The 141,068-nt window shown below is 43.6% G+C and overlaps 6 protein-coding genes across 20 annotated transcripts; 4 read left to right on the top strand and 2 right to left on the bottom strand.

Annotated features, from left to right (window-relative positions):
* The first annotated feature begins 31,946 nt into the window (after positions 1-31,946).
* On the top strand, positions 31,947-57,360 carry LOC135504645 (cadherin-like protein 26). Its single transcript, XM_064923401.1, has 19 exons — positions 31,947-32,228; positions 37,133-37,204; positions 37,297-37,389; positions 37,580-37,738; positions 37,825-37,972; positions 38,215-38,387; positions 38,536-38,664; positions 38,819-39,004; positions 39,314-39,594; positions 42,475-42,620; positions 44,019-44,246; positions 44,548-44,769; positions 45,146-45,276; positions 45,708-45,800; positions 48,241-48,309; positions 48,729-48,836; positions 55,096-55,134; positions 55,270-55,341; positions 55,896-57,360. Exons 1-19 carry the CDS (start codon positions 32,199-32,201, stop codon positions 56,079-56,081), a joined length of 2,565 nt encoding a protein of 854 aa, XP_064779473.1. The 5' UTR covers positions 31,947-32,198; the 3' UTR covers positions 56,082-57,360.
* Positions 57,361-61,343: 3,983 nt separating this feature from the next.
* On the top strand, positions 61,344-62,332 carry LOC135504647 (desmoglein-2.1-like). Its single transcript, XM_064923402.1, has 3 exons — positions 61,344-61,377; positions 61,513-61,584; positions 62,139-62,332. Exons 1-3 carry the CDS (start codon positions 61,372-61,374, stop codon positions 62,322-62,324), a joined length of 264 nt encoding a protein of 87 aa, XP_064779474.1. The 5' UTR covers positions 61,344-61,371; the 3' UTR covers positions 62,325-62,332.
* Positions 62,333-74,014: 11,682 nt separating this feature from the next.
* Positions 74,015-100,362, top strand: cdh26.2 (cadherin 26, tandem duplicate 2). 3 transcript variants are annotated; one of them, XM_064923394.1, is made up of 17 exons: positions 74,015-74,191; positions 77,804-77,926; positions 78,141-78,290; positions 88,739-88,883; positions 89,590-89,765; positions 89,850-89,981; positions 90,123-90,308; positions 90,611-90,930; positions 91,278-91,420; positions 91,538-91,765; positions 97,139-97,360; positions 97,523-97,644; positions 97,725-97,802; positions 97,914-98,030; positions 98,137-98,178; positions 98,323-98,427; positions 98,633-100,362. In XM_064923394.1, exons 1-17 carry the CDS (start codon positions 74,156-74,158, stop codon positions 98,840-98,842), a joined length of 2,535 nt encoding a protein of 844 aa, XP_064779466.1. In that variant the 5' UTR covers positions 74,015-74,155; the 3' UTR covers positions 98,843-100,362. The 3 variants fall into 3 exon arrangements, with proteins under 3 accessions (XP_064779466.1, XP_064779467.1, XP_064779468.1); XM_064923395.1 differs by lacking the exon at positions 74,015-74,191 and adding an exon at positions 75,447-75,901; XM_064923396.1 differs by lacking the exons at positions 74,015-74,191; positions 77,804-77,926 and adding an exon at positions 85,785-85,936 and having other exon boundaries at positions 78,210-78,290.
* On the bottom strand, positions 100,049-114,107 carry LOC135504644 (uncharacterized protein SCO4629-like). 4 transcript variants are annotated; one of them, XM_064923398.1, is made up of 10 exons: positions 113,574-114,107; positions 108,673-108,821; positions 108,414-108,561; positions 108,006-108,226; positions 107,700-107,838; positions 102,082-102,170; positions 101,683-101,806; positions 101,375-101,527; positions 100,983-101,165; positions 100,049-100,717 (listed from the first exon to the last, which is right to left on the bottom strand). In XM_064923398.1, exons 4-10 carry the CDS (start codon positions 108,015-108,017, stop codon positions 100,599-100,601), a joined length of 819 nt encoding a protein of 272 aa, XP_064779470.1. In that variant the 5' UTR covers positions 108,018-108,226; positions 108,414-108,561; positions 108,673-108,821; positions 113,574-114,107; the 3' UTR covers positions 100,049-100,598. The 4 variants fall into 4 exon arrangements, with proteins under 4 accessions (XP_064779470.1, XP_064779469.1, XP_064779471.1 ...); XM_064923397.1 differs by having other exon boundaries at positions 108,677-108,821; XM_064923399.1 differs by lacking the exon at positions 113,574-114,107 and having other exon boundaries at positions 108,677-110,115.
* Positions 114,108-114,196: 89 nt separating this feature from the next.
* LOC135504641 (calcium-responsive transactivator-like) lies at positions 114,197-134,199 on the bottom strand. 10 transcript variants are annotated; one of them, XM_064923382.1, is made up of 11 exons: positions 134,117-134,199; positions 132,883-132,959; positions 132,612-132,696; positions 132,300-132,447; positions 131,389-131,619; positions 120,659-120,832; positions 118,993-119,094; positions 118,305-118,397; positions 117,942-118,061; positions 117,486-117,675; positions 114,197-117,331 (listed from the first exon to the last, which is right to left on the bottom strand). In XM_064923382.1, the coding sequence occupies exons 1-11, from the start codon at positions 134,183-134,185 to the stop codon at positions 117,205-117,207; spliced, it is 1,416 nt and encodes a 471-aa protein (XP_064779454.1). In that variant the 5' UTR covers positions 134,186-134,199; the 3' UTR covers positions 114,197-117,204. The 10 variants fall into 10 exon arrangements, with proteins under 10 accessions (XP_064779454.1, XP_064779456.1, XP_064779458.1 ...); XM_064923384.1 differs by lacking the exon at positions 134,117-134,199 and adding an exon at positions 134,018-134,075 and having other exon boundaries at positions 132,836-132,959; XM_064923386.1 differs by lacking the exon at positions 134,117-134,199 and adding an exon at positions 134,018-134,075.
* On the top strand, positions 134,116-136,780 carry LOC135504642 (proteasome subunit alpha type-7-like). The gene is made up of 8 exons (XM_064923393.1): positions 134,116-134,202; positions 134,739-134,850; positions 135,007-135,133; positions 135,426-135,550; positions 135,623-135,745; positions 135,900-136,019; positions 136,144-136,206; positions 136,312-136,780. Exons 2-8 carry the CDS (start codon positions 134,755-134,757, stop codon positions 136,396-136,398), a joined length of 741 nt encoding a protein of 246 aa, XP_064779465.1. The 5' UTR covers positions 134,116-134,202; positions 134,739-134,754; the 3' UTR covers positions 136,399-136,780.
* The last annotated feature ends 4,288 nt before the right edge of the window (positions 136,781-141,068 follow it).

Here is a 141,068-nt window from a genome sequence, read left to right as displayed (position 1 = left end):
CAGAATTAGAACAAGTCTTTGATATGAATTACTAGTCTGCAGCTAGGAATTCGGTATCTTTGAACGCGAAGAACGACAACCGCCCAAACATCCATTCCACAACAAAACAAATGAATGTCACTCTGAACGATCCTTACCACAGAGAGAGAGAGAGAGAGAGACGGACAATTCTACAAAAGAAACAAACTTTTCAACAGAGATCAAGACGACACACTGAGCGTAAATATATATATTGATTGCAATTGTTCCCGAATGAGTGAGTGTTCATGTGTAAAGGATTAGCATTTAAATTGTTATAATTATCAACTTTGTAGTTGACCGCACTTCCCTTTTCGTCCATCAAGCCGCGATACCGGTTTATCCCACTAGGGAAACTCCGTTGTCATTTCCTTGTAACTATCTACTGTTTGCTTATGCATTTCTGTGAATTACTTAGTTATTAAATCAATTATTTAAGACAATTGATGTCTGGATGACTCATAGGGGAGACTAGGTTCGTGCAGAGACTAACTTAAGGTAAAGTAAATAATTAATTAATCAGAAGACGATTTGATCAGATATAAAATATCTGAAAAGTTATTTTAGGAAATGATAACTTTAATCTGAATATTTTCCTTGGTGTCCCGACTTCCTAGTTAATTACAGTTACATGATTTACTATCATGTAACTGTAATCATTCAACTATCATCATTCAATTTAATGATAGTAAAGACACGACACTGGCTAAGCACTTCTCTAAGCGAGAAAAGGGTATATTATATATTTCTATATAAGCTATTTGTGCTACCCTTTTATATCATTGATCCTAATGATATAGGCCTAGGTGTAAAACAGCTGAGGTGATAGAGCAACCACTCTGGAATAAAAAACAAAATTAGTATTGGTGGAGAGAGGATTGCTTTTACAGGTTTTACAAGCTCTGGATTGTCAGTACTGCATGTGTTCTTGGCTGTCGTGTATCCAAATCCGGCTTTAAACTTCTTCACAACAGTATCTCGGACCTGCCTGGTGTGTTCCTTGTTCTTCATGATGCTCTCTGCGCATTTAACGGACCTCTGAGACTATCACAGTGCAGGTGCATTTATACTGAGACTTGATTACACACAGGTGGATTGTATTTATCATCATTAGTCATTTAGGTCAACATTGGATCATTCAGAGATCCTCACTGAACTTCTGGAGAGAGTTTGCTGCACTGAAAGTAAAGGGGCTGAATAATTTCGCACGCCCAATTTTTCAGTTTTTGATTTGTTAAGAAAGTTTGAAATATCCAATAAATGTCATTCCACTTCATGATTGTGTCCCACTTGCTGTTGATTCTTCACAAAAAAATACAGTTTTATATCTCTAAGTTTGAAGCCTGAAATGTGGCAAAAGGTCGCAAAGTTCAAGGGGGCCAAATACTTTCGCAAGGCACTGTATATTAATATTATCTGTTATTGCTACTGTTTTTTTTAAATATTTTCCATGTTATTTAGTTAGTACTCTTAAGTATACTCATAGATATGGGACTGCCCATATTTCCCTCTGGCCAACACCAATTGTCGGCCAAGTGTTTGCCTTAGGACGCAAATGTGCGTCATTAGTCAGGGAGATGGTCTGATGGTCTTAGTGACAACAGACCTAGATGCGGGGGGAGGATTTAGTGGGTGGAATATTAGGACAATTGGAGGTTTACAAAGTTGCAGCTACAGTATGCTTAACAGTGCAAATTATTATGGTACAACTATATGGACACTTAATCATCATGGTGCTTTTTAATGGTAAGTTTACAAACTTTTGTTGTGGTAAGTATAATTGAAACTTGAGTATCATGGTAAGTGGGGAAATAAGTATAGCAAGTTATAATTGTAATGGCTTAGCAGATCATAAAAAAAGATTACATTTTTTACATGGCTAAAATAATAGAATATCCATTGTTTACAGGAAACTCATTCTACAAATATAGATGAGGTTGGGTGGGAAAAAGGACGGAGGGAGAAATATATTTTTGTCATGGGCAAAGAAACTCAAAGGGGTGATTATACTATTTAATACAAATGTTGATCTGATTGTGCAAACAGATCCAGAAGGAAGATGGATTATTTGAAATATGCTATTGGACCAAAAACAGATTTGGATAATTAATTTATATGATCCACACTTTTTCAAAAATATATACAATAATCTATTGAGCTCACAAGCAATGAAATCATCTATTATTTTGGTGGAAGATTATAATACGGTACCTTAATGGATCGTAAAGGAAATCACTCTTCAAACTATCACCCTTAAGCACTTAAGGAGATCACCAAGATCATGGATACATTAGAACTAGTGGATATATGGAGGTTGAAAAACCCTGACCTAGTGAGATATACACGGAGGAGGCTTAATCAAGCTAGCCGTCTTGACTACTTCCTAGTCTCGGTCTTGCTGGCATCGAAAGTATAAAAAAATATTAATTGGAGACTGAATGCGATCAGACCGCCATCTAATTGGCCTCCATAGAACTCTTACAGAATTCCCATGTGGACAAGGATAATGGACATATAATCAAAGCCTATTGTTCTTAATTAACCAAGACAAAACAATTAATATTTTTGTACAACATACAGCATCCCCCAACATCCCCTTATTGTACAGGACACTTTCAAATGTACTTTTAGAGGCCATTCAATACAATACTCAATCATTAATAAAACAAAAACAGTTTAGGTCCAAAGAGATTAGACTAATAAAGGAAATAGAGGATGTCACATCTGCTCCTGCTATGCCCTCTGGTGGTCGTCCAGTGTCTCCTTGACCTACTGTTCTTTCCATGTACTCTCTCTCTCCCTCTCCCTCTCTGTTTAATTTAAGGCACCAATCTTGACCAAAATGACCAAGCCCTGAAAACCCAGATGGAGAACATCAAGGAGTTTTCACAGAGCCTGTCAGACCTACAAGTCCGAACCTCCGCCCAGAATTCACAACCTGTCTCCAGTTTCTCTTCTCCAACCCGGGAGCCTTTTGTTCTGACTCCTGAGCTCTTTGATGGTAATCTGTGCAGAGCCTTTCTTGTACAATGTTCACTAGTATTTGAGCAACAGCCCTACTCTTATGGTAGTGAACGAGCCAATACTTATTTTTTGATTGGCTGCAATGGGCCACTGCGGTTTGGGAGAGACCGTCATCTATCTGCTTCTCCTACAGTGGATTCACAGATGAGATGAGGAAGGTCTGTGAAAAGGATGCTGCCAAACGACTTCTGTCCCTTCGTCAAGGCTCTCAGAGTGTGGCTGAGAGGGATGTGAGTTCCGCACCCTCGCCGCAGAGAGCAGCTGGAATGATTAGGCTCTTCAGGGAGCATTTCGGAACGCACTCACTGAGACCCTCAAGGACGAGTTGGTGTCCAGAGAGGAGCCTGATGGACTTGACAAGCTGATTTCTCTCACTATCCGCTTTGACAACCGTCTCCGTGAGCGTCGGAGGGAGAGGGGAGGTAGGGTTGCATGTCCCATAACGTCTCCTTCTGTGTCTTGCTCAATTTATCCGGCTGCATCACATCATCAGGCAGGTTCTAATACTGAACCCATGCAGCTCGGCTGGACCCGTCTATCCCCAGAGGAGAGGCAGCGGCGTATCAGTACTAGGAGCTGTCTATACTGTGGCCAAATTGGTCATCTGGTCTCCACTTGTTCCCTGTGTCCAGTAAAAGATGGGGCTCAGCAGTAGTAGGGGATATACTGTTCAGCCAAATCGCCTGCCCATCATCTCCCAGACCCATGCTTGAGGCTAACCTGGTGTGGCAGAGCCAGGCTTTTCCTCTGCCCGCTCTTGTCGATTCAGGCGCAGATGAAACTTTTCTGGACCAAGGGGTTGTTAATCAGTTGGGCCTGGACACTGTTTGATTCACCTCTGGATGCCAACGCTCTCAATTGAAAAATACTCTTCTGTTTTTTGGAGAGAACTGTTCCTGTTATCCTGCGTCTCTCTGGTAATCACCAGGAAATGAACAGTTTCCACATAATCAACTGTTCTCACTCACCTCTGGTTCTGGGCCATCCATGGTTAAAGCTACACAACCCACAGATTGGCTGGTCTACCGGAAGGGTTACGACGTGGAGTACGTTTTGTCATTCTAATTGTCTAAATTCTGCCCTCCCTCCTGCTTTGTCTGCAACCCAGTCCATTCCAGAACCTTCAGACCTGTCTTCTGTTCCTCCAGAATATCCCAGTCTAGCTCCTGTGTTCAGTAAGCACCACACCCCATCTCTGCCGCCTCATTGGCCATACAACTGTGCTATCGGGCTTCAGCCTGGAGCTCCTCTCCCTAGTAGCAGGATGTATAACCTCTCTCGCCCCGAGCAAAAAAACATGGAAGAATACATCCAGGACTCCCTGGCTGTCGGACATGTCAGGCCTTCTTCCTCTCTGGTGGGAGCTGGATTTTTCTTTGTCAAGAAGAAGGACGGGTCACTGAGGCCATATATAGACTTCCGTGGGTTGAATAGTATTACTGTCAGGAACAAGTATCCCTTGCCACTTATCAGTTCTGCTTTTGTCCCCCTCCATGGTGCCACAGTATTTACTAAACTGGACCTCCGGAATGACTACCACCTTGTCCGCATCAGAGATGGGGACGAGTGGAAAAAGGCATTCAACACACCTCTTGGAAATTTTGAGTACCTCGTTATGCATTTTGATCTCACTAACGCTCCGGCTGTTTTTCAGAGCCTGGTGAATGATGTCCTGAGGGATGTCACTGGGTGTTTTGTTTTTGTCTATGTGGATGACATTCTTATTTTCTCGAAGGACCTTGAGGCTCAAAAGCAACACATCCACCAAGTTGTCCAAAGGCTATTGGAGAATAAGCTATTTGTCAAGGCTGGGAAATGTGAGTTTCATGTTTCCTCTGTTTCCTTCATGGGTTACATTATTGCTCAAGGACCGCTATGGATGAACCCTGCCAAGGTTAGGGCAGTTACTGAGTGGCCAATGCCCGCTAATCTGAAGCAGTCACAGCATTTCCTGGGGTAGGGTTTGCCAATTTTTATAGACGATTAATCCGTGACTACAGTCATTTGGCAGCTCCTCTCACCACTCTCACCTCCACTCCATTCCGCTGGTCCCCTGAGGCAGAGGCAGTGTTCCCGGGAACTCAAGCACCGCTTCACTTCTGCTCCTATCCTTACACAGCCAGACCCAGAACGCCAGTTCGTCCTCGAGGTGGACCCTTCCGACACCCCCAGACCAACGGTCCGACTGAGCGGGCCAACCAGGAGTTGGAAACTGTAATACACTGTGACTTCAGCTAACCCTTCCTCCTGGAGTTCCCAGCTACCCTGGGTGGAATATGCCCACAACACCCTCATGAACGCCTCATCAGGTATGTCTCCCTTTGCGTGTGCTCTTGGTTACCAACCTCCCTTGTTCCCTGCCCAAGAGGTTGAAGTAGCGGTGCCCTCAGTCCAGGATCACATACGCCATTGTCGTCACACCTGGAGGAGGGCCCGGGCTGCCGCAAGGACCCAATCCAAAGCTAACTGTCGCCGTGCCCCAGTCTACACTCCAGGCCAAAGGGTATGGCTTTCTTCTAAGGATTTGCCACTGAAGGTGGTCTCCAAAAAACTAGCTCCCTGGTTCATTGGCCCCTTTGAGATTGATCATGTCATAAACCCCTCTGCTGTTCATTTGAAACTCCCAGACACTCTCAAGATTCACCCCACCTTTCTTGTATCCTTAACCTCTTGATGCTATGGGGGCGCTATTTCATTTTGGATAAAAATACGTGCCCGTTTTAAGCGCAATATTTTGTCACAAAAAGATGGTCGACTATGCATATAATTGATAGCTTTGGAAAGAAATCACTCGTTTCCAGAACTGCAAAGATATTGTCTGTGAGTGCCCCAGAACAGATGCTACAGGCAAACCAAGATGAAACTTCAACCAGGAAATGAGCAGGATTTTTGAGGCTCTGTTTTTCATTGTCTCCTTATATGGCTGTGAATGCGCAAGGAATGAGCCTGCCCGATCTATCGTTTCCCCAAGGTGTCTGCAGCATTGTGACGTATTTGTAGGCATATCATTGGAAGATTGACCATAAGAGACTACATTTGCCAGGTGTCCGCCCGGTGTCCTCCGTCGAAATTGTTGCGTCATCTTCAACTGCACGTCTTTTTCCAAGCGATTCACCGGAGAAAGGAGACTACCACGAACGATATGTCAATGAAGAGATATGTGAAAAACTCATTGATGATTGATTCTAAACAGCGTTTGCCGTGTTTCAGTCGATATTATGGAGTTAATTTGGAAAACAGTTCGCCGTTTTGATGACTGAATTTTGGGGGTTTTTCGGTACCCAAACGTGATGTACAAAATGGAGTGATTTCTCCTACACAAAGAATCTTTCAGGAAAAACTGAACATTTGCTATGTAACTGAGAGTCTCCTCATTGAAAACATCCGAAGTTCTTCAAAGGTAAATGATTTTATTTGAATCCTTTTCTGGTTTTTGTGCAAATGTTGCCCACTAAATGCTACACTAAATGCTACGCTAGCTATCAATACTCTTACACAAATGCTTGTTTTGCTATGGTTCAAAAGCATATTTTGAAAATCTGAGATGACAGTGTTGTTAAGAAAAGGCTAAGCTTGAGAGCTAGCACATTCATTTAATTTCATTTGCGATTTTCATAAATAGTTAACGTTACGTTATGCTAATGAACTTGAGGCTATAACTGGATACAGGTTTTTTTTCATAGCCAAATGTGAACAAAACGGAGCGATTTGTCCTACACAAATAATATTTTTTTGAAAAACTGAACATTTGCTATCTAACTGAGAGTCTCCTCATTGAAAACATCTGAAGTTCTTCAAAGGTAAATTATTTTATTTGAATGATTTTCTTGTTTTTGTGAAAATGTTTCTGGCTGAATTCTAGGCTTATAGCTATGCTAGCTATCAATACTCAATATTTTGAAAATCTGAGATGACAGTGTTGTTAACAAAAGTCTAAGCTTGAGAGCAAATATATTTATTTCATTTCATTTGCAATTTTCATGAATAGTTAACGTTGCGTTATGCTAATGAGCTTGAGGCTATAAATAGAATCCCTCCTGCAGCTGCTCCTCCAACCCCTCGGCTTATCGACGACCACCCTGCCTATACTGTCCTACGGCTTTTGGATGTGCGCCGTCGGGGCTGCAGTTGTTAGTGTCTGGTGGACTGGGAAGGATACGGGCCTGAGGAGCGCTGCTGGGTGCCCCGTCGTCACATTCTGGATCCCTCCCTCTTACAGGATTTTTACACCTCACACCCAGACAAGCTGGGGCGTACGCCAGGTGGGATCTGTAGAGGGGGGGTACTGTCACATTCTGCTCCTGCTACGCCCTTTGATGGTCGTCCCGTGTCTCCTTGACCTACTGTTCTTTCCCTGTACTCTCTCTCCCTCTCCCTCTCTGTTTAATTGTGTGGTTGGAGACAGGTGTGCTGGAGTCAGAGCAGATCCCTACCAGCTGCAACTCATCCATAAATCAAGACCTGTACATATACCCATTCCTGACACTTCCACTCTGACAGATCATAATCTCTGCTCAGTCAATTAGTCTAGCCTTTTGTCTTTTCTCAAGATCCTGTTGCTCTGCTGTGCTTGTTTCGCTGCCTTACACGATTTGTTATCCTCTCCTTGCAGTACCGTTCCTGTCTCCTGTTCCACATCTCACCACCAACCACCAACCACATTGCTCTGGATTTCACTCCCCACCATTACCTTGGATTCCCCTCAAGACCTGTTTCCCTATTCTGCTCTGATTCCACTCTTGGGTTCCCCCCTTCACTCCTCATAACAGAGGAAGCATCAGTGCAGGTAGATGGTAATGGAAACGGTACTATAGAGGCACGAAATAGGTTAGAGGAAAAACAAAAATAATTGGAGGTACATATCTTGTTATGGCTGCATCCCTTGTTCTCAATTTCCGCCTGAAGACATACCCTAATCTAACAGCATGTAGCTCAGCCCCAGAGGCAAGGATATGCGCTATTTCTTGGTACCATTTGATTGGAAACATTCTGAAGTTTGTGGAAATGTTAATTGCATGTAGGAGAATATAACACAGATCTGGTGGAAGAAAAGAGAAAGAAAGAGCATACGTTTTCTGTCTTTTATGGTGTAGCATCATCTTTCACATGTACTAGAATAGCCACACAGACAGATAGGATGCTGGAGATCTTTTTGATTGATAACCCGAGGGCAACTGTAGGTGTGCAAAGTTTCAGACTGATAACTTCAGGAATGGGTGAGCTACATGACATTTAGCATGAAGTCACCCAGGTGTCCCACACAAGTTGCCCAAATGTACCCACGTTGGTGAAATGACCTATAACTATATACAACATATCAAAAAGCAATTCTAACGCACAAAAATTATTATTTTTTTAAATATTAGAAGAAAAAAATATTTTAAACAGGGGTAGACCGTTTGGAAGTCCTCTACACAATATTTTGCTGCCTGTGCCATGTCACATAGCAGTCTCTTTCTGATGTAAAGCAGAGGTAAACTGAACAAGTGGTGCAGGTGATGGGGGACTTCATGTGACAAAGAACACAACGACGCCTCCATGCTTTGCCCTTTTGGTCCTGAGGCACAGTCATGCCGGTAGCAATGAACTGTGGCATATGAACACCACTGGAGGCAGGAGTAGAGCTGCCAGAGGTAGAGGGGGCAGAATGTGATGCAGTGGACTTTTTGTTATAGCCAGCAAGCTCCCGGATGAGCAGCTCCCTGAAGGCTAGCTGTGAGATGCGAGGCTGTCCACAGCTCTTCGCCATTTCCTTGTGCAGGATGAAGGAATTTACCACAGTAATGTCAATGAAATGGTAAAACAATGTCTTGTACCATTTCTTTGTCTTATGTAGAACATTGTAGTACCCTATCAGTGCGTCTGATAGGTCTACACCTCCCATGCTCTTGTTGTAGTCCTTGATGGCTGCAGGAATGGGGACATTTTTGGTGGTCCATGCCCCAGCACACGCCTGACGACGTGATCGCCACTGAAGGACTTGTGGATAGTGGAGCACATCACCACCTCTCTGGTGTCCATCCACTTCACAAACAGCAGGCCATCTTCACGGATCAATCGCATGGTACCCCGCTCAGCCCGCTTAGGCATGCCATTTACCTTAGTCTTCGGAAAGCCCACTCTGTTGGTCCGAATGGTGCCACAAGCACACACCTCCAGCTTCCCCAGGACTGCAAAGAGGGTGGGGCTTGTGTAAAAGTTGTCCACAAAGAGTTTGTAGCCCTTCCCCAGCAGTTGAACATCCAATAACCCCAATACAGAGTCATAGCTAAGTCCTTTACCAGTCGCACAAGTGTTCTTCCCCTCATAGACAAAATAATTGCATGTGTATTCACACACAGAATCAGCCAAAACAAACAGCTTGTAACCCCGCTTAGTTGGTTTGTTACGCATGTATTGTTTTAGGCCAATTCTGGCCTTTGAGACTACCATCCTCTCAACTATGGACAAGTTCTGGGCGGGCTGAAAATGGATCTTGCAGGCCTCAACCATGCTGGGGTAGAGAGGTTTGACTTTGCAGAGCCGGTCAAACCTTGCGGTGCCTCTCCTCCTGTCATTCTCCTCATCAACTTCTGGGTCACTGATGTGAAGCGCCTGTGAGATATTTAAAGACCTTGTAGAGGACATGACAGTGGGGGGGGGGGCAGGTGATAGAGTGGGGATGTTTTCCAGTAATCCTTTAGGGGTTTTAACTAAACCAATTTTGCACGCCCAATTTTGCAGTTTTTGATTTGTTAAAAAAGTTTGAAATATCCAATAAATGTCATTCCACTTCATGATTGTGTCCCACTTGTTGTTGATTCTTCACAAAAAAATACAGTTTTATATCTTTATGTTTGAAGCCTGAAATGTGGCAAAAGGTCGCAAAGTTCAAGGGGGCTGAATACTTTCGCAAGGCACTGTATGTATACACACACACACACACACACACACACACACACACACACACACACACACACACACACACACACACACACACACACACTCACTCACACACTCACACACTCACACACTCACACACACACACACACACACACACACACACACACACACACAGGTTATGGGTTATGGGACATAAACACACACACACACTATAGCCAATGTGTACTTTACACATTTCATCACACAAATTTTTGCAAATTGCAAAAAAATCTAGATATATTTTTGCAACAACAATATATATATATATATATAATATATTTCATAAAACGGCATTAGCACTTACCAGTCCAGAGGTACGTCCTGTCCTTGCAGAAACAGTTTGAATCATAACTGTGTTCACTCAGATTCCTCAAACAAAAAATCTGTCTCACTTTCCCGATCAATCTCTTCTATAATCTGGTAAAAAAATCTGTATACTTAGACTTGGACTTTGCTTTTCCTGATTTATTCGCCATGATGTCTTCAATGAAATTGTTGAAAAAAAACACTTTCAAAAATACTGCTTCCAAAATACTACTTTCCAAAACACTGCTGTGCGTAACAAGCATGACTGCAACTACTCTGATGGTCAAGGCGAGAATGAAGTTCGTTACGCGTGCGTTTACAAACAAGGGATGGTGGTCCAACCCATAACCATTACATACTGGCGTTTACCTCAGCTCATTGGCTATCTACCCAGCTAGATTTCAAGAATATCATTGGGCAGAGATACAGTTAATCAACGAAGCTTCGCTAAAATTATTGGTATGCAATGGAGTCATTGCTCATTGTCTTCAAATCAGTTCACTTCGGTCAATACTCCCCACAAAAAAAACTATCAAGTTTGGCTGTGTTGCAAGCATCCAGAGGATTGTAAAGAAACCAACTGTGACTAGATAAACAGTTGTTTAGTGTGTGTAATTACGTATTTATGCTGCAGTAGTTTATGTGTCGGGGGGCTAGGGTCAGTTTGTTATATCTGGAGTACTTCTCCTGTCCTATTCGGTGTCCTGTGTGAATTTAAGTGTGCTCTCTCTAATTCTCTCTTTCTCTCTTTCTTTCTCTCTCTCAGAGGACCTGATCCCTAGGACCATGCCTCAGGACGACCTGACATGATGACTCCTTGCTGTCCCCAGTCCACCTGGCCGTGCTGTTGCTCCAGTTTCAACTGTTCTGCCTTATTATTATTGGACCATGCTGGTCATTTATGAACATTTGAACATCTTGGCCATGTTCTGTTATAATCTCCACCCGGCACAGCTAGAAGAGGACTGGCCACCCCACATAGCCTGGTTCCTCTCTAGGTTTCTTTTTCCTAGCCACCGTGCTTCTACACCTGCATTGCTTGCTGTTTGGGGTTTTAGGCTGAGTTTCTGTACAGCACTTTGAGATATCAGCTGATGTACGAAGGGCTATATAAATAAATTTGATTTGATTTGATCTGGAGGTTAATTAACACAGTGTCCAACGAAGGGCCAGAGGTATACAGAATGGTATCGTCTGCGTAGAGGTGGATCAAAGAATCACCAGCAGCGAGAGCGACCTCATTGATCTATACAGAGAAGAGAAGAGAGTCGGACTGAGAATTGAACCCTGTGGCACCCCCATAGAGACTGCCAGAAGTCTGGACAACAGGCCCTGCGATTTGACATAATGAACTCTATCGGAGAAGTAGTTGGTAAACCAAGCGAGGCAATCATTTATGAAATCAAGACTGTTGAGTCTGCCAATTAGAATGTTGTGATTGGCAGAGTAGAAAGCCTTAGCCAGGTCGATGAATACGGCTGCACAGTATCGTCTCTTATCGATGGCGGTTATGATATCGTTTAGGACATTGAGCGTGGCTGAGGTGCACCCATGACCAGCTCTGAAACCAGATTGCATAGCGGAGAAGGTACGGTGAGATTCTAAATGGTCGGTAATCTGTTTGTTAACTTGGCTTTCAAAGACCTTAGAAAGGCAGGGTAGAATAGATATAGGTCTCTAGCAGTTTGGGTCTAGTGTGTGTCATCCCCCCACTGCAGCTCTTTCAGAACATCAGCTATCTGGATTTGGGTGAAGGGGAAGTGGTGGAGGTTTGGGCGAGTTGCTGTGGGGAGCTTAGGGCTGTTGACCGGGGTAGGGGTAGCCAGGTGGAAAGCATGGCCAGCCGTAAAAAATGCTTATTGAAATGTATTGGTCGTGACAGTGTTTCCTAGCCTCAGTGTCGTGGGCAGCTGGGAGGGGAAGAGGTGCTCTTATTCTCCATGGACTTTACAGTGTCCCAGAACGTTTTAGTTTATACTACAGGATGCACATTTCTGTTTGAAAAAGCAAGCCTAAGCTTTCCTAACTTCCTGTGTATATTGGTTCCTCACTTCCATGAAAAGTTGCATATCACGGGGGCTATTCGATGCTAGTGCAGAATGCCACAGGATGTTTTGTACTGGTCAAGGGCAGACAGGTCTGGAGTGAACCAAGGGCTATGTCTATTCCTAGTTCTACATTTTTTTGAATGGAGCATGCTTATTTAACCTCTTGAAACTCTAGGGGCGCAATTTCATTTTTGGATGAAAAACATTCCCGTTTTAAACAAGATATTTTGTCACAAAAAGATGCTCGACTATGCATATAATTGATAGCTCTGGAAAGAAAACACTCTGAATTTTCCACAACTGCAAAGATATTGTCTGTGGGTGCCCTAGAACGGGAGCTACAGGCAAAACCAAGATGAAATGGCAACCAGGAAACCAACAGGATTTTTGAGGCTCCATTATCCATTGTCTCCTTATATGGCTGTGAATGCGAGAGGAATGAGCCTGCCCTTTCTGTCGTTTCCCCAAGGTGTCTGCAGCATTGTGACGTATTTGTAGGCATATCATTGGAAGATTGACCATAAGAGACTACATTTTCCAGGTGTCCGCCCGGTGTCCTCCGTCGAAATTGGTGCGTCTTTTTCAGCTGCTGGTATTTTTCCATGCGATTCTGAGGGGAAAGCAGGCTTCCACGAACTGCATATCAATGAAGAGATATGTGAAAAAACGCATTGAGGATTGATTCTAAACAACGTTTGCCATGTTTCGGTTGATATTATGGAGTTAATTCGGAAAAAGTTTGACGTTTTGGTGACTGAATTTTCGGTTCGTTTCGGTAGCCAAATGTGATGTACAAAACGGAGCGATTTCTCCTACACAAAGATTCTTTCAGGAAAAACTGAACATTTGCTATGTAACTGAGAGTCTCCTCATTGAAAACATCCGAAGCTCTTCAAAGGTAAATGATTTTATTTATTTGGTTATCTGTTTTTTGTGAAAATGTTGCGTGCTAAATGCTACTCAAAATGCTAAGCTAGCTTAGCATACTCTTACACAAATTAGTGATTTGCTATGGTTCAAAAGCATGTTTTGAAAATCTGAGATGACAGTGTTGTTAAGAAAAGGCTAAGCTTGAGAGCAGGTGCATTATTTTCATTTTATTTGCGATTTTCAGAAATCGTTAACGTTGTGTTATGCTAATGAGCCTGAGGCTTTATTCATGATCCCGGATCCGGGGTGGGGAGTATCAAGAGGTTTAAGATGGCGAGGAAGGCACGTTTAAAGAATTTCCAGGCATCCTCTACTGACGAGATGAGGTCAATGTCATTCCAGGATACCCCGGCCAGGTCATTTTAAAGGTCTGTTCGCATAAGTTTTTTAGGGAGCGTTTGAAAGTGATAAGGGGTGGTCGTTTGACCACAGAGCCATTATGGATGCAGGCAATGAGGCAGTGATCACTGTGACCTTGGTTGAAAACAGCAGAGGTGTATTTGGAGGGCGAGTTAGTTAGGATGATATCTATGAGGGTGCCCGTGTTTACGGATTTGTGGTTGTACCTGGTAGGTTCATTGATAATTTGTGTGAGATTGAGGGCATCAAGCTTAGATTCTAGGATGGCTGAGGTGTTAAAACCTCTCTGGCCCACCCGACACGCTAGCGTCCCACCTTGCCAACAATAAATGCAAATGCGCTACGCCAAATGCTAATAGCACTCGTTAAAACTCAAACGTTCATTAAAACTCACATGCAGGGTACTCAATTCAAGCTACACTCGTTGTGAATCTAGCCAACGAGTCAGATTTGTAAAATGCTTTTCGGCGAAAGCATGAGAAGCTATTATCTGATAGCATGCAACACCCCGAAATACCAGAAGGGGACGTAAACAAAGGAATTAGCGTAGCCGGCGCTACACAAAACGCAGAAATAAAATATAAAACATTCATTACCTTTGACGAGCTTCTTTGTTGGCACTCCTATATGTCCCATAAACATCACAATTGGGTCTTTTTTTCGATTCAATCGGTTCTTGTATACCCAAAATGTCTATTTATGAAGACCGTCAGATCCAGGAAAAACACAGTTTTTAAACGCAACGTTATTTTTTAAAATTAAAAAGGTTGCCTATAAACTTTGACAAAACACTTCAAACTACTTCTGTAATCCAACTTTAGGTATTAGTAGACGTTAATAAACGATCAAATTGATCACGGAGCGATCTGTATTCAATAGGCACAAGTTTGGAAAACGTAGCCAGCTTTTCCGGTTCCATTTTTCACAGCTGTGGACCTGAAAACCGGATGTGGCTATTACTCAGATGACCAAGGATTTAGTTGAATCGAAATCACAACACTGGCGACATCGTGTGGAAGCTGTAGGAACTGTAATCCCACCCTTAAGTATTTTTCCTTCCAATAGACAGTACATAGACTGGCGGATTGATTTTTTCTCCGTCGATTTTGTGATCAGGTTTCCTTGCGATTTTGACCACGGAACTCGTTCTGTTATAGTCACAGACAGACCATTGAAGCGAGATTTCATCTGGAGAGAGAGGGGAGAAAGAGGTCAGAGCACAGGGTAGGGCAGTGAGCAGAACCAGCGGTGTCGTTTGACTTAGCAAATGAGGATCGGATGTCGTCGACCAGTTCTAGAACCTTCAGAGTGTTTTCTATGCACACATACTAATCATATGCATATACTATATTCCTGGCATGAGTAGCAGGACGTTGAAATGTTGCGCGATTTTTAACAGAATGTTGAAAAAAGTAGCCCGATCTCTAAGAGGTTGCATGTCCCAGTTTAGGTTACCTAGCAGCACAAGCTTAGAAGATAGATCGGGGGCAATCAATTCACATATGGTATCCAGGGAACAGCTGGGGGCAGAGGGTGGACTATAGCAAGCAACAACGGTGAGAGACTTGTTTCTAGAAAGGTGAATTTTTAGAAGTAGAAGCTCGAATTGTTTTGGTACAGACCTGGATAGTAAAATAGAACTTGGGGCTGGGTGAGCGTTTTCTTGTTTGCTTATGGAAGAATACAGCTCATTCAATGTTTTCTTAGTGCCAGCCTTTGACTGTTGTGGTATGTTAAACAGCTATGAAAAATAGAGATGAAAACTCTAGATAGATAGTGTGGACTACAGCTTTTCATGATATACTCTACCTCAGGCGAGCAATAGCTTGAGACTTCCTTAGATATCTTGCACCAGTTGTTATTTACAAAAATACATAGCCCACCGCCCCTTGTCTTACCGGACACCGCTGTTCTATCCTGCCGGTACAGCGTATAACCAGCCAGCTGTATGTTGATAGTGTCATCATTCAGCCACGACTCCGTGAAGCAAAAGTTCTTACAGTTTTGAATGTCCCATTGGTAGTTTAATCTTGCGCGTAGGTCATCTATTTTATTCTCCAAAGATTGCACGTTTGCTAGCAGAATGGAAGGAAGTAGGGGTTTATTCGATTGCCTACGAATCCTTAGAAGATAGTCCGCCATTTGGCCCCTTTTTCTCCGCCTCCTCTTCAAGCAAATCACGGGGATCTGGGCCTGTTCCAGAGAAAGCAGTGTATCATTCGCGTCAGGCTCATCAGATTCGTTAAAGGAAAGAAAGGATTCTGCCAGTCCATGGTGAGTAATCGCAGTCCTGATGTCCAGAAGTTATTTTCGGTCATAAGAGACGGTAGCAGCAACATTATGTACAAAATAAGTTAAAAAACATGTTACAATATGCAAATCAACGAACAAAAACGTCTTCCTTCTTGTCCGGCGCCATTATTACATAAGAATTCAGTGTTTAAATAGCAGCGTTAAGGAATGGATAGGATTGTATCTAGGATGTAGTCTTTCAATGTACACCGGTTCATTTGTGTACACAGGTTCTTGTAGATCAGTATTGACACCCATGACTTTTTCCACATTTTGTTGTGTTACAGCCTGAATTTAAAATGGATTAATTGAGATTGTGTGTCACTGGCCTATCCCATAATGTCAAAGTGGAATAATGTTTTTAGAATATTTTACAAATTAATACAAAATTAAAAGCTAAAATGTCTCGAGTCAATATGTCACATCTACTCCTGCTCCGGCGTGCAACATTGCTGGTTTACTAGCCACTGGTCCTGGCAACCCATCATTACGCACACCTGCACCCCATCATCAGTCACACCTGGACTTCATTACTACCTTGATTACTTACCATTTATCTAGCACTCTTTTCTGTTAGTCATCAGGTAGTATTGTTTATGTTTCCTTATTAGTTGTTTTTTTTGTATTCAGTCCACGTTTGTTAACATTAAAAACGTCTTCGGGATAGGGGCAGCATTTTCACTTTTGGATAAATAGCATGCCCAAATTCAACTTCCTGCTACTCATCCCCAGAATATAGGATATGCATATTATAAAACACTCTGAAGTTTCTAAAACTGTTTGAATCATGTCTGTGAGTATAACAGAACTTATGTGGCAGGCAAAACCCAGAGGACAAACCATTCAGATTTTTTTATGAGGTCACTGTCTATTCAATGATTTTCATTGGGAAACGAGGCGCATGACTCGAAAAGTAGCGTCAGTTTGTTGTCTTCCTGTATTGAATACAGATAGTCCCGTCTTCAATTTGATCGATTATTAACACTTAAAAACACCTAAAGTTGTATTACAAAAGTAGTTTGAAATGTTTTGGCGAAGTTTACACCTAACCTTTGAGATATTTTGTAGTGTAGCGCAAATTGGAAGCTGTGTTTTTCTGGATCAAACTCACCAAATAAATTGACATTTTGGATATATATCGACGGAATTAATCGAACAAAAGGACCATTTGTGATGTTTATGGGATATATTGGAGTGCCAACAAAAGAAGCTCGTCAATCAATGGGCGACTACGGGAACAACAGAGGGAGAGGAAATTCTGATTTTGCTCGCACACCCAGAGATCCCACCTTGCCTCTAAGTCAACCCGGAAACTTACGATGGTCTCTTTGCAGAGAGGACCCGTGGTTTCCCGACCTGCCCTGAGGGCTGCCGAAGACGGCCACGTCACCTGCTACCCTCAAAATGATTTGTTGTTGCTCTTTTGAAAAAGATGCAAGCACATGTATTGCGGCATTTTCTTAGAATGCAGCAGGTTCCATTCCCACTTTACACTCCCTTTTCCAATGATCAATAGCCCTAAAACAGGACCCTGTTTCTTTGGTTTCCCTTGGCCATTGAACGTATAGTTAGTGACTTTCCCTGTGGCCCTATTAACCCCTCGCACGTCTGCGAAGTGAGCGGAGTTGTATTCCACTCTCACAACATCCTGCTCTATTTCATCCACTACCCTCCTAATTACCGTTTAGATCACAGGGTTCAAACCTGCCATCAAAGCAGAAGTGCAAATTATATCAAGGCAATCTCGTACCCAGTCTTTCTGTGGCTGAGTAATTCTACTTATTCCGGGTTTATCAGTTTGTATTTTTTGTTGATAGAATGCTGACATCAAAACACTGGAAAATGAAGCTTTTAATTCTGGTTTTATGTGATTGCGCCAAGTCATAATTGCCTCCATGAATTCTTTTTGATTTGAATTCTCCGTCAGCAGGGAAATGTCTCCCAAAATTATCCAGTTTGCTCAATTCTTCCCATATTTGAGCCGAATTGGTAGAATGCGTGTGTGCTTCCTTCAGCGACTCCATGGCTTTAACTTCTTGAAACTCCCAAACCGGAACTAAGCCTGGCTCATTAGCATAACGCAAATTTCTGATCGCAAATAAAATCCCGTCTCAATTTGAGTTTTAACACTTAAAAACACTGTCAAGATTTTCAAAATATGTTTGAACCATAGAAATTTAATTTGTGTAATATTTTGTTGTAGTGGTAGCTAATTGTGTTTTTCTGGATCAAACTCACAATTTTGGATATATATCGAAAATTAATCAACAAAAGGACCATTTGTGATATGGGATATATTTTGGAGTGCAAACAAAAAAGCCAGATAATCAATGGGCGACTACCATTTACCTTTGAAGAGCTTCTGATGTTTTCAATGAGAGACTCCCAGCCACATACCAAATGCGCAGTGTTTCCTGAAAGCGTCTGTGTGTAGGACGTCCGTTTTCTACATGCGCCTGGCTACCGAAACGAACCGAAAATGCAGTCACCTACAACGTGAAACTTTTTCCGGATTAACTACATAATATCGACAAACATGGCAAACGTTGTTTGGAATCAATCCTCAAGGTGTTTTTTCACATATCTCTTCATTGACATGCAGTTCGTGGAAGCTTGCTTTACTCTGTGTATTGTTTGGAAAAATACTGGCAGGTGACTTTTGCGCACCAATTTCGGTGCAGGACACCGGCGGACACGTGGTAAATGTGGTCTCTTATGGTCAATCTTCCAACGATCTGCCTACAAATACGTCACAATGCTGCAGACACCTTGGGGAAACGACAGAAAGGGCAGACTCATTCCTCTTGCGTTCACAGCCATATAAGGAGATCATGAAAGACAGAGCCTCAAAAATCCTTGTCATTTCCTGGATGACAAGTCATCTTGGTTTTGCCTGAAGCTCACGTTAAAACACAGAGAAGATATTTGTATTTCTGGACACGTCAGAGTGTTTTGAGAACAGTAGCAATTATATGCATATCGAGCATCTTTTTGTGACAAAATATCTTGTTTAAAACGGGAACGTTTTTCTTCCAAAAATGAAATAGCGCCACCATAAGTGTAAGAGGTTAAGGCTAGGTGTCCCGCTAGGACAACTTCCTGTGAAACTGGAGGGCGCACAATTCAAATAAATAATCATAAAAATTATCTTACCAATTATATGCATATCCTTGCTTCAGGTCCTGAGCAACAGGCAGTTTACTTTGGGCACGTCAGTCAGGCGGAAATTGAGAAAAAAGGACCCTAGCCCTAACAAGTTTATTAAAAAACAATAGCTCTATGTTACATGGAGAAACGGGGCCGTTTCTCGACATTTCAATAGTTATTATTCCCAAATCTTTCCCTTCTATAATACACACCTTTTATTAACGTAGAGCTGAGTAAACCAATTTGTGAGCCACGTGGCTGGTGTATACTTTACATTATCCAATGCTCAACACTCAGCTCAGGAGGAGGCTACAGGTAGGAAAGATGCTCTGTTTATACTCACAACTCTTGTTTCATGCATAGATACCCCTACAATGTCATCTGAAATGTCAGGGATTTTTATTTCTTTCTTGCAGAATGATAAAACCAATACAGAACATACATTGTAAATGTATGGATCTCCGAGTTAGTCTGTTTACCCCTTCCTTGTCAGAACAGCTGACTGACTTGTGTCTCTAAGACGGAGTGGACAGGCTACTCTTTCTCTTCTGTCTCTTCATCTTTCATTCGGGGAACGGAGGTCAGCAGCAGGGTGTCGGCGTGCACCTCCTCTTCATCTGATTGGACCACATTGTCGGTTCCGCCCCCGCTGGTGTCACTCGAACCAGAGGAGGTGGAGGACATACAAGATTTTGACCCCCAGCGACCGTCGATATGCCGACAAATTGGCACACGCTCCCTGTAGACAACCTTTTTGCTCTCATCTTCCTCTTCATTGTCTACCTCTGATGTGAAAGAGAGTAGACAGGAGAGATGAGTAGGAAGGAATAGAAAAAGGAACCAAACGTCATGACAGTGACATTCAAGGTATGGAAATTGCAAAAAAGGAAAAGACTACAATTACAACTGATAGAAATTTGTATCAAGCCGGACAGCCCTAGTTGGGGTCAATTGAAATATAATTTAGTTTACCATCCTTTCTCAGTACCTCATCATTTTCTCAGTATTGTGTGAACAACAGTATGTCCTCAGTTGCACTGCCGAGACATTTGAGATTAAAAGTGTTGCTGTAATTAAATAAATAAACTGGTGGAAAAGTGGAATGAACTGATGAGCTAAATCCCTTGGTGATAGGTGGGGCATATAGCTTTTTTCCAGGTGCACTTGTCGGATAAGGTATCCATTTACAATGTAATATTTAACATAAATGTTTAATTTACAACTTAATGCATGGACAGATAACAGTGTAGGTCTACAGTGAACATATAGGGACTGAATAAACCTGACCACCTTCTTAGTGTCTTGATAGTGAGGGAATCAATGGATTAATCCAAATGCTACTCATCAAGTTTACTTTGACGTCTCTTAGGCAAAGAGACATTTGGCGAGAGGTACTTAACAAATTCCTCCATGCTAAATTACCCAGAATCTCAGACAGGTAAAAATAGCTGTCTGGCACAACCAGTTACTATCTCGCTCTCATATTTCCAATACTTCATCCATGTTAACAACCTGCCTGATCAGGATGAACAATGTCTGGTAAAACCTTTCTTTATTCTGTGCTATGCATTTCGCCATCGCAACATTGAAGTGTTAGAGGCCTCCAAATTTTTAGTAATGAAATCAGACCTCCTTTTTGAGTACCTGAAAGACTGCCATTTGTATAAGAGTAACTAAAAGATGCTCATAATGGATATTTGAGTACATCAAAAAATATCTGATATCCCTCTACTGGTATTTATTTATTTCACCTTTATTTAACCAGGTAGGCAAGTTGAGAACAAGTTCTCATTTACAATTGCGACCTGGCCAAGATAAAGCAAAGCAGTTCGACACATACAACGACACAGAGTTACACATGGAGCAAAACAAACATACAGTCAATAATACAGTATAAACAAGTCTATATACGATGTGAGCAAATGAGGTGAGATAAGGGAGGTAAAGGCAAAAAAAGGCCATGGTGGCAAAGTAAATACAATATAGCAAGTAAAACACTGGAATGGTAGATTTGCAATGGAAGAATGTGCAAAGTAGAAATAAAAATAATGGGGTGCAAAGGAGCAAAATAAGTAAATAAATTAAATACAGTAGGGAAAGAGGTAGTTGTTTGGGCTAAAATATAGGTGGGCTATGTACAGGTGCAGTAATCTGTGAGCTGCTCTGACAGTTGGTGCTTAAAGCTAGTGAGGAAGATAAGTGTTTCCAGTTTCAGTGCTTTTTGTAGTTTGTTCCAGTCATTGGCAGCAGAGAACTGGAAGGAGAGGCGGCCAAAGAAAGAATTGGTTTTGGGGGTGACCAGAGAGATATACTTGCTGGAGCGTGTGCTACAGGTGGGAGATGCTATGGTGACCAGCGAGCTGAGATAAGGGGGGACTTTACCTAGCAGGGTCTTGTAGATGACATGGAGCCAGTGGGTTTGGCGACGAGTATGAAGCGAGGGCCAGCCAACGAGAGCGTACAGGTCGCAATGGTGGGTAGTATATGGGGCTTTGGTGACAAAACAGATTGCACTGTGATAGACTGCATCCAATTTGTTGAGTAGGGTATTGGAGGCTATTTTGTAAATGACATCGCCAAAGTCGCGGATTGGTAGGATGGTCAGTTTTACAAGGGTATGTTTGGCAGCATGAGTGAAGGATGCTTTGTTGCGAAATAGGAAGCCAATTCTGGATTTAACTTTGGATTGGAGATATTTGATATGGGTCTGGAAGGAGAGTTTACAGTCTAACAAGACACCTAAGTATTTGTAGTTGTCCACGTATTCTAAATCAGAGCCGTCCAGAGTAGTGATGTTGGACAGGCGGGTAGGTGCGGGTAGCGATCGGTTGAAGTGCATGCATTTAGTTTTACTTGTATTTAAGAGCAATTGGAGGCCACGGAAGGAGTTGTAATGCATTGAAGCTTGCCTGGAGAGTTGTTAACACATTGTCCAAAGAAGGGCCAGAAGTATACATGATGGTATCGTCTGCGTAGAGGTGGATCAGAGACTCACCAGCAGCAAGAGCGACCTCATTGATGTATACAGAGAAGAGAGTCGATCCAAGAATTGAACCCTGTGGCACCCCCATAGAGACTGCCAGAGGTCCGGACAGCAGACCCTCCGATTTGACACACTGAACTCTATCAGAGAAGTAGTTGGTGAACCAGGCGAGGCAATCATTTGAGAAACCAAGGTATACCGTCAAGCCCTGGTGTTTTTCCAGACTGAAAATATTTTATTGCCTCAAAGTTTCTCTCCTGTAAGTTGGCCTTCACACAGGTATTTCTGTAAATGTGTTAATTTTACATTATTATTAGGCAAGAAATCCTTACCGTTAACATCATTCAGTGGAAATGGAAGAGACTGAAAGAAAACATGCTTAAAATATTTTGGTGAATCACGGGTACTGCATCATTTGTAACGAGTTTCTGTAAATTATTTTTGGTAGAATTTCTATGTTGAAGATTCAAGATAAATGTTGTGCATTTTTCACCATTTTCCATCCAATTTTATTAATTTTTGTAATACATTACACTTGATAGTTCTTGATTAATACTCCTTTTTCAACCACTCCACAAATTTATTTAGTCATTTTTCCAACAATCGTTTACAGAAATATTATTTCACTTTATCAAAATTCCCGCGGGTCAGAAGTTTACATACACTAAGTTGACTGTGACTTTAAACAGTTTGGAAAATTACAGAAAATTATGTTATGGCTTTAGAAGCTTTTGATAGGCAAATTGACATAATTTGAGTCAATTGGAGGTGTACCTGTGGATGTATGTCAAGGCCTACCTTCAAACTCAGCACCTCTTTGCTTGACATCATGGGAAAATCAAAAGAAATCAACCAAGACCTCAGAAAACAAATTGTAGACCTCCACAAGTCTGGTTCATCATTGCGAACAATTTCCAAATGCCTGAAGGTGCCACGTTCATCTGTACAAACAATAATACACAAGCTCAGGAAGGAGAAGCGTTGTCTCCTAGAGATGAACGTACTTTGGTGTGAAAAGTGCAAATCAATCCCAGAACAACAGCAAAGGACCTTGTGAAGATGCTGGAGGAAACAGGTACAAAAGCATCTATATCCTGTCACGCCCTGGCCTATATTTATTATGTTATCTTCATTTATTGGGTCAGGCCAGGGTGTGACATGGGTTTATTTGTAGTGTGTTTCGTCTTGGGGTTGTGTGGGGTGTATAGATTAGTCTATGGCTGCCTGAGGCGGTTCTCAATCAGAGTCAGGTGATTATCGTTGTCGCTGATTGGGAACCATATTTAGGTAGCCTGGGTTTCACTGTGTGTTTGTGGGTGATTGTTCCTGTCTCTGTTTGTTGCACCAGTCAGGGCTGTTTCGGTTTTCGACGTTTGTTGTTTTGTATTGTTCGTGTTCTTCATCATTAAAGATGTATCGAACGAACCACGTTGCATTTTGGTCCGATCCTTGTTCCACCTCTTCGTCAGAGGAGGAGTTGGAAGAAACCCGTTACATATCCACAGTAAAACGAGTCCTATATCAACATAACCTGAAAGGCAGATCAGCAAGGAAGAAGCCACTGCTCCAAAACCGCCATAGAAAAGCCAGACTACGGTTTGGAACTGCACATGGGGACAAGGAATTTACTTTTTGGAGAAATGTCCTCTGGCTGATGAAACAAAAATAGAACTGTTTGACCATAATGACCATCGTTATGTTTGGATGAAAAAAGGGGGATGCTTGCAAGTCGAAGAACACCATCCAAATCGTGAAGCATGGTGCTTTGCTGAAGTAGGGACGGGTGCACTTCAAAATAGATGGAAATTTATGTGGATATATTGAAGCAACATCTCAAGATATCAGTCAGGAAGTTAAAGCTTGGTCGCAAATGGGTCTTCCAAATGGACAATGACCCCAAGCATACATCCAAAGTTGTGGCAAAATGACTTGAGGACAACAAAGTCAAGGTATTGGAGTGGCCATCACAAAGCCCTGACCTCAATCCCATAGGAAATCTGTGGGCAGAACTGAAAAAGTGTATGCTAGCAAGGAGGCTTACTAATCTGACTCAGTTACACCAGCTCTGTTAGGAGGAATGGGAAGCTTGTCGTGGGAAGATTGTGAAAGGCTACCCGAAACGTTTGACCCATGTTAAACAATTTAAAGGCAATCCTGCCAAATATTAATTGAGTGTATTTACACTTCTGACACACTGGGAATGTGATGAAATAAATAAATGCTGAAATAAATCATTCTCTCTACTATTCTGACATTTCACATTCTTAAAGTGGTGATCCTAACTGACCTAAGACAGAGAATTTGTACTAGGATTAAATGTCAGGAATTGTGAAAAACTTAGTTTAAATGTATTTGGCTAAGGTGTATGTAAACATCCGACTTCAACTGTATGTGAGAATGCTGTTCATTGACTACAGCTCAGTGTTCAACACCACAGTGCCCTCAAAGCGCATCAATAAGCGAAGGGCCCTGGGAATAAACACTTCCCTTTGCAACTGGATCCTGGACTTCCTGACAGGCCACCCCCTGGTGGTAAGGGCAGGTAACAACACATCCGCCGCACTGATCCTCAACACAGGGGCCCTTCAGGGGTGCATGCTCAGCCCCCACCTGTACTCCCTGTTCACTCATGACCGCACGGCCAGGAACGACTCCAACACTATCATTAAGTTTGCCGATGACACAACAGTGGGAGGCCTGATCACCGACAACGATGAGAAAGCCTACAGGGAGGAGGTCAGAGACCTGGCAGTGTGGTACCAGGATAACAACATCTCCCTCAATGTGATCGAGACAAAGGAGATAATTGTGGAATACAGGAAAAAGAGGACTGTGCACGTCCCCATTCTCATCGACAGGGCTGCAGTGGAGCAGGTTGAGAGCTTCAAGTTCCTTGGATGTCCACATCATCAACAAACTAACATGGTCCAAGCACACCATGACAGTTGTGAAGAGGGCACGACAAAACCTTTTACCCCTCAGGAGACTAAAAAGATTTGGCATGGGTCCTCAGATCCTCAAAAGTTTCTACAGCTGCACCGTCGAGAGCATCCTGAAAGGTATCATCACTGTCTGCTATGGCAACTGCTCATCCTCCGACCGCAAGGCACTACAGAGGGCAGTGCAAACGACCTAGTACATCACTGGGGCTAAGCTCCCTGCCACCCTGGACCTCTATATCAGGCGGTGTCTAAGGAAGGCCCTAAAATCTATCAAAGACTCAAGCCACCCTAGTCATAGACTGTTCTCTCTGATACCGCATGGCAAGCGGTAACAGAGTGCCAAGTCTAGGTCCAAGAGGCTTCTAAACAGCTTCTACCCCCAAGCCATGGGACTCCTGAACACATAATCAAATGACTACCCAGACTATTTGCATTGCCCCCCCCCTCCCTTTTACACCGCTGCTACTCTCTGTTGTTATCATCTATGTATAGTAGATCGTCAGTAAGCAGTTCACTGTAAGGTCTACACCTGTTGTATTCGGCGCATGTGACTGATAAAATTTGATTTGATTTTAATTCTAACACACTGATACATGATGAGTCTCTTTGCTGCATGATTGGGTTCAGTTAGTGGTAGTCTTAAGCAGTTTGGTTTCATTTGTTCTCAGTCAAGTAATTTACTGTACCTCCCTTCATATGACAGTTGAAAGGGGATCCAAAATGTAGCAACATAATACATCAGTCACTCACACTCTACATGTAGACTGGATTTTCTGATTTGGTATCTACTATTACTTTTACCTCCAGCTCAGCACACCTTAATCACACCCATTTTCTTTGAACTTGAGAGGGTGAGAAAGAGGGTGAGCAAGATCAAAAAGTGGTATTTCAACATTAGAAGAAACAACCCAGTGTGGCATTCTCCCAAGTAAATAGGCCTGAGTTAGGAATTCACCAGGTCAACACCTCACCAGAACAACACCTTGGTAAAGGCTTTGATAATGCTTTGATAATTCTGCAATGAAGTGCATCGTTTCCAGTGTTCTCCCGGATATTTCAGATTGCATTGTGGGCCAGGGTTTCCCAAACTTGTTCCTGCAACAAGGTTTCCCAAACTCGGTCTGGGTTTTGGTTTTTGCCTTAGCACTACACAGTTGGTTCAAATAATTAAAGCTCGACGATGAGTTAGTTATTTGAATCAGCTGTGTGGTGCTAGGGCTCAAACCCAAAACCCAGGACCAACTTTGGAAACCCAGTCGTAGGCTTATCTATGCATGAAATAAGAGTTGTGTGTACAAACAGACCGTCTTTCCTCCCTGTATCCCCCTGAGATGAGTGTTGAACGCTACAACCAAAGTGGGTTTTACGCAGCTCTACAGGTTTAAGAGTATATCAAAAAGCTGGAATGGTGTGCCTGTTTGTGTGTGCGTGTGTGCATGCGAAGGAAATGAAGATGGCTGTAGCTCAAAAATAAGGGAGCATTGAGAAAGAAAACCCTGGCAGGTACCAAGATCCCCAGAATATCGCTCCAGAGGGGATAAGCGGGGTTCTCAGGGAGCCAGGGTAGCATGTACAAACTCACCGGTAAAAAGTTACTAGGTGGTTGGGGGTTCTCAGAGGTGGCAGGCTGCCTATGAGCTAACTCCGTGATTTGCTCCATAATAACAGCTCCTCATGCCTCCCAATGGTGGTTCCCTGCATTGAAACAGTGTAGCTGAGCTGGTCCAAGTCTGCTGGGGCTGTCACACCCTGATCTCTTTCACCTGTCCTTGTTATTGTCTCCACCTCCTCCAGGTGTTGCTTGTTTTCCCCAGTGTATTTATCCTTGTGTTTCCTGTCTCCCTGTGCCAGTTTGTCTTGTACGTTTCCAAGTCAACCAGCGTTTTTTCCCATTCTCCTGCCTTTGCTATTCTCCTTTTACTAGTGCTCCTGGTTTTGACCTTTGTCTGTTTCTGCCTGACCATTCTGCCTGCCTTGACCTTGACTGTCTGCCACTCTCTACTTCCTGGACTCTGAACTGGTTTTGACCTTTGCCTGTCCACGAGTCTTGCCTACTCCTTTTGGATTATTAAACATCTTAAACTCCAACCATCTGCCTCCCGTGTCTGCATCTGGGTATCGCCTAGCGTCACAATAGTTTGTACTATAAGGGCACAAGGCGAGACCCAGATGCAGACATGGGACGCAGATGCTTTGATTGGCAAACGTACTGCAAATTAAGAAATCATGTGACTAAACTAAATAAAAAATAAAAATAAGCTACACTATGAAACAAAGATAAATGATATAAAGAAGGATAGTAAAAAGCTTTGGGGCATCTTAAATGAAACTTTGGGGAAAAAAGCCAGCTCGGCTCATTCATCACAAAGCCCACTAATATTGCAAACTACTTTAATGACTTTCATTGGCAAGATAAGGAAACTTAGGGATGACATGCCAGCAGCAAACTCTGACACTACACATCCAAGTATATCGGACCAAATTATGAAAGACAAGAATTGTACTTTTGAATTCTGAAAAGTCAATGTGGAAGAGGTGAAGAAATGATTGTTGTCTATCAACTATGACAAGCCACCAGGGTCTGACAATCTAGATGGAAAATTACTGAGGAAAATAACAGATGATATTGCCACTCTTCAATTTAAGTCTACTAGAGAGCGTGTGGCCTCAGGCCTGGAGGAAACTAAAGTTATTCCACTACCCAAGAATAGTAAAGCCCCCTTTACTGGCTCAAATAGCAGACCAATCAGCCTGTTACCAACCCTTAGTAAGCATCTGGAAAAAAGTGTGTTTGACCAGATACAATGCTATTTTTTCAGTAATCAAATTGACAACAGAATTTCCGCATTTTTATAGGGAAGGACACTCAACAAGCATAGCACTTACACAAATGACTGATGCTTGGCTGAGAGAAATTGATGAAGCAATTATTGTGGGGGCTTTCTTGTTAGACTTCAGTGCAGCTTTTGATATTGTTGATCATAGTCTGCTGCTGGAAAAACATGTGTTATTGCTTTACACCCCCTTCTATAATGTGGATAAAGAGTTACTTGTCTAACAGAACACAGAGGGTGTTATTTAATGGAAGCCTATCAAATATAATCCAGATAGAATCAGGAATTACCCAGGGTAGCGGTTTAGGCCCCTTGCTTTATTCAGTTTTTACTAACATCATGCCAATGACTTTGAGTAAAGCCGGAGTGTCTATGTATGCGGATGACACAACACAATAAACGTCAGCTACTACAGTGATTGAAATGACTGCAACACTCAACAAAGAGCTGCAGTTAGTTTCAGAGTGGGTGGCAAGGAATAAGTTAGCCCTAAATATTTGCATATGTATTTGGAGCAAAACACTCACCAAACCCAAAACCTCAACTAAATCTTGTAATAAATAAAGTGGAAATTGAGCGAGTTGAGATGACTAAACTGCTTGGAGTAACACTAGATTGTAAACTGTCATGGTCAAAACATATTGATGCAGAAGTAGCTAAGATGGGGAGAAGTACAGTGCCTTGCGAAAGTATTCGGCCCCCTTGAACTTTGCGACCTTTTGCCACATTTCAGGCTTCAAACATAAAGATATAAAACTGTATTTTTTTGTGAGGAATCAACAACAAGTGGGACACAATCATGAAGTGGAACAACATTTATTGGATATTTCAAACTTTTTTAACAAATCAAAAACTGAAAAATTGGGCGTGCAAAATTATTCAGCCCCTTTACTTTCAGTGCAGCAAACTCTCCAGAAGTTCAGTGAGGATCTCTGAATGATCCAATGTTGACCTAAATGACTAATGATGATAAATACAATCCACCTGTGTGTAATCAAGTCTCCGTATAAATGCACCTGCACTGTGATCGTCTCAGAGGTCCGTTAAAAGCGCAGAGAGCATCATGAAGAACAAGGAACACACCAGGCAGGTCCGAGATACTGTTGTGAAGAAGTTTAAAGCTGGATTTGGATACAAAAAGATTTCCCAAGCTTTAAACATCCCAAGGAGCACTGTGCAAGCGATAATATTGAAATGGAAGGAGTATCAGACCACTGCAAATCTACCAAGACCTGGCCGTCCCTCTAAACTTTCAGCTCATACAAGGAGAAGACTGATCAGAGATGCAGCCAAGAGGCCCATGATCACTCTAGATGAACTGCAGAGATCTACAGCTGAGGTGGGAGACTCTGTCCATAGGACAACAATCAGTCGTATATTGCACAAATCTGGCCTTTATGGAAGAGTGGCAAGAAGAAAGCCATTTCTTAAAGATATCCAGAAAAAGTGTCGTTTAAAGTTTGCCACAAGCCACCTGGGAGACACACCAAACATGTGGAAGAAGGTGCTCTGGTCAGATGAAACCAAAATTGAACTTTTTGGCAACAATGCAAAACGTTATGTTTGGCGTAAAAGCAACACAGCTCATCACCCTGAACACACACCATCCCCACTGTCAAACATGGTGGTGGCAGCATCATGGTTTGGGCCTGCTTTTCTTCAGCAGGGACAGGGAAGATGGTTAAAATTGATGGGAAGATGGATGGATCCAAATACAGGACCATTCTGGAAGAAACCCTGATGGAGTCTGCAAAAGACCTGAGACTGGGACGGAGATTTGTCTTCCAACGAGACAATGATCCAAAACATAAAGCAAAATCTACAATGGAATGGTTCAAAAATAAACATATCCAGGTGTTAGAATGGCCAAGTCAAAGTCCAGACCTGAATCCATTCGAGAATCTGTGGAAAGAACTGACAACTGCTGTTCACAAATGCTCTCCATCCAACCTCACTGAGCTCGAGCTGTTTTGCAAGGAGGAATGGGAAATAATTTCAGTCTCTCGATGTGCAAAACTGAGAGACATACCCCAAGTGACTTACAGCTGTAATCGCAGCAAAAGGTGGCGCTACAAAGTATTAACTTAAGGGGGCTGAATAATTTTGCACGCCCAATTTTTCAGTTTTTGATTTGTTAAAAAAGTTTGAAATATCCAATAAATGTCGTTCCACTTCATGATTGTGTCCCACTTGTTGTTGATTCTTCACAAAAAATACAGTTTTATATCTTTATGTTTGAAGCCTGAAATGTGGCAAAAGGTCGCAAAGTTCAAGGGGGCCAAATACTTTCACAAGGCACTGTATGTCTATAATAAAGTGATGCTCTGCCTTCTTAACAACACTATCAACAAGGCAGGTCCTACAGGCCCTAGTTTTGTCGCACCTTGACTACTGTTCAGTCGTGTGGTCAGGTGCCACAAAAAAGGACTTTTGCAAGAAAATTGCAATTGGCTCAGAACAGGGCAGCACGGCTGGCCCTTGGATGTACATAGAGAGCTAATATGAATAATATGTATGTCAATCTCTCCTGGCTGAAAGTGCTTTTTTTCACAACTTTTTTTATGTGAGTTATTGACATGTTGAATGTGCAGAGCTGTCTGTCTAAACTACTGGCGCACAGCTCGGACACCCATGCATACCCTACAGTGGGGAGAACAAGTTTTTGCATGTTTTCCTACTTACAAAGCATGTAGAGGTCTGTAATTTTTTATCATAGGTACACTTCAACTGTGAGATACGTAATCTAAAACAAAAATCCAGAAAATCACATTGTATGATTTTAAGTAATTAATTAGCATTTTATTGCAATACAAACATTGGCACAGACACATGCACACACACACAGACAGATACGATAACATACGCACTATACATACACATGGATTTAGTACTGTAGATATTTGGTAGTGGTGGCGTAGGGGCCTGAGGGCACACAGTGTGTTGTGAAATCTGTGAATGTATTGTAATGTTTTAAATTTGTATAAACTTCCTTAATTTTGCTGGACCCCAGGAAGAGTAGCTACTGCTTTGGCAGCAGCTAATTGGGATCCATAATAAACACAAATACATTCAAAAACAAAAAGAGCTATCCAGAGAACCAACCAATTTTCAGTTTGCATTCAACCTTCAGGAGTCTCTTCCTGGAGTTGAGGTTGGGTGGAAAATAGATTTGTTAATCACTGGTATGTTTTAAAGCCCAGGGGCACTAGTGGAGCTGATGATGAGAGCGAGATAGTAACTGGTTGTACCAGACAGGTACTCTTACTCTCTCTTACAAGGAGACACAAGAAGGAAGGTTTTGGGGGAATTTAGCAGGGAGGAATGTGTTAAGTACCTCTCGCCAAATGACTCTTTGCCTAAGAGACATCAAAGTAAACTTCATGAGTAGCATTTAGATTAATCCATTGATTCCCACACTATCAAGACACTAAGAAGGTGGTCATGTGTGAATTGATACCTTATCCGACAAGTGCTCCTGTCAGATGTAGTGCCAATGGAGATTCTAACAAGTGTGGTCTTGTCATTAGCCATCTTAGTGTTGTCAGTCAACCATAGCAAAAAAAGAAATGAAACATCTCTCTATGCCTAGAGCACTTTGTCATAAATTCTGGCATCTTCTCACACCCGCAGGACGCAAAGCAGATTATTGGGTTGTGTTCTGAGAAATACTTGCGTTGCAAAGGGTTGGGGCATGAGGAGAGGGATAGGCTGGGATAGTATTTCTTAGAATTGTGTTTATAATGTGCACTGCGCCAACCCTCTGCCATCTGCAATTCTGATTAAACCTGGACACGCAACCTACTACATTTGATTGACCTAAACCTTGAATACAATACAAAATTCCAAAAACAGCATCTGTATTGTCTGCAGGCCTATAAAATCCTTTCTGATTTAGACATAACCCTAGAAATCTGGGTAGTGCCGAGGATGAGTCATCTCGCCCTGTAGGACGAGCATCAATAAAATATGAGAACCTGAGACCGGCAGAGAGGGAGAGAGGGTCTTACTCTGACCTCGCAAACTACGCCCCTCACTAAAGCCCTGGGGACCTGAGATGTGTCACATTGCAGCAACAGGTTATTAGTGGCACACCTATACACGCACACACGAACGCACACACAAACACACACGTATATACTAAACAAAGTGTAAACACCTACACTCACATACTCTCTCACACATACACAATCTCTCTTTCTCACGCACACACATACTTGGTGAGGACACATGTCTAGGACAAAGGAGGGGGGAAACGACTGTGTCAGATGCTCAGTGAGCCTGGAGGGATAGTGGGCCGTCCCTCACGCTGCCTGTACCAAATGTCTCAAATGTACCTCTACCATATTTGAGTTCTTTACACTTACCCAAAGGATATCAAGAGGAACGGTCCACAATGGCGAAGGTGTCCTTTCTTCTGCTGACGGTGAGTACAAAACCAGCCTCGGTAAACGGTAAACACACGCATTTTTACCTTCTAGTAATTTAGCAGACGCTCTTATCTAGAGAATGTGAGTGCATACTTTAAAAATATATATATTTTTCATACTATATGTTGTACTGAAGTGTAGATCACGGAAGTGTCATGTGGGTGCAGTATATCATAATATTAGTATGACACTGAGTTTTTTCTCTCTGAACACTGAAAGGTTATGAGTCCATCTAGCCTACCTTATCAACAATAGCACAAAATGGCTGCCAGTGGTTTTCATTATGTTAAGTCAGAGACGGTATAGAAAGCTAAACAAGCCACTCCCTTTTTCTGATTGGGGCTGAGTCACTCTGGTCTTCTTTAGTATTTTCCCCGACCTGCAGAGGCATCTCAATGGCTATATTTTTTATTCAAGTCAAAAAATGAATTAAAGGGTGTCTCCTGGGTGGCGCAGCATTCTAAGGCACTGCATCACAGTGCTTGAGGCATCACTACCGACCTGGGTTCGATCCCAAACTGTGTCACAACTGGCCATGGCCGGGAGTCCCACAATTGGCTCAGTTGTTAGGGTAGGGTTTGGCTGGGGGTCCTTTACTTGGCTCATCAGGCTCTTGTGGCAGGCCAGGCACCTGCAGGTTGACTTCAGTCATCAGATGAACAATATTTCCTCTGACACATCAATGCTGCTGGCGTGTGGTTTGGCAGGTCATGTTTCGGAGGACGCATGACTCAACCTTTGCTTCTCCCGAGCATGTTGCTGTGATGAGACAAGATTGTAATTGCATATCACGAAATTTGGGAGATAAAAGTGGTAAAAATAAACTGGCCCATTTATTCAAAAATAATCCAATAATTATTAGCATTCCTTGTAATTATTGGATCATTTATCAGGTATCATTGGTCTTCAAGCTTTTTTTCTTATGTGGTCTCTAACAAATATATTTTTATGTATTATACATGTCATTTGGCTGCAGTAAATATGATCCCAACTCAATTGTTATAAACCTCACCTTGCGTTCAACCATAACAGCTTTGGACTTAAATAAATGAATGATATGTACCCATTGATAACTTAACAATGTTGTACCCCATCTGAACTAAAAATATAAGCTTGTTTTACTCCAATGTTTGCAAACAAAGTAAATGTAAACAACCAAAACATGGTTAAAACTCTCATTTTTATATCATGGAGTCCTTGCATCCGTAGCTCTGTCTATGAATTTGAGAGTGGTTACATTTCTCCAGTCATATCCCTCAGCTTTTTACCGAAACGGGCGCGCGAACACTTTGTTATTTTTTCTACTGCTGATTGCCGCTTTAAATGCTCATGACACACACTCCATTGAGTGCTAAAGCCTGACTGAAAACATACTTTAAGTTGTTCATTTGTGCTGCACATTTTCAATTTGACCATCCCTTTACCAAGTCTACCAACCCAAGGTGACTATCCCTTAGTGGGTCTTCAAGCTTTTATAATTTTATTTATTTAATGTCTATAAAAAAATTCTGAAATTTTTGGTGTCCATGACACATATGTATGGAAGGCAACTTTTGCATGGCATATTTTCTGTGCTGTAAACAAAGTGAAGGTGTCTCGTGCCTTGTTGGTCTCTGTTTGCTGTGGTACACTGCCTGGAATCTAATTGGGTTCTTCGGCTGTCCCCATCGAAGAACCCTTTAAAGAACCCTTTTGGTTTCTACATGGAACCTTAAGGTGTTTTACCTGGAACCAAAGTGTTGTAATCTTGAACCAAAAAGAGTTGTTGTAATAGAGCCCCAAAGTTAAGGTATTATAATACCCATAAAAAAGGTTCCAATCGCTATATTCATTTTTCCCAAATTAGCATTTAATTTTGGGGGGGTAAATACAGGCGAATATATTGATAAAAGTCACCTTGTCCTAGAGCTAGTTTCACGGTTATCAAAACGTCACGCCAGGGTAAGCCTACACGAAAACACAGCCCTTATTTGAAGTGCTCCTAAAAACTCAAATGGGAAAATTGTGGAAAAACAATTGGAACCATTTTCTTGTTTGACTGCTAGGTTATATGGGTATTATGATTCATACTGTGGTACTCTATGGGGACAGCCAAAGAACCCTTTTATCCAAGAGTGTATAAGATAAAATGTATGTAATTTCATTACCATTTGGCTGTTATGCCCTCACCCGTCTGTGTGGTTGGCTGTGAATAACCTCACCCACTATATACTTATAACTGATTTGTTTGGTTCTGCCCACTATAGTGCTGTCCGGTTAGAACATGATGTTGAGGCCCATACATGATGTTGAGGCCCATACTGAACACTTGGTCAACACCACATGCTCACACACACACACACACAGACACAGCTGTTTCTATTTGAGAATGTTTATATGATTGTGGTAATCCGAATGACTTGGAATCCTATTGCTGTCGTTCTATAAGGCAAAGATATGCACACATGTAAACAGTAATAGTTAAGGTTTATAACTATACAATTTACATATACACTACCGTTCAAAAGTTTGGGTTCACTTAGGAATGTCCTTGTTTTTGAAAGAAAATCACAAATTTTTGTCCATTAAAATAACATCAAATTGATCAGAAATACAGTGTAGACATTGTTAATACTGTATTTGGAAATGGCAGATTTTTTATGGAATATCTACATAGGCGTGCAGAGGCCCATTATCAGCAACCATCACTCATGTGTTCCAATAACACGTTCTGTTAGCTAATCCAAGTTTGTCATTTTAAAAAGGCTAATTGATCATTAGAAAACCCAGCTGAAAACTTTTGTTCTGATTAAAGAAGCAATACAACTGGCCTTCTTTAGACTAGTTGAGTATCTGGAGCATCTATCAAGTATCCAAGTAAAACCCAAGTGCAGACCATGTTGAAGTAACTATGTTTTTTGCAGCAAACAAAGGCAAGGGTACAGGGCGGCAGGCTGGGTCAGGGTCAGGGGCAGGCAGAGTGGTCAGGAGGGCGGGTTCAGGGTCAGGACGGATAAGGGTAAAAAAAACAGGGGGGCGAGAAAAAGAGAGGCTGGGAAAAGACAGGAGTTGACAGGACAAAGCACTGGTAAGCTTGACAAACAAGATGAACAGGCAACAGACAAACAAAAAACACAGGTGTCAGTACACAGGGGATAATGGGGAAGATGGGCGACACCTGGAGGTGGTAGACACAAGCACAAAGACCAGTGAAACAGATCAGGGCGTGACAGTACCCCCCCTCCCTTCCCCTCTAGGGGCGCCACCTGGCATCCTACCTGGGCGCATACCTGGTTGATCGGGGTTCCGGCAGAAGTCGGCGATGAGGGCTGGGTCCAGGATGTACCTAGCGGGGACCCAGCACCTCTCTTCCTGGCCATAACCCTCCCAGTCAACCAGGTACTGAAAACCCCTGCCCTGTGGTCGAACCCTCAGGATGCGTCTCCGGATGGCCGGATGGCCACCGATGACACGGGGAGAAGGGGTGGGCCTGGAAATGGAAGACAAAGGACTGTGAGACACAGGCTTAATACGGGATACATGAAAGGTGGGGTATATATGAAGGTTACGGGGCAACGGAAGATGTACAGCAGAGGGACTAATAATTCTATAGATGGGAAATGGGCCAATAAACCGGGGGGAGAGCTTGTGTGATTCCACCTGGAGGGACAGATCCCGAGTGAATAACCATACCTTCTGCCCGTAACGATATGAGCCGAGATGTTACCGGCGATCCGCTTGCCATCAATACCTGGAGGTGGTCTTGAGGAAGACTGACCCGGCTCTCCTTCAGATACGACAACAGCGGCGGACAAACATCTGGGCAGAAGGTATGCCGACCTCCTCTTCCTGCTCAGGGAAGAGCGGGGGCTGATACCCCAGGGAACACTCAAACAGTGATAGGCCCGTGGCAGAGCAGGAAAGGGTGTTGCGGGCGTATTCCACCGAGACCAGCTGCTGGCTCCAGGTCGTGGGGTTGGCGGAGACCAGGCAGAGCAGGGAGGTTTCCTGGTGCTGGTCGGCTCACTCCGACTGGCCGTTGGACTGCTGGTGGAACCTGTAGGATAGGCTGGCCGACGACCCAATGAGGGTGCATAACTCCTTCCAGAACTGGTACGAGAACTGAGGACCCCGGTCGGAGACCATGTCCAGGGGCAGTCCATGGATCCGGAAGACGTGCTGTACCATGACCTGGGCCATCTCCTTGGCAGAGGGTAGTTTGGGGAGAGGAATGAAGTGGGCGGCTTTAGAGAGCTGATCCACCACGGTCAGGATGGCAGTGTTGTCATCAGACGGGGGTAGACCCGTGACAAAGTTCAAGGAGATGTGGGAACAGGGGTGGTGGGGGACAAGCAGAGGTTGGAGGAGACCAGCCAGAGCTTGCCGAGTAGTCTTGTTCTGTGCACAAACTGTGCAATTGGCGACGAATGCGGAAACGTCCGGCATCATGGTAGGCCAGGGTCCGGGTCCGACGGGCGCCCAGGTGGCAGACCAGCCTGGGACTTAAGAGAAACTGAAGGGACCTTGAGGGGAAGTTAGGTAGAGGAGACGAGCAGGGTGGCCTTTTTTTACAATAATAGTTACAGAGTTCAGTTAATCGCGCAATGTGTTTTGTATTGCAACTTTCTGACATGTGAGACTAATACAGACAATACACAAAAATTGCAATGTCCTCCATCTTACACGGCTCCATACAATCATCCCCTGCTGCATATAATGTACTTCCCACCATCATCATTACTCATCATGCACGCACACACGCACGCCACTATACAGTACATCCAAACTCTCCCACTATCATGATGGCTTCCACAGGTCTGTCACCTGCAATGATTCATACCTTCATCTTTATGTATTTTTTACTACACACACCTGTGAATATATCCTCTCTAATTGCATGTTTGCACCCTTCTATCATCAGGTCTCCATGACGGTTGCATTAGCACTGGCACATGACAATGGCAACTATACACTGAACAAGCGGGAAAAGAGGGTATGTCATGGTTATTTCCAGAAATTAATATTTGAGTTTAAAAACACAGGTACAATGACCCTCTTCCCCTCACCTTCTCTGATTTCCTAAAGGAGCTGCTGCTGCGTTCCAAAAGAAGGTGGGTCCTATCCACAATTGAGCTAGTGGAGGAGGACCCTGGACCTTTCCCTAAATTCGCCACACAGGTAAAAACATTCATACAGCAACAAACAAGACAAATCTGTCTGCACATGCTACCTCAATATAGGTAGAAAACCACTGGGCTCATAAATAGTATATAATCATTCAAGAGAAGAACAGTTCCAACAGAACTCCGTGGTGAGCTTTACTGTGAACTATACCCTCTACCGCCCTGAAAACTGGTCATCTTTCCAGATGTTCAACGATAAAGCGGCTCTTTTCAAAAGTCATCAGTTCCGTTTATCTGGAACTGGAGTGACCGAGGAACCGGTGGACGTGTTCTCCATCGACGACGAGGATGGTGTGGTGTACGTACACAAGCCTATCGACAGGGAGAGATACCCCTTCTTTCATGTAAGCATCAAAAGACAAAGACAGACGGATGGACAGACAGACAAACGGAATACCTTAACATAGCAGTAATATATTATTTCCCACAGATTATGTTTGACATCATTGACAAGGAGACTGGTGCGCTTGTGGACAAGACTCTGACGTTCGACGTGGCGATTACGGACATCAATGACAACGCCCCTTACTTTGAGCACCCTGTCATGAAAGCCAGTGTAAAAGAGAACATGCCAGAAGGTCAGTACACACAAAGGCTGTAAATCATGTGCCTGTATATAAGCCTTGTACAAAGTAAACTTTAGCTAGACTGTTCGCCCAAGAACCAGGCAGTTGTTGCGTTCGGCTGAGAAATCAAGTGGCAAGTGGCTGCTCTTTCTTGATCATAGAGAACATGTAAAGGGGAACTCATTTCCCCTCTTCTCCTCCTCCTATTCCTGTTTTTCCTTCTCACCTTTCCCCCCTCCCCCTCCCTGTATAAGGGTATCTGCCAGTGCCTCTGACAGCCAGGGACATGGATCAGGTGAACACACAGAACTCCAACATCAGTGTAAGGGTGTTGTCTCAGGAGCCATCCGAGCCCAAGATCAACCTGAAGCAGGTGGAGGGCACCAAGATGAGCCAGCTCACCTTCACCGGCTGCTTTGACTATGACGTAAGGCTCCACTATGACACACACATCATTACATACAGCATGTGCAAACACACACAATTGACGCACAAACTCTCTCTCACACACACACAGTCAATAACTTTATGTAAAATGGTGGATCAATATTTCATTTATTTTGTTGTTCACATAGAAAGTAAAGATGTATAAAGTGGTTGTTGAAGCTCGGGATCATGGGATACCAGCCCTGTCCTCAACTGCAGTGGTCAACCTCCACATAATGGACTCCAACACTCACCAGCCAGTGTTCAAAGACAAGACCGTAAGTTCCAAGTTGATTGATTGATTGACTGGTTGATTGATTGGTTCAATGATTTGTTGGTTGATTGGTTGTTTGATCAATTGAACGATTGATTGAAAAAGTCTTTATTGATTTTTGAAGCACAAATACTTACTTTTACCGTCTTTCTTTGCAGTACAATACTCACATGATGGAGATGGAATCCAATAAAGAGATACTCCGAGTGGCTGTGACTGATGCAGACACCCCCAACACCCCCGCATGGCGAGCCGTTTACTCCATTGTGAAGGGGAACGAGGAAGGAAACTATAAGATCGAGACCGACCCCAAGACCAACGAGGGTATACTGACTGTCATCAAGGTGAGTCTGTTTGACCTTATGCCCTTACATGAGTAGGCCAACAATGTCCTGAGCATTGTTGGTCCCTCCAGGATTTCACAGAGTTATTTGTGATACGGTAGTTGCATTCCAAAATGCTTGATTTTGCTGCTGCAATAAATTTTAAAAAGTCACGAAAATGTGCTGACAAGGGAAAACATTTTTGTTACTTGATTGATCCATTTTATATAATAAAAGCTCAGTAATTGGTTAGTATTGCGATCCCTCTTTTTGTAGTGTTGTGATTGAACAGTTATTGTGATGATGTGACTGTTTGTGCATTTCTCTCAGGGGAAGGATTTTGAGAAGACAACGTTGACCAATGTGCAGATCGCCGTGGAGAACGAGGAGCCTTTGTTTGTGTGTAGGTCCGGCGGGGCCGTGTCCCCTGGTAAGACCCTGACCGTGCCCCCCCAGACAGTCAACGTGACTGTGAAGGTGATTGACGTGAACGACCCCCCGGTGTTTGACAAAAAAGTGACAAACGTGTATGGAAAGGAAGAGCAGGAGGTGGGAAAGGTGCTGTACAAACCCAAAGTCACCGACGTTGACTCAGATGTGGAAAAAATCAGGTGGGTGGCATAACATGTTATGCCTCAGAAACATCATAATGATTCTTCATTCACCTAGGTTGTGATATTGATTCCCGCAACTTACAATATATATACAAAAGTTTGTGGACACCCCTTTAAATTAGTGGATTCGGCTATTTCAGCCACACCCGTGGCAGACAGGTGTATACAATTGAGCACACAGCCATGCAATCTCCATAGACAAACACTGGCAGTAGAATGGCCTTACTGAAGAGCACAGTGACTTTCAACGAGGCACCGTCATAGGATGCCACCTTTCCTACAAGTCAGTTCATCAAATTTCTTCCCTGTTAGAGCTGCCCTGGCACTGTAAGTGCTGTTGTTGTGAAGTGGAATCATCAAGGAGCAACAACACCTCAGCCACAAAGTGGTAGGCCACAAAAGCTCACAGAACGGGACCACCGAGTGCTGAAGCGTGTAGCGCATACAAATCATCTGTTCTTGGCTGCGGCACTCACTACCGAGTTCCAAACTGCGTCTGGAAGCAATGTCAGCACAAGAACAGTTGGTCGGGAGCTTCATGAAAGTGGTTTCCATGGCCGAGCTGCCGCACATAAGCCTAAGTCTGCTGTCCGGACCTCTGGCAGTCTCTATGGGGGTGCCACAGGGTTCAATTCTTGGACCGACTCTCTTCTCTGTATACATCAATGAGGTCGCTCTTGCTGCTGTTGAGTCTCTGATCCACCTCTACGCAGACGACACCATTCTGAATACTTCTGGCCCTTCTTTGGACACTGTGTTAACAACTCTCCAGGCAAGCTTCAATGCCATACAACTCTCCTTCCGTGGCCTCCAATTGCTCTTAAATACAAGTAAAACTAAATGCATGCTCTTCAACCGATTGCTACCCGCACCTGCCTGCCTGTCCAACATCACTACTCTGGATGGCTCTGACTTAGAATACGTGCACAACTACAAATACTTAGGTGTCTAGTTAGACTGTAAACTCTCCTTCCAGACCCATATCAAACATCTCCAATCCAAAGTTAAATTTAGAATTGGCTTCCTATTTCGCAACAAAACATCCTTCACTCATGCTGCCAAACATACACTTGTAAAACTGACCATCCTACCAATCCGCGACTTTGGCGATGTCATTTACAAAATAGCCTCCAATACCCTACTCAACAAATTGGATGCAGTCTATCACAGTGCAATTCGCTTTGTCACCAAAGCCCATATACTACCCACCATTGCGACCTGTACGCTCTCGTTGGCTGGCCCTCGCTTCATACTCGTTGCCAAACCCACTGGCTCCATGTCATCTACAAGACCCTGCTAGGTAAAGTCCCCCTTTAAAGTCACTGTGAATTTGACTTATCTTATCTCAGCTCGCTGGTCACCATAGCATCTCCCACCTGTAGCACACGCTCCAGCAGGTATATCTCTCTAGTCACCCCCAAAACCAATTCTTTCTTTGGCCGCCTCTCCTTCCAGTTCTCTGCTGCCAATGACTGGAACGAACTACAAAAAGCACTGAAACTGGAAACACTTATCTCCCTCACTAGCTTTAAGCACCAACTGTCAGAGCAGCTCACAGATTACTGCACCTGTACATAGCCCACCTATATTTTAGCCCAAACAACTACCTCTTTCCCTACTGTATTTAATTTGTTTATTTATTTTGCTCCTTTGCACCCCATTGTTTTTATTTCTACTTTGCACATTCTTCCATTGCAAATCTACCATTCCAGTGTTTTACTTGCTATATTGTATTTACTTTGCCACCATGGCCTTTTTTTTGCCTTTACCTCCCTTATCTCACCTCATTTGCTCACATCGTATATAGACTTGTTTATACTGTATTATTGACTGTATGTTTGTTTTACTAATCACATATGGTTTTCATCCATGTGTAACTCTGTGTTATTGTATGTGTCGAACTGCTTTGCTTTATCCTGGCCAGGTCGCAATTGTAAATGAGAACTTGTTCTCAACTTGCCTACCTGGTTAAATAAAGGTGAAATAAATAAATAAATAAATAGATCACAATGCCAAGCATCGGCTGGAGTGGTGTAAAGCTCACCTCCATTGGACTCTGGAGCAATGGAAACACTCTCTCTTCACCATCTGGCAGTCCAACGGACAAATCTGGGTTTGGCGGATTCCAGGAGAATGATACCTGCCCCAATGCGTAGTGCAAACTGTAACGTTTGGTGGAGGATAATAATGGCCTGGGACTGTTTTTCATGGTTCGGGTTAGGCCCCTTAGTTCCAGTGAAGGGAAATCTTAATGCTACAGCAAACAATGACATTCTAGACGATTCTGTGCTTCCAACTTTGAGGCAACAGTTTGGGGAAGGCCCTTTCTGTTTCAGCATGACAACACCCCATTGCACAAAGTGAGGTCCATACAGAAATGGTTTGTTGAGATCGGTGTGGAAGAACTTGACTTGTATGCACAGAGCCCTGACCCCAACCCCTTTTGGGAGTAAATAAAACCGTGACTGCGAGCCAGGCCTAAACGCCCAACATAAGTGCCGACCTCACTAATGAGCTCACTAATAATGCTCTTGTGGCTGAATGGAAGCAAGTCCCTGTAGAAGTGTTACAACATTTAGTGGAAAGCCTTGCCAGAAGAGTTAAGATTCTTATAGCAGCAAAGAGGAACCAAATCCATATTTATGCCCATGATTTTGGAATGAGATGTTTGACGAGCAGGAGTCCACATACTTTTGGTCATGTAGTGTATATTGAAATTGTGTGTTCACATTAAGCATCTGCACATTATTTGTAGCCTTTGTATAAGTTGGTTTCACCATTATTACTTATGGCAGTAAGGAAAAGCCATGTGTTAACCTGTCTGCCTGTCTGCCTGCCTGTCTGTCTGTCCGTCTGTCCTCTCCATGTCCTGACCAGGTATGAGTTAGTTGAGGACCCAGCAGGCTGGTTCACCATAGACCCCAAGACAGGAGAGGTTACTACAGTGAAGAAGATGGACCGGGAGTCACCTTACGTCAACAAAGACAACATCTACACTATTCTAATCCAAGCCATAGACAACGGTTAGTGTGTAGTGTGTATGTGTGCATGTGTTTGTGTGTGTGCTTGCATGCAGCTGTGTGTATGTACAGTGGCTTTAGAAGCTTCTTATAGGCTAATTGACATTATTTCAGTCAATTGGAGGTGTACCTGTGGATGTATTTCAAGATCTACCTTCAAACTCAGTGCCTTTTTGCTTGACATCATGGGAAAATCAAAAGAAATCTACAGACCTCTACAACTCTGGTTAATCCTTGGAAGAAATTTCCAAATGCCTAAAGGTACCACGTTCATCTGTACAAACAATAGTATGTAAGTGTAAAGAACATTTGACCACGCAGCCGTCATACCGCTCAGGAAGAAGACGCGTTCTGTCTCCTAGAGATTAATGTACTTTGGTGCGAAAAGTGCAAAATCAATCCCAGAACAACAGCAAAGGTCCATGTGAATATGCTGGAGGAAACAAGTACAAACGTATCTATATCCACAGTAAAATGAATCCTATATCGACATAACCTGAAAGGCCGCTCAGCAAGGAAGAAGCCACTGCTCCAAAATCGCCATAAAGAAGCCAGACTACGGTTTGCAACTGCACATATGGACAAAGAAAGTACTTTTTGGAGAAATTTCCTCTGGTCTGATGAAATAGACAAAGAACTGTTTGGCCATAATGACCATCGTTATGTTTGGAGGAAAAAGAGGGAGGCTTGCAAGCCGAAGAACTCCATCCCAACCGTAAAGCACGGGGGTGGCAGCATCATGTTGTGGGGGTTATTTGCTGAAGGAGGGACTGGTGCACTTCACAAAATAGATGTCATCATGAAGCAGGAAAATTATGTGGATATATTGAAGCAACATCTCAAGACATCAGTCAGGAAGTGAAAGCTTGGTCGCAAATGAGTCTGCCAAATGGACAATGACCCCAAGCATACTTCCAAATTTGTGGCAAAATTTCTTAAGGACAACAAAGTCAAGGTATTGGAGTGGCCATCACAAAGCCCTGACCTCAATCCCATAGAAAATTTGTGGGCAGAACTGAAGAAGCGTGTGCAAGCAAGGAGGCCTACCAACCTGACTCAATTACACCAGCAGAAATGTTTGACCCAAGTTAAACAATTTAAAGGCAATGCTACCAAATACTAATTGAGTGCATGTAAACTTCTGACTCACTGGGAATGTGATGAAAGAAATAAAAGCTGAAATAAATCATTCTCTGTACTATTATTCTGACATTTCACATTCTTAAAACAAAGTGGTGATCCTAACTGACCTTAAACAGGGAATTTTTACTAGGATTAAATGACAGGAATTGTGAAAAACTGAGTTTAAATATATTTTGCTAAACATCCCACTTCAACTGTGCATATGTGTATGGTATTGAGCATAATAAAGTATTCAAAGTCTCTGTCTTCGTTTCTCAGGGGAGCCCCCTGCCACGGCTACAGGCACCATTCTGGTCCACCTGGGGGATATCAATGATAACCCGCCCTATGTGGTGGAGAAGAAGCTGGTGATGTGTGGTAACAAGGTGATTGTGCCGGTATCAGACAAGGACAACCATCCCTTTGGATGTCCCTGTTTCCTCTCCCTGGGAGTGGACAACGGAGACAAAGCATTGAAGAGCCGCTGGAAACTGGACCCTGCCACTGGTTAGCAGAATCACACACATCCATATACACACACACCAAAGCTCTGCATTTACCCTGATATATATTAATCTACTATTTCCGTACAGAGCTGAAGGGTTGTATAGCTGTCATAGACCTCTTCCAAAGTCCATAAATATACATGGACATTTCAGCCAATCTCAACACAACCTGCTCACCTGGAAAAATACAAAAAATACTGAGATGTCAGGTCCTTCAACGCTGCACAGCATTGAGTATAATTAACCCCCTTCCTTATTTTCCTCTCCTTCCACCCCTCTCTCTCTTTCTCCCTGGTGGTCAGGTGTGGAGGCGGGTCTGGTCAGTCTCAAGAGTCTGCCGTACGGTAACTACACAGTACCTCTGGTGATCCAGGACCAGCAAGGGATGGTTGTAAATGACACTGTCGAGGTTATGGTGTGTGACTGTGGGGGAGGGGACAAGTGTAGGGCATCTCTACCCCGGACCTCCAGCCTGGGCTTGGCCGCTATAGGACTACTGCTGGCTGGACTGCTTCTCCTCTTACGTGAGTTCAAAGGGAATAGGTATGGAGTACTGTAGATAGAGATAAGGGATAGTTAGAGAGTAGGCGGACAATCAGTAAGTCAGTTACTCAGACAGTCTTAGAACTAACCCTAGTGATTATAGCCTGAAATCTGGAGTGGAGAAAGATTTGAAAGATACCAATACAGTCTAATCCAAATCACATCTATCGAATTGAGATCAAACTTGTGATGCCATATTGCTAGAACATGTTGATCGGTAGCAGTAATATAGCAGTGAAATGCTATGAAGTGCTATGCAACCATGACTTTAAACACCCATGAGTTGTTTGTACTGTAAAAAGCTATGTTATACGTACGACTATTAGTAGTGACACTGGTTGTGTGCCCCTCTTCCAGTGCTGCTGCTTTTCCTCCTGCTGTGTGAGTGTGGCGGTAAGACGTTCACTCACCTCCCCCTCAATCTGCAAGACGAGGGAAACCAGACTCTTATCAACTACAACGAGGAGGGAGGGGGCTCCGCATGCAAGGTGTGAGTGGGTGTCTGCATGTGGGTTACGCGTGCAAGTGTGTGCTCGTGTGTGTGTGTGTGAGTGTGCAGTAATAATATAGGTTTATTAGCTATTTATTTGTACACAATGTGCAATGCTTACATCATTGTGGTCATCCTCCTCTCTCCGGCCTCCACTCCTCCTCTCTCCTGCCTCCACTCCTCCTCTCTCCTGCCTCCACTCCTCCTCTCTCCTGCCTCCACTCCTCCTCTCTCCTGTCTCCATGCCTCCTCTCTCCTGTCTCCATGCCTCCTCTCTCCTGCCTCCCCTCCTCTCTCCTGTCTCCACGCCCCCTCTCTCCTGTCTCCACTTCTCTCTCCTGCCACCACTCCTCCTCTCCTCATCTCTCATGCCCCTATCCTCCTTATTTTCCCTCCTCCTCTCTCTCGCCCCCTGTCCCTCTCTCTTAGGGTGAGCCCATGTTGATCTTGGCTCGCACCACTTCCAATCATGTAGCCGTGGACGTGGTAGATGGAATGAAGCAGGCCACCACAGGCATAAAGGTAAACTGGCCACTATCCTTACTTTCCTCTCTTCTTCTTCTTAATTTTGTCTTTAACATCTCTTTCTGCTTCACAATCCTTATTTCATCATGACCTGGTATGTCTGTGTGTGTGTGTGTGTGTGTGTGTGTGTGTGTGTGTGTGTGTGTGTGTGTGTGTGTGTGTGTGTGTGTGTGTGTGTGTGTGTGTGTGTGTGTGTGTGTGTGTGTGTGTGTGTGTGTGTGTGTGTGTTCTGCATGGTTAGGTGGAGTTAATAGAGTTAATAGAAGTCATTAATACAATGACAGTTACAGGTGACTATGTGTAGGGTGTGTGTTTCCCTCTAATTTGTACTATATAAGTATGGAAAGTACGAACTGAAGCAGGTTCTATCACCACAAGCATAATTTATTTTCTATTGTACCAATGAGAGACAGTAAAATAGCGCACATACATGATTTGGGTGTGACTCTTGACTTGTGACTCATGAGCACATTTGCAAAATGCAAAGTGACCACATTCTCCAAACCACACTTCCATGTCTAGTTTGACTGTGCAGGGAAGATGAACCAGTCTGCTAAAAGAATGTGTTGGTGGCCCCGGAAAAGGTGGCCGTTACACTTGCTTGTAAACACCTGTAGGCCTAGTTGATCGGCTTGGATGACTTGTCTTTTGTATTACGTATAGAATACAGTACAGACAGCGGCCTCCCGAGTGGCACAGCAGTCTAAGGCACTGCATCATGACCTGGAAACCCATGAGGAGGTGCACAATTGGCCCAGCGACTTCCAGGTTAGGGAAGGGTTTGGCCGGCCGGGATTTCCTTGTCCCGTCGTGCTCTAGCGACTCCTTGTGGCGGGCCGGGAGCCTGCAAGCTGACCACGGTTGCTGGTTGGACGGTGTTGCGACTGACACATTGGTGCTCTTGGCTTCCGGGTGATGCGAGCATTGTGTCAAGAAGCAGTGCGGCTTGGCAGGATCGTCTTTCAGGTGACGCATGGATCTCAACCTTCGCCACTCCCAAGTCCGTGGGGGAGTTTCAGCGATGGGACAAGACTGTAACTACCAATTGGATATCACAAAATTGGGAAGAAAAAGGGGTAAAGTACAAAACAAAGGCATATCATAGTAGTGTGTACTAGAGATGTATGGAGTGTACGGAATAAAATAGAGTGAAGTAATGTGAACTAAGATATTTAAAATAGTGGATTGTGTCGGGCACAGTGTGCACTAGAGGGCATAGTAAACATTAGTGAGATTTAGAAGATTTATGAGGTGCGCTAAGTTATATAGTGCATAATCTTTTATGATGGTTTCCTAAACAGGATGGACTTATTGGTACAAGCATGCCATCAGCTTGTCAAAGGAGAATGAGTTAGAGCCAAGTCTCCAAACTGTAAGATAGCCCTACTGTTGAACAGAGCTAGCTACTATCGACCTTCACCGCTCTATCTGCTACGCTACACCTCTTCATATATCATGTTATTTACTCTTTCAACAACAACAACAAGACTAGTTACTACATACAGATGTAGTAGCTAGCTTAATCTGAGCCAGTTTGCTTCTGCAGGGAAATAATCCGGCACCAACAGGAAATGTGAATTATTATGTGGATTATAATTCATGGACATTTTTGTAGCCGTTTTCAGGTAGCACTTTATAAAAACGTCACATAATTCTAATGCATTAGTAAATCGTTTATTCACTCACACATTTGTAAATGTTAGTAACCTAGTTATTCACACATTTGTAAACAACATTTAACGTATTTAATAATGATTCGTAAGATAATTTATAAGACATTTAATATAGATCCTTATAAACCATTAAATAATATTTACTTATCTTTTTGCATGGCCTTGTCTAAAGTGTGGGCTATTTTTACTTTAGAAATACTTTAGAAATGTTTTGTGTGACCAGTGTAATTTGGACATGCCATTGGTAGACATTCTATCTGTTAAACCTATACCGGGAAGGTTGAGCTGATGCGCACTAATGTGATTAGCATGACATTGTAAGTAACAGCAAACTTTCCAGGACATAGACATGTCTTATTTCGGCAGAAAGGATACATTCTTGTTAATCTAACTGCACTGTCCAATTTACAGTAGCTATTACAGAGCATTTACAGTCTGTCCACGAGAGATTAAGAGCAGTCCATAGACTGCTTACGAGGTAAGGAAAGGAATATGGGAATATTTATTTTTGCTGAGCTATCCTATTACGTTTAAATAGTTACTACCTGCCCAGTAAATGTCCAGCCAAGCAAAGGCTTGTGTTTAAAGAGTGAAGCAATGGATGCACATATCAGTAGCAAGGAAAGAATACAAACCCACTAGACAAAAACTGGCTGGTCCTGCCAGCTCTCTTTCAATATGGTCTGAAAACCGAAACATCCGGTTTTTGTGTACTCGACAGAGGCTATTTATGCTGTGCTTGACTCTCTTCTCTGATCGGACAGCTTACTCAGGAGACCAATGAGATGACCCAAGAGACCAATGAGACATACAGAACCACAGGGAAGACCGTGGTAAGTGACAGCCTTGCTGACAAACCTGATTTTTCAAGCGTTGAAGTTCCAGCCTAAATTCAGCAAAACGGAAACATCAAGTATATGTTTTAAAACCTGTTGTGTTTTAAAATATCTTTGAACTACTTTTCCCTGGAGAGCTACTGTCCTGTTGGTTTTCACTCCAACCCAAAACAAGTGCACGTGATGATAACAATAAGCTCATTAATCAGCTGAATCAGGTCAGTTACAACTGGGGTTGGAGTGAAAACCTGCAGGAGGGTAGTTCTCCAAGAGCAGGGTTGAAGAGCCGTGCTCTAGCTCATTCTGAAGGCTAATCCAAATACTTTTGTGTATATATAGTGTTACATTATAAGGTATTTCATGTATAATGGCAGTTGTGCCCATTGTCTCAGTACTCATCCTCCATCTCTCCCCAGGTCACCAAGCTATCCTCCTCAGGAGGGGGAGGGATCTCAGAATGGGGAACATTCCAGAGAATGAGCGAAGCCAACGGAACTCTGAGAAGCCAGGATGGGCAAGGCAAGGTAAGTGACATCTGCTCCAGGCAGCCACAAGGGGGCAATATAACCCTCCTTTTTCTACCTTAGCGCTGCATACAGTGCCTTCTGAAAGTGTTCACACGTCACACCCCTTGACTTTTTCCACATTTGTTGTGTTACTACCGGAATTGATAATATTGACATTTTGTGTCACTGGCCTACACATAAAACCCCATAATGTCAGTGGAATTATGTTTGCAGAAATAATGTACAAGTTAATAAAAAAGGAAAAGCTGAAATTTCTTGAGCCAATACGTATTCAACTTGTTGGTTCTCCTAATACTGTAAAGAAAGATAGCAGATCGAAGGGACGGTGGTATGGCAGGTGCTGCTTCTCCTCCATATTCTGTTATTTTATCTAAAAGAGCAGGTGTATGCCAACCTGGTCTCAGAGCATTCCGTATTATTCTGTACGTAAATCTATCAGGTATGAAGGTAAGACCCAGATACAGCCCACATCGAATAAACAATAGTTTAATATTGGTTTAATAATAGACAGACAGGTCAAGGCAGGCAGGTGTCAATAAACCAGAGGTGGGGCAATGGTACCGGGTGGCAGGCAGAATCAGGGAAAGGCAGAGTTCTGTAATCCAGAGGGGGACAAAGGTACGGGTCGGCAGGCAGATTCAGGGTTGGGGGTAGGCAGAGTGGTCAGGCAGGCGGGCTCGGAGTCAGGACAGCCAACGGTCAAAACCAGGAGGGCGAGAAACTGGAAAAAGCAGGAGCTTGGACAAAACGCTGGATGACTTGAACACACAAGATGAACTGGCAACAGACAAACAGAGCATACAGGTATAAATACACAGGGGATAATGGAGAAGATGCGCAACACCTGGAGGGGGGTGAAACAGATCAGGGTGTGACAAAATTCAAGACAAGCTTTTAGTTTGATAGGTTATGTTTCGTATGATATGCATTAATTTGTGGATGTTCATCACCCATTTTGTCTGATATATTACGAATTACAAATCATATTATATGCTGTGAATTTGCAAACCTACAAAATGTAAATTCGCAAAACGTAATTACGAATTTGCAAAATATATGATATTTTAAGAATTATCGCCAGGTAGCTAATGTTAGCTAGCTCACTAACATTAGCAAGGCTAGGGGTTAGGGTTAGGGTTAAGTTTAGGAGTTCTGTTAAATGATTAAGGTTCAGGGAAGGGTAAAGCTAAAAGGGTTAAGGTTGGGGGAAAGGTTAGCTATCATTCTAAGTAGTTGCAAAGTTGCTAAAAGTAGTAAGTAGTTGAAAAGTTGTTAATTAGCTAAAATGCTAAAGTTGTCCGTTTTTGACATTCAAACTCACAACCTTTAGGTTGCTAGACATTCGCGTTTTACGCCCACTCCGACCAACTATCCACTCTAACCACAGTAGAGTGTCTCGGCTTTAGATACAGAATAATACAAAATGCTCTGAGACCAGGTTGTGTACGCCGACCATAGCTAAGTAAAATAGCTCTTACACAGCCTGGAGGTGTTTTGGGTCATTGTCCTGTTGAAAAACAAATGATAGTCCCACTAAGCGCAAACCAGATGGGATGGCGTATCGCTGCAGAATTCTGTGGTAGCCATGCTGGTTAAGTGTGCCTTGAAATCTAAATAAATCACAGAAAGTGTCACTAGCAAAGCACCTCCACACCATCACACCTCCTCCTTGCTTCATGGTGGGAACCACACTTGTGAGATCATCCGTTCACCGACTCTGCGTCTCACAAAGACACAGTGGTTGGAACCAAAAATCTCAAATTTGGACTCATCAGACCAATGGACAGATTTCCACCAGTCTAATGTCCGTTGCTCGTGTTTCTTGACCCAATCAAGTCTCTTCTTATTGGTGCTCTTTAGTAGTGGTTTCTTTGCAGCAATTTGACCATGAAGGCCTGATTCACACGGTCTCCTCTGAACAGTTGATGTTGAGATGTGTCTGTTACTTGAACTCGGTGAAGCATTTATTTGGGCTGCATTTTCTGAGGCTGGTAACTCTACTGAACTTATTGTCTGCTGCCTTGCCTAGTTAAATAAAGGTTACATAAAAGATAGACAAAAAAAGAGGTAACTCTAGGTCTTCCTTTCCTGTGGCGGTCCTCATGAGAGCCAATTTCATCATAGATCTTGAGGGTTTTTGCGACTGCACATTTTCAAATATTGACTGAGCTTCATGTCTTAAAGTAACGACGGATTGTTTATCTTTGTTTACAGTGGCTTGCGAAAGTATTCACACCCCTTGGCATTTTTCTTATTTTGTGGCCTTACAACCTGGAATTAAAATTGATTTATTCCCCCCCCCCCAAAGTCAATACAAAAAGTCAAGGCAAAACTGCTTCAGCTCCTTCAAGTTGGATGGGTTCCACTGGTGTACAGCAATCTTTAACTCACACCACAATCTTTAACTCACACCCAGACCTCAATTGCATTGAGGTCTGGGCTTTGACTAGGCCATTCCAAGACATTTAAATGTTTCCCCTTAAACCACTTGAGTGTTGATTTAGCAGTATGCTCAGGGTCATTGTCCTGCTGGAAGGTGAACCTCCATCCCAGTCTCAAATCTCTGGAAGACTGAAACAGGTTTCTCTCAAGAATTTCCATGTATTTAGCACCATCCATCATTCCTTCAATTCTGACCAGTTTCCCAGTCCCTGCTGATGAAAAACATCCCCACAGCATGATGCTGCCACCACCATGCTTCACTGTGGGAATGATGTTCTCGGGGTGATGAGGTGTCGGGTTTGCGCCAGACATAGCATTTTCCTTGATGGCCAAAAAGCTCAAGTTTAGTCTTATCTGACCAGATTACCTTCTTCCATATGTTTGGGGAGTCTCCCACATGCCTTTTTGCAAACACCGAACGTGTTTGCTTATTTTCTTTCTTTAAGCAATGCCTTTTTTCTTGCCACTCTTCACACTGTGGAATGTACGGCTTAAAGTGGTCCTATAAACAGATACTCCAATCTCCGCTGTGGAGCTTTGCAGCTCCTTCAGGGTTATCTTTGGTCTCTTTGTTGCCTCTGATTAATGCCCTCCCCTTGCCTGGTCCGTGAGTTTTGGTGGGCAGCCCTCTTTTGGCAGGTTTGTTGTGGTGCCATGTTCTTTCCATTTAAAAATATATATTTATTGGTGCTGCGTAGGATGTTCAAAGTTTCAAATATTTTTTTATAACCCAACCCTGATCTGTACTTCTCCAGAACTTTGTTTCTGACCTGTTTGGAGAGCTCCTTGGTCTTCATGGTGTCACTTGCTTGGTGGTGCCCCTTGCTTTGTGCGGTTGCAGACTCTGGGCCTTTCAGAACAGGTGTGATCATGTGACAGATCATGTGACACTTAGATTGCATACAGGTGGACTTTATTTAACTAATTATGTGACTTCTGATTGTAATTGGTTACACCAGATCTTATTTAGGGGTTTTATAGAAAAAGGGGTGAATATATATATGCACACCACTTTTCAATTTTTTTTTCATTTCACTTCACCAATTTAGACAATGTTGTGCATTTCCATTACATGAATTTAAATTACAGGTTGTAATGCAACAAAATAAAAAATAAATGCCAAAGGTGGTTGAATATCTTTGCAAGGCACTGCAAGCCTGATCAGCTCAGAATACCTAAGGGTGAGTTAAATGATTTTGAAAAAGTAATTACGGAAATTAGCTGGAATCTTCTGTCCTGTAAAATGTGGAAGCTGACAGTCAGGTTTTTCTATCCACAATCCAGCCTACAAATGGCTACAAGGAAATCAAAACCTGGCCAAAAGACCACTCTTCCTTGGCTAAATCTGGAAACTGATGAAAATTGTATATTTTTTTATTTCACCAGGTAGGCCAGTTGAGAACAACTTCTCATTTACAACTGCGACCTGGCCACGATAAAGCAAAGCAATGCGACCAAAAACAACACAGAGTTAAACATAGGATAAACAAAAGTACAGTCAATAACACAATAGAATGATCTATATACAGTGTGTGCCAACGGAGTAAGAAGGTAAGGCAATAAATAGGCCATATTAGCGAAGAATTACAATTTAGCAAATTAACACTGAAGTGATAGATGTGCAGATGATGATGTGCAAGTAGAAATACTGGTGTGCAAAAGAGAAAAAAAAGTAAATAAAAACAATATGGGGATGAGGTAGGTAGTTGGGTGGGCAATTTACAGGTGGGCTGTGTACAGCTGCAGCGATCGGTAAGCAGCTCAGACAGCTGATGCTTAAAGTTAGTGAGGGAGATATGTCTCCAACTTCAGAGATTTGTTCCAGTCATTGGCAGCAGAGAACTGGAAGGCGGCCAAAGTGGGTGTTAGCTTTGGGTATAACCAGTGAGATATACCTGGTGGAGTGCGTGACACGGGTGGGTGTTGTTATGGTGACCATGAGCTGAGATATGGTGGAGCTTTACCTAGCAAAGACTTATAGATGACCTGGAGCCAGTGGGTCTGGCGACGATTATGTAGCGAGGGCCAGACAACGAGAGCATACAGGTCGCAGTGGTGGGTGGTATATAGGGCATCCAGTTTGCTGAGTAGAGTGTTGGAGGTTATTTTGTAAATGACATCGCCGAAGTCGGGGATCGGTAGGATAGTCAGTTTTACGAGGGTATGTTTGGCAGCGTGAGTGAAGGAGACATTGTTGCGAAATAGGGAGCCAATTCTAGATTTAATTTTTGGACTGGAGATGCTTAACATGAGACTGGAAGGAGAGTTTACAGTCTAGCCAGATACCTAGGTATTTGTAGTTGTCCACATATTCTAAGTCAGAACCGTCCAGAGTAGTGATGCTAGTCGGGCGAGCGGGTGCGGGCAGCGATCGGTTGAAGAGCATGCATTTAGTTTTAATGGCGTTTAAGAGCAGTTGGAGGCCACGGAAGGAGTGTTGTATGGCATTGAAGCTCATTTGGAAGATTGTTAACACAGTGTACAAAAAAGGGCCAGATGTATACAGAATGGTGTCGTCTGCGTAGAGGTGGATCAAGGAATCACCTGCAAAGAGAGCGACATCATTGACATATACAGAGAAAAGAGTCGGCCTGAGAATTGAACCCTGTAGCACCCCCATAGAGACTGCCAGAGGTCTGGACAACAGGCCCCCCGATTTGACACACTGAACTCTAGCTGTGAAGTAGTTGGTGAACCAGACGAGGTAGTCATTTGAGAAACCAAGGCTGTTGAGTCTGCCGATAAGAATACTGTGATTGACAAAGTCAAAAGCCTTGGCCAGGTCGATGGAAACGGCTGTACAGTTCTGTATTTTATCGATGGTGGTTATGATATTGTTTAGTACCTTGAGCGTGGCTGAGGTGCACCCGTGACCAGCTCGGAAACCGGATTGCACAGCGGAGAAGGTACGGTGGGATTCGAAATGGTCAGTGATCTGTTTGTTACCTTGGTTTTCGAAGACTTTAGAAAGTCAGGGCAGGATGAATATAGGTCTTTAACTGTTTGAGTCTAGAGTGTCACCCCCTTTGAAAAGGAGGATGACCGCGGCAGCTTTCCAATCTTTAGCAATCTCAGATGATACAAAAGAGAGGTTGAACAGACTTGTAATAGGGGTTGCAACAACAAAATGGCAGCGGATCATTTTAAAAAGAGAGGTCCAGATTGTCTAGCCCAGCTGATTTGTACGGATCCGGGTTTTCCCTCCTGTTCAGGCCTACTACTGTTGTGTCATCTGCAAACTTGATGACTGAGTTGGAGGCGTGTGTGGCCACGCAGTCATGGGTGGACAGGGAGTACAGGAGGAGGCTGAGCACGCACCCTTGTGGGGCCCCGGTGTTGAGGAACAGCGTAGTGGAGGTGTTGTTTCTTATCTTCACCACCTGGGGGCGGCCCATCAAGAAGTCCAGGATCCAGTTGCACAGGGCAGGCTTCCGACCCAGGGCTCAGAGCTTAATGATGAGCTTGGAGTTTCTTATCAAGACGACATTGAATGTTCCTGAGTGGCCTAGTTACAGTTATGTTTTCACTTTGTCATTATGGGGTATTGTGTATAGACTGGTGAGAATGATATATATATATATTTTTAATCCGTTTTAAATTCAGGCTTTAATACAACAAAATGTGGAACAAGTCAAGAGGTGTGAATACTTTCTGGAGGCCCTGTATATGATTTGACAGTTGTATAGATGCAATTTATGACAGGTTATGACAGGTTGTTACATATTAACATATTATTTTATACAGTGAAGTGGGTGTGTTAATGCAGTAGATAATTCTCATATCAACAATGTGAATATGAATTTTCCAATTGCAGTACCAGGCGTGGACTGCAAGCAGGAACAATACCATGAGGGTAAGTGTTGCTGTGCACTAACTATCAGAATCGTGTCTACTTGACACCACACACACCATTGATACACACTGCATGAAATTGTTGCCTTCATGTTTGTTTTCCTGTGTTTTCACGGCTCCTTTGCTCTCTCCTTAGAGAAACTCGTCGAAGTATTCACGCTCCTTTGGCCTGCTGTCGGACCAGCACATTTCAGAGCACATAGACCGGGTAAGATACCTGTCCCCAAGCAACACAGCCATTACAGAACCGGTTGTGTGTACACTGGCCCAAGGGCCCCAGAGAGGGATCTGTGGGTCCCAGAGGGGGAACCACCTCAGGCCAGCCCCTGTGTAATCACACAATGAGACCCGTAATCCTCACTAAGAGGCATTTTAGCACAACTCCTTTGTATTAGCATGGTACAGTACTGTGTAACACCAGGTGTTTGTACAGTACGAGGGTTTAAAACATCCGACCTGACACGTACGTGACGTGTAGAAAATGTCACAAATAGCCTGTGCTGTGAAAACAGAGACGGACAATTATGTTGAGATGTGAATGATGCACCATGTGGTCTTGAAAACAATAACTAACTATGGTGGTGATATTTGTCTTTTCGCTACTCCATACATTCTTTATTGTAAGAAATATCCCTTAGTTGGATATATTATAAGTACTTCATTAGTTACTAGTATTGAGAGTTTTTTAAGATCTTGTAGAAATGTAATTATTGAAAAGTTTAATAGTTAACATCCTCTAACGCTGGCGTATTGGTTCCCCAGAGGATGTATATGATTGGAGATGAGGTGGACTACCAACCCTACGAGTACAGATATGAGGGGAGAGGCAGCAAGTGCCAGTCGCTGGATGAGCTATCGCTAAGTAACCTGGGGGATGACTTGAAGTTCCTAGGGGACCTGGGGTCAAAGTTCAACACCCTGGGGGGCATCTGTCGCCAGGACATGTAGGAAAGGAACATTAGGGTGTAGACACACACACCTGGCTGGACTGGGAAATGGTGCTTATTAGACACGTCTGTCATTGTCCCCTGTTTGAGGTGAATGGGGGGGGGGATGACCTATCAGTTGAAGAAGACACAGCTATACCAAACTTCCTCCATTGTGATTTTGGATCAAGCTTTGCATTATCGACATCAGTGGGGCATTTTCTTACAGACCGAAACTGTTGTGGATTGGCTTTTACCCAGAAGAAGGACTGGGAGAGACTGCTGATATTTTTGTCTGACACAATGAATGATGAACTTACTGTACTGAATAAACCGTATCATGCTCGGATGGCATTATGGACTTCGGTTTTGACAGGGCTGGGGTGTGTTTGTATGGCGTTTTGTTATGTTTTTTTATCATCGCCACGGTTCATAGTATTTTCAACAGAATTGTGTAATCTCTTGATCTACTGGTTATGCCGGAATGAGATTTACTTCAATGCTATGACTTCGATAGAAATTTCAAAATGTCAACACCACTTCTGTGGAAACATGAGCATTGTGTGAATCATACTTTTTATGGCCTTTTTTCAAGTTACTTAAAATATTTATAAAAAAAATAACCTGGAATTAATGTGCACATTTGCCATTATGACAACCTTAACCTCCTTGCCATCCAAGTGAGAGGATAAACCCACCACAGAGTAGATGTAATATCTACATAAATACAATGTAATTACTAGGTGTTACACATGATTTAGCTAGTTAAAATGAAGTGTATCTTGAGGGGTACTTACTTGTACTTAATGTGTACTTATATAGTACGTTACCCATCCTGACAACCTGGCCCTCAATTTAAAGCTTCCGGAAGCCCCACCTAAGTGAGAAAATAAACACATTAGTATATCACAGAGTACATGTAATGTCTGCATAAGTACAATGAATTAATAGGTGTTACACAGGATTTAGCTAGTTTAAGTTAAGTGTATTTCAATGTAATTATCACACCCTGGCCATAGAGAGGCTTTTTATTCTCTATTTTGGTTAGGTCAGGGTGTGACTAGGGTGGGCGTTCTATGTTATTTTTTCTATGTTTTTGTTCTATGTTTTCGTATTTCTGGTTTTGGCCTGGTATGGTTCCCAATCAGAGGCAGCTGTCAATCGTTGTCTCTGATTGAGAACCATATTTAGGCAGCCTGTTTTCCCACTATGGGTTGTGGGTAGTTATTTTCTGTTTAGTGTGGGTTGCACCTGACGGAGCTGTTTCGGTTGTGCCTTTTGTTACTTTGTATTTAGTGTTCAGTTATATTTAATAAAATGCCGAACACGTACCACGCTGCACCTTGGTCCCCACCTTCTTCCACCAACGACAATCGTTACAGTAATTACTTACTACTCATTACCAAGTGAAAATACCTACAAACATAAGATGAGCTTCTACTTTACTCAACTTTATTGCAACATCTAAAAATATCTTACATTTCTTACCAAAAATTAAGGGTTTATATTGTTAATAAATTGATTAATTAGATTAAACAAACATATAGGCCTCCTCAATAACATACATATGTAGCCTACAGTTTGGTGAGAAGCTTAGATCATTGTTTTCCAACTCCAGTCCTGGACTATCCCCAACATTAAACATTTGTTGGAGCCCTGGACAAACCTGATTAAACTCATAAAAGGGCTTGAAGATTAGTTGACAAGTTGAATCAGGTTGTGTTTGCCTGGGGCTTCAATAAAAATGTGTACTGTTTGGGATACCCGAGGACTGGAGTTGGGTAACACTGACCTAGATAGTTAATTTAGAACAACATGCTTGTGTTTTTCTTCGCTTTTTAATAAGCCTTAAGAGTTTAAGGGGGGATGTCATACCAAGGATCATTTACGTAGCTATTTGATTTTGAATTTTAAGACCCCTTGATGTACCTGTAAATATAAATAACTACATTATTTTATGAAAAAAATGTTTGGGCCTTATTCCCATTGTGCTATTAGCCCATACAAACTAATTGAATAACAGATTCCCTACATGGAACAACGGATAGTCCCCCCCAAAAAAATCTAAATTATGTTTGTTCTGAAGTCTCTGTCCTATATCTGAGAATGATCAGGAAACATGAGTTATTTTTTTGTATCCAAGCAGTCTCCATATACAGTATACTGTACTTCCCATTTATTTTGTTCAACTGGTACAGGGGAACCTTCAGACGAGTCTTGTTAGGCCTGTGGGCATCATAGAGCAAAGCATGTAAGTGTTTGTGAGAGTCTCACCTTTACATAGATGGGTCATATTATTGTTTTTGCCCAAATTGTTTCGGACGCTACAGAGAGAAGTTGGCAGATTGACTTCAGAGTCCCAAGACGCCTGTGGAGGTGACCCTGTTCTTTGTGCACTGTCACATAGTGCAAAACGGAGGACGCCGTCGCGTTCGGGAGTCTTATCTTCCCACGGAGGGGATGTAATAGTTTGCAGACGCTACAGACGATTTGGAAGAAGACTGATTTTCGGGATGTCTCGTGGTCTAACAGACACTGCTTTAGCTCTGTTTCGCCGCAGACGAGGAAGTGTTACATAGGTGGATGCGGTGGATTAAGACGCATCCCATACATCGCCGCAGACGAGGAAGTGTTACATAGGTGGATGCGGTGGATTAAGACGCATCCCATACATCGCCGCAGACGAGGAAGTGTTACGTAGGTGGATGCGGTGGATTAAGACGCATCCCATACATCGCCGCAGACGAGGAAGTGTTACGTAGGTGGATGCGGTGGATTAAGACGCATCCCATACATCGCCGCAGGCGAGGAAGTGTTACGTAGGTGGACGCGGTGGATTAAGACGCATCCCATACATCCCCGCAGACGAGGAAGTGTTACGTAGGTGGACGCGGTGGATTAAGACGCATCCCATACATCGCCGCAGACGGGGAAGTGTTACATAGGTGGATGCGGTGGATTAAGACGCATCCCATACATCGCCGCAGACGAGGAAGTGTTACGTAGGTGGATGCGGTGGATTAAGACGCATCCCATACATCGCCGCGGACGAGGAAGTGTTACGTAGGTGGATGCGGTGGATTAAGACACATCCCATACATCCCCGCAGACGAGGAAGTGTTACGTAGGTGGACGCGGTGGATTAAGACGCATCCCATACATCGCCGCAGACGGGGAAGTGTTACGTAGGTGGATGCGGTGGATTAAGACGCATCCCATACATCGCCGCAGACGAGGAAGTGTTACGTAGGTGGATGCGGTGGATTAAGACGCATCCCATACATCGCCGCAGACGGGGAAGTGTTACGTAGGTGGATGCGGTGGATTAAGACGCATCCCATACATCGCCGCAGACGAGGAAGTGTTACATAGGTGGATGCGGTGGATTAAGACGCATCCCATACATCGCCGCAGACGAGGAAGTGTTACGAAGGTGGATGCGGTGGATTAAGATGCATCCCATGCAAAATTGATACATCTTTAGCTTAAACTGACAGATATTTATGGGGATTTTTGCATTATGCAAATTCAATTTCAGCAGACATTGATCTTACAAAATGGAAATCTACAACTGTTCCTGTCTTCATCTGTTTCTTTCTTGAATTTCCCCATCCTGGAGTCTGAGACCTTGCAGAAATCTGTGGTAGAGAAAAATGATATATGACCATTTTTTCATAGACACTCATCATCGTGATTTCCTTAGTTTAGGCATACCTAGCTACCTAGCGAGTTGTTGTGTTATCCCACTAGCAATAATAGTGCTTACCTAGCGTTTAGCTACATTGAAAAGGAATGTTATGCATAGTGTGTTGACACAAGTAGCTAGCTAATGTTAACATGCTGGGTGTGTCTCACGTATAACCCTTGGGGTACGGATTCCCTGTTAACAAGTTTCAAGGAAGATAAGACCATCGGGCCCAGTTAACGTTAGCTAGCTAGGTAGCTTGCGAGTAGTGACCATAGCATAATTTCCAGCTTTAGGTAGCTTGTTAGCTAATCCCAAACAACTCAACAGATTGCATGGAAAGTCTATTCTGTGGTTAGTAAACTAAGCTAGCCAAATTGGTAGGCAGATCAAAAATGCCAGCTAAAGTTTGCTTGCTAGCCACAGTTAACTGGCTAGCCAACACAGTAGGCTAGCAAGCTAGCAAATGCTAGCTAACTAACTACCTATGCTAAATTGTCCAGCAGATGTATCCAAAAAAGCTCCTCAAATTGCATGAAAATCATACTTTCTCTCTACAATGTCTGTGTGGGTTGATCACTTCAGATTATTATTGATATGTACGAAGAGGAATTTGAAGCTTTTCACCTTCTCCAGTATGGTCCCATCAATGTCGATAGAGGCGTGCTCCCTCTGCTCTCAGTCCACGATCAGCTCCTTTGTTTTGTTGATGTTGAGGGTGAGGTTATTTTCCTGGCTTCACACAGCCAGGATCCTCACCTCCTCCCTGTAGGCTATCTCGTCATTGCTGGTAATCAGGCCTACTACTGTTGTGTCATCTGCAAACTTGATGACTGAGTTGGAGGCGTGTGTGGCCACACAGTCATGGGTGGACAGGGAGTACAGGAGGAGGGTGAGCACGCACCCTTGTGGGGCCCCTGTGTTGAGGAACAGCGTAGTGGAGGTGTTGTTTCTTACTTTCACCACCTGGGGGCGGCCCATCAAGAAGTCCAGGATCCAGTTGCACAGGGCAGGCTTCCGACCCAGGGCTCAGAGCTTAATGATGGGCTTGGAGTTTCTTATCAAGACGACCTCGAATGTTCCTGAGAGGCCTAGTTACAGTTATGTTTTCACTTTGTCATTATGGGGTATTGTGTATAGACTGGTGAGAATGATATATATATATTTTTAATCCGTTTTAAATTCAGGCTTTAATACAACAAAATGTGGAACAAGTCAAGAGGTGTGAATACTTTCTGGAGGCCCTGTATATGATTTGACAGTTGTATAGATGCAATTTATGACAGGTTATTACATATTAACATATTATTTTATACAGTGAAGTGGGTGCGTTAATGCAGTCGATAATTCTCATGTTTATTTATTTATTATTTTACCTTTATTTAACTAGGCAAGACAGTTAAAAACAAATTTTTATTTGCAATGACGGCCTAGGAACAGTGGGTTAACTGCCTGTTCAGGGGCAGAACGATAGATTTGTACCTTGTCAGCTCGGGGGTTTGAGCTTGTAACCTTCCAGTTACTAGTCCAACAGCTCTAACCACTAACCTACCGCCCCATATCAACAATGTGAATATGAATTTTCCAATTGTAGTACCAGGCGTGGACTGCAAGCAGGAACAATACCATGAGGGTAAGTGTTGCTGTGCACTAACTATCAGAATCGTGTCTACTTGACACCACACACACCATTGATACACACTGCATGAAATTGTTGCCTTCATGTTTGTTTTCCTGTGTTTTCACGGCTCCTTTGCTCTCTCCTTAGAGTAACTCTTCAAAGTATTCACGCTCCTTTGGCCTGCTGTCGGACCAGCACATTTCCGAGCACATAGACCGGGTAAGCTACCTGTCCCCAAGCAACACAGCCATTACAGAACCGGTTGTGTGTACACTGCCCCAAGGGCCCCAGAGAGGGATCTGTGGGTCCCAGAGGGGGAACCACCTCAGGCCAGCCCCTGTGTAATCACACAATGAGACCCGTAATCCTCACTAAGAGGCATTTTAGCACAACTCCTTTGTATTAGCGTGGTAGAGTACTGTGTAACACCAGGTGTTTGTACAGTACGAGGGTTTAAAACATCCGACCTGACACGTACGTGACGTGTAGAAAATGTCACAAATAGCCTGTGCTGTGAAAACAGAGACGGACAATTATGTTGAGATGTGAATGATGCACCATGTGGTCTTGAAAACAGTAACTAACTATGGTGGTGATATTTGTCTTTTCGCTACTCCATACATTCTTTATTGTAAGAAATATCCCTCAGTTGGATATATTATAAGTACTTCATTAGTTACTAGTATTGAGAGTTTTTTAAGATCTTGTAGAAATGTAATTATTGAAAAGTTTAATAGTTAACATCCTCTAACGCTGGCGTATTGGTTCCCCAGAGGATGTATATGATTGGAGATGAGGTGGACTACCAACCCTACGAGTACAGATATGAGGGGAGAGGCAGCAAGTGCCAGTCGCTGGATGAGCTATCGCTAAGTAACCTGGGGGATGACTTGAAGTTCCTAGGGGACCTGGGGTCAAAGTTCAACACCCTGGGGGGCATCTGTCGCCAGGACATGTAGGAAAGGAACATTAGGGTGTAGACACACACACCTGGCTGGACTGGGAAATGGTGCTTATTAGACACGTCTGTCATTGTCCCCTGTTTGAGGTGAATGGGGGGGGATGACCTATCAGTTGAAGAAGACACAGCTATACCAAACTTCCTCCATTGTGAATTTGGATCAAGCTTTGCATTATCGACATCAGTGGGGCATTTTCTTACAGACCGAAACTGTTGTGGATTGGCTTTTACCCAGAAGAAGGACTGGGAGAGACTGCTGATATTTTTGTCTGACACAATGAATGATGAACTTACTGTACTGAATAAATCGTATCATGCTCGGATGGCATTATGGACTTCGGTTTTGACAGGGCTGGGGTGTGTTTGTATGGCGTTTTGTTATGTTATGTTTTTTTATCATCGCTACGCTTCATAGTATTTTCAACAGAATTGTGTAATCTCTTGATCTACTGGTTATGCCGGAATGAGATTTACTTCAATGCTATGACTTCGATAGAAATTTCAAAATGTCAACACCACTTCTGTGGAAACATGAGCATTGCGTGAATCACACTTTTTATGGCCTTTTTTCAAGTTGCTTAAAATATTTATTTAAAAAATAACCTGGAATTAATGTGTACATTTGCCATTATGACAACCTTAACCTCCTTGCCATCCAAGTGAGAGGATAAACCCACCACAAAGTAGATGTAATATCTACATAAATACAATGTAATTACTAGGTGTTACACATGATTTAGCTGGTTAAAATGAAGTGTATCTTGAGGGGTACTTACTTGTACTTAATGTGTACTTATATAGTACGTTAACCATCCTGACAACCTGGCCCTCAATTAAAAGCTTCCGGAAGCCCCACCTAAGTGAGAAAATAAACACATTAGTATACCACAGAGTACATGTAATGTCTGCATAAGTACAATGAATTAATAGGCGTTACACAGGATTTAGCTAGTTTATTTCAATGTAATTATCACACCCTGGCCATAGAGAGGCTTTTTATTCTCTATTTTGGTTAGGTCAGGGTGTGACTAGGGTGGGCGTTCTATGTTATTTTTTTCTGTTTTTGTTCTATGTTTTGTATTACTGGTTTTGGCCTGGTATGGTTCCCAATCAGAGGCAGCTGTCAATCGTTGTCTCTGATTGAGAACCATATTTAGGCAGCCTGTTTTCCCACTATGGGTTGTGGGTAGTTATTTTCTGTTTAGTGTGGGTTGCACCTGACGGAGCTGTTTCGGTTGTGCCTTTTGTTACTTTGTATTTAGTGTTCAGTTATATTTAATAAAATGCCGAACACGTACCACGCTACCATGTACCACGGTAGTAATAGTTTGCAGACGCTACAGACGATTTGGGAGAAGACTGATTTTCGGGATGTCTCGTGGTCTAACAGACACTGCTTTAGCTCTGTTTAGCCGCAGACGAGGAAGTGTTACATAGGTGGATGCGGTGGATTAAGACGCATCCCATTCATCGCCGCAGACGAGGAAGTGTTACATAGGTGGATGCGGTGGATTAAGATGCATCCCATGCAAAATTGATACATCTTTTGCTTAAACTGACAGATATTTATGGGGATTTTTGCATTATGCAAATTCAATTTCAACAGACATTGATCTTACAAAATGGAAATCTACAACTGTTTCTGTCTACATCTGTTTCTTTCTTGAATTTCCCCATCCTAGAGTCTGAGACCTTGCAGAAATCTGTGGTAGAGAAAAATGATATATGACCATTTTTTCATAGACACTCATCATCGTGATTTCCTTAGTTTAGGCATACCTAGCTACCTAGCGAGTTGTTGTGTTATCCCACTAGCAATAATAGTGCTTACCTAGCGTTTAGCTACATTGAAAAGGAATGTTATGCATAGTGTGTTGACACAAGTAGCTAGCTAATGTTAACATGCTGGGTGTGTCTCACGTATAACCCTTGGGGTACGGATACCCTGTTAACAAGGTTCAGGGAAGATAAGACCATCGGGCCCAGTTAACGTTAGCTAGCTAGGTAGCTTGCGAGTAGTGACCATAGCATAATTTCCAGCTTTAGGTAGCTTGTTAGCTAATCCCAAACAACTCAACAGATTGCATGGAAAGTCTATTCTGTGGTTAGTAAACTAAGCTAGCCAAGTTGGTAGGCAGATCAAAAATGCCAGCTAAAGTTTGCTTGCTAGCCACAGTTAACTGGCTAGCCAACACAGTAGGCTAGCAAATGCTAGCTAACTAACTACCTATGCTAAATTGTCCAGCAGATGTATCCAAAAAAGCTCCTCAAATTGCATGAAAAACATACTTTCTCTCTACTGTGTTGGCGATTTTTACCTACAACACTTTGCACACTGATGTTCACAAACTTGTTCTTTGTGCACTGTCACATGATGTCAGTGTTGGGTACTTGGGTACATTCGAGGTCGTCCTTATTTAGAGGGTGTTGTGCAGATCTTGACAAGATGCCTTAATTCCTTCTATAAGTAAATAATTGCCCCTAATGCATCCCATCCAAAAGTGCAAATTTTCCTCAACAGTTAAACCCTTCCAAGGTTACATGATGGAATAAGAGTTTGTCTTATCATTTTAAACCATTACTTAACCAAGCTTCATAGGCTGACAATTTGGCAAGCAGGAATGATTATCTCACAATTTTAACCATAACTGTTTATTAATGTGTCAATCTTTTTTATTGGCAGTTAAAGTAATTGACCAATTGTCAAATGCATCATTAAAATGTTTTTAACAATTTAAAGTATTTTTTTTAAGTGAACCGTTTGTAAACCCGTCTTTGCCATTAGGCCTGTGCATCAGACTCCAGAGGCCTTTTTCGCAGAGTTATGTCAGTGAGGTGGTCAGTTTTCAATTGGCTAACACTAATCACAGTGATTTGTGCAGTTTGAAATATGTTGTGGTCCGTGCTATTCAGATCCTAGAGACGTCCCTACCCAATTGAAGTTGACATTTTTAAATGGTTCAGGTAAGAGTAAGGTTAGGGTTAGGTTGAGGTTAAGTAAGGGGTTAAGATTAGGGTTAGATTGGATTAGGGTTAGGTGAGGACATCCCCGGGATACCGAATAGCACTGACCAATAGCACTGGTGAGTTGTTGAGATCAGTGCCATTTAAGATGAGGGAGGATGATCACTATTTTTATGAACATGGCCTTATTTCTATTACAGCATATTGGATGACTGTCATTCATATTCCATTCATCCAGCTCAATGTAACATGGATAGGTGTAGGCTCCTACATGATACTAACATTTTCCCTGTTTCCATCATGAGGTTGCTGCAACCTAGCCTATGAAAGAAAGTTTACAATGTAGTTGCACAGGTCGAGATAATTTTGAATAGTCAAGGTGACAGACAATGACACATTCAATACCGCCTTGCAGACTCTCACCTGCATCTAGCTAATCTAGAGTGTAATCATAAAGCCAACATTTGCAAATGAGAGTGTCACGCCTTGGTCTTAGTATTTTGTGTTTTAGTTTATTAGTTGGTCAGGCCAGGGTGTGACATGGGTTTATTGTTTGTTGTAATTCTTAGTTGGGTTTTTTAGTTACTGGGATTGTAGCTGATTAGGGGTGTGTGTTACATAGGTTTGGCTGCCTGAGGCGGTTCTCAATCAGAGTCAGGTGATTCTCGTTGTCTCTGATTGGGAACCGTATTTAGGTAGCCTGGGTTTCACTTTGTATTTCGTGGGTGATTGTTCCTGTCTCTGTGTTAGTGTTCACCAGACAGGCTGTATAGGTTTTTCACGTTCCGTTTGTTGTTTTTGTTATTTCATGTATTCGTCTTTTGTCTATTAAAAACATGAGTAACTAACACGCTGCATTTCGGTCCGACTCTCTTTCGACAAACGAAGAACGTCGTAACAGAGAGTTTCTATTGGACAAATTTAGGTATGTTCATTCCCGTTTTGTTTGCTTTCGTTTAAGAAACTTTTTTAACACAATCGGCATAATGAATACACGCCTGATCCATGAGCCTCCTAAGTCAATGTACCCAGAGGAGGACAGAAGCTAGCTGTCCTCCGGCTACACCATAGTGCCACTCTACAGAGTGCTGCTGAAGCTACTGTAGACCTGCATTGCAAAACAGAGTTTTTTTAATCAATTATTTGGTGACATGAATATATTTAGTATAGTTTTTTTTATGTTTCACTATTTTTATTTTTATGAAATTCACTGAGGAGGATGTAACAAGCATGGCATCAAGCATTCGTTGTAACATCTTTGTAATTACAGATAAATACATATGTAATTTCACTGTAATTAGGACCCCTTCAAATTAAGTGTTACCAAATTGCCTTTCCTTTACAGCATCAGACCATCCTAATTATCACTTGAAACATATTGTTTTGTGTTTAATAGGCCAAATGACACACTCTGTAAAAAAATGACCCCAGAAGGATTTCTTCTTGCAATTTGTAGTCTATGACATTTCAGATTTAGATATGATACGTTTTCACAAAGTACAGTAGCTTGGATGTAGTGAACTATTTTTTTTTAAAGTAGCTTTAGTTAAATAAACTGTATTTTTCTGAAGGTTAGATTTAGTGTAGCTTAACTTCTTCCAGTGTCAAGTAATTAGTAGCTTGGTAAACTGATTTCAGAGTAGCTTCCCCAACACTGGTACCCACCATCTACTGTAAATGACATGGGAGATGAATTCGCCTCCCATACAGTCAACAACCTTGTTGGTTTTGTTCATGAATGGAGAATGTGATTAAACTGATTGACTGAGGGGTGGGTCCTTCACTCCTTTCGTTAATAATGCATTAGAGCAATTGTACTGACATATACACTTTTCCCATGTTATGGCAAGCTATGCAGTATAAACATGTTTAACTGCAGCAATAGAGACAAACAGCATGGTCTTAGCTTGGGCATTTATCACATCTTTCATTGTCTCCTTAGGGGCGTGGTAAAGAAGGAGGCTATGCTACTGTCACAGATTGGAATAGGGTTTCAGTACATAAGATGATAGGGGTTAGTGCAGGACATTTGAGACCGAAAGAGTTACGGATAAATAGGCAACAGGTAATTATAGACAAGATAACAGGCAATGCTTTACGTCAGTCAGTAACAACCAGCAAGCTGCCATAGCTGTACCTGCTATGCTTCACTGCAAAATCAGAAGAGATCCTCCCTCTCCAAAAATGCTGCTCTGTAACTTTGTTCATTTTGACCATTTCCAGTCTTACCCTCCCACATTTTCTGTTAGTAGCACTAACTTGGCATACTGTAGTATCTATCTATATTTGTTTTGTTCTTGAATGCTTGAACACAAGGATTTGGATTTGTTTTCTGGTTACTACATGATTCCATGTGTGTTATTTCATAGTTTTGATGTCTTTTTACAATTTAGAAAATAATCAAATAAAGAAAAACCCTGGAATGAGTAGGTGTGTCCAAACGTTTGACTTGTACTGTGTATGGTAGTAGAGTAGTGGCGTGAGGGCGCACAATGGGTTGTGAAATCTTTTGTAGATGTATTGGATTTTTATTTTTTTTAAATGGTACAACTGCCTTCATTTTCCTCCATTTACCGAAATCTGTGATGTTTATTATTTTTTACCTGTCAGGGTGTCACGACTTCCGCCGAAGTTGGTCCCTCTCCTTGTTCGTTCGGCGGTCGACGTCACCGCTTTTCTAGTCACCACCGATCCACGTTTCATTTTCAGTTTGTTTTGTCTTCATTGCACACACCTGGTTCCCATTCCATAACCATTGTTCCCTATTTTACCCTCTGGTTTCCCCCTTGGTTTTGTGCGGGTTTGTTATTGTCAAGTCATCTTGTTTTAATACCTGGATTATTTTGTGTCCTTCATGGAATATTGTTTTTGAGTAAAGTTACGGTTATTACTCATCTCTGTGTCCTGCGCCTGACACAGAGATGACACAGGGACAGATAGTAACAAGACACTGCAATGACTATCCTTGTGTTTGCGTATCAGATCACCACTGATAAGCCCTGTAAATATGCAAATTATTCTCCACAGACACCTGCAGTGGAACACACGCTCACAGCCTGCTCTGGCCTTCTCGTTAAGCGTATGTCGACAGACGATGTTATACTGGTTTGACACAAAAAAAAGAGAGTGTGGATGTTGGATGGAGCAATGTGATTTGATCAACCGAACAACAGGACCGCATGTTAAAATGTTGTCCCAATCACTGCAATGAAAAGGGAGCCTTTATGATGCATGTGTAGCGTTGTAGTCATAACCATTCTACGATCTGAATCACATTTTGACGATTGTCCAAAAAAAAAAGTGTATTGCTTACTTAGTTAGTTGTCTTCCAGGTGCAACATAAGGTCGCAACAATCTTCAGACACTCTGGAGTCTGTCTTTGGCCACAGCTTGTGCCCTGAGAGACCTCTTCGAGCCAAGTCAACACTGTTTGTCACCATGCGGTTTTTGGCCTGCCTCGATGATGCATCTTCAGGACAGAGCATGTGTGTATAAAAAAAGTGTATCGTTGTGTAAAATATGTGTTACTCTATGCCGTTATAAATGGACAGCACCTGTCTTGTCTTCTCAATCAAATATTATACCGTCATGTTCTCACCCTCCCTATCCAACCCACACATAATCATAGCACAATGGCTGAAATCAAAATAATGTCAAATGTTACAACCCCTCTGGGTTCGAGGAAGTTCCTTTGTCATAACACGTCTGATCTGATACTGACTTACAGTGGCTTTCTGTCTTAGTATTTGTTCAACAGATTGATGCTTCCTGTGTGATGGGAATGGGTATAGGTGGAGAAAGGTGTTGAAATTACTCCTGGCACAGTATCAGACATATATATGCTCTGTATTGGCTCACATGGCTTTCATCAGAATACATTTGCAACAGTCATCAAAGATACTCCAAACTTTTAGAATTGTTATCATTTACCCAATATCGACTGAATTGCAGCACAGAAAACATTAGACTGATATTGACACATAAATGAGAAAGATCCAGGTATTCAATTTCTTGTCAAATGTATCTTCTTAGAATGCACTCATAAACCACTGAACAAAACAACATGCAACAAAAAAATACGCAACATGCAACAATCTCAAAGATTTCACTGAGTTACAGTTCACATGAAGAAATCAGTCAATTTTAATCAATTCATAAGGCCATCATTTATGGATTTCACATGTGCATCTGTTGGTAGGGGCCTGGATCAGAAAACCATTCAGCATCTGATACATCTGACCACCATTTCCATCAGGCAACCTGACACATTTCCTTTGCACAGTGTTGATCAGGCTGTTGATTGTAGCCTGGGAATTTAGTTCCACTCCTCTTCAATGGCTGTGCAAACATGCTCAATGTGGGACATGTCTAGTGAGTATGCAGGCCAACTCCTAGGAATTACTGTGTACAGATCCTTGCGACATGGGGCAGTACATTATCATGCTGAAACATGAGGTGTGAATGACGGATGAATGGTACGACAATGGGCCTCAGGATCTCGTCATGGTATTTCTCTGTTCATATTGCCATCGATAAAATGCAATTGTGTTCGTAGTCCATAGCTTATACCTGCCCATACCATAACCCTACCGCCACCATGGGACACGCTGATCACATCAACAAACTGCACACACTGTCTGCCATCTGCCCGGGTACAGTTGAAACCGGGATTCACACTTCTCCAGCGTGCCAGTGGCCATCGAAGGTCAGTCTTTGCCCACTGAAGTTGGTTACGACGCTGAACTGCAGTCAGGTCAAGACCCTGGTGAGGACAATGAGCACACAGATGAGTTTCTCTGAGACGGTTTCTGACATTTTCTTCAGAAATTCTTCAGTTGTGCAAACCCACAGTTACATCAGCTGTCCGGGTGGCAGGTCTTAGACAATCCCGTAGGTGAAGAAGCCGGATGCAGAGGTCCTGGGCTGGCGTGGTTAGACGTGGTCTGTGGTTATGCGGCCGTTTGGATATACTGCCAAATTCTCTAAAATGGCATTGGTAGAGAACATTAAATTCTCTGGCAACAGCTCTGTTGGACATTCCTGCAGTCAACATGCAAATTGCATACTCCCTCAAAACATGAGACATGTGTGGCATTGTGTTGTGGCATTGTGTTGTGTTGAGTGGCATTTTAATGTCCCCAGCACAAGGTGCACCTGTGTAATGATCATGCTGTTTAATTAGCTTCTTGATATGCCACACCTGTCAGGTGGATGGATTATCTTTGCAAAGGAGAAATGCTCACTAACAGGGATGTAAACAAATTTGTGCAAACATCTTTAGAGAAATAAGTTTTTCGTGCGTATGGCAAATTTCTGGGATCTTTTATTTCAGCTCATGAACATGCAACCAATACTTCATATGTTGCGTTTGTGTTTTTTTTTCAGTGTATGTGCTACAGTATTGTACGATTGTATTTTCTATCACCACACAGTCACAACAAACATCCTGGCAGACACGTGGAATCTTTCTCAAGTCAAGCAATATCCTTTTAATGTGTGTGGCCCTTGCAGTAAAAAGCATCAGACAGTCATTACACCATGCATTGTGCTGGAGAGAAAGGCTCTGGCAGCGATGGACTGAGTAGCTCTGGCACCTCTGGAATGAGGGGCTCTAGCGCCTCTGGACTGAGGGGCGGGAGCTCTGGCAGCGCCGAACAGGCGGGAGACTCCGGCAGCGCTGGAGAGAAGGAAGGCTCCGGCAGCGCTGGAGAGGAGGAAGGCTCCGACAGCGCTGGAGAGGAGGAAGGCTCCGACAGCGCTGGAGAGGAGGAAGGCTCCGACAGCGCTGGACAGGCGAGGCGCACTGTAGGCCTGCTGGCACTGGTGGTACTGGGCCGAGGACACGCACAGGAAGCCTGGTGCGGGGAGCTGCCACCGGAGGGCTGGTGTGTGGAGGTGGTACCGGATAGACCGGACCGTGCAGGCCCACTGGAGCTCTTGAGGACCGAGCCTGACCAACCTTACCCGGTTGAATGCTCCCGGTCGCCCTACCAGTGCGGCGAGGTGGAATAGCCCGTACTTCCTGTGTGCCTCCCCCCAAGAATTTTTGGGGGCTGACTCTCGGGCTTCCATCCACGCCGCCGTGCTGCCTCCTCCTACCAGCGCCTCTCCGCCTTCATCGCCTCCAGCTCTTCTTTGGGGCGGTGATATTCTCCAGGCTGTGCCCAGGGTCCTTTACCATATAACTCATCCTCCCATGTCCATTCCTCCTCGAGCTGCTCCTGCTGCCGCTTCTCCTGCTGCACCTTGGGACGGCGACACTCCCCTGGTTTTGCCCAGGGTCCTCTCCCGTCGAGGATTTCTTCCCAAGTCCAGAAGTTTTTATCGCGCTGCTCCTGCTGCTGCCCGTTACCACGCCGCTTGGTCCTGTTGTGGTGGGTTATTCTGTAACGGTTTTCTTTACTTGAAGGAGAGGCGGACCAAAATGCAGCGTGGTGGTTATTCATGTTTTTTAATAAAACACTATACATGAATAAACTAACAAAAAAACAATAAACGTGAGAAAACCTAAACAGCCTATCTGGTGAAAACAAACACAGAGACAGGAACAATCACCCATAAACACACAGTGAAACCCAGGCTACCTAAGTATGATTCTCAATCAGAGACAACTAATGACACCTGCCTCTGATTGAGAACCATACTAGGCCGAAACATAGAAATACCCAAATCATAGAAAAACAAACATAGACTGCCCACCCCAACTCACACCCTGACCATACTAAATAATGACAAAACAAAGGAAATAAAGGTCAGAATGTGTGTGTGTGTGTGTGTGTGTGTGTGTGTGTGTGTGTGTGTGTGTGTGTGTGTGTGTGTGTGTGTGTGTGTGTGTGTGTGTGTGTGTGTGTGTGTGTGTGTGCCCGTGCAGACGTACATGCAGTTGTAAGAGAAAGCAAGAGAGAGAGAGAAAGCAAAAGTAAGTGATTGTATCAGACATCCAAAAGCTTTTAGTGTAAACTAGCACACATACGCAGCTGTCTTACAACACTTCTGAGGACCTTTTGGGGACCAACAATTTTTTCCATTCAAAATCATATTCTTCTTAACCCCTAAACCTAAACCTTAACCTAACCCTAACCTTTAACCCCTAACCTGAAGCCTAATCTTAATTCTAACCCTAAACCTAACCCCTAAATCTAAAACATCCTTTTAACAAGTGAGTACCGACAAAATGTCCTCACTTCTCTGAATTTTAGTTGGTTTGTGAGGACTTCTGGTACTCACAAGTATAGTAAAATGTACGCAAGCACACACACACACACACACACACACACACACACACACACACACACACACACACACACACACACACACACACACACACACACACACACACACACACACACACACACACACACACACTTTCTTTACATTCTCTCAACCAGCTTCACCTTTTCTAACAGTCTTGAAGGAGTTCCCACATATGTTGAGTACTTGTTGGCTGCTTTTCCTTCACTTTGTGGTTCAACTCATCCCAAACCATCTCAATTGGGTTGAGGTTGGGTGATTGTGGAGACCAGGTCATCTGATGTAGCACTCCATCACTCTCCTTATTGGTCAAATAGCCATTACACAGCCTGGAGGTGTGTTGGATCATTGTCCTGTAGATAAACAAACGATAGTCCCACTAAATGCAAACCAGATGGGTGGCGTATCGCTGCAGAATGCTGTGGCAGCCATGCTGGTTAAGTATGCCTTGAATTCTAAATAAATCACAGACAGTGTCACCAGCAAAGCATCCCTACACCATCACTCCATGCTTCACGGTGGGAACCACACATGCAGAGATCATCCGTTCACCTACTCTGCGTCTTACAAAGACAGGGCGGTTTGAAACAAAAATCTCAAATGTTGCAGTTAATCATGTAGTTAGCCAGAAAACAAATCAACATTTATTTTATATTTGAGATTCTTTTATGTAGCCAGCTCTCATCAAGGCAAAGGGTGGCTACATTGAAGAATCTCAAATGTAAAATAAATGTTGATTTGTTTTGTGGTTAACGACATGATTCCATATGTGTTATTTCATCATTTTGATTTCTTCACTATTATGTAGAAAATAGTCAAATAAAGAAAAACTCTGGAATGAGTAGGTGTGTCCAAACTTTTGACTAGTGCTGTCTGTGTTAGTAGAGTAGTGTCCTGAGGGCACACACTTCATGTGTTGTGAAATCTGTTGTGAATGTATTGTAATGGTTTTAAGTTGTATAACTGCCTTCATTTTGCTAGACCCCAGGAAGAGTAACTGCTGTCTTGGCAGCATCTAATGGGGGAACCATAATAAATGCAAATACAGATACAAATACAGACACACGGCAGGTAGTCTAGCTGTTAGAGCGTCGGGGCCAGTATCCGAAAAGTCACTAGTACAAATCCCTGAGCCGACAAGATAAATACACTGTTGATGTTCCCTTGACCAAGGCACTTAGCCCTAAGTGCTGCAGGGTTGATGTTGATAATGGCTGGCTATGACCCTACTCTCTGAGGGTGTCTCAGTTGGGATATGCCAAAAAAACATATTTTCATTTCACACATGCGTACTGTATAGCACACATGAACATTTGTGAAATAGGACAACTATATGCACCCACCAAAATTCTTATAACACACATCTTTCTGACTAAAACCATGTTTCAGCTTGCACCCACCTACTGCAGGTTCTTTGAATTGCTCAGCTGTGTATGACATCACCCATTTCAGCCTACGCTTGCCCTCCCGCCCATAATTACTGTAGCCGAAGCCAGCACAAGTTTCTTCAGCTGTGTTTTCACCTCAGGTGGACTGTGTCTGTACTGTATTTAGGGACAAGCCAACACTCTGTGGCATTGGAGTACCATATCAGCTCACACATCTGGATACAGTATGGGGACTAGAAGTACCTGTCTGCTCATGACACTGGTAAGGTTTGATGTTTGAAATAGAGGGTCATTGGAGAGGGTCACAGTGGTTTATCATGCTCAACCATTTACTTGGATATAGTTTGGGATGGGACTTTCTGTGTTCATTCAGACTAGGATTGGAAAAGCATATTTAAATCAAATGTATCATACTGATTAAGTAACCAGAGTTTAAGTATTTTGTGTTGAAGATATAGTGCCTTAGATCTTTGGGTCTGGAAGGTGGGCGAAATCTGGAAGTGTGATTTTTTCTTTTAGCAGTGTTTAGTAACCAATATACAGTCTTACATTCATGTGCTCCTTCTCTGGTTCAGGCTGTTGAAGAGCTCCAGACTGCTTTTCAGTCACCACAAGCCTCCGTTTATGGTCTCAAACTGGTCTTGAATGTTCAAAAAAACTAAATTCATAACCTTTACCACATCTGGTGGCTTATCCATTGAAAAAGTGTAATACTATAAATACCTACAGGTTAAGTCAGAAGTTTACATACACCTTAGCCAAATATATTTAAACTCAGTATTTCACAATTCCTGACAGGTTAGGTTAGGAGGTTAGGTCAGTTAGGATCACCACTTTATTTTAAGACTAGGAAATGTCAGAATAATAGTAGAGAGAATAGTTTATTTCAGCTTTTATTTCTTTCATCACATTCCAAGGGGGTCAGAAGTTTATATACACTCAATTAGTATTTGGTAGCATTGCCTTTAAATTGTTTAACTTGGATCAAACATTTCGGGTAGCCTTCCACAAGCTTCCCACAATAAGTTGGGTGAATTTTGGCCCATACCTCCTGACAGAGCTGGTGTAACTGAGTCAGGTTTGTAGGCCTCCTTGCTAGCACACGCCTTTTCAGTTCTGCCCACACATTTTCTATGGGATTGAGGTCAGGGATTTGTGACGGCCACACCTTGACTTTGTTGTCCTTAAGCCATTTTGCCACAACTTTGGAAGTATGTTTGGTGTCATTGTCCATTTGGAAGACCCATTTGCGACCAAGCTTTAACTTCCTGACTGATGTCTTGAGATGTTGCTTCAATATATCCACACAATTTGCATTCCTCATGACGCCATCTATTTTGTGAAGTGCACCAGTCCCTCCTGCAGCAAAGCCATCCCACAACATGATGCTGCCAAACCCCTTGCTTCACGGATGGGATGAAGTTCTTCTGCTTGCAAGCCTCCCCCTTTTTCCTCCGAATATAATGATGGTCATTATGGCCTAACAGTTTTATTTTTGATTCATCAGCCCAGAGGACATTTCTCCAAAAAGTACGATCTTTGACCCCATGTGCAGTTGCAAACCGTAGTCTGGCTTTTTATGAAGGTTTTGGAGCAGAGGCTTCTTCCTTGCTGAGCGGCCTTTCAGGTTATGTCGATATGGGACTCGTTTTGCTGTGGATATAGATACTTTTGTACCTGTTTCCTCCAGCATCTTCACAAGGTCCTTTGCTGTTGTTCTGGGATTGATTTTCACTTTTTGCACCATATTATGTTAATCTCTAAGAGACAGAACGCTTCTCCTTCCTGAGCGGTATGACGGCTGCGCGGTCCCGTGGTGCTTACACTTGTGTACTATTGTTTGTACAGATGAACGTGGTACCTTCAGGTGTTTGGAAATTGTTCCCAAGGACTGGACTCTATTTATCATGCATCCTTTTGCTTTATTACAAATGCCAAATAACTCACCCACCATTGCACCTTGTACCAAATGGTGGGTTGGACCTCACTTTATAAGGCGCAGAAAGATTCATTTGTACATGTTCATCTACAAAGGCCTTTCTGGTAAACTTCCTCTTTACCTCTGTAGTCGGGTCTCCTTCACCACCCTTAGTTACGATACCCGGTCTGCTAGGTGGTTGCTACTTAAAGTTCCCAAGACATTTACAGTATTAGGCAAGACTGCCTTCTCGTCTTGTGCACCAGAGGCATGGAATAGTCTACAACCCATGCTTCATCTAGATATGTTAGTGCCACTGAATGAATTTAAAATGTTGATGGGAGACGGTTACAGAGGGGTGTAATTTTTTTAGGCCAGATCAAATCAAATCAAATTGTATTTGACACGTGCGCCGAATGCAACAGCTGTAGACTTTACAGTGAAATGCTTACTTACAAGCCCTTAAACAACCATGTTTAAAGAAGCTTTAAGAAAGCATAGTGTATTCTATTGTTGTATGTTTTAATTCTGGAATATATTGATTGTTGCTCCCTACCTGGCCAGGTCTCCCTTGAAAGAGAGACTCTGGGTCTCAATGGGCTTTTCCTGGTTAAATTAATGTTTTAAATATATATATATATATATATATACAGTATATATACACCACCGTTCAAAAGTTTGGGGTCACTTAGGAATGTCCTTGTTTTTGAAAGACATAAAATAACATCAAATTGATCAGAAGTACAGTGTAGACATTGTTAATGTTGTAGATGACTTTTGTAGCTGGAAACGGCAGATTGTTTATGGAATATCTACGTAGGTGTACAGAGGACCGTTATCAGCAACCATCACTCCTGTGTTCCAATGGCACATTGTGTTAGCTAATCCAAGCATTTTAAAAGGCTAATTGATCATTAGAAAACCCTTTTTCAAATATGTTAGCACAGCTGAAAACTGTTGTTCCTATTAAAGAAGCAATAAAACTGGCCTTCTTTAGACTAGTTGAGTATCTGAAGCATCAGCATTTGTGGGTTTGATTATTGGATTAAAATGGCCAGAAGCAAAAAACTTTCTTCTGAGACTCGTCAGTCTATTCTTGTTCTGAGAAATGAAGGCTATTCCATGCAAGAAATTACCAAGAAACTGAAAATCCCGTACAACGTTAACTTCACAGAACAAACTGGCCCTAACCAGAATAGAAGAGGAGTGGGAGGCCTTAATGCACAACTGAGCAAGAGGACAAGTACATTCGAGTGTCTAATTTGAGAAACAGACGCCTGTTCTGTGAAGGGAGTGGTACACGGCGTTAGACTGACGAGTTTCAAAATAAAGTTATTTGTTACTGGCCATTTTGAGCCTGTAATCGAACCCACAAAACCCACAAATCTAAAGACCAGTTTTATTGCTTCTGTAACCAGCACAACAGTTTTCATCTGTGCTGACATAATTACAAAAGGGTTTTCTAATGATCAATTAGCCTCTTAAAATTCTAAACTAACACAACGTGCCATTGGAACACAGGAGTGATGGTTACAGATAATGGGCCTCTGTACGCCTACGTAGATATTCCATTAACAATCAGCCGTTTCAAGCTACAACAATCATTTACAACATTAACAATGTCTGATCAATGTCTGATCAATGTCTGTTTCTGATCAATTTGATGTTATTTTAATGGACAAACATATGTACTCTTCGTTCAAAAACAAGGACATTTCTAAGTGACGCTAAACTTTTGAACAGTAGTTTATATAAATGTATATATAGAGAATGAGATGGTGGTGAGATGAGCTCAGCTAAATGTCTTTATGTTCCCATGGCTTTCAGTCCCATTCATTCTTATGTACACTTTAACCATACCTTATTGAGCCCCTACTCACAATAGAGACAGGCTCACCTTTCAGGGAAATACCTTTTTTAACCAATGCATCTGTTCTTGTCTGGTTTGCTCTGTAGTGTTTGGGGATTGTCAGTGTGTCCTCTGAAGAGTTACTGCATCGGCAGAAGAGAATCTGGATTGTAGACTCTTTTAAGATAGAAGAGGCGAGGCCCGGACCTTATCCTTATGTACTGGGGAACGTAAGTAAAGATCACACACTCTTTTGTCGAGAGGGAAATGCCTCCTTTTTCTATGTAATCACATGTGCATTGATACAAACACACACTCACATGGTCGAACAAGTAGGCAGACGGACGGACACGGGTGCACATGCAAAACCCATGCGTGCACATGCACATGCACGCATACGCAAACACACACAAATTCATGCACTGAACGGATGTTTTGTTTCAGGTTCAGATTGAGAAGGCGTTCCGTGTGGGTTTCCATCTACATGGTCAAGGGGTTGATCAGGACCCCAGAGGAAAACTGTCCATCAATACAGACACCGGAGATATCGTAGTTCATGGAGAACTAGACTACGAGCTTTACCAGAAACTTAAGGTGGGAGAATGGAACTCATTAACCATTAAAAAAAAGACAATTAAAATATATTTTTAATGACATTTAGAATTGGCCAAATAATTTATTTGACACAATTCTAATTCTATAAATTGTAATTATACTGAACAGAATATAAACACAACATGTAAGGTGTTAATCCCATGTTTCATGAGCTGCAATAGAAAATCCCAGAAATGTTTCATATGCACAAAAAGCTTATTTCTCTCAAATTTTGTGCACATCAAGAAGCTGATTAAACAGCACGATATTACACATTTGCACCTTGTGTACATGTATACATTGTTTTTTGTCAGAGGCTATCCATCATTTTTTATTTGACCTTTATTTAACTAGGTAGGTCAGTTAATTAAGAACAAATTCTTATTTTCAATGACGGCCTAAGAAGAGTGGGTTAACTGCCTTGTTCAGGGGCAGAACGACAGATTTTTACCTTGTCAGCTCGGGAATTCGATCTTGAAACCTTTTGATTACTAGTCCAACGCTCTAACCACTAGGCTACCTGCCGCCACATTGCCCAGTCTGCGCGATCAAAACAATCTTGAAGCATGGATTCTGATAGGTCAGCCCAACGTTGAATCGACCTTAGCACCGGTACTTCCTGGTTGAGGTTCTGTCTATAGGAAGGGAGGAGAAAAAATGTAGTCGTGATCTGATTTGCTGAAGGGAGGGCAGGGGAGGGCCTTGTAGCCATCTCAGAAGGGGAAGTAACAGTGCTTTAGTGTTTTTGCGGCAAGAGTCAAATGTGTCAATGTGTTGAGAGAACTTCGGTAGAGTTTCCCTCAAATTTGCATTGTTAAATCCCCAGCTACAAAAAATGCGGCCTCAGTACATGTGGTTTCCAGTTTGCACAGAGAGAATAGGGACTGTAACATACTCATAGAATCATGGCTCTCTCAGGATATACTATCCCGTCCATACAGCCAGCTAGCTTCTCAGTACATCGCGCAGACAGGACTAAAGAACTGTCCTGGAAGTAAAAAGACAGTGGTGTATGTTTAATGATTAACTACTCGTGGTGTTTTAACCCTCGCAAGGCTGCCGGCCCAGACAGCATTCCTAGCCTAGTCCTCAGAGTCTGCTGTCCCCACTTGCTTCAAGATGTCCACCATTGTTCCTGTACCTAAGAAAGCAAAGGTCACTGAACTAAATGACTATGCCCCACAGCACTCACTTCTGTCATTACAAAGTGCTTTGAGAGGCTAGTTAAGGATCATATCACCTCTACCTTCCCTGACAACCTAGACCCACTTTAATTTGCATACGGCCCCAATAGATGCAATCCCTATCGCATTGCACACTGCCCTATACCATCTGAGAAATACCTATGTAAGAATGCTGTCCATTGACTATAGCTCAGCCTTCAACACCACAATACCCTCCAAGCTCATCATTAAGCTCGCGGCCCTAGGTCTGAACCCCTCCCTGTGCAACTGGGTCCTGGACTGCCTGACGGGCCTCCCCCAGGTGTTGAACACCTCCACTGCACTGATCCTCGTAAAAGCAGGGGAGCTGGTTCTACTCTGTTTGGCCATTTTCTGTTGCTTTGTCGTGAAAAACTGAGCGGGTCGAACGTAACACGTCAAACCTGTAACCCATAGATAGACAGGCTAGAAATGTTTTAACAAAGGAATTTTGCATTAAATTGCCCCTCCTTGTTGCATACAACAAGCTTCCATTCCCCATCACAAGGTGATTCATGGACGAGCTAACAAGTAAATACCAGTTGGAGAGCCATTCAAGTGTTTTTTTTACACTTGGTTACGAACACACCACACCATAACACCGCTAACCATCCACTGTATAACAAATATTAATTTGAAGCACAAGACCTTTACTTTGACATATTGTGGAATGTTGTACGGTGTACAGTTTTTGTTTCAATCGATAAAAATGTAAATAAAAATATAGAAAAACAGTGCCCAATCTCTCATTACTTCATTCAACTGAAGAGAGACACTTGAAGAGTTGAATTCCAAAACACCAGCTGTGGAAAAGGTATTCAATTGTCATAATAGAGTAAAAGTACAGATACCTTAATTAATAGAAAATGACTCAAGTGAAAGTGAAAGACACCCAGTAAAATACTACGTGGTTTTAAATATACTTAAGTATCAAAAGTAAATGGAATTGCCTAAATGTACTTAAGTATCAAAAGCAAAAGTGTAAATCATTTCAAATTCCTTATATTAAGCAACAATTTTCTTTTCTTTTTTTCTTTTCGGATAACCAGGGGCACACTCCCACACTCAGACATTTACAAACGAAGCATTTATGTTTAATGAGTCTGCCAGATCAGACGCAGTAGGGATGACCAGGGATGTTCTCTTGATAAGTGTGTGAATGGGACCATTTTCATGTCAAAATGTGATGAGTACTTTTGGCTGTCAGGGAAAAAGTACATTAATTTTCTTTAGGAATGTAGTGAAGTAAAACAAAAATATACTCTATATATCTCATAGTAAAGTAAAGTACAGATACCCCAGAAAACTACTTAAGTGGTACTTTAAAATAGTTTTACTCAAGTAATTTACACCATTGCAAAACACTATATATCTATTTTCAGAAATGTTGGTAAATTTGCTTTAACTGTTTAAATAAATTCTTAAAGAAATTGGTGTCTTTTTCACTGTCTAATTATAACACGTGGTTGTTCTTTTCCACCTAGAGGAACGTCTACCTATGTGAGATTGATATTCATTGACTACATCTCAGCTTTCAAAATCATAGTGCCATCCAAGCTTATCACTAAGCTCAGGACCCCTGGACTAAACACCTCCCTCTACAACTGGATCCTGGACTTCCTGACGGGCCACCCCCAGGTGGCGAGGCTAAGTAACAACCCATCCCCCATGCTGAACATCAACACAGGGGCCCCTCATGGGTTCGCGCTTAGTCCCCTCCTGTACTCCCACGACTGCGTGGCCATGCAAGACCCCAATAGTTTGCCGATGACACAATAAACTGCTTGGCATCCGACAACAAGGGACTACATAGGGTAGTGTTTACGTCCCAGTAGATCACTGGGGCCAAGTTCCCTGCCATCCAGGACCTCTAACCCAGGCGGTGTCAGAGGAAGGTCCTAAAAATTGTCAAAGACTCCAGCCACCCACGTCACAGACTGTTCTCTTTGTTACCGCATGGCAAGTGGTATCGATGCACCAAGTCTGAAACCAAAAGGACCCTGAACAGCTTCTACCTCCAAGCCATAACGATGCTAAATAGTTAGTTAAACGTTTAATCAAATAGCTATATTGACCCTTTTTACACTTTTTTGACTCATTGTACAGTGGGGCAAAAAAGTATTTAGTCAGCCAACAATTGTGCAAGTTCTCCCACTTAAAAAGATGAGAGAGGCCTGTAATTTTCATCAAATGTACACTTCAATTATGTCAGACAAAATTGGAAAAAAAATCCAGAAAATCACATTGTAGGATTTTTAATGAATTTATTTGCAAATTATGGTGGAAAATAAGTATTTGGTCAATAAGTTTATCTCAATACTTTGTTATATACCCTTTGTTGGCAATGACAGAAGTCAAACATTTTCTGTAAGTCTTCACAAGGTTTTCACACACTGTTGCTGGGATTTTGGCCCATTCCTCCATGCAGATCTCCTCTGGAGCAGTGATGTTTTGGGGCTGTTGCTGGGCAACATGGACTTTCAACTCCCTCCAAAGATTTTGTATGGGGTTGAGATCTGGAGACTGGCTAGGCCACTCCAGGACCTTGAAATGCTTCTTACGAAGCCACTCCTTCGTTGCCCAGGCGGTGTGTTTGGGATCATTGTCATGCTGAAAGACCCAGCCACGTTTCATTTTCAATGCCCTTGCTGATGGAAGGAGGTTTTCACTCAAAATCTCACAATACATGGCCCCATTCATTCTTTCCTTTACACGGATCAGTCGTCCTGGTCCCTTTGCAGAAAAACAGCCCCAAAGAATGATGTTTCCACCCCCATGCTTCACAGTAGGTATGGTGTTCTTTGGATGCAACTCAGCATTCTTTGTCCTCCAAACACGACGAGTTGAGTTTTTACCAAAAAGTTATATTTAGTGTGTTACTGATGGTAGGATTTGTTACTTTGGTCCCAGCTCTCTGCAGGTCATTCACTAGGTTCCCCCGTGTGGTTCTGGGATTTTTGCTCACCGTTCTTGTGATCATTTTGACCCCACGGGGTGAGATCTTGCGTGGAGCCCCAGATCGAGGGAGATTATCAGTGGTCTTGTATGTCTTCCATGTCTTCCATTTCCTAATAATTGCTCCCACAGTTGATTTCTTCAAAAGCAAGCTGCTTACCTATTGCAGATTCAGTCTTCCCAGCCTGGTGCAGGTCTACAATTTTGTTTCTGGTGTCCTTTGACAGCTCTTTGGTCTTGGCCATAGTGGAGTTTGGAGTGTGACTGTTTGAGGTTGTGGACAGGTGTATTTTATACTGATAACAAGTTCAAACGGGTGCCATTAATACAGGTAACGAGTGGAGGACAGAGGGGCCTCTTAAAGAAGAAGTTACAGGTCTGTGAGAGCCAGAAATCTTGCTTGTTTGTTGGTGACCAAAAACGTATTTTCCACCATAATTTGCAAATAAATGTGATTTTCAGGATTTTTTTTCTCATTTTGTCTGTCATAGTTGAAGTGTACCCATGATGAAAATTACAGGCCTCATCTTTTTAAGTGGGAGAACTTGCACAATTGCTGGCTGACTAAATACTTTTTTGCCCCACTGTATATGCTGCTGTTGGTGTTTAAAATATGTCACTTTATTCCTAGTTATATGTACATACAGTTGAAGTTGGAAGTTTACATACACCTTAGGCAAATACATTTAAACTCAGTTTCTCACAATTCCTGACATTTAATCTTAATAAAAGTTAGGATCACCCCTTTGTTTTATGAATGTGAAATGTCAGAATAATAGTAGAGAGAATTATTTATTTCAGCTTCTATTACTTTCATCACATTCCCAGGGGGTCAGAAGTTTACATACACTCAATTTGTATTTGGTAGCATTGCCTTTAAATTGTTTAACTTAAAATTGTTTAACAAACATTTTGGGTAGCCTTCCACAAGCTTCCCACAATAAGTTGGGTGAATTTTGGCCCATACCTCCTGACAGAGCTGGTGTAACTGAGTCAGGTTTGTCGGCCTCCTTGCTAGCACACGCTTTTTCAGTTCTGCCCACACATTTTCTATGGGATTGAGGTCAGGGATTTGTGATGGCCACTCCAATACCTTGACTTTGTTGTCCTTAAGCCATTTTGCCACAACTTTGGAAGTATGTTTGGGGTCATTGTCCATTTGGAAGACCCATTTGCGACCAAGCTTTAACTTCCTGACTGATGGCTTGAGATGTTGCTTCAATATATCCACACAATTTGCATTCCTCAATGATGCCATCTATTTTGTGAAGTGTACCAGTCCCTCCTTCAGCAAAGCACTCCCACAACATGATGCTGCCACCCCCGTGCTTCACGGTTGGGATGGTGTTATTTGGCTTGCAAGCATCCTCCTTTTTCCTTTTTTGTTACATTTCTCCAAACAGTACGATCTTTGTCCCCATGTGCAGTTGCAAACTGGTTTTGGAGCAGTGGCATCTTCCTTCCTGAGCGGCCTTTCAGGTTATGTCGATATAGGACTCGTTTTACTGTGGATATAGATACTTTTGTACCTGTTTCCTCCAGATCTTCACAAGGTCCTTTGCTGTTGTTCAGGGATTGATTTGCACTTTTTGCACCAAAGATCATCCCAAAGATGAACCAGACTTGTGGCGGTCTACCATTTTTATATGAGGTCTTGGCTGATTTCTTTTGATTTTCCCATGATGTCAAGCAAAGAGGCACTGAGTTTGAAGGTAGGCCTTGAAATACTTCCACAGGTACAGCTCCAATTTACTCAAATGATGTCAATTAGCCACAGAAGCGTTTTCTGGAATTTTCTGGAATTGTTCAAGCTGTTTAAAGGCAGAGTCAACTTAGTGTATGTAAACTTCTGACCCACTGGAATTGCAATACAGTGAATTATAAGTGAAATAATCTGTCTGTAAACCATTGTTGGAAAAATGACTTGTGTCAAAGTAGAAGCCCTAACTAACTTGCCAAAACTGTAGTTTGTTAACAAGAAATGTGTGGAGGGATTGAAAAACGAGTTTTAATGACTCCAACCTAAGTGTATGTAAACTTCCGACTTCAAATGTATCTAGTTTATGACCTCGTACCCCTGCACAATAACTCGGCACTGGTACCCCGTGTATATAGCCAAGTTAAAGGTGCTGCATGGCCAATTCAACGTCTGCATTCATACTTCTTGCAGTTCACAGAGCAGCGCAGCGCTGTGGTGAAAGATGTTGTCAAGGAAATGAGTTTGTGTTACACAGGACCTCCTGCCCCCACCTACCGTCAACCAATCATGTCAATGCGAAACTAGTCGGAGCCTTCAGCATTGTAAAAATAAAAGTGGGAGCTACACGGTGATGCAGTACGCAGCTAAACTTAGCCTATGCATGCCTCCGGAGGCTCCTTAATTGCGCCACACCCTCCATACGGAACGTCCGACCACAATTTCGGATCACGCATAAATGTCTCTTATTGTGTATTTATCATTACATTTATTATTCCATGTTTTACTTTTCTATTATTTCTCAATATTATATATCTCTGCATTGTTGGCAAGGGCACATAAGTAAGCATTTCACCGTTAGTATACACCTGTTGTTTACAAAGCATGTGACAAATAACATAATATTCTTTGGGCCTTCCTCTGACACCACCTTGTATATAGGTCCTGAATGGCAGGCAGCTTGGCCCCAGGGATGTACTGGGCCATACACACACATTACACCCTCTGTAGTGCCTGGGGACCCATGACAAATCTTTTCAGTCTCCTGAGGGGGAAAATGTGTTGTCGTTACCTCTTCACAACTGTCTTTGGACCATGATAGTTCGTTGGTGATTTGTGGACACCAAGGAACTTGAAACTCTTGACCCGCTCCACTACAGCCCCGTCGATGTTTATGTTAGCCTGTTCAGCCCTCCTTTTCCTACAGTCCACGATCAGCTCCTTTGTCTTGCTCACATTGAGGGAGAGGTTGTTGTCCTGGCACCACACTGCCAGGTCTCTGACCTCCTCCTTATAGGCTGTCTCATCATTGTCGGTGAAAGCCTACCACTTTTGTGTCGTCAGCAAACTTAATGATGGTGTAGAAGTCGTGCTTGGCCATGCAGCTGTGGGTGAACAGGGAGTTGAGGAGGGGACTAAGCACGCACCCCTGAGGGTCCCAGGTGTTGACGATCAGTGTGGCAGATGTGTTGCTGCCTACACTTACCACCTGGTGATGGCCTGTCAGGAAGTCCCGGATGCAGTTGCAGAGGAAGGTGTTTAGTTCCTTAGCTTAGTGATGAGCTTTGTTGATACTACGGTGTTGAATGCTGAGCTGTAGTCAATGAAAAGCATTCTCACATAGGTGTTCCTTTTGTCCAGTAGGGAAATGGGATGTGTGGAGTGTGATTGAGATTGCATCATCTGTGGATCTGTTGACGCGGTATGCGAATTGGAATGGGTCTAGGGTTTCCGGCATGATGGTGTTGATGTGAGCCATGACCAGCCTTTCAAAGCACTTCATGGCTACCGAGGTGAGTGCTATGGGGCGGTAATCATTTAGCCAGGTTACCTTCCCTAACTTGGGCACAGGGACTATGGTGGTCTGTTTGAAACATGTAGGTATTACAGACTTGGTCAGTGAGAGGTTGAAAATGTCAGTGAAGACACTTGCCAGTTGATCACGCATGCTTTGAGTACATGTCCTGGAAATCCGTCTGGCCGCACGGCTTTGTGAATGTTGAACTGTTTAAAGGTCTTGCACACATCAGAGAGCATGATCGCACAGTCGTCCGAAACAGCTGGTACTCTAATGCGTGCTTCAGTGTTGCTTGCCTCAAAGTGAGCAACAAAGGCATTTAGCTTGTCTAGTAGGCTCGCGTTACTGGTCATCTTGTGACTGGGTTTCCCTTTGTAGTCCGTACTAGTTTTCAAGCCCTGTCACCTCCGACGAGCGTCAGTTCCAGTGTAGTAGGATTCAATCTTAGTCCTGTATTGATGCTTTGCCTGTTTGATGGTTTGTCTGAGGGCATAGCGGGATTTCTTATAAGCGTCCGGATTAGTGTCCAGCTCCTTGAAAGCGGCAGCTCTAGCCTTTAGCTTCGTGTGCGAATTTTGCCTGTAATCTATGGCTTCTGGTTGGGATATGTATGTACGGTCACTGTGCGGATGACGTCGTCAATGCACTTAATGATGAAGCCGGTGACTGAGGTGGTATACTCCTCAATGCCATTGGATGAATCCCAGGACATATTCCAGTCTGTGCTAGCAAAATTAGTCCTGTAGCGTAGTACCCGTGTCATCTGACCTCTTCTACATTGAGTGAGTCACTGGTACTTCCTGCTTTAGTTTTTGCTTTTTGCAGGAATCAGGAGGATAGAATTATGGTCAGATTTGCCAAATGGAGAGTGAGGGAGTGTTTTGTATGTGTCTCTGTATGTGGAGTAAAGGTGGTCTAGAGTTTGTTTTCCTCTGGTTGTACATGTGACATGATGGTAGAAATGAGGTAAAACGGATTTCAATTTGCCTGCATTAAAGTCCCCGGCCAATAGGAGTGCCGCTGCTGGATGAGCATTTGTTTTTTGCTTATGGCCCAAATGTATCTACATGTATTGGAACTACATTTTACATGACATTAAATACACTGCTCAAAAAATAAAGGGAACACTAAAATAACACATCCTAGATCTGAATGAATTAAATATTCTTATTAAATACTTTTTTCTTTACATAGTTGAATGTGCTGACAACAAAATCACACAAAAGTTATCAATGGAAATCTAATTTATCAAGTGGAAAACCACACTACAGGCTGATCCAACTTTGATGTCCTTAAAACAAGTCAAAATGAGGCTCAAAATGAGGTAGTGTGTGTGGCTTCCACGTGCCTGTATGACCTCCCTACAACGCCTGGGCATGCTCCTGATGAGGTGGCGGATGGTCTCCTGAGGGATCTCCTCCCAGACCTGGACTAAAGCATCCACCAACTCCTGGACAGTCTGTGGTGCAACGTGGCGTTGGTGGATGGAGCTAGATATGATGTCCCAGATGTGCTCAATTGGATTCAGGTCTGGGGAACGGGTGGGCCAGTCCATAGCATCAATGCCTTCCTCTTGCAGGAACTGCTGACACACTCCAGCCACATGAGGTCTAGCATTGTCTTGCATTAGGAGGAACCCAGGGCCAACCGTACCAGCATATGGTCTCACAAGGGGTCTGAGGATCTCATCTCGGTACCTAATGGCAGTCAAGCTACCTCTGGCGAGCACAAAGAAATGCCACCCCACACCATGACTGACCCACCGCCAAACCGGTCATGCTGGAGGATGTTGCAGGCAGCAGAACATTATCCACGGCATCTTCAAAACTGTCACATGTGCTCAGTGTGAACCTGCTTTCATCTGTGAAGAGCACAGGGCACCAGTGGCGAATTTGCCAATCTTGGTGTTCTCTGGCTAATGCCAAACGTCCTGCACGGTGTTGGTCTGTAAGCACAATCCCCACCTGTGGACGTCAGGCCCTCATTCCACCATCATGGAGTCTGTTTCTGACCGTTTGAGCAGACACATGCACATTTGTGGCCTGCTGGAGGTAATTTTGCAGGGCTCTGGCAGTGCTCCTCCTGCTCCTCCTTGCACAAAGGTGGAGGTAGCGGTCCTGCTGCTGGGTTGTTGCCCTCCTACGGCCTCCTCCGCGTCTCCTGATGTACTGGCCTGTCTCCTGGTAGCGCCTCCATGCTCTGGACACTACGCTGACAGACACAGCAAACCTTCTTGCCACAGCTCGCATTGATGTGCCATCCTGGATGAGCTGCACTGCCTGAGCCACTTGTGTGGGTTGTAGACTCTATCTCATGCTACCACTAGAGTGAAAGCACCGCCAGCATTCAAAAGTGACCAAAACATCAGCAAGGAAGCATAGGAACTGAGAAGTGGTCTGTGGTCACCACCTGCAGAACCATTCTTTATTGGGAGTGTCTTGCTAATTGCATATCATTTCCACCTGTTGTCTATTCCATTTGCACAACAGCATGTGAAATTTATTGTCAATCAGTGTTGCTTCCTAAGTGGACAGTTTGATTTCACAGAAGTGTGATTGACTTGGAGTTACATTATGTTGTTTAATTGTTCCCTTTATTTTTTTGAGCAGTGTATATTGAAATGTATTTTTTTTCTGTATGGGTATTGTGTTGTGTTATTTTAGTTTGGTTGAGTTCTTATTAAATGTATTGCTTGATAGCTCGATAGTTTTGCTTGATTGGTTGATGTATTAATTGGTTGGTTGGTTGAATGACTGGCGGGATTGATTCACATCTTCCTTATTACATGGGACTACAGCTGACATTTGAGGCCCGAGATGCATCCAATAATGCATTGGACACCCGGCTGGGAGTGGAGGTGGAGATTCTAGACATCAATGACAACCCCCCAGTTTTCCAGAGGAACACTTACACCATCAACCTGAAAGAGTCTACTTCACAAGGTAAAATATTCTATTTGTTTGTGTCTTTCTTTCTTTCTTTCTTTTATTCTCGCTTACCTTCATTTTATTTATTGCGGATAAAAGAAAACCACACTGTGAGTTCCCTCAGAATGTTTAGGATGTATTGTTAATGTAACTGTTAAGTGTTTCCAGTTCTTCTTTGAAATATGAACTATTATTATTTACTATATGAGCGAAATAGTTTTCATTTTTTAAAGTATGTTAAAACGCAACTGTTCTGTGTTGGAATGGTGTGGACGTACCCCAACAACAAAATGGTGTAGGCGTATACTGGTCATTAAAAATATTAAATGGAGTAGACCACAGATTGGCCAGCTAATCCTCATCTGGAGCATGACATCAACCTCTATGAGGAAATAGCAAGCATTTTTGAAGCAGTCTGCTTTTAGATGTTTTTTTAAGTGTTTCATTCTCCAATTTATTATTTGGCCACACATATGAGTATAGGCTGAGTCAACAACACAATTTGGGTATGAGTTAACAGAATATACACTTTTAAAAGTGAGATTTTCAACGGACAGTTACTTTAAAATCGACACAAATTGCAGACATTGACAAACGGATTTTGCTGCGAAACACAACAGAGTAAGTATTTTGAATGAACCTGCAATGTGGTTGTCCTTTATCTATGATTGGTTGAATTGGAGCCTCTGAAACCATGACTCTCTGTTTCCTCTCATATCAGGAGATTTCGTGACAGCTGTAGTTGCAACAGATAAAGATCAAAGCAGCACAAACAATGGCACCTTTGACCTGAAGATTGTCTCCATCACCCCTACGCCCCCAGACAACCTGGAGTTCTTCCTTGAGCAAAGAGGTCCAACTGGAATCATCAAATTCAAAGGGTGTCTGGAGCACGAGGTAAGAGGTGCCTCTATTTATGTCTATATTCTTTCATTCATTCATTTTCAACTATAGTGTGATTGTTTCAATCTTCCACTTCAGAAATCAAAGAAATACACCATCCTGGTGGAGGCTAAAGATCGTGGAGAGGCGGTTCAGCTCTCCAGCACCTGTACAAACATCATCAATATAGAGGATGGAAACAACCATCTGCCTGTCTTCACTGGGCAAACGGTGGGCAAAATGATTCTATCCTCTTCACTTTATCACAAGATGCGGTGGAGGTATTTGTTCAAATATATTAATGATTCTCCGGAACCACAACTATATCCCTCTTATAATGTATCATCCTCCTGGGATATTATATTATTTCAGGGTGCAGGAAGCATCAAGGAGAGAGACAGAGGTGATGTACCAATTCTTCGGCTCCAGGTTTCAGACCAAGATACCAAAGGTACTGAAGCCTGGAAGGCCAAATACACTATCCACGGAGACAAGGACCAGATCTTCAGAATCACCACTGATCCAGACACCAACGAAGGAGTCTTGTTTGTTGAAAAGGTCTGTTCCCTTTCAAATAAGTTAATGACTCCTAAATAAGATAATGTATGTCATGTGAGACTTTCAGATTTTCTGTAATTTACATTTTTAAAGTTGTGGTTCTATTAATCATATTTTTATTGTCATTGTTGTTGTTGTTGTTGCAATCAAACTAATAGCAGACCTGTAGTATTAGTTGTAGTAGTATCTGATGAACTGTGCTCATAGATGTGGTTGCAATAATCATATCCCTGCATCCATTTGTTTGACTAAACACTAAATCATCCTTCCGTAAACCACATTCTCCCTCTGTCTCCTGGTAGCCTCTGGACTACGAGGGTGGCTCTCAGAGGAACCTGTCAGTCAGCGTAGAGAACGAGGCGCCCTATTTCTCTTGTAAGGTCAAAGGTCGTCCTGCCATGGGCCTGTGGGATGTGGTCACCACAGGGGGGGTATCTTTGACAGGTGAACGGCCCCTGCTGTCCACCCGCCAGGTGACGGTCACGGTGGAAGACATCAACGACCCGCCCATCTTCACCCCCGCCATCAAAAATGTGACGGTGGAGGAGAATGTGGAGGTTGGCTGGTACCTGGAGACGTTCACTGCCATCGATCTAGACAGGAACCATGCCAACACCTTCAAGTAAGACTGGGGATGCATTTAACCCACCCTTCAGTGGGACTTCTGTTCTATCTCCTACTGTACAGTTCTGCAGCACCTCCTACTGGTTTATCAAGCTAGACTGGAAATCTAGGCCAGTTCTCCATAACATTTTTTTTTACAGTTCATTACCAATTTATTACTATAATTAATTTGACCTCAAACCACAGATCATTCTTGATTTTTATAAAAATTCTACTAAAAGTGTCATACCTAGATCATATGTTGTGATGATGCACACTCTTGAAGCCAATCAGGCCAACCAAGCCAACCTTTTGCTAGACCTGTAGTCGAAAACACATCTTACATGCCCAAACCATGTTTTGTAGGTACGTGAAAGGAAAGGACCCTTGTGACTGTGTGGCAGTAGACACAAAGACTGGCAAAATAACCACAGCTAAGATCTTAGACCGGGAGTCACCTTATGTGAAGGACAATGTCTATCAAGTGACAGTGTTTGCTGTTGATGATGGTAAGAACTATAAAAAGTACTAGTAAATTATACCAAAATCAGTAAAATAACACTGTATCGGTATATCATCCACGGTGCCACCAGCATGTGTCAGTTGAGAGTTACTCTGATTGACAGGCCAGCCTCCCATGACCGGAACTGGAACACTCAACATCCACCTAAAGGACCAGAATGACAACCTTCCGGAGCTTGAGATGGCCACCATGGACATGTGTCTTTCAGATGAGCACACTGAGGTCAACATCACAGCCTACGACCTGGATGAAGAACCCTACAGCGGACCTTTCTACTTCCAGCTCCAAGGGGACGATGTCAAGGGCAAGTGGAGGATTGACCCCGACAACGGTGTGGTTTTCCTCCTCATAAATGTCTCGTACACTCTATCTGACCTCTCATTCATAATACGTTATTCCATATGGGCTCTTTTACTCTCTACATACCTACAGTTGAAGTCAGAAGTTTACATACACCTTAGCCAAATACATTTAAACAGTTTTTCACAATTCCTGACATTTAATCCAAGTAAAAAATCCCTGTCTTAGGTCAGTTAGGATCACCACTTTGTTTTAAGAATGTGAAACTACCTTCCGGCGCCGACAGAGATGGCTGCCTCGTTTCGCGTTCCTGGGAAACTGCAGTATTTCAAATTTTTTTGCATGTCATTTCTTAGTACCCCAGGTAATCTTAGGTTTTATTACATACAGTCGGGAGGCACTACTGGATATAAGAACAACTCACCATCATTACGACCAGGAATACGACTTTCCCGAAGCGGATCCTGTGTTTTGCCCACCACCCAGGACAATGGATCGGATCCCAGCCGGCAAACCAAAACAACGTCACCGTAAAAGGGGCCGACGAAGCAGTCTTCTGGTCAGGCTCGGGAGACGGGCACATCGCGCACCGCTCCCGAGCATACTACTCGCCAATGTCCAGTCTCTTGACAACTAGGTTGATGAAATCCGAGCAAGGGTAGCATTCCAGAGAGACATAAGAGACTGTAACGTTCTTTGCTTCACGGAAACATGGCTCACTCGAGACACGCTATCGGAGTCGGTACAGCCAGCTGGTTTCTTCACGCATTGCGCCGACAGAAACAAGCATCTTTCTGGTATGCCTTATGATTAACGAGACGTGGTGTGATCATAACAACATACAGGAACTCAAAGTCCTTCTGTTCACATGACTTAGAATTCCTCTCAATCAAATGTCGACCGCATTATCTACCAAGAGAATTCTCTTTGATTATAATCACATCCGCATATATTCCCCCCCAAGCAGACACATCGACGGCCCTAATCTAACTTTACTTGACTCTATGTTAACTGGAAACCACATATTCTGAGGCTGCATTCATTGTAGCTGGGGATTTTAACAAGGCTAATCTGAAAACAAGACTCCCTAAATTTTATCAGCATATCGATTGTGCTACCAGGGCTGGTAAAACCCTGGATTATTGTTATTATAACTTCCGCGGCGCATATAACACCCTCCCCCGCCCTCTTTTTGGAAAAGCTGACCACGACTCCATTTTGTTGCTCCCAGCCTATAGACAGAGACTAAAACAGGAAGCTCCCGCGCTCAGGTCTGTTCAATGCTGGTCCGACCAATCTGATTCCACGCTTCAAGATTGCTTCGATCACGTGGATTGGGATATGTTTTGCATTGCGTCAAACAACAACATTGACGAATACGCTGATTCGGTGAGCGAGTTTATTAGCAAGTGCATCGGCGATGTCGTAACCACAGCAACTATTAAAACATTCCCAAACAAGAAACGGTGGATTGATGGCAGCATTTGTGCGAAACTGAAAGCGCAAACCACTACTTTTAACCAGGGCAAGGTGACCGGAAACATGACCGAATACAAACAGTGTAGCTATTCCCTCCGCAAGGCAATCAAACAAGCTAAGCGTCAGTATAGAGATAAAGTAGAGTCGCAATTCAACTGCTCAGACACGAAGTATGCGGCAGGGTCGACAGTCAATCACGGATTACAAAAAGAAAACCATCCCTGTCGCGGACCAGGATGTCTTGCTCCCAGACAGACTAAACAACTTCTTTGCTCGCTTTGAGGACAATACAGTACCACTGACACGGCCCGCTACCCAAACCTGTGGACTCTCCTTCACTGAAGCCAACGTGAGTAAAACATTTAAACGTGTTAACCCTCACAAGGTTGCAGGCCCAGACAGCATCCCCAGCCGCGTCCTCAGAGCATGCGCAGACCAGCTGGCTGGTGTGTTTACGGACATATTCAATCAATCCTTATCCCAGTCTGCTGTTCCCACATGCTTCAAAAGGGCCACCATTGTTCCTGTTCCCAAGAAAGCTAAGGTAACTGAGCTAAACGACTACCACCCTGTAGCACTCACTTCCGTCATCATGAAGTGCTTTGAGAGGCTAGTCAAGAACCATATCACCTCCACCCTACCTGACACCCTAGACAGACTCCAATTTGCTTACTACCCCAATAGGTCCACAGACGATGCAATCGCAACCACACTGCACACTGCCCTAACCCATCTGGACAAGAGGAATACCTATGTAAGAATGTTGTTCATCGACTACAGCTCAGCATTTAACACCATAGTAACCTCCAGTCTCGTCATCAAGCTTGAGACCCTGGGTCTCGACCCCGCCCTGTGCAACTGGGTACTGGACTTCCTGACGTGCCGCCCCCAGGTGGTGAGAGTAGCTAACAACATCTCCACCCCACTGATCCTCAACACTGGGGCCACACAAGGGTGCGTTCTGAGCCCTCTCCTGTACTCCCTGTTCACCCACGACTGCTTGGCCATACACACCTCCAACTCAATCATCAAGTTTGCAGACGACACTACAGTGGTAGGCTTGATTACCAACAACGATGTGATGCCCACAGGGATGAGGTGAGGGCCCTCGGAGTGTGGTGTCAGGAAAATAACCTCACACTCAACGTCAACAAAACAAAGGAGATGATTGTGGACTTCAGGAAACAGCAGAGGACAGTAGTGGAGAGGGTAGTAAGTTTTAAGTTACTCGGCGTACACATCAAGGACAAACTGAATTGGTCCACCCACACAGACAGCGTGGTGACAGCGCCTCTTCAACCTCAGGAGGCTGAAGAAATTTGGCTTGTCACCAAAAGCACCCACAAACTTTTACAGATGCACAATCGAGAGCATCCTGTCGGGCTGTATCACTGCCTGGTACGGCAACTGCTCCGCCCACAACCGTAAGGCTCTCCAGAGGGTAGTGAGATCTGCACAACACATCACCGGGGGCAAACTACCTGACCTCCAGGAAACCTAAACCACTCGATGTCACAGGAAGGTCATAAAGATCATCAAGGACAACAACCACCCGAGCCACTGCCTGTTCATCCCGCTATCATCCAGAAAGTGAAGTCAGTACAGGTGCATCAAAGCTGGGACCGAGAGACTGAAAAACAGCTTCTATCTCAAGGCCATCAGATTGTTAAACAGCTTCCACTAACATTGAGTGGCTGCTGCCAACATACTGACTCAACTCCAGCCACTTTAATAATGGAAAAATGTACGTAAAAATGTAGCCACTTTAAACAATGCCACTTAATATAATGTTTACATACACTGGCTCAACTCGTATGTACATACTGTACTCTATACCATCTACTGCATCTTGCCATCTTTATGTAACACATGTATCACTAGCCACTTTAAACAATGCCACTTTTATATGTTTGCATACTCTACATTACTCATCTCATATGTATATACTGTACTCTATACCATCTACTGCATCTTGCCTATGCGTTCTGATCCATCACTCATTCATGTATTTTTATGTAGATATTCTTCATCTCTTTACACTTGTGTGTAGAAGGTAGTTGTGAAATTGATAGGTTTGATTACTCGTTGATTATTACTGCATTGATGGAACTAGAAGCACAAGCATTTCACTACACTCGCATTAACATCTGCTAACCATGTGTATGTGACAAATAAAATTTGATTTGATTTTTGATTTGAAATGTCAGAATAATAGTACAGAGAATGATTTTTTTCAGCTTTTATTTCTTTCATCACATTCCCAGGGGGTCAGAAGTTTACATACACTCAATTAGTATTTGGTAGCATTGCCTTTAAATTGTTTAACTTGGGTCAAACATTTGGGTAGCCTTCCACAAGCTTCTCACAATATGTTGGGTGAATTTTGGCCCATTCCTCCTGACAGAGCTGGTGTAACGGAGTCAGGTTTGTAGGCCTCTTTGCTCGCACACACTTTTTCAGTTCTGCCAACAAATGTTCTATAGGATTGAGGTCAGAGCTTTGTGATGGCCACTCCAATACCTTGACTTTGTTGTCTTTAAGCCAATTTGTTACAACTTTGGAAGTGTGCTTGGGGTCATTATCCATTTGGAAGATCCATTTGCAACCAAGCTTTAACTTCCTGACTGATCTCTTGAGATGTTGCTTCAATATATCCACATAATTTTCCCTCCTCTTGATGCCATTTATTTTGTGAAGTGCACCAGTCCCTCCTGCAGCAAAGCACCCCCACAAAATGATGCTGCCACCGCCGTGCTCCACAGTTGGTATTGTGTTCTTCGGCTTGCAAGCCTAACACAGATTACATTTCTCCAAAAAGTACGATCTTTGTCCCCATGTGCAGTTGCAACCGTAGTCTGGCTTAGTCTGGTTTTGGAGCACTGGCTTCTTCCTTGCTGAGCGGCCTTTCAGGTTATGTCGATATAGGACTCGTTTTACCGTGGACATTAATACTTTTGTACCCGTTTCCTCCAGATCTTCAGAAGGTCCTTTGCTGTTGTTCTGGGATTGATTTGCACTTTTCGCACCAAAGTACGTTCATCTCTATTAGACAGAACGCGTCTCCTTCAAGGGGTATGACGGCTGTGTTGTCCCATGGTGTTTATACTTGCGTTCTATTGTTTGTACCAATGAACGTGGTACCTTCAGGCATTTGGAAATTGCCCACAAGGATGAACCAGACTTGTGGAGGTCTACCATTTGTTTTCTGAGGTCTTGGCTGATTTATTTTGATTTTCCCATGATATCAAGCAAAGAGGCACTGAGTTTGAAGGTAGGTCTTGAAATACATCCACAGGTACAGATTCAATTTACTCAAATGATGTCAATTAGCCTCAGAAGCGTCTAAAGCCATGACATATTTTTCTGGAATTTTCCAAGCTGTTTTAATTAAGGCACAGTCAACTTAGTGTGTGTAAACCTCTGACCCACTGGAATTGTGATACAGTGAAATAAGTGAAATAATCGGTCTGTAAATAATTGTTGGGAAAATTACTTGTGTCATGCCTAAAGTAGATGTCCTAACTTGTCAAAATTATAGTTTGTTAACAAGAAATTTGTAGAGTGGTTGAAAAATGAGTTTTAATGCCTCCAACCTAAGTGTATGTAAACTTCCAACATCAACTGTAGCTTTTGCACAAGAAGGCCTCATGCCACATACACATGCCCGTAACCTCAGAGTTCAAATCAATGTAAGTTATTTGCATAGAGCTTCGTTTTGGTTGATTCTGATACTTCCGAAGTGGGACACTCGGAAGCATCTTTCTACAACGAGTTAGCAAGTCAGAAAATTCAGAGTTTTCTATTTCCGAGTAGCATGTGAATGTGGCATAAGTCTCTCAATACTATAGGCCTATACTTCATGCAGTTCTCAATTAGCTAAACTAATGCTATTGCTATCTCTCTTTCTCACTACACATCCCTCCAGGCTACACAGTGAACCTGGTGAAGGAGAACACAGTGTACGCAGGTCACCACGAGCTGCTGCTGAAGGTGTTTGACCTGCAGGGTCAGGGTGCCCTACACAACCTGTCCGTCACCGTGTGTGACTGCTCCAGGGTGGCCAGCTGTCGCATGCGCAGGGCCACTGGATCCAAGATTGGAGAGAGTGCTGTAGGGATTGTCATTGCTGCCATGTTGCTAATACTAGGTATATAGTCTTTTGAGTCTTGTGTTTGGTGGAAAAGACAAACTGGCCTACATCGCCACCTAGTGTTTATTTGGCAAATTGGCCCCCACTAAATACATTTAAAACAGCACAGGTTAGTGTGAATGAAGATTTGTATCTAATCAAAATGTGTGTCCCTCCTAGGTTTTCTACTGTTGTCTCTGCTGGTGACTTCTAAGAGAGATCTGAAGCTGATCCCTCTCGATGAAATCTCTGGAGAACATCTGCTCAAATCTAACATTGAGATCCCAGGAACTGATTGCAAGGTAACCACAGACAACATTACTATCACTACAATCACGTGTTCTTCTCTGGAAATGATACGATATGCTGTTTTTGACCCCAGGTGCCTACGGCTACCATACTCCAAGTGGACAGCCAGGTGGAAACGAAAGCTGATTTTCAACACATCAAGAGGATGTCGGTTAGGAAACCTGCAATGTTCAATCAATCAATTATTTTGGTTCATACTGGGCATATTTGACAAATGGAAAACTGTTTAACCATGACAAGTAAATATTATATATTTTCCCAGGCTGTACAGAAGTCAGCCAGTATGCGAGCGCAGGTACGTTCAGGATATTCCAAGTATTCCTCCTCCTACCAAGAGCAACAACAGGGAGAGTTTCAACGAGGAACCACCCTGCGCAAGGTAGGCTATAGCAATCAAATAAATCTACTACCTTTGTACATTTTTGCCCTGTCCATTCAATTCTCCGTGGCACTGTGTTACAGCAACATTTAACATCTTGTTTCAGAGTGCGCCCACAAAATTACGCTCCAACGGTTATTATGAACAGGTATTTCAAAATCGAATATTTCAATTAACCTTTATGTGTAAGCAATTTTTCCGGAGACTTTCATTTTTACTAATGTTGCATTGTGTTGGTTTGTACGTGTGTGTCTGTTCTGTGTGTAGTGATATTGTGTTTCTCATCACTCAGGGGTCAACGGTGAGCAGATCAATGAAGACAAGAACAAGATACTCCTCATGGGAAGAAGATAATTGTCTCAACAAATCCGGGCACTTGATGACCCAACTGAATCGGGTAACAATGTGCAACAGTCACAAACAGTCATGGCTGTAATCAATGAAAAAAAAAAAACTTTCTAATTGTGATTTTTTTTTTATGTACTAGTTGAACTGTTTTCTTCTTTGTCGATTAACCTTATTGTGACCACAACTCTCCTCCATTCACTTCAATCTCTCCCTCCCTCCTGCCCTCCTTCCATCCATCTCTCCACCTTCTCCAGAGGATGTACACCCTGCAAGTTCAAGAAGTGGAGCTGGGGGACTATGCCCCGCACCCCTACGCTGAAGAGGGGGACCTAGAGACAGACCTCCAGCTGGATGCTATTTCCATCCCTGAGACCCTCTTCGACCAGGACACGCTCCTCTACCTGGGCCCCAGGTTCAACACCCTGGCCTCCATCTGCAACACCGCAGACCTCAGCTCATCCTAAGCCCATCTCGGCTCTGCCAGGACTGGCTAGATAGCATTGGCATAACAGGCTAGGTCACCGGTCACATTCCTGGATTATAAACTGGACTGGATCACTCATTCTTCAAATGAGGTAGAACAGCAAACTTGCACTTGCAAAATCTGGATGAGAACAAGCAGTGTTATTTTTTTTTTTTACAAAAACCATCAAATGCACACAGGACTACGAAGATCAGTGATCAATAAATACAAAGACCAAGATAGAACTCAGTGTTGAAATTGACCACTGAGAACACACACAGAGAGAGAAATGTAGTGAGGAAAATACTTGCATGGCATTGACTTGGCTCTGTGCTTTTATGAATGCGATGGCTGCAATTTAGAGGTGAATTAACAGTGAACATACCACACCATCGCTTACCTCTTTATTCTTCAGAAAATACATTGAGTCAGAATAGTGTAATATTGTTTTCTACGATGGTTATGATGATGATTCCCAAATCAAATTGAATTTTTCACACGCTTCGTAAACAACAGGTGTAGACTAACAGCGAACTGCTTACTTACGGGCCCTTCCCAACAATGCAGTGAAACAATATATACATAGTAGAAAAAAATTGAACCAAAAAGTATAAAAACAATAACACAAGGAATAAATAGACAAGTAATTAAAGCTTGGCTATGTACATGGGTTACCAGTACCGAGTCAATGTGCAGGGGTACGAAGTAATTGAGGTAGATATGTACATACAGGTAGGGATATAGTGACTAGGCAACAGGATAGATAATAAACAGTAACTAACAGCAGTGTATGGGGTGAGTCAAAAGAGATTAGTGCAAAAAGAATCAATGCAGATATTCCGGGTAGCTATTGGTTAACTGTTTAACTAGCTATTTAGAGGTCTTATAGCTTGGGGGTAGAAGCTGTTCAGGGTCCTGTTGGTTCCAGACTTGGTGCATCGGTACCGCTTGCCGTGCGGTAGCAGAGAGAACAGTCTATGATTTGGGTGGCTGGAGTCTTTGACATTTGTTAGGGTCTTCCTCTGACACCGCCTGGTATAGAGGTCTTGGATGGCAGGGAGCTCAGCCCCAGTGATGTGCTGGTCCGTACACACTACCCTCTGTAGCGCTTTGTGGTCGGATGCCAAACAGTTGCCAAACCAAGCGGTGATGCACCCCGTCAAGATATTCTCAATGGTGCAGCTGTAGACATTTTTGAGGATCTGAGAGCCTATGCCATGCCAAATCTTTTCAGCCTCCTGAGGAGGAAGAGGCGTTGTCGGCCCTCTTCACGGCTGTGTTGATGTGTGTGGACCATGATAGTTCCTTAGTGATGTGGACTCCGAGGAACTTGAAGCCCTCAACCTGTTCCACAACAGCCCCATCTATATACATGGGGGGCATGCTTGGATTACCAATGAAAGCTTGGGTTGAAAGGTTTGCGCTGAAGTCTGGTTGATTTATTTGTTTGTATTGGTGTTGGCTTTGAATGTATATTCTATAAGTGTTTTTTGGTATCTAAATAAAGGTAATTGTTTTACATTCATTTTGTTTTTACTTACGTAGTAATGCAGAGTTCTGTGGTATATTTTCATGCATCTCAAGTCACGGTTTCAATGAAACAAACATCTTTCCAAAATATACGTTTACTGTGATTTAATGTTCAATTCCCAACCATCCCGACTTATCAGCAGCATCAACATAGCAAAACGTAGAGACAAGTGTGAGTGCGTGGAAGTGTGTGCAGGCATTCATGCATGGGCGTGTGTGTTGTGCATTCACTTGGGAATGTAGCCAGCTTGCAGGAGCCATTGGTAGGCAGAGAGAATCCTGGGTGTGATCTTCTGTTCCACCTGGAAGCCTTTCTGTGGGTTGTCACGGATCCTCTCTAGAACACCTGGAATACACAAGCACAAAGTGTAAACCTCACACATAGCATCATACTCATGTCTGTTATTCCTACACTGCGTTAAGTGAAATGGTTGGCAATGGAAAAATACTGACTTTCAGAATATTTGATTCTGAATGCATTCATACACTCCTGCACTAGAAAGATGAGGCTTGCTGGCCTGTGAATAATTATAGACATATTTATCTTACTATCTTACATGGTCTAAAGTTCTATCGAAAACACACAAGTCTTGATATTGTGGACAGAGTACCTAGCATGCACGTGATGAGGTCTGTGGCAGTGCCCACATTGGGGTGGGGGTAGGCAGAGATTCCCATCTGGGAGGAGATGACGATGGCATGCGTGTGTTCCTCCTGGTCATGCCACTGGCGCAGGAAGCTAGCGAAAACCCTGCGCTCCATAAAGGGCCGCTGGACCAGGATCACCCTGTGGGCTGGGATAGTGGGTAAATGACAAAAATACACATAGGCCTTCTGTATAAGCATAACAACACAATCCCGGCTTGGCTAAAATGTGTTTCAGTGATTCAGTTGTGCTCCTCTGCACCTTAGTTGTAGAATAATGCCACACCAATAACAGATGCCTTTCATGTAAAAGTGTGTTTTTTCTCCATCGGTGTGTCTGTAATGAAGAGAGTCTCACCTGGGATGTTATTCTCCTTAAGCAGCCTGTAGGAGAAGCAGATGTTCTCTCCAGTGTTGGTGGCCTCTGTCTCCAGCAGTATGTTCCCCCTGGGCACTCCCACCCTCAGAGCAGCATCCAAGAACACGTCAGCCTCTGGCCTCGTCCACACACCTGGAACACACAACACACACACTAGAGACATTGGATAGTAACATACAAACATGGTATGTGTGCGTTGATGCGTGTGTGTGTGTTTTCTTGCATGGGCAGAAAGAGGGACAGAGAAAGACAGAAATAGCGGGAAAGATGCCCAGTGTCCTGCTGACCTGCAGTCTGGTTGCCTAAGTAACCAGTGAAAAGCAGCCTAGGAGCCAATCCTTCCAGGAAGAGATCAGCTGACCTCTCCGCCACACGCACGTCATGGCAACCCAGGCCTATTATGACATCACTCTGAGAGAACATAAATAATTATGACATCATTTGAAGACCGCATCGATTATTACAAAACACCAAGAGAAAATCTATGAGTATGACATGGAATATGACATCATCGTAAGAGAGGATAGTTCATTATGATGTTATTTTGGGTGAAGCCAGATGAGCTAATCATGACTTCCCAAAAGAGTGTAGCTTTACACGACTTAAAATTCAGTTTGAATCCCACTTGACATGTATCCTGTCAAAATGTATATTATGTGTATATACAGTCAGATACGAAGGCTTGCCTTTTCCAGAGATTGGTGCAGACAAAGGTAGTCCCAGAGAACTCTGGCCCACTTCTCACTCTCATTGTCCGTTCTCCTCACATGCTGCCCTGTAGGAGAGAACACAACACACTTCAAAAGCAGAACCAAATCAAATAACCAAAACAAAAATGATGACACTGAATTAATCAATAACAATACTTATTCAAAGGTCAACAATGTCCTCATTAAATACACTTGTGGAGAGGAAGCACCCTGCTTCACCTCAGGCGAGCGCAGAGCTGTAATGGTCCACTCCGTTTTGATATAGCCGCAGCATCTAGACAATAACAGCGCCCTGAGGGCAGGTGATGTGGGTCATCCTTTAAAGACAGCAGTAGCAGTGGCCAGGCTCAACATGCTGCACTACACCAGTGTTCAACTCATTCACACACATAACATCATTCAGAAGCAGTTAACGTTGACATTCTATTTCTCATTTGTCCCAAGGATAAAAGCTTGGCACAGCCCAGCGGCTCTCTCTCCCAACGTTCTCTCTTTTCTCCGCCATCTCTCAATATTTGATTCATGAATTAAGCCAGGTTCATCCTCTATCCAGGATGCACTGCCAGTGTTCCGGCATATTCCACACTCTGGCATTATTGTGAATGGCTAGTCTAAATTCGATCCAGTTATTGTCTCAGTGTAACTCTCATTGGCTAATGTGCATTTCAATGTTCTTCATCCGACTGGCTGATTAGGTCTACTGTCACTTATTCAATCGGTTGGTGAGTCTCCTGTAAACCGTGTTTTCCTTTAGCTGCTGTCAGCCCCCCTCCCTTCCTGAATAATTGGCCTTGTCCATTTTGTATTTGACTCCGATTGGCTGAGTGTAGACTGATGATAGTGTTTCTTTGTGAGGTAGAATGAAGAGAAAGGTCCCATAGAAAGACCTGGGGGGAAATAAACTTCTTCAATTGACCTCTACTCCTGCACTGTTAACCCCAAGATTTTTCCTCCAAACCTGCTTGCACACCCACTCTGGTTTAGATTGGGTGTTGTTTTGTTTTTGTCCCGAACTGGACCCAATCCTATCCACAACATAATAAGACAGATGGTTACTTAAAACCTCTTGAAACTCTAGGGGCGCTATATCATTTTTGGATAAAAAGACGTTCCCGTTTTAAGCGCAATATTTTGTCACAAAAAGATGCTCGACTATGCATATAATTGGTAGCTTTGGAAAGAAAACACTCTGACGTTTCCAGAACTGCAAAGATATTTTCTGTGCGTGCCCTAGAACGTGAGCTACAGGCAAAACCAAGATGAAACGGCATCCAGGAAATGAGCAGGATTTTTGAGGCTCCGTTTTCCATTGTCTCCTTATATGGCTGTGAATGCGAGAGGAATGAGTCTGCCCTTTCTGTCGTTTCCCCAAGGTGTCTGCAGCATTGTGACGTATTTGTAGGCATATCATTGGAAGATTGACCATAAGAGACCACATTTACCAGTTGTCCGCCCGGTGTCCTGCGCCGAAATTGGTGCGCAAACCTCAGCTGCAAGTATTTTTCCATGGAATTCAGAGAAGAAAGCAGGCTTCCACGAACGATATATCAATGAAGAGATATGTGAAAAAACACCTTGAGGATTGATTCCAAACAACGTTTGCCATATTTCGGTCGATATTATGGAGTTAACTCGGAAAAAGTTTGACGTTGTTGGTGACTGAATTTTCGGTTCGTTTCGGTAGCCAAATGTGATGTACAAAACGGAGCGATTTCTCCTACACAAAGATGCTTTCGGGAAAAACTGAACATTTGCTATGTAACTGAGAGTCTCCTCATTGAAAACATCCGAAGCTCTTCAAAGGTAAATGATTTTATTTGAATTATTTTCTTGTTTTTGTGAAAATGTTGCTGGCTGAATTCTAGGTTTATAGCTATGTTAGCAATCAATACTCTTACACAAATGCTTGTTTAGCTATGGTTGAAAAGCATATTTTGAAAATCTGAGATGACAGTGTTGTTAACAAAAGTCTAAGCTTGAGAGCAAATATATTTATTTCATTTCATTTGCGATTTTCATGAATAGTTAACGTTGCGTTATGGTAATGAGCTTGAGGCTATAAATAGAATCCTGGATCCGGGATTGCGCGACGCAACAGGTTTTAATGCAAAAAAAAACTAAAGTAGGGTGGTTAGTCGGGCATATAACGCAAAAGTCTAGAAACCCATAGGTTGTGAGTTGGAATCTCATCAGAAAACTTTAGCATTTAAGCTAATTAGCAACTGTTCAACTACTAACTACTTTTTAGTTACTTTGCAACTATTTAGCATGTCAGCTAATCATTCCCCTAACCCTTTTAGCTAACCCTTCCCTTAACCCTTAACCTAACACCTAAACTTAACCATAGCTTTACTAATGTTAGCCACCTCCATAGGATTCCTTAACATACCATACCTTTCGCCAATTTGTACCAAATTGTACGTTTTGCAAATTCGTAAGATAGAGTGGGGCAAAAAAGTATTTAGTCTGCCAAAAATTTAGCAAATTTTCCCACTTAAAAAGATGAGAGAGGCCTGTAATTTTCATCAACTATGACAGGCAAAATTAGAAGAAAAAACTTCCTTAAAATCACATTGTAGGATTTTTAATTAATTTATTAGCAAATTATGGCGGAAAATAAGTATTTGGTCACCTACAAACAAGCAAGATTTCTGGCTCTCGCAGACCTGTAACTTCTTCTTTAAGAGGCTCCTCTGTCCTCCACTCGTTACCTGTATTAATGGCACCTGTTTGAACTTGTTATCAGTATAAAAGACACCTGTCCACAACCTCAAACAGTCACACTCCAAACTCCACTATGGCCAAGACCAAAGAGCTGTCAAAGGACACCAGAAACAAAATTGTAGACCTGCACCAGGCTGGGAAGACTGAATCAGCAATAGGTAAGCAGCTTGGTTTGAAGAAATCAACTGTGGGAGCAATTATTAGGAAATGGAAAACATACAAGATCACTGATAATCTCCCTCGATCATGGGCTCCACGCAAGATCTCACCCCGTGGGGTCAAAATGATCACAAGAACGGATGAGCAAAAATCCCAGAACCACACGGGGGGACCTAGTGAATGATCTGCAGAGAGCTGGGACCAAAGTAACAACGCCTTCCATCAGTAACACACTACGCCGCTAGGGACTCGAATCCTGCAGTGCCAGAAGTGTCCCCCTGCTTAAGCCAGTACATGTCCAGGCACGTCTGAAGTTTGCTAGAGAGCATTTGGATGACCCAGAAGAAGATTGGGAGAATGTCATATGGTCAGATGAAACCAAAATATAACTTTTTGGTAATAACTCAACTCGTCGTGTTTGGAGGACAAAGAATGCTGAGTTGCATCCAAAGAACACCATACCTACTGTGAAGCATGGGGGTGGAAACATCATTCTTTGGGGCTGTTTTTCTGCAAAGGGACCAGGACGACTGATCCATGTAAAGGAAAGAATGAATGGGGCCATGTATTGTGAGATTTTGAGTGAAAACCTCCTTCCATCAGCAAGGGCATTGAAGATGAAATGTGGCTGGGTCTTCAGCATGACAATGATCCCAAACACACCGCCCGGGCAACGAAGGAGTGGCTTCGTAAGAAGCATTTCAAGGTCCTGGAGTGGCCTAGCCAGTCTCCAGATCTCAACCCCATAGAAAATCTTTGGAGGGAGTCTAAAGTCCGTGTTGCCCAGCAACAGCCCCAAAACATCACTGCTCTAGAGGAGATCTGCATGGAGGAATGGGCCAAAATACCAGCAACAGTGTGTGAAAACCTTGTGAAGACTTACAGAAAACGTTTGACCTCTGTCATTGCCAACAAAGGGTATATAACAAAGTATTGAGATAAACTTTTGTTATTGACCAAATACTTATTTTCCACCATAATTTGCAAATAAATTAATTAAAAATCCTACAATGTGATTTTCTGGATTTTATTTATTCTCATTTTGTCTGTCATAGTTGAAGTGTACCTATGATGAAAATTACAGGCCTCTCTCATCTTTTTAAGTGGGAGAACTTGCACAATTGGTGGCTGACTAAATACTTTTCCCCCCACTGTATAAAATGAATTGTAATTTGTAACATTTAATACGAAATGGGTCAAGGACATCCACAAATTACTACATACCATATGAAGCGTAACACACTGTATCATACTTCGTGGAGTGTCTCGGGTTTACCTACATAATAATACGAAATGCTCTAAGACAAGGTTGAGTTTCTGTCATATTGCTTACATCTGCCTAGTTCTATTCGATCGGTGGAGGGGAGTAAATGAGGACAGAGGGAAGGAAAACGTTTTGTGGAATGAAACGCAGCTATGGTGTGCCAGCCCTGACTGCTCATCTAACTGCCTGACCTGACCCTGCTCGCTCTCACTGCCCTCTGGAAGTCCAGTCAGCAGCAGCACACAGTAAACATCCGCTCGTGTGTGTGACCCCGGGCACAGAGGTCAAAAGTCAGCTCAAACACACTGTTGTTTTTTTCACAGAGAAATACATAGAAAAATCCTTTAGCGAGGGTGACAGACGTGTCACTGAGAATTCCTGAGATTCCGGCTCTGAAAATGTTGTTAAAATAGAAGTTGATAGCTGAGACCAAATGTCTAACGGCAGATGCTAAGTGGAATCCTTGGGACGACCTTACCCTACCCTTACCTTAACCGTTTTAAATGTCATCTTCAACGGGGACACGTCAGAGTTAGACGTCCTAAGGATTCCACTTAAGACTTGTCCAGTGTTTAACACGTACCCGTACTTGCATTTTTGATTAGTTTCTAGACATCCTAAAGGGTAAATGTGTGATGTTGATATTATAAGGGAAAACCCTGAACAAGTAAATATGACATCACAGTAACTATCTGATGACATCAGCACTGACACCTGTACAGTTGTGATAAGTATGTTATGTTATGTTATGAGTATGTATGAGTATAGTACATTGTGTAAATAAAACAATATAGAATCAAGTGTAATTAAACACATTCAATCATAAATAAATACCATATTTTACAGTTATACAAATATTTCTTTAGTCCTATAATATGAACAAACTACATTTGGTAGGTGCTAAACAGTGAGGACGTCTTTCAGGCATGGACGTCTTTCATTCCATTTCCCTGGCAGACCTACAACCTGGTGGGCTTTTCCTCCCCACTGCCCTGTCCCTGGGTCTGCAGGTAGACATCATACAGCTCCCTGAGGTGGATTATCAGCTCCTCTGTGTTCTGGCCTGTGAGGGCTGACACAGGGATCACCCTTTGGGCCATGTGGCCCCTGAGGGCGTCCATTTTCCCCCGAGCCCCAAGCAGGTCCATTTTGTTGGCCACGATAACGTGGGGCCAGTGGGAGAGTCCGGCTCGTACTGGTTCAGCTCGAAACGCAGGTGCTGGAGCTGGGTCCAGGGTTCTGGGGAGGACAGGTGCAGGACAAAGAGCAGGAAGCGACAGCGCTCAACGTGGCGCAGGAAGAAGATCCCCAGGCCTCGGTTCAGATGGACCCCATGTATGATACCAGGGATGTCAGCCACCAGATATTGGGAAGGGGAGGGGTGGTAAACTGCATGATCAACCTTTGTGCCCAACATAATATTCAACAGTAAGACAAACTCCATTACCTGCCACTTGCTCATGGTCCCTGTACTTAACAATTCCCACGTGGGGGTTGAGGGTTGTGAAGGAGTAGGCAGCCACAGCAGGCCTGGCATTGGAGATGGTCCATAGAAGAGAAGACTTCCCTGCATTAGGAAACCCAACCTGAAGCGGAAAAACACTCACCAACATGTAAATCTAAGAAAATGTTATACATTTTTGTGGGATCAAGTAACATCCCATTTATATGTCCACAAAATGATTGTAACCAGCCCACATTATAATAACATAGACCTAGTCAGAGGAGAGTGAGCCCCACTCCCATGTCTCACCAGTCCAGCCATGGGCCATGGTACGCAGCTCCAGCTGGAGGACAACTCTCCTGGCCTCTCTCTCCCGGGGTGGCCGTCATTGGGGCACGGTTCTCATTGGACAGGAAGCGCAGTTCCTCTTTCCCCCCCAGCCACTCCAAACACAGCCACGTACCCCTGGCTATGCTGGGAGATGTCTGCCATAGTCTCCCCCGCTCCCTCACCACCGTGCCCACTGGTACCTGCATGGTTCCAAAACACCACACACAACATTCAGTTTGGCCTTCACTTTATTATACAGTCAGCATTTCGGTATTTGGTATTTACTTAGTAATTACATCGCAAAATGAAAGTCATTCAAATCTACGTTCATACAAGAGCCCCTAATTCAAAGCAACATCCCGGCCGTAGCCATGGGCACTAACTCACAGCGATGTAGATTGTGCTGACGTTGCGTCTGTAGCAGTAAACGGGGGTGACCTGCGTTTGACCTGTCGTTCGTCTGGAGTCACGCAAGTAACAGAGACGGAAATAGGGCTTGATGTAAGCATCCGAAACCTTCCTCCACAGCGTTGATCTGAAGAGGTGAACGAAAGCTTCTCAGAAGATCAAGACTTTTTTAACCAGATTATAAACCAGATCGGTTTGAGAAAAGTGCAACACTGTTGAGAGTGACAGTGTCTCTCACCCACTTTTGATGATGTTCCCACCATCTCCTCCATTCCCTCTGTCCGGTCCACCCCACACTTTCCAGGGCTCACTATGGAAGGTGCAGGCCCCTTTCCCACCTGCTCCAGTCAGTAGCTTCACATTGCGGTGGTCCACAAAGTGGCGAGTCTAAACAGAGTGAGAGCTTAAAGATATCCACCTGCATTCTAAACTCATATCCCACTTGCACCCTCTTGAAAGCGTAACTAAGCTAATATCATTGTCACATCTTATAGTCTAATCAATATTTCCTTATCCTTATTTGTGTCACGTTCTGACCTTAGTTCTGTTATTTAATCTTTGTTTTAGTATGGTCAGGGCGTGAGTTGGGTGGGCAGTCTATGTTTGTTTTTCTATGTTGGTTTTTGAGTTCGGCCTAGTATGGTTCTCAATCAGAGGCAGCTGTCAATTGTTGTCCCTGATTGAGAATCATACTTAGTTAGCCTGGGTTTCACTTTTGGGTTGTGTTTGTCTTCCGTGTCAGTGTTTGTCGCCACACGGGACTGTTTCGTTCATTTTCACATTTATTGTTTTGTATTTCGTAGTGTTCAGTTTATGTTTTAAAATAAACATTATGGACACTTGCCACGCTGCGTTTTGGTCCTCCGATCCTTCTCGCTTCTCCTCCTCAGAAGAGGAGGACGAGATCCCTTACAATTTGAGTCAGTGTTCACTTCGTCAACAATAATAGTGACTCAAATATTAATCACACACCTATTTTCAATGGCAATTGACGAGACTATAAATGACTAAATAGACCCAGAAACAAATATATTTCAGTTGAATAAAATGAGACAAAATTAAATTATATGTGACTAAAATCTCACTACTAAATGGACTGGACAAGAGTTTTTGGAGAGATTGAGAGCTTTGAGTGATGAGCACAATTAATATTGGCAGCACAGAATCACAGCGCAGTTCTGTTAAGCAGTATGAAGGACCAGCCTAGCCTACATCAGCTTGTCAGCTGCGGGGGAGCAAGCGATGAGTGTGGGTGGTCAGACAGGCTGATAGGCTCCGCTCCACCTCCAATCATACACATATTCAACGTAACTAACCAGTCACCACCAGCCTTCTAGTTAGATACCCTTTGCCTGGTTAAGAAACACAAGCTGCTTAAATAAAAAATAAAAAACAGCAGCAGCATTAAGTTTAATAGTAAAACAACAGTCGAGCTATGTTTTTCTCTCCCTTGAGTATAGGAACGCTTTTGAATTTGTAGTCTCACTCAACCCTCACACTTTTCCCACTGCATTTCATAGACAGGTTCTGTAATTAACGTACTAGCCAAGTTTCCCTCTTTTCCTCAGAGAAAACGGCTTGATTCTAGGCATTACCGTTCAAAAGATATTGTCCATAATACCAGCACTCACTTTTTTTCTTTCTATCACGCATTTGTGGGACACATTTTACATTCATAAAGCATATCACGGCCTTTGCCAAGAGTGTTCAAAGCTGTCATCAAGGTAAAGGGATGCTATTTGAAGAATCTGAAATATAAAATATATTTTGATTTGTTTAACACTTTTTTGGTTACATGATTCCATATGTGTTATTTCATAGTTTTGATGTCTTCACTATTATTCTACGTATGTGGAAAATAGTAAAAATCAAAGAAAACCCTTGAATGAGTAGGTGTTCTAAAACTTTTGACCGGTAGTGTATGTTTGTCATATTTCTACTGTTGGCAAGAGAATTGGATGTTATGCAGAAGAATATGTTGGTAGGACAAGTCTATGTATGTTTGTGCACATGGAAGACAGTGATTTATGTTTACTATAGGTTAATGAGGCAATACAAATGTGATGTGACTAAAATGAAAGGGCATTTAGTTGACATAAATGACCCACTGTTTCTCATTCTGACATTAAATAGACCAAATCATTATTCAAATGACAAGAATGCAACTAAGACAATGATATTTTAGTCAAAATGAATAAGACCATTTTTTAGAAAATGTAGCAAACTTAATAAAAAATAAAAAACTGAAATGTGACATTTACATGCAGTACCAGTCAAAGGTTTGGAGACACCTATCCATTCCATTTTATTTATTTATTTCTTTAACGATTTTCTACATTGTAGAATAATAGTGACGGTATCAAAAATATTAAATAACACATATGGAATCATGTAGTAACCAAAAAAGTGTTAAACAAATCAAAATATTCTTCAACGTAGCCACCCATTGCCTTGATGACAGATTTGCACATTCTTGGCATTCTCTCAACCAGCTTCACCTGGAATGCATGTCAATTAACAGGTGTGCCTTCTTAAAAGTTAATTTGTGGAATTTATTTCCTTCGTAATGCGTTTCAGCCAATCAGTTGTGTTGTGACAAGGTAGTGGGTATACAGAAGATAGCCTTATTTGGTAAAAGACCAAGTCCATATTATAGCAAGAACAACTCAAATAATCAAAGAGAAACGAGTCCATCATTACATGAAGCTAAGTCAAGTGAAAAGTTCCTTCAAGTGCAGTCTCAAAAACCATCAAGAACTATGAAGAAATTGGCTCTCACGAGAACCGCCACAGGAATGGAAGACCCAGAGTTACCTCTGCTGTAGAGGATAATTTCATTAGTTACCAGCCTCTGACTGCAGCCCAAATAAATGCTTCACAGAGTTCAAGTAACAGATACATCACAACATCAACTGTTCAGAAGAGACTGCATGAAATCAGGCTTTCAAGGTCAAATTGCTGCAAAGACACCACTACTAAAGGGCACCAATGACAAGAAGAGACTTGTTTGAGCCAAGAAACCAAAGCAATATACATTAGATCAGTAGAAATCTGTCTTTTGGTCTGATGAGTCCAAATTAGATTTTTGGTTCCAACCGCAGTGTCTTTGTAAGACGGATGATCTACGAATGTGTGGTCCCCACCATGAAGCATGGAGGAGGAGGTGTGTTGTTGTTTTTTGCTGGTGACACTTTCTGTGATTTATTTAGAATTCAAGGCACACTTAACCAGCATGGTTATCACAGCATTCTGCAGCAATACGCCATCCCATCTGGTATGCACTTAGTGAGACTATCATATGTTTTTCAACAAGACAAAGACCAAACACACCTCCAGGCTGTGTAAGGGCTATTTGACCAATAAAGAGTGATGGAGTGCTGCATCAGATGACCTGGCCTCCACAATCCCCTGACCTCAACCCAGTTGAAATAGTTTGGACCTCAGAGTGAAGGAAAAGTGGCCAACAAGTGCACAGCATATGTTGGAACTCCTTCAAGACTGTTGGAAAAGCATTCCAGGTGAAACTGGATAAGAGAATGCCAAGAGTGTGCAAAGCTGTCATCAAGACAAAGGGTGGCTACTTTGAAGAATGTAAAATATATTTTCATTTTTTTAAACACTTTTTTAGTTACTACATGATCCCATGTGTTATTTCATGTTAATTTCCTTTTGATTCTACAATGTAGACAATAGTAAAAATAAAGAAAAACCCTTGAATGAGTAGGTGTGTCCAAACTTTTGACTGGTACTGTAAGTATTCAGACCCTTTACTCTGTAAATTGAAGCACCTTTGCCAGCGATATTGGGTATGACGCTACAAGCTTGGCACACCTGTATTTGGGGAGTTACTCCTATTCTTTTCTGCAGATCCTCTCCAGCTCTGTCAGGTTGGATGGGGAGTGTCGCTGCACAACTATTTTCAAGTATCTCTAGAGATGTTCGATCGTGCCACTCCGGGCCACTCGAGGACATTCAGAGACTTGTCCAGAAGCCACTCCTGCGTTGTCTTGGCCATGTGCACTTAGGGTCGTTGTCCTATTGGAAGGTGAACCTTCGCCCCAGTCTGAGGTGTTTAGCAGGGTTTCATCAACGATCTCTCTGGACTTTGCTCCATTCATCTTTCCCTCGATCCTGACTATTCTCCCAGTACCTGGCGCTGAAAAACATCCCCACAGCATGATGCTGCCACCACCATGCTTCCCCATAGGGATGGTGCCAGGTTTCCTCCAGGCATGATGCTTGGCATTCAGGCCAAAGAGTTCAATCTTAGTTTCATCAGACAAGAGAATCTTGTTTCTCATGGTCTGAGTCTTTTAGGTGCCTTTTACTGAGGAGTGGCTTCTGTCTGGCCACTCTACAATAAAGGCCTGATTGATGGAGTGCTGCAGACATGGTTGTCCTTCTGGAAGGTTCTCCCATCTCCACAGAGGAACTCTAGACCTCTGTCAGAGTGCTCATCGTGTTCGGCCCTTCTCCCCCAATTGCTCAGTTTGGCCGGGCAGCTAGCTCTAGGATGTCTTAGTGGTTCCAAACTTCCCCCATTTAGGAATGATGAAGGCCACTGTGTTCTTGGAGACCTTCAATGCTGCAGCAATGTTTTGGTACCCTTCCCTGATCTGTGACTCGAGACAATCCTGTCTCAGAGCTCTAAGGACAATTACTTGGACCTCATGGCTTGGTTTTTGCTCTGACATGCACTGTCAACTGTGGGACATTATATAGACAGGTGTGTCTGTCCAAATCATGTCCAATCAATTTAATTTACCAAAGATGGACTCAAATCAAGTTGTACAAACATCTGAAGGGTGATCAATGGTAACAGGATGTACCGGAGATGAATTTCGAGTCTCATAGCAAAGGGTCTGAATACTTACATAAATAGGGTATGTTTTTTGTAATACAATCGCAAAAATAAAATAAAAACCTGTTGTCATTATGGGTTATTGTTTGTAGATTGATGAGGAAAATGTTTTATTTAATCAATTTTAGAATAAGGCTATAACGTAACTTAATGTGGTCAAGGAGTCTTCTGAAAGCACATTACTTGGCAATGTAAACAACCATGTTGTGCAGTGCATGGTTAACTTTTCTTAGTGAGTCGCTAACCGAGCTAGTTAGCTTTATCACATTAAAACATACCAGCTTTTTTCTGACAGTTCTTTCTTTTTGAGATTTGTGCACAGGACGTGGTGACTTTCCTGATTCCAGTTGTTTTCCTCTGTGCTGCCAAGTGGCTTCTGAGCCCCGTCAACCAGCTGCCCTTCACCTCGTTCCTAACGCAAACGTGTGCAAATATTCAGCTTATCTCTTGGACAAGCCATCTTCGGCTCTGAACCTTTGACAATATAGTTAACATTGCAAAATAATAGAATGTCATGTCAAAGGGAGACAGCCAGAAGTGTCGCCCTGACTTCGTTAACTAGCCAACAGTAACGTTACTATAGCAGGATAATGTGTTAGTTAGCTAGCTAACGTAGCTCGCTGACTGTGGCCATGAGCCAACCTCAGCTAGACAAGTCCCTTTCGACAAGCCTACTAATGAAATCGGCCAAACAAAATGTCCATCTATCTCTAGATATTTTACAAAACCTCGCAATCTAACAACGCTAAACAAACATGAAGCTTTTATATCAATGCTAGCTGTTTGGAACAACAACTTCACTTCAGCAGCATGCTACGGTAGCCCCGAGGCTCAAAAAGCATGTAAAGTCAAAGCATGGGTCGTGTAATGGAACATTGCTTCATACAAGACAGACACAAAACAAGGTGGAAGTAAATTTATTTTACATATTAAACCGTAACAAAAGACGAAGATGAACAATCGATTAAACATTCATATGTGGTTATGCACAAACAAACCCTTTATTCTGTCACACACACGCAATGTATTGCATTATAAGCAAAACAGACAGTACATATCCAATTCACAGGAAATGAATACAATTATATATTATGCAGTCTAAAGAAGCCTATGATTGTCACTGTAGAGTTGAGTTAACATACAGTTATTGAGCTGTTTGACAGCCAGGTACCTCAGATATCCCACTTTATTGACAACATAAAACATATCCCACTTTATTGGCAAGTGTAATGAGTTGTGCTGTCCCCTTTTCAGCATTTTATAGTAAAGTTCCAGTCTGACATTACTAGGATTATTACAGGGGATATACCTATACAACGAACCAAACCATAATTTTCATAAAATTATCAAATCGTTTGAGGTAAATAAAGACAACCACAACATGTTGTACATTGTCATAGAAATTATAAGGCAAGTGTGTTTGTGGGACAAACTTGTCTTCTATAACACTCCTAAGGACTTACCAACCAACACTTGATCTAGGATCACTTTGAATAAAATAAATTGAATAAGACAAATGGCAAACTTGTTTTGTTTCTGTAAAACATACACCAAACATGTATGCCATATGCACTCACACACATAGGCTAAGACTACATCACATTGGTTAGAATGTAATACTTTACAAAACATCCCTCTATATGGGTTAAGACAGTTGAAGCAAACTCCAAACACAATTGGCAAAAAAAAAATACTTTGGATTATGTACTCAACTAGATAGAAGGCTAAGACTTTTCATTTTTGTACCCTAATAGGCTATAGTGTGTGGTAGCACACAGAAAGTAATTAAAGTCCATTATCAAGCCTAATGATAGTCTCATCCTCTGCTCCAGTGACTGACTGTATTGCACGTATTGAAAAAGTGTTGTGCAGATTGCTAAAAACATTCTAAAATCCTCTCCCTGTGTGTTACTTTACTTTGGCTGTTTGGAAATCATTTCTTAGAAACAACTACGATAAGTAAATGAGACATAGACAAATTAAAACATCTGATAAAATAAATTGTACATTTATAAATAAATATACTGAACAAAAATTTAAACGCAACATGTAAAATGTTGGTCCCATGTTTCATGAGCTGAAATAAAAGATCCCAGAAATGTTCCATACACACAAAAAGCTCAAATTTTGTGCACACGTGTTTACATCCCTGTTAGTGAGCATTTCTCATTTGCCAAGATAATCCATCCATCTGACAGGTGTGGCATATTAAGAAGCTGATTAAACAGCAGGATCATTACACAGGTGCACCTTGTGGTGGGGACAATTAAAGGCCACTAAAATGTGCAGTTGTCACACAACACAATGCCACAGATGTCTCAAGTTGAGAGAGTGTGCAATTGGCATGCTGACTACAGGAATGTCCACCAGAGCTGTTTACAGAGTTGAAAGTTAATTTCTATACCATAAGCCGCCTCCAACATCATTTTAGAGAATTTGGCAGTACGTCCAACTGGCCTCTCAACCGCAGACCACATGTAACCACCCCAGCCCAGGACCTCCACATCCGGCTTCATCCCGGACTGTGGGTTTTGCACACCCAAAGAATGTCCGCACAAACTGTCAGAAACAGTCTCAGAGAAGCCCATTAGCGTACTCAACGTCCTCACCTGGGTCTTGAACTGACTACATTTCGGCATCTTAACCGGCTTCGGTGGGAAAATGCTCACCTTTTGATGGCCACTGGCACGCTGGAGAAGTGTGCTCTTGATGGATGAATCCTGGTTTCAACTGTACAGGGCTGATGACAGAGAGCGTGAATGGGTTCGTGTAAGCAAGCAGTTTGCTGATGGCAGCATCGTGAACAGAGTGCCCCATGGTGGCGGTGGGGTTATGGTATGGGCAGGCATACACTATGAACAATGAACATAATTGATCCACGCCCCTCCCTTTTTTTCAAAGTTATCTGTGACCAACAGAATCATATCTGTATTCCCAGTAATGTGAAATCCATAGACCTGGGCCTAATGAATCAATTTCAATTGACTGTTCCTTATATGAACTGTAACTCATGAAAATCTTTGAAATTGTTGCATGTTGCATTTATATTTTTGTTCAGTGTAAATGGAAAAAGTCCCAACATATAAAAATCTACAAATAATTTTTCTTCATAAAAAAAAAAGCTTAGTTAAAAAAAATGCAAAATTAAAGAATTAACAAAAAGGATTGATCATGGAAATGAATTAGTTAGTCCATATTAGTTGTAATATTATGATGGTTGTTGATAGTTGCACTCTCTTGTCAATCTACCATCTATTGTGCCTATAACCTTACTCAAACATTTGTTCTTCATACACAGACAGAGTGGTAACACTGAACAGTCGGTAACACCACACGCCGATCTACACAACTTCACAGTTTCAAACACAACCTGAACACTTCAGGTTGAACACTACTGACAAGTCCCATTTTCACCTTAATGAAGTTAAGCTTTACACTGAATAAAAGATGCTGAATGTATGACCAAACGTTCTTTTTGTGACCTGGGCACATTTTAAATTGCAATCTTCGACAGAGGACAGCACTTGTATTGTGCACCCTGCGAAAGACAGACAGAAAAGTAGGGTGAGAGAACCAGAAGTTGAAAGCGAGGACAGAGACCAAAAAAAGGAAGACATTTAAAGGCAAGGTTCGAATTAAACCTTAAATCTTTTCAATGCTTATGAGGCTTATAATAATGCTATTGAGGGTTCCCCGATTTGTTACCAGATACCCCCATAATTCAAATCATCTTATAGGGTGAGCAAAAGAAGAGAAAGCAGAGATGAAAGGTGTTTCATGCAGGATCTCCTGAACCAGTTCACCTGTACTCAGTTAGAAAATAGTGAACCAGCAGAACATGAATCTGACTTAGTCTAGCCTGCTAATCCGTGTCTCAGCAAACTAAAAAGATTCAGAGATAAATCTAACTCATTTACTCAGAGACTGGTTTACACACGACTGTTGGGGGTTATTCACAGAACTGTTCCCTTGCCTAACTTGTCCACCAGTTTGCCCAGGAGGTGGTGCCTTATTGCTGGTAGTTTCCGTATTGACCCTAAAAGAGAGGGAGTTAGAAAATAAACATCTTTAGTCATGTCAGGTCAGCATGAGATGGGGAATACTTTTGTTCATGAATACCTTCTCATGATTCAAAGCAACCCATGGGCATCGCCACTGTGGTCATTTGCGGTGTGAGTTGCCCAATTTACCCAATGTTTTGTTGGACAGCACGGTCCTCCTCAAAACGTGGGGTTGGGGGTAGCTGTAGTTGTACCTGTTCGTAGGCGTAGGGCCTCTGTGTCTGTGCCCCAGAGGAAGCCTGGGAGCGGTAGGAGCTGTACTGCTGGCCCTGACCCTGCTGGTACTGGGAGTACTGGGACTGCGCACCCTGACCTGGACCTGGAGACCAAATCAGTCAATCAACCAAGTCTTGAATCACACTGACGGTTGTAACAGTGAAACAATCATCATCTTTAAAAAATAAATGTCCTGATATGAATGTTGAATTCCCAACCAGCCCAACAATCCCAACTATCAGCAGCATCAATATGCCCGTTGCAAAACATAGGGTTGTGTATGTCTGTGTGTCTGCCGCTGTATGTCTGTGCATTCATGCAAGCGTGTGTGTGTGTGTGTGTGTGTGTGTGTGTGTGTGTGTTCCTTACCGTAGCCCTGTGGCTGTCCGCTGTAGCCCTGCTGTGAGGGGTACTGTTGTTGGCTGAAGGGCTGCTGCTGGCCTGACCCCTGCTGGTACTGGGCCTGCTGCTGACTGTACTGGGAGTTGCCTGTGGATCAGGAGCAGCAATTTCACTACTTCAAGACTTAACTTCATACTGTAATCTCTCGTGGACAGATGCATGTAACATTAATAGTAATCGAGCATCTGACACAATTACGCAAGACTTTACTGTAGTTCGGCATGTCTTAGATTGGGCCTACAGTGGCACATAGCTAGCAGCTACAATACTATCACAAGTTCACAACCTTTATGCTTATTAGGCATGAGTATATGTGTTTTGGGAACATACCTCCTTCGTAGTAGTGCTGTGAGGACTCATCAAAGGACCTCTCATAGCCCTGTTCACCGTAGGATGATTGTTGGTAGGAGTACTCCCCATGACCTGGAGGGGGCAGGAATGAGTACATGCCAAAACCAATCTACCAAAAACAATGTGGCTCCTCACACATTTAGAGTAGAGAGCTTGGTCCTTTCACAGTTTGTAAAAAGTTTACATACATAGGTGTGCACCCATAGGTTGATAAGAGCACAAACGGACATTTGCAGTGCCTCGGACACTTAAACACACAGAGCACACAAAAACACGCTAGAATCAGTTGTCGCTCTGCCCTAAACGATTTTCAAAAATGGGAAATCTAGAATTTCCGCACACCAGAGGGGAACACTATTGACAGAGGCACACCGGGAGGAAACAGTTCTAAGACCAAACTCAGCACTTTGCCATCAAAATCATAATCCTTCCACAAAAATCCACCGTACAAAAGACTCCCATTGAACTCCCACACGAAGGGAAAGGAAAGACAAGAAGCCAGAGGATTGGAATATGGAGTTCAGCGCTGCAGTATAACTTGAAGACAGGGCAGTGGGATGACACTGAGATGAGATGGCATGTATGCGTGTGTGTGATTGAGATGTCTGAAAGGTGTGTATGTGTTGGAGGGGTTGTGTGTGTGAGGGTCAAGGCTCTAAATGATTACCATCAGAGTAATACTGCTGGTTTATGGGCTCGCTGGAGCTCTGAGTGTGTCCGTACTGCTCTCCGTAGAAATCGTCTTGTCCCATGTACTGCGGTGCAGATCCTGCAAGACAGGCGACACCAGGATTGGTTAATCAGCTGGTCGGACCAATGGGCCTCTGTGTTGGTGACTAAAGGGGGCTGGATCAGGGCGCTTTGGCAGTTGGAGGGGAGTGTGTGTGTGTGTGTGTGTGTGTGTGTGTGTGTGTGTGTGTGTGTGTGTGTGTGTGTGTGTGTGTGTGTGTGTGTGTGTGTGTGTGTGTGTGTGTGTGTGTGTGTGTGTGTGTGTGTGTGTGTGTGTGTGCGTGAGCGTGTGTGTGAGAGAGAGAGAGAGAGAGAGAGAGAGAGAGAGAGAGAAAGAGAAGTAGTGTCTTATGGGTGCTAATTACATAATAAGAAGCTTTTTTGTAGTTCAATGACTCAAGTTCAAGAGGTCCTATTAGTAGATTTAAACTGAATAAATTATTGTGAAGGAGGAGTTGTCTGAAATGTGAATTGATCATGGGAAGAAAATGCATCATTTTGGCATCCATTTTCATTTCAGAATGTTCAGCCCTATCCAAACCATGATCTGAAAAATTATAGAATCCTATGAGAATGAAATGAAATATGACTTTCTGAAAGGACCAATAAGAGTGGTTTTAGAAATCTCAGAAGGGCCAATCATATGGGAGACGCTGTGGTGGTGGTGCGCAGAAACTCCAGATGCCATTCAAACGACTGAACCAGAAACCAAATATATTTATTTCCGTTGCCAGAAGTATTGCTAGAAATATCGCTGTATCTGCAAGACAGCAACTCACAGTCTCGCTAAATATTAATATTCTACAAAATATTGATCCAATAACGTAATGCAAAAAGGACCATTATCACAGCAGCCAACAGCTAGTGAACAAATTATCTTTCATGGCAAAAGAAAACGACTCAATTCCCCATTGACAAATATCCTTTGTCAGTGATGAACTATACACTGTAACAATAGAGTCCTTGTGGACAAGATCTAGTGATCGTACCTGGACAAGCTGGGATAAGACCAAGGTAAGCCACAACAAACAACCCGGGGCAAGTGGCCTCTGTTTCCCTGGAGACATTTTCTCAGACATCCTACAGAAGAGTGACTGACGAGTCTCTGTGAGGTACAAGCCTAGTCCACGTCCCACACCAAACACAAGGGGACGTTTCGGGACTAGTTTGAGGCTCATGCTGACTGACACCATGGGTAAAGGGATTTACAGAGACTGGGACTCCAAGTTACAACAGCCATAAATCTTCAGTCCGCCTCTTAAAGTCACAGGCAGGACATTACTATGTGTGAGATCTAGGCTACACACCTGCGATACCATGGTAACATATGCGCATCCGTGACAGATTATATCCACCATAAATATCATAGTCTATTATTTAGGCTCACACCTCCTAAACACCTGCTAACCAATAACATCTCCACCTTTCAATCCAACGTCCATGTCGTCTGCATCCGCAGTTGCTACATCTTCAGGAGTTCCTCTAGAAATCATCTCCACCCTGAACCACACAGCCATTTCCTCCATATATAAACCACAGTGCATCTGCAGCCCATGACCAAACCGCAGCAGCCTGGAGAAAGACAGAGACCCATGGTCACCTACCTTGCTGTGTGGGTCGGTAGGTCCCCATGGGCCTCTGGCTCATCATGTTGTTGCCTTGTCCGCTCTGCCCCAACATGCCCATAGCAGCCTGCTGACCCTGGTACTGCTGCTGTCCGCCACCAGTCTGGGTTGAGGGGTAATGAGGTGTAGCCGACTGCTGGTGCATCATGGAGACTAAAAGGGGGGCGTTATGGGGAGAGATCTTACACATTAACACACACAATGTCAACATCTTCATCATTGTCATCAACAACATACATAACTGGAACAGAAACAGGTAGAATCAAAAGAAGGAAAAAAATAGGGAGGGGTCATGACAGTCAGAGAGTAGCCAGAAAGGGAGGGGTCTGTTTCAAATATTCAAAGAATCTGGGAGAGAAAGGGGCTTTAAAATGCTCTGGAGGAAATGGAAAAGAAGCCAAAGACGGGTCAGTGCATAAAACAGAGATAAATACACATGGACAACGAGGCAGACGAGGGCGGGATGCAGGGCTGCATCTCAGGGGTTAGAGGTCAGGAGAAGAGAGGAGAGCCTGAAGCAGGGAGGTGACTGGGGCTAGACTAGCAAATACTGGACTGCAGAGGAAGGATCGGGCTGCCTACCAGTCTGATGAACTGAATGTGTTTGGTTCTTCTCGTCGTTCATATAGGACAATGCAGACTTTCAGAGGTTTTGGAGTGTGAAGTTCAAGTGCATAAAGACTAGAGAATGTTTTCTAACAGAGAGGGCAGAGGGGAGGTTATTGAGAATGATTTTGAAAAGCTGTGGAATACCTTCAGGGGTTCCTTGGGTCAGTGAATCATCCACCGATGTCCTGTCTCCTGTCTAAATCAATACAATCCTAATTTTCTAGAATCCTGAGAGGACATACTTCCCTCCCCATCTCTCCCTCGCTCTCTAGGCCCTACTGATACAGGGAACACTACAGTACATCCTAAATCCCAACATCCAGACTACACATGTACAGTTGAAGTTGGAAGTTTACATACACTTAGATTGGAATCATTAAAACTTGTTTTTCAACCACTCCACAAATTTCTTGTTAAACTATAGTTTTGGCAAGTTGGTTAGGACATCTACTTTGTGCATGACACGAGTAATTTTTCCAACAATTGTTTACAGACAGATTATTTCACTACATCACAATCACACAGAAGTTTACATACACTAAGGTGACTGTGCCTTTAAACAACTTGGAAAATTCCAGAAAATTATGTCATGGCTTTTGTCGCTTCTGATAGGCTAATTGACATCATTTGAATCAATTGGAGGTGTACCTGTGCCTTTTTGCTTGACATCATGGGAAAATCAAAAGAAATCAGCCAAGACCTCAGAAAAAAGGTAGACTTCCACAAGTCTGGTTCATTTCCAAACGCCTGAAGGTACCACGTTCATCTGTACAAACATTATGCAAGTTTAAACACCATGGGACCACGCAGCCGTCATACTGCTTAGGAAGGAGACACGTTCTGTCTCCTAGTGTAACGGTTTTCTTGGTGTGAAGGAAAGTCGGACCAAAATGCGGCGTGGTTATTTAGATACATCTTTAATGAAGATGAAACACAATCAATACAAAAACAATAAACGTAACGTGAAAACCGAAACAGCCTAAACTGGTGCAAACTACACAGGAACAAGGAACAATCACCCACAAAACCCAACACCAAACAGGCTACCTAAATATGGTTCCCAATCAGAGACACTGACTAACACCTGCCTCTGATTGAGAACCATATCAGGCCAAACACAGAAACAGACAAACGAGACACACAACAAAGAATGCACACTCATATCACACCCTGACCAAACATAACATAGAAACATACAAAGCAAACTATGGTCAGGGTGTGACACCTAGAGATGACGTACTTTGGTGCGAAAAGTGCAAAATCAATCCCAGAACAACAGCAAAGGACCTTGTGAAGATGCCGGAGGAAAATGGTACAAAAGTATTATATCCATAGTAAAACGAGTCCTATATCAGCATAACCTGAAAGGCCGCTCAGCAAGGAAGAAACCACTGCTCCAAAACCTACATAAAAAAAGGCAGACTACCGTTTGCAACTGCACATGGGGACAAATATCGTACTTTTTGGAGAAATGTCCTCTGGTCTGACTGAAAAAAATATAACCATTTGGCCATAATGACCATCGTTATATTTGAGAAAAAAGGGGAGGCTTGCAAGCCGAAGAACACCATCCCAACCGTGAAGCATGGGGTGGCAGCATCATGTTGTAGGGGTGCTTTGCTGCAGGAGGTACTGGTGCACTTCCCAAAATTGATGGCATCATGAGGAATGCACATTGAAGGGACTGGTGCACATTGAAGCAACATCTCAAGACATCAGTCAGGAAGTTAAAACTTGGTCACAAATGGGTCTGCCAAATAGACAATGACCCCAAGAAAACTTCCAAAGTTGTGGCAAAATGTCTTAACGACAACAAAGTCAAGGTATTGGAGTGGACATTCCTGCTTACAAGCAAAAATTAAAGCAGGAAGCACCAGTGACTCGGTCTATAAAAACGTCGTCAGATGAAGCAGATGCCAAACTACAGGACTGTTTTGCTATCACAGACTGGTACATGTTCCGGGATTCTTCCGATGACGTTGAGGAATACACCACATCAGTCACTGGCTTCATCAATAAGTGCATCGAGGACGTCGTCCCCACAGTGACTGTACGGACATATCACAACCAGAAGCCATGGATTACAGGCAACATTCACACTGAGCTAAAGGGTAGAGCTGCCGCTTACAAGATGCGGCACTCTAACCCGGAAGCTTACAAGAAATCCTGCTATCCCCTTTGACGAACCATCAAACAGGCAAAGCGTCAATACAGGGCTAAGATTAAATCATACTACACTGGCTCCGATGCTCGTCTTATGTGGCAGGGCTTGCAAACTATTACAGACTACAAAAAGAAGCACAGCTGTGAGCTGCCCAGTGACACGAGCTAAATCACTTCTATGCTCCCTTCGAGGCAAGCAACACTGAGGCATGCATGAGAGCATCAGCTGTTCCGGACGACTGTGTGATCACACTCTCCGTAGCCGACGTGAGTAAGACCTTTAAACAGGTCAACATACACAAGGCTGCGGGGCCAGACGGATTACCAGGATGTGTGCTGTTGGGCATGTGCTGACCAACTGGCAGGTGTCTTCACTGACATTTTCAACAAGTCCCTGATTGAGAATGTAACAACAATATGTTTCAAGCAGACAACCATAGTCGCTGTGCCCAAGAACACAAAGGCAACCTGCCTAAATGACTACAGACACGTAGCACTCACGTCCATAGCCATGAAGTGCTTTGAAAGGGTTGGTAATGGCTCACATCAACACCATTATCCCAGAAACCCTAGACCCACTCCAATTTGCATACCGCCCAAACAGATCCACAGATGATGCAATCTCTATTGCACTCCACACTGCCCTTTCCCACATGGACAAAAGGTACACCTACGTGAGAATGGTATTCATTGACTACAGCTCAGCATTCAACACCATAGTACCCTCAAAGCGCATCACTAAGCTAAGGATCCTGGGACTAAACACCCCCCTCTGCAACTGGATCCTGGACTTCCTGACGGGCCCCCCTCAGGTGGTGAGGGTAGGTAGCAACACTACACTGCCATGCTGATCCTCAACACTGGAGCTCCACAGGGGTGCGTGCTCAGTCCCCTCCTGTACTCCCTGTTCACCCACGACTGCATGGCCAGGCACGACTCCAACACCATCATTAAGTTTGCAGACGACACAACAGTGGTAGGCCTGATCACAGACAACGATGAGACAACTTATAGGGAGGAGGTCAGAGACCTGTCCGTGTGGTGCCAGAATAACAACCTATCCCTCAACGTAGCCAAGACTAAGGAGATGATTGTGGACTACAGGAAAAGGAGGACCGAGCAAGCCCCCATTCTCATCGACAGGGCTGTAGTGGACCAGGTTGAGAGCTTCAAGTTCCTCGGTGTCCACATCAACAACAAACTAGAATGGTCCAAACACACCAAGACAGTCGTGAAAAAGGCACGACAAAGCCTATTCCCCCTCAGGAAACTAAAACGATTTGGCATGGGTCCTGAGATCCTCAAAAGGTTCTACAGCTGCAACATCGAGAGCATCCTGACTGGTTGCATCACTGCCTGGTACGGCAACTGCTCGGCCTCTGACCGCTAGGCACTCCAGAGGGTAGTGCGTACGGCCCAGTACATCACTGGGGCTAAGCTGCCTGCCATCCAGGACCTCTACACCAGGCGGTGTCAGAGGAAGGCCCTAAAAAGACCCCAGCCACCCCAGTCATAGACTGTTCTCTCTACTACCACATGGCAAGCGGTACCGGAGTGCCAAGTCTAGGACAAAAAGGCTTCTCAACAGTTTTTATCCCCAAGCCATAAGACTCCTGAACAGGTAATGAAATGGCTACCCGGACTATTTGCATTGTGTGCCACCCCCAAAACCCTATTTTTACACTGTTGCTACTCTCTGTTCATCATAAATGCATAGTCACTTTAACTATACATTCATCTACATACTACCTTAATTGGGCCGACCAACCAGTGCTCCCGCACACTGGCTAACCGACGCCATCTGTTTTGTGTCCTGCCACACACTACCCGCCAACCCCTCTTTTACGCTACTGCTATTATCTGTTCATCATATATGCATCGTCACTTTACCCATATCTACATGTACTGTACATACTACCTCAATCAGCCTGACTAACTGGTGTATGTATGTAGCCTCGCTACTTTTATAGCCTCGCTACTGTATATAGCCTGTCTTTTTACTGTTGTTTTATTTCTTTACTTACCGATTGTTCACTTAACACCTTTATTGCATTATTGGTTAGAGCCTGTAGATAAGCATTTCACTGTAAGTGTCATGTTCTGATCTTAGTTCCTTTTTTTTGTGTCTTACTTTTAGTTGGTCAGGGCGTGAGTTGGGGTGGGCATTCTGTTGTTGTTTTTCTATGTTTTGTTCTGTTGTTATATTTCTATGTGTTTGGCCTAGTATGGTTCTCAATCAGAGGCAGGTGTCAGTCGTTGTCTCTGATTGGGAGCCATATTTAGGTAGCCTGTTTTCTATTATGTTTTGTGGGTGGTTGTATCCTGTGTTAGTGTTTTCACCATACGGGACTGTTTTGGTTGTTTGTTTGTACTTTTGTTATTTTGTTCAGTGTTCTGTTGATTTATTAAATATATCATTATGGACACTTACCACGCTGCACATTGGTCTGATCCTTGCTACTCCTTCTCTGAAGAAGAGGAATTACGTTACAGAACCACCCACCAAAAGAGGACCAAGCAGCGTGGTAACGAGCGGCAGAAATCTCAAGACTCCTGGACATGGGAGGAGATTCTGGACAGCAAGGGACCCTGGGCGCAGGCTGGGGAATATCGCCGCCCCAAAGCAGAGCTGGAGGCAGAGAGAGCTGAGCGGCGGTGGTATGAGGAGGCAGCACGGCAGCGCGGCTGGGACTAGAGGCAGCCCCATACATTTCTTGAGGGGGCACACGGGGAGTGTGGCTAAGTCAGGTAGGAGACCTGAGCCAACTCCCCGTGCTTACCGTGGAGAGAGGTGGACAGGGCAGGCACCGTGTTTTGCTGTGAGGCGCTCAGTGTCCCCGGTGCGCAGGCATAGCCCAGTGCGTTACATAGCAGCGCCTCGTATCGGCCGGGCTAGAGTGGGCATCGAGCCAGGTGCCATGAAGCCAGCTCAGCGCATCTGGTCTCCAGTGCGTCTCCTCGGGCCGGGGTACATGGCACCAGCCCTACGCATGGTGTCCCAGGTTCTCCAGCACAGCCCAGTATGGTCTATTCCACCTCGCCGCACAGGCCTGGCTACGGGGAGTATCCAGCCAGGTAAGGTTGTGCAGGCTCGGTGCTCGAGACCTCCAGTGCGCCTCCACGGTCCGGTCTATCCGGTGCCTCCTCCACGCACCAGGCCTCTGGTGGCAGCCCCCCGCACCAGGCTGTCTCTCCGTCTCCTCCCTACACGTGCTAACGCCTGTCCAGCGCTGCCAGAGTCTCCATTCTGTCCTGAGCTGCCAGAGTCTCCCTTCTGTCCTGAGCTGCCAGAGTCTCCCATCTGTCCTGAGCTGCCAGTCTCCCGTCTGTCCTGAGCTGCCAAGGTCGCCCGTCTGTCCTGCGCTGCCAGAGTCGCCCGTCTGTCCTGAGCTGCCAGAGTCGCCAGTCTGTCCTGAGCTGCCAGAGTCGCCAGTCTGTCCTGAGCTGCCAGAGTCGCCCGTCTGTCCTGAGCTGCCAGAGTCGCCCGTCTGTCCTGAGCTGCCAGAGTCGCCCGTCTGTCCTGCCAGAGTCGCCCGTCTGTCCTGAGCTGCCAGAGTCGCCCGTCTGTCCTGAGCTGCCAGAGTCGCCCGTCTGTCCTGAGCTGCCAGAGTCGCCCGTCTGTCCTGAGCTGCCAGAGTCGCCCGTCTGTCCTGAGCTGCCAGAGTCGCCCGTCTGTCCTGAGCTGCCAGAGTCGCCCGTCTGTCCTGAGCTGCCAGAGTCGCCCGTCTGTCCTGAGCTGCCAGAGTCGCCCGTCTGTCCTGAGCTGCCAGAGTCGCCCGTCTGTCCTGAGCTGCCAGAGTCGCCCGTCTGTCCTGAGCTGCCAGAGTCGCCCGTCTGTCCTGAGCTGCCAGAGACGCCCGTCTGTCCTGAGCTGCCAGAGTCGCCCGTCTGTCCTGAGCTGCCAGAGTCGCCCGTCTGTCCTGAGCTGCCAGAGTCGCCCGTCTGTCCTGAGCTGCCAGAGTCGCCCGTCTGTCCTGAGCTGCCAGAGTCGCCCGTCTGTCCTGAGCTGCCAGAGTCGCCCGTCTGTCCTGAGCTGCCAGAGTCGCCCGTCTGTCCTGAGCTGCCAGAGTCGCCCGTCTGTCCTGAGCTGCCAGAGTCGCCCGTCTGTCCTGAGCTGCCAGAGTCGCCCGTCTGTCCTGAGCTGCCAGAGTCGCCCGTCTGTCCTGAGCTGCCAGAGCCGCCCGTCAGTCAGGAGCTGCCAGAGCCGCATTTCAGTCAGGAGCTGCCAGAGCCGCCTGTCAGTCAGGAGCTGCCAGAGCCACTTGTCAGTCAGGAGCTGCCAGTCTGTCCTGAGCTGCCAGAGTCGCCCGTCTGTCCTGAGCTGGCAGAGTCGCTGTCAGTCAGGAGCTGCCAGAGCCGCCGGTCAGTCAGGAGCTGCCAGAGCCGCCCGTCTGTCCTGAGCTGCCAGAGTCGCCCGTCTGTCCTGAGCTGCCAGAGTCGCCCGTCTGTCCTGAGCTGCCAGAGTCGCCCGTCTGTCCTGAGCTGCCAGAGTCGCCCGTCTGTCCTGAGCTGCCAGAGTCGCCCGTCTGTCCTGAGCTGCCAGAGTCGCCCGTCTGTCCTGAGCTGCCAGAGTCGCCCGTCTGTCCTGAGCTGCCAGAGTCGCCCGTCTGTCCTGAGCTGCCAGAGTCGCCCGTCTGTCCTGAGCTGCCAGTGTCGCCCGTCTGTCCTGAGCTGCCAGAGTCGCCGTCTGTCCTGAGCTGCCAGAGTCGCCCGTCTGTCCTGAGCTGCCAGAGTCGCTGTCAGTCCTGAGCTGCCAGAGTCGCCGGTCAGTCCTGAGCTGCCAGAGTCGCCCGTCTGTCCTGAGCTGCCAGAGTCGCCCGTCTGTCCTGAGCTGCCAGAGTCGCCCGTCTGTCCTGAGCTGCCAGAGTCGCCCGTCTGTCCTGAGCTGCCAGAATCGCCCGTCTGTCCTGAGCTGCCAGAGCCGTCCGTCTGTCCTGAGCTGCCAGAGCTGCCAGAGCGCCCGTCTGTCCTGAGCTGCCAGAGTTGCCCGTCTGTCCTGAGCTGCCAGAGTCGCCCGTCTGTCCTGAGTTGCCAGAGTCGCCCGTCTGTCCTGAGTTGTCAGAGTCGCCCGTCTGTCCTGAGTTGCCAGAGTCGCCGGTCAGTCAGGAGCTGCCAGAGCCGCCGGTCAGTCAGGAGCTGCCAGAGCCGCCTGTCAGTCAGGAGCTGCCAGAGCCGCCTGTCAGTCAGGAGCTGCCAGAGCCGCCTGTCAGTCAGGAGCTGCCAGAGCCGCCTGTCAGTCAGGAGCTGCCAGAGCCGCCTGTCAGTCAGGAGCCGCCTGTCAGTCAGGAGCTGCCAGAGCCGCATTTCAGTCAGGAGCTGCCAGAGCCGCCGGTCAGTCCTGAGCTGCCAGAGTCGCCCGTCTGTCCTGAGCTGCCAGAGTCGCCCGTCTGTCCTGAGCTGCCAGAATCGCCCGTCTGTCCTGAGCTGCCAGAGCCGCCCGTCTGTCCTGAGCTGCCAGAGCCGCCCGTCTGTCCTGAGCTGCCAGAGCCGCCCGTCTGTCCTGAGCTGCCAGAATCGCCCGTCTGTCCTGAGCTGCCAGAGCCGCCCGTCTGTCCTGAGCTGCCAGAGCCGCCCGTCTGTCCTGAGCTGCCAGAGCCGCCCGTCTGTCCTGAGCTGCCAGAGTCGCCCGTCTTTCCTGAGCTGCCAGAGTCGCCCGTCTGTCCTGAGCTGCCAGAGTCGCCCGTCTGTCCTGAGCTGCCAGAGTCGCCCGTCTGTCCTGATCTGCCAGAGTCGCTGTCAGTCAGGAGATGCCAGAGCCGCATTTCAGTCAGGAGCTGCCAGAGCCGCCTGTCAGTCAGGAGCTGCCAGAGCCACTTGTCAGTCATGAGCTGCCAGAGCCGTCCGTTACTCCGGTGCTGCCGGAATCGCCCTTCACTCCGTAGCTGCCGGAATCGCCCGTCACTCCGGCGCTGCTGGAATCGCCTTTCACTCCGGAGCTGCCGGAGTCTCCAGCCTGTCCGATGCTTCTGGAATCTCCCGTCCATTCGGGACCCGATGCTAGGGTCCCCAATCCGGGGCCGGTGGCGAGGGTCGCCACTCCTAAGGTGCCACATAAGTTGGCCGAGACTATGGTGGAGTGGGGTCCACGACCCGCTCCAGAGCCGCCACCACGGTAAATGCCCACATAGACCCTCCCCTACAGGTTCAGGTTTTGTGGCCGGAGTCTGCACCTTTGGGGGGGTACTGTCACGTTCTGACCTTAGTTCCTTTTTATGTCTTTATTTTAGTTGGTCAGGGCGTGAGTTGGGGTGGGCATTCTGTTGTTGTTTTTCTATGTTTTGTTCTGTTGTTATATTTCTATGTGTTTGGTCTAGTATGGTTCTCAATCAGAGGCAGGTGTCAGTCGTTGTCTCTGATTGGGAGCCATATTTAGGTAGCCTGTTTTCTATTGTGTTTTGTGGGTGGTTGTATCCTGTGTTAGTGTTTTCACCATACGGGACTGTTTCAGTTGTTTGTTTGTACTTTTGTTATTTTGTTCAGTGTTCTGTTGATTTATTAAATATATCATTATGGACACTTACCACGCTGCACAATGGTCTGATCCTTGCTACTCCTCCTCTGAAGAAGAGGAATTCCATTACAGTAAGGTCTACTACACCTGTTGTATTCGGCGCACGTGACAAATAAACATTGATTTGAAACCGGGATTCATCCGGGATTCAGTGTGCAAGTGGCCATCGAAGGTGAGCATTTGCCCACTGAAGTCGGTTACGACACCTAACTGCAGTCAGGTCAAGAACCTGGTGCAGATGACGATCATAGAAAAGCGTTTCCCTGAGACGGTTTCTGACAGTTTGTGCAGAAATTATTTGGTTGTGCCACAGTTTAATCAACTGTCCGGGTGGTTCATCTTAGACCATCCCGCAGGTGAAGAAGCCGGACGTGGAAGTCCTGGGCTGGCGTGGCTCTGCGGTTGTGAAGTCGGTTGGACATACTGCCAAATTCCTTAAAACGACAAAGGAAGCGACTTTACATTAAATATTCATGCAACAGCTCTGGTGGATATTCCTGTAATCAGCATGCCAATTGTACACATCAGTGGCATTGTGTTGTGTGACAATACTGCACATTTTAGTGGCATTTTATTGTCCCCAGAATCAGGTGCACCTGTGTAATGATCATGTTGTTTCATCAGCTTCTTGATATGCCACCTGTCAGGTGGATGGATTATCTTGGCAAAGGAGAAATGCTCACTATGTAAACAAATTTGTGCATTAAATTTGAGAGAACCAAGTTTTTTGTACATATAGAACATTTTTGGGATATTTTATTTCCGCTCATCAAACATGGGACCAACACTTTTATATTTTTGTTCAGTATCCAGAATATCGTTGTGTTTTTTGGGACAAAAAATACTGTTAATTAAGACACCAGGAAATCATCTCCAGGTGATTTTCATTTTGGAAATCTGTTCAAGTATTGCCACTCATAATAGAGACACGTGATCGTATACAAATGTAAGCAAGGTTTAATATTATTATGTTTTAGTCAAATATTATATCTGTTTGGGCTTCTCGCGGTCTTGTTCCAGCCCCACGACCATCCGCTCAAGGAAACAAATCGCCAGAGGCTGACTCAAGATGATAATCCCTGCTCTATGATTCATCCTCTGATGTTCAACCTTTTTGCTTCTCTTCCTCCCTGATCATCCCCCCTTCCCTTCCAGAGCTCTGACATTTACTCTAGTGGGGGCTGGCCTCACCCTCCCTGCTCACTTCCTGCCAATCACAATATGCTATGAGTGGACTCAACAATCGTTACCAATGCACTTAGCAACAAGACTTGCTGGAGAAAACAAAAGAGAACAGCGGAATGAGCAATTATGTATCTCCAAAGGAATAGTGTTTCCAATAACGATTTCATATCATTGGCTTTGATGATGTATTCCTATGCCACTGATCCCTTGTCGCTGATTCCTCGACACCTGGCTGGCTCACCTGTGTTAGACTGCATGTTGATGTTGCTGCGGGAGGAGGTAGAAGAGGAAGAGGAAGAACCGTAGCCTGGGCCAAGGCCCTGGATCATGCTGCCCTGGGAGGAGGGGGGCACGGGGTGGCTGTAGCCGGAGGCTGAGCCGTGGGTGCTGGCTGGCAGGCTGAGGGACGTGGATGAGGGCCCAGCCGACTGTGTCTGACCCGCCTGCTGCTGCATGGGAGCGTGGCTGGGGCCTGACGACACACAGAGCAGTCAGAGCAGCCAGCCACTCAGGCACACGCAGTGCCAGCATGGTCACAGGCACCACGAACACGAAACACATCCAGTTCATCGCTACACCACAGGAGGCTTGTGTAGGACTCAGTAGGCATAGAATGAAGTTTTGAATCAAGGGTGTGTATATTATGCGGAGAGATGACGAGAGAAGAATTAGTGGAGCGTCAAAATGGACGAGAGGGTAAAGACCTGTATGGCTACAAAGAGGTGCATCTAAATAGTCTGAAGTGGCTTCCTCTCCTCGTCTCCATTACCTAATGTGCAGTGATGTGAGAGAACTGGACAGACGGAATGAAATGCCCAGTTAGCATCCACTTACAGTATCCTGTATTCAGGGATCAGTGTGGAAGAGGAAGCCACTTTAAAATATGGAGATGCACTCATAGAATGATGTCTGGACAGAGCAGAGGACGAGATCAAATATGCTGCCATAGGAGAGGTAGACGGACGACATACATGCAGCAGACAGTCAGTTTGGCAGAGAGGCGAGCATTCAGATAGTACAGTGGTTAGCGAGTGTGTGTGTGTGTGTGTGTGTGTGTGTGTGTGTGTGTGTGTGTGTGTGTGTGTGTGTGTGTGTGTGTGTGTGTGTGTGTGTGTGTGTGTGTGTGTGTGTGTGTGGATACGGAGGTCTCACCATTGCTCATCTGACTCTGCAACATAGAGGTAGGGGGCAGGCCAGGGGTCATGGTGTCGTTGAGGTTACTCTGGGAGTGTAGGGGCCCGCTGCCTCCGCTCTGTCCCATTCCTCCAGCACCTATACTCCCCGTGTTAGGGGTAGGAGGCTGAGAGAACAGGAGGAGAGGAGAGACATGTGAATTTACAGCTCTGGGAATTGTGTTACAGTTAAAGAACAGCTATTGAGGCCAGGTAAAGGAGAGCGAGAGCGAGAGCGAGAAGAAGACCAACATGGGGCTCTATTGTATTGCGTAACTCCACACAGACTTACTGCAGGTAACAATGACTGCATGTTCTGATTAGAATCTGCTATCGTGGCCAGATAGACTAGGTTTCTGTGAAGGATCTGCTGATACCTGTCAAAGCACAGAAAGACAGGTTAATGACTAATCACAAGAGCCTTCAACATGATGACGATCATTAAACTGTGATGTTCCATTCTTCACACTTAGAATCGCATCTTCATACAAGTACACATCTGCTAGAGTAACCTACATAACATGCATCTGTGACAACACTATGAGGACAGGTGTAACTCCTACTGTGTGCATTCTGCTGTTTTTCCTTTGCTCTGGTAATCCATTATGCATTGTATCAGATGGTGATTTTCATCCAGCATCTTGGAGAGATAAAAAAAAATCATGTTAGGCCAGCAGCTTATTATAACAGAGTTATGACACTATAATAAAGTGTCCTGGATTCTCGGGACTTGTGCTCACGTAAGCCCCCCCCCCCCCCCCCCTCCTGCTCTCTGAACAAAATTATCTGGGTCAGCTGTTTTTCTTGGAGTATATTTAACGTTGCCAGAAAGAGCCTAGGGCAGAAGAGACTGTTTAAGTCGGACGGAGCCATGGTCTTTTTTTCCTGCAACTCCAAAAGTCGACCATTATTTTTCAGCCAATCACAACATTCTGACATCAGTGACAAAAAGCGAGGGTACAAGAAAGGGGAACCTGTCCTCTATAGGCTACGATCCAAAGAAGGCGCTCTAACCGTAATATATATATATATATACACACACACACATACACATATTAATATATATATTCTCAACATTTTGACAAGCACCAATAAGAGTCCTCCCCGTTCCTTCGAGGATAAACAAAGGTCCAATGATGTTGCACGTAAGCCCACACCTTCCATCATCATCGCCCTAGTCAGACTATCCATTCATCCAGTGCACCTGCCTCTTACCACTGGCTGTCTAAAGAATTCTCGCTAGTCTTCTCACATCTTTGGCACGGCTGGCTATCAACTATTTTGTTGTAACAATAGCCTATCATATAGAGTGTATTTTGTAAAGGATCAAATGTTGCTAAAAGAAAAAGAACAAACAAAAAAATACTAAAATAACAGTTAACAAAAAAATCCCATGAAGTGCATGCACCAGAATAAGCAAACATTCAGTCAGACTCTGGACAAACTAGATTTGTTTGGTCTCGGATGCTATAGTCTATTATTAGACAACATGTGTTGTTCTAACGCATAACATAGTAGCCGTTATGTCGGCTTCCGTTAAAAGCCACACTGTGCAGTGAAGAGCACAACAGTAACGACGCAATAAAAAGTAGGCTTTGATGAATGTCAATTTGTTTTCATTGGCGTCTTATGATCGCGTCACTTTGTTTGGCTCGCTTTATTGTACCAGTTATGTGCCGATGTTGACTACTTTCCCACCGTTGGCACTGGCTGACTCTCTCCACGCTCTCAAATCGACCAGAATAAAATATTTCCTGTTAAGACGACGTAATAGAGAAAGACATGGCATTAGCCTACCTTTTGTATCGTTTGCTGTGTCACCTCCCCTTTGCTCCTTGGGCGCGCCGATGAAAATGCCACCGACATTGTTATATAAGGAACCGGTAAGAAAAGCTCCTTTTATTCTAATATTTTGCCTATTATCTTGCGTGCAGTATAACATAGTTAGGTTTTCCATGTTCAGAAAATAATAGGGGTGTGTGAATCCCTGGATTGCTCCGAAATGAAAATAGATTATAAGTACACCACTATTCCCCTGGATGCAAATTGATACTACATTTGATTCTGTTATTAAGATTGATGGTTGATCAGAATTCCATCATGTCTAATGAAAATATCGTATTTTTCGAGACTCACTCAGTAATGTGTTGGTATAACCCATTCAGTCAGCTATAGGCTACAGTATAATTTCTCACAGTAGTAGGGGTGTTCTTTGATTCACGACATCCAATGCGCTCGCTCTCCAACGTAAACCAACGATGGCCGCAATAAATCAAGGCTGTTGCACACTAAAGTCCGGATGAGGCGCTGTGTTCAATTTGAATGTGCTGTTTCATTCAAGTCACTTGATCACTTTCGCTTTTGTTATTAAAGAGCGAGGGCCAGTCGAGGAGACACATAAATCGGCTTTTCTTTACAGGTAAAGTGCTTGGAAGATGAGCTACGATCGTGCAATCACAGTGTTCTCACCTGATGGCCACTTATTCCAGGTGGAATACGCACAGGAAGCGGTCAAAAAAGGTTCAACCGCTGTAAGTAGGCCTTTCTCACTTCTGTCAATGTTGATTGAGGTCAAAACAATGGGTCAAGCACTGTGCCGATGCAAAACGTAGCCTATCAATAGACGCAGACCCAAATTGTGCTTACAACGGGCGCAACTGTATCACTTGGGCCAAATTCGTTTACAGGTTGGAGTGCGAGGAAAAAACGTCGTTGTGCTAGGAGTGGAGAAGAAAACTGTCGCCAAGCTCCAAGATGACAGAACAGTGCGCAAAATCTGTGCCTTGGATGACAACGTCTTCATGGCCTTTGCAGGTAACTTACTGTAGGACATGACCAATAAGGCAAGAAGACCAACATAGGACCAATAAGGCACAGTGCACACCCAAGCCACAGATGGTGTGAAGTGGTTGATTGCAAATATGTAATTAGCCTACTATATGTATGGTATAATTGATGTCATCAACATTTGATCATGTAGGCCTACGTTGAATGATACATTTCATTTTTACTGCTGAAATTGAGCTATTTGATTGTTTGTTCACCTTGTTGGGTGAGGGGTTTAATTGGTGTAACATACTTTATCTCCTTATCCCATGGCTTGCAGGGTTGACGGCAGATGCCAGGATCGTTGTTAACAGGGCTAGGGTGGAGTGTCAGAGTCACAGGCTTACAGTGGAAGACCCTGTGACTGTGGAGTACATCACACGCTTCATTTCCAGCATCAAACAGGTACCCCACACACACACACAATACATAATACACATGTGCAGATATATCATTTCTACATATTCCCACTTTTAGCGCTACACCCAAAGCAATGGGCGAAGGCCCTTTGGCATCTCCTCCCTCATTGTGGGGTTTGATTTCGATGGAACACCCCATCTGTACCAAACTGACCCTTCAGGAACATATCATGCCTGGAAGGTAGGGGTGTAATTCTGACCCATACATCTGAATCATTTAAAAAGGTGCTTTGACAGGTTTGTCATCACCCCAATGATTTACCCAATGTACCTCAAGTTGTAATGCGATTAAATATGAGCAAAATTGGAAAACCTAACTGTGGTTGTGTACATAGGCAAATGCCATTGGAAGATCTGCCAAGACTGTACGTGAGTTTCTAGAGAAGAACTATAAAGAGGAGCATATGGAATCCGATACAGACACCATTAAACTGGCCATCAGAGCACTACTTGAGGTGAGGTTTTTGCCAGTCCAGATCCAAACTTTTGATTGGCAGCAACGATATTGCATGAGCACCCGCTATTAATGATTGAAATCTCAGATATTCCTGTCACAAGGTTTGCTCCATGTGTTCACAGGTTGTCCAGTCTGGGGGAAAGAACATTGAGCTGGCCATTATGAAGCGGGATGAATCAGTGAAGGTCTGTTTGAAATCATGACACCTCCGCAAATCTGTCAGAAGATCTCACCTGTGTAATGATGCAACGTAATTGCTCCCCTAACGACCTCTTTTCCACTGTAAATAGATTCTGGTCCAAGAGGAAATTGAGGAATATGTCACGGCTATTGAAAAGGAGAAGGAGGAAGCAGAGAAACAAAAGAAGAAAACATGAACACTTTCTGAATGAAGTTCATGACCAAACATGCCTTCATCCATCTTCAATATTGCATCACGATTCTCATTGTTTACATTAATTATCTCATCGTTTCTCTATCTAATGCTGGAGGGACTCCTAAGGAGTGCATATTTTTGTTCTAGCACACTTCTTTTGACTAGTCACCGGGCTCTTGTTTGGCTGAATCAGGTAGGCTGTGGTAGTGCTGGGAGAGACTCTTCTGGTTGCCGAGACTAGTGTTGGGCTAAAACAAAACTACTCCCATCCTGGGAGTTCCAATTAAATGGATTGAGAAACACTGCTGCCCTAATCGACCATATGAAAACTTAAGACCTTGCCTTATTCTTGCAATGAATAAATATCTGTATTTAAACTACAACGTTCAGTTACTATCATTGAACAGAGAAAATCAACAAGAACAAGTGAATCAGCAATTTCCCATCTTTATTAGATTTGTAACAATGTAACATCACGTGCTCAAAATGATAGAAAACAAACAAATACATGGAAATTCATTAGTTCTGGCAGACATTTGGTCTGTAATTAAGTTATTTAGAATTATATTAATAAGTAATATTTACAATACCTGGAACACAAAAATTACCTAGAGATATTGTCCCATCACTTACATCTTCAAATTGATCCCTTGAATAGTTTAGGAAGTGTGCATGTCATCTAGCTACTTATCAGAATTTAGCAGAGGTTGAAAAGCACAGGCAAAAAATATACACTGCTCAAAAAAATAAAGGGAACACTAAATTAACACATCCTAGATCTGAATGAATTATATATTCTTATTAAATACTTTTTTCTTTACATAGTTGAATGTGCTAACAACAAAATCACACAAAAATTATCAATGGAAATTAAATGTAAATGTGGTTATCACCTGCAGAACCACTCCTTTATTGGGGGTGTCTTGCTAATTGCCTATAATTTGAAATAACACACATGGAATCATGTACTGTAGTAACCAAAAAAGTCTTAAACAAATCTAAATGTATTTATATTTGAGATTCTTCAAATAGCAGCCCTTTGGCCTTGATGACAGCTTTGCCCACTCTTGGCATTCTCTCAACCAGCTTCACCTGGAATGCTTTTCCAACCGTCTTGAAGGAGTTCCCACATATGCTGAGCACTTGTTGGCTGCTTTTTCTTCACTCTGCAGCCCAACTTATCCCAAACCATCCCAATTGGGTTGAGGGCGGGGATTGTGGGGGCAAGGTCATCTGATGCATCCCTCTTCTTCTTGGTAAAATAGCCCTTACACAGCCTGGAGGTGTGTTCAGTTATTGTCCTGTTGAAAAACAAATGATAGTCACACTAAGCCCAAACCAGATGGGATGGTGTATTGCTGCAGAATGCTGTGGTAGCCATGCTGGTTAAGTGTTCCTTGAATTCTAAATAAATCACAGACAGTGTCACCAGCAAAGCATCCGCACACCATAACACCTCCTCCTCCATGCTTCACAGTGGGAAATACACACGTGGAGATCATCCGCTCACCTACACCGCATCTCACAAAGATACAGCGTTTGGAACCAAAAATCTCAAATTTGGACTCCAGACCAAAGGACAAATTTCCACCACTAATGTCCATTGCTTGTGTTTCTTGGCCCAAGCAAGTCTCTTCTTCTTATTGGTGCCCTTTAATTGTGGTTTCTTTGCAGCAATTCAACCTTGGCCTTATTCATGCAGTCTCCTCTGAACAGTTGATGTTGAGATGTGTATGTTACTTGAACTCTTTCAGCTGCATTTTCTGAGGCTGGTAACTCTAATGAACTTATCCTCTGCAGCAGAGGGAACTCTAGGTCTTCCTTTCCCGTGGCGGTCCTCATGAGAGCCAGTTTCATCATAGTGCTTGATGGTTTTTGCGACTGCACTTGAAGAAGGTTTCAAAGTTCTTCATGCCTTGATGTAATGATGGACTGTAGTTCCTCTTTGCTTATTTGAGCTGTTCTTGCCATAATATGGACTTGGTCTTTAACCAAATAGGGCTATATTTTGTATACCATTCCTACCTTGATTGGCTCAAACGCCTTTATTTTTTCAATGTAGAAAATAGTAAAATAAAGAAAAACCCTTGTTCTAAAACTTTTGACAGGTAGTGTACATAACAAGTTAGCCCAAGATCCAAATGAGGCCTGCAGGGTAAAAAGAAAGGCCTGGATTTTAGACTCACAATCACAAGTTATATATACCCACGCTTTTGAATTAACACGCAAAAACCCTTACTCACCTGACCCTTGACCCTCACAGCCTCCCGACTGTCTGGGAGGGCCGGCTCTGTGCTAACCCCCACCCTCTCCAATCAGTGGTAGCCCCCACGGCCCATCAGGTGGCGGCCATGAAACCCGAAGGTCTCAACATTCAGCCTCCTCTCTGCCAAGATAGTGTGTCTGGGTTAGAGAGCTACAAAATGTGATCAGACAAGCATGTAGTCAGATCTTTGAAAAAATGTGACAGTCATGAAATTGACTCAGGCAGCATAACAGGTGGAGCACATTCAGATGTTTAGAGCACATTTAAACAAATGAATGTAAACAAGCGTGAATTAAACATAAATTCACCAGGATTCATGGTCTGATGAGATATCAAAGGAGGATTTGGCCTTGTCATAGTAGCACTTAGGCCCAAATGAATTTTCCACCGTCTTCACACTCAAATCAAATTTATTTATATAGCCCTTCTTACATCAGCTGATATCTCAAAGTACTGTACAGAAACCCAGCCTAAAACGCCAAACAGCAAGCAATGCAGGTGTAGAAGCCCGGTGGCTAGGAAAAACTCCCTAGAAAGGCCAAAACCTAGGAAGAAACCTAGAGAGGAACCAGGCTATAAGGGGTGGCCAGTCCTCTTCTGGCTGTGCCGGGTGGAAATTATAACAGAACATGGCCAAGATGTTCAAATGTTCATACATGACCAGCATGGTCAAATAATAATAATCACAGTAGTTGTCGGGGGTGCAGCAAGTCAGCACCTCAGGAGTAAATGTCAGTTGGCTTTTCATAGCCGATCATTAAGAGTATCCCTACCGCTCCTGCGGTCTCTAGAGAGTTGAAAACAGCAGGTGTGGGAAAGGTAGCACGTCCGGTGAACAGGTCAGGGTTCCATAGCCGCAGGCAGAACAGTTGAAACTGGAGCAGCAGCATGGCCAGGTGTACTGGGGACAGCAAGGAGTCATCATGCCAGGTAGTCCTGAGGCATGGTCCTAGGGCTCAGGTCCTCCGAGTGAGAGAAAGAAAGAGAGAGAATTAGAGAGAGCATACTTAAAATTCACACAGGACACCGGATAAGACAGGGGAAGAACTCCAGATATAACAAACTGACCCTAGCCCCCCGACACAAACTACTGCAGCATAAATACTGGAGGCTGAGACAGGAGACACTGTGGCCCCATCCGATGATACCCCCGGACAGGGCCAAACAGAAATTCTCACTACTGTCTACTCCTGGTTTCTCCTTCATTCACTTCTAGAGATGGTGAAGAGGCTAGTATGGATGAAAAGCTTGCAGATGATACTAAAGACAAAAATGAGAGGAACTATTTCTGTCAGAGATAGAAAAGTCCCCTTTTTGCAATAATTTCACCAATCAGTGATAGCCAAATCATGAGCTATTGTGTTCTTAATGAATGATCACAGTCATGGTCGAATTGCCATGTTCCTGCAACTACAGTACAAAGCCCATATGTCGACGGATATGTGGTGAGTCTAATGCAACTAACCTTTGATGTTCAATTTGTCCTGCATCTCCCTCTCCAGCGCTTCCTTGTCGAACATTGGATTTGCAGAATCAAAGTTAAAGTCCGACTCAAACTTGAGGGTGAAGGGCTTCAAGCCCTCCACAAGGAGCTCGGCCTACGGGCTCCTACATGACAAAATGGAAAGAGTTTGATAAGTCATTCCTTCTAGGTATGAGAAATTCTACATCAAAGGGTTAATACTACAAATGAAGGGTGCCAATTTGGTTTCCTCTATATCAAATTTCAGCCAGACCAACTAGCCAGCCTGAGCCACCTGCACACCTGACATCTACCAGTCTAGTCAATAACTCAACTCTCCCAATACAATTTCCTTCCCAGTTCCCATCTTACATTTTTTTCATTTCCAAGGGAAAGTTTTGGAAGCAAACACCTCATACATTAACTATAACGTTTCAGGTAAGACCCAAATGCAGTCTGCATTTCAAGAACGAGGGAGCACTGGGAAAGAAAGGCCCAGCAGGTTCTGCAATCTCCATCGTAGTGCTCCGAGGGAGGTAAGCGGGGTTGACAGGAAACCGGGGTGACGGCGCTGCTACCAGCCGAGTTACTGAGGGGCTGGGAGGTTACCGCCGTGGTAGACTGCTTGGTAGGCAACCCACGGAATTGCTCCCGCAATGCGTCCAATGCTCGGTCCTGACGTTTGGCCACATCCTGGATGCCTTCCACCAGAACGCGGAAGCAACTCCTCGTGTCTACCAATGGTGGCTCCTTGGGAGGAGATGGCGTTGCGGAGCTGGTCCAAGTCTGCTGTAAATTTACAGCAAGAATGACCTAATTCTGTAAATTTACAGCAGGGAGGCTGTAATATGTTTTACAGTAAGGAAAATCATGCTATAAACTATATTACAGCATCACTGCTGTGAAGCAAAATTGCAGTACTAAACTGGCAACTGTTTTGCAG

This window comes from Oncorhynchus masou, chromosome 18, assembly GCF_036934945.1.
Source record: "Oncorhynchus masou masou isolate Uvic2021 chromosome 18, UVic_Omas_1.1, whole genome shotgun sequence".
Lineage (NCBI taxonomy): Eukaryota > Metazoa > Chordata > Actinopteri > Salmoniformes > Salmonidae > Oncorhynchus > Oncorhynchus masou.
Note: the sequence above shows the minus strand (reverse complement) of the source record. Positions and strands in the feature narration are given on the sequence as shown.

Coding starts and splice junctions, on each gene's coding strand:
- LOC135504645 (XM_064923401.1), top strand. CDS start 32,199: ATGGCGAAGGTGTCCTTTCTTCTGCTGACG. Junction 38,388..38,535: donor CCGGCTGCTTTGACTATGAC/GTAAGGCTCCAC, acceptor TTGTTCACATAG/AAAGTAAAGATGTATAAAGT. Junction 39,595..42,474: donor TCAGATGTGGAAAAAATCAG/GTGGGTGGCATA, acceptor TGTCCTGACCAG/GTATGAGTTAGTTGAGGACC.
- LOC135504647 (XM_064923402.1), top strand. Junction 61,585..62,138: donor TTTCCGAGCACATAGACCGG/GTAAGCTACCTG, acceptor TTGGTTCCCCAG/AGGATGTATATGATTGGAGA.
- cdh26.2 (XM_064923394.1), top strand. CDS start 74,156: ATGGGGACTAGAAGTACCTGTCTGCTCATGACACTG. Junction 90,309..90,610: donor GAGTCTTGTTTGTTGAAAAG/GTCTGTTCCCTT, acceptor GTCTCCTGGTAG/CCTCTGGACTACGAGGGTGG. Junction 98,031..98,136: donor GAGGAACCACCCTGCGCAAG/GTAGGCTATAGC, acceptor ATCTTGTTTCAG/AGTGCGCCCACAAAATTACG.
- LOC135504644 (XM_064923398.1), bottom strand. Junction 102,171..107,699: donor GGACCATGAGCAAGTGGCAG/GTAATGGAGTTT, acceptor TCTCTCCTACAG/GGCAGCATGTGAGGAGAACG. Junction 101,807..102,081: donor TGCACCAATCTCTGGAAAAG/GCAAGCCTTCGT, acceptor ATGTTCTCTCAG/AGTGATGTCATAATAGGCCT.
- LOC135504641 (XM_064923382.1), bottom strand. CDS start 134,185: ATGTCGGTGGCATTTTCATCGGCGCGCCCAAGGAGCAAAGGGGAGGTG. Junction 132,697..132,882: donor AAAACAGCAGAATGCACACA/GTAGGAGTTACA, acceptor GTGCTTTGACAG/GTATCAGCAGATCCTTCACA. Junction 131,620..132,299: donor GCAGAGTCAGATGAGCAATG/GTGAGACCTCCG, acceptor GTGTGTCGTCAG/GCCCCAGCCACGCTCCCATG.
- LOC135504642 (XM_064923393.1), top strand. CDS start 134,755: ATGAGCTACGATCGTGCAATCACAGTGTTCTCACCTGATGGCCACTTA. Junction 135,134..135,425: donor CGTCTTCATGGCCTTTGCAG/GTAACTTACTGT, acceptor CATGGCTTGCAG/GGTTGACGGCAGATGCCAGG. Junction 135,746..135,899: donor GAACATATCATGCCTGGAAG/GTAGGGGTGTAA, acceptor TTGTGTACATAG/GCAAATGCCATTGGAAGATC.